Source organism: Phodopus roborovskii, unplaced genomic scaffold (assembly GCF_943737965.1).
Source record: "Phodopus roborovskii unplaced genomic scaffold, PHOROB, whole genome shotgun sequence".
Taxonomy (NCBI): Eukaryota; Metazoa; Chordata; class Mammalia; order Rodentia; family Cricetidae; genus Phodopus; species Phodopus roborovskii.
This window is the reverse complement of record NW_026126549.1, coordinates 20,054,807-20,178,106: the sequence shown is the minus strand read 5'-3', so window position 1 is coordinate 20,178,106 and position 123,300 is coordinate 20,054,807. Positions and strand designations below refer to the sequence as shown.

Below are 123,300 nucleotides of genomic sequence, written 5' to 3'. Positions count from 1 at the left end.
TGTTGGGACCTTATCAGGAGGGTAGATGCTGTTTATATCTTCCCAGGGAGAAATTCTTGCAATAGTACACTAAACGCAACCCATAACCCCAGGAGTAGGAAGACATAAGCCACTGACCTCAGACTTTCTCCATGGAAGCTTCAGAAATGGGAAGGCGAGGGCAAGTGAGAGCAGCAGCCCAGGAAAGGGCCTTCAGCTCCCACCATGGTCATGGGGCCTTCCCTTCTCCTAAGCCTTACTCCTACTGATAAGAGTGTGCACACACGCGCACACACACACTCCTTTAACAGCGGCAGCTACATTCCTGGGAGACCCCTGTGTGTGAGAGCCAGGGAATATGAAGGGACTTTGCAGTGGAAGGCCAGACACAGCTCTTACCAGCAGACCAGCCGCCCATCCTTCATGCTTCTAAGTGAGATGTGGTGTTGCTCTGGGCAGCTACACTACTTAAACTCACCCAGTCTGTACGCTCAGCCCTACCAGCTCGCCCTGAATTTCTCTATAAACTTACCCCTTCTCCTGCCCTTCCTTAATGGGATTGCTTAGCACCAATTCTAAGCTTCCTCTTCTAGAAAGTGGCACAGTCGTTGCCACTCCATGTGGTCACTGCAAGGATGAATTTATTTGTTGGTGTGTGTGCGCATGTGTGTGGAGGCCTGACATATCTTCCTAAACCACTCTTCACCTTATTTTTTGAGACAGGGTACCTCATTGAACCTACAGTTCATCAGCTCAGCCAAGTTAGTTGGCCAAATACTCCAGGGAGTCACCTGTCCATCCTCCCCCACCAGCACAGGGGTTACAGATGCACACAGCACATAGCTTCTAATTGGGTGCTGAAGATCTAAGCTCAGGTGTTTATGGTTACCCAGGAGAACTTTACCCACTGAACCGTCTCCCTACCCTGCAAAGGTGAAACTTTGACGCAGCCTGTTAATTCATTATGTGGCCGACACATGGTAAGCTTGATTAAGTCTTCATCGATCTTGATTTGGTAGGAAAGCAAGTGTTGTCCCCAAGGAGCCAGACAGCAGTGGTACCTCAGGGCTACTACCTCACTTCCCATCCCTGGTCCTCTTATGTGCATCGGCCGGTATCCCTGAATCACTGATACTCAGTGCCTGCCCTGCCCCCACTTCTGGCTTTGACCCTTGCATAGCAAGAGGCCTTTAGTCTGGACAATCTCTCAGAAGGGTTGCCTTTTCGGATGCTTCTGGTTCCTTACTAGACAGGGCTAGTGACAGGAGTCGAACAGGTGCCAGGACCCTGGTCTGTCTCCAGCTCTGCTTTTTAACAAGCTGGAACAGTCTTTTCCATTCCCAGACTCTGCCCTTCCAATCTACTGCAGAGCCCGACTGGAATGCACACCCTTCCATCTTACTTCTCCACAGCTGGTTCCTTTGGAACGTGTCGAGGTTACCCGTGAGCTACCCTAGTCAAGGTTCCCAGCTGACCCAAGTGCACTGCTCTCTGCAGGAGCACGGCTCTGAATCCAGAGGATACATTTCTCAGCCTTCTCAGGTCCTCAGTACTCAGCAAGGCCAATCCTTTCCATCCATCGAACACCATTTGTGGATATATAGCCCTGGTGCTTTCTTTTCCCCAAATTAGCTATGACAAACATGCATTTGTAGTTTACCTTCTTGCCAGGCTCCCTCAGTAGAATACAAAACCCCTTACAATCAGGTGCCTTCTCTGCCTTATTCAAGATGCCGCTCCCTTCCCCATGCCTGAGATAGGATAGGCACTTATCAAGTACTTGCTGTATTCTGTTTGGCTTGGTTTTTTATTCATGCATGTTAAACTTTGCTTATTTACATTTAGTTTTGATTTTGAGATAGTCTCATATAGCCCAGACTGACCTCAAACTTTCTATACATCCAGGATAATTTTGAACTCCTGATTTTTCCTGCCTCTGCCTCCTAAATTCACAGATTACACACATGTACCACTATGCCTGGCTTCCATGATTGGTATACTTTAGAAAGGAGAAGAGAAACTGTGTCAACATGCATGAATTGAGCCAGCAGTCACTAAAACACTTTTTTTCCCCTCACTTTCACTATTGTTAGTTTTTTATTGTTGTTGATGATGATGGTGGTGATAATGATGGTGGTAATGGGTTTCTGTTGTTGTGGTTTTGGTTTGGGGGTTTTGTTTTGTTTTGTTTTGGTGCTTGTATCCATCTGTACAATCATTGTTGCAGCAAATTCTGCTGAGGCTTGGTGCTGTACCCTAGGGCTATGCATATGACCCTAATGCCCCAAGCTTTTTTCCCAAATGTTATATCTTCTGAGGAAGACCAGAGTTAACAGGCAGCTCACATAGTAAACCAGCTCTGCAAGAGGCATCAGCCAGCAAATGGAAATCAGGAGATCAGGGCAGGGAGAAGCTGGGGAGTGCCATTCCTAGGGAGTGATACGGTCCTGAGTTGTTTGGATGAGGACCATACCAGTCCAGCAATAAGGCTGAGCCCCTCAACCTGGCCTTCTCTGCCTGTTTCCACAAAAATAACCCTTGGCCATTTGCCGATGGACCACAGCAACTAAAGTAGCACCCACCTGTGTCTGCACCTTGTCCATGTCTACACAGATTCGTTCTGGGAGTTGTCCCTTCCCTGCCTTGCTGCTGATTCCTGGCTGCCTGGCCCCTTCCTGACCTTCTCCCTTCAACAGTGGGCTCTGGAGTCTCTCCTGAGCTCTGCTCTGCCCCACCCCCAGTAGTCCAGGATCACCCTCACCTGACCCTGGCCATGGCTCTCTCTCTCTCCTTACCAACCTTTTCCTTCAGCTCCAGCCTCTGGTATAACCTACCAGGAGGTGTTGAAAGATATCTAAGGTGCCATTTTCAGGAAGACTGAAGACTCCTTCTCTTTTCCCATTTTAACATGAAGGCCTGGGATACTTAGCTAATTAGAGGCTAACCAGGGGTTCCACCCTGGAGGAGGGAGATGTGGAGCTTCCTGGGTGTGCTGGCTAGTTTTATGTCAACTTGACACCAGCTGGAGTCAAGTGAAAGGAGGGAATCTCAGCCAAGAAAATTTCCCTACCAGATCGGCCCTTAGCAAGCCTGTGGCACACTTTCTTGATCGATGATTGTGTGGGAGGACCCATCTCACTGCGGATGGTGCCACTCCTGGGCTGGTGGCCCAGGGTGCAGTAAGAAGCAGGCTGAGCAAATCAGTAAGCAGCACTCCTCCAAGGCCTCTATCTCAGTCCCTTCCTACCTGCTTGAGTTCCTCAGTGAGTCTATCAAATAAACCCTTTTCTCCCCAAGCTGTATTTGTTCATGGTGTTTTATCACAGTATCAGAACCCTAAGACTCTGTGTACTTTACCCACATCTTCTATCTTGAGGAGAAGACCACACAGAGCCCATCTCCTCCTCACTCCTGAGAGCCTTGCCTAGACCAAGGTGCTTCCTTTCTTTCCAGAGAATCTGTTTTCCCAAATGGAAGGACCAGAGTATAGAACTTGTTTGGTGAGACCTTGGGGAGGGAATTCGATGGGAGTGAGCTGCTGTCCTCTGTGTGTCTTCACAGATGACTACTACAGATGCCACCCTTATGGGTTATGCATGTGTCAGCTGCTGTCCTGAACAACCGAGCCTATATTGATTGGTTTAATCCTCTCTGACTATTCTCCCTTCTTTACAGGTAAGAAGACTGGGGCATGGGAGAGAGCCTTATCTACACAGCTACTTTGTGAGGAAGCTTCAGTTGGACACAGCCTTTCCTACTCACTAACACAGACCTGTACATACACCATCCAGATGCCAGCCCTGGAACACATAGGGTGCAGGGACCAGTCAATGCCTCCAGTATACAACCCAAGTCATTACCCTCAACCCAAGTCGTTACCCTCAACCTTCGAACCATTCTTGTTTGAGATCAGAAGCCATTTAAACAGTAACTGGCCCGGATCCTTTTGAAAGAAAAATGTGATTTTTCTTTTCCACTTCACAGGCCCCCACCTCTCTCTCCTCCATCCAGTCTATGTTTATTTCAGCAAAGAAACAGCCTTTGAAGTTCTCTGAGAGGGACAGGGCAGCATTATAAACATTGAGAAGCATGCCACATGTTGGTTGGAACATAGAAGTTTTGTAAGGATTAATAAGTTTTTGGAACCCATGGATACTGCTGTTCTTTCAAAGTGAAATAAAAAAAATACCCTGAAAATCATAGCTGTTGGAGGGGCAGGGAGCTGAGCAGGGTTTCCTTAGGCTGTGCATGTGCTGGCCACTCAAACCCAGGCATCAGGAGCAGTGATGTTTCTTATGGCTCCTGTCATCTGGTTAAATGCAATTCACTCAGGATCCTGCCCTTCTGGCCTTGTTTGACATCCCTTGTGGAAATTCTGATTCTACTGAACAACAGCTGTTTGTGTGTTTGTTTATTCAGAGGTGGGATCTTGCCATGTTGTCCAATCTGATCTTGAACTCCTGAGCCCCAATGGTCCTCCTGCCCCAGCTTCCTGAATAGTTGAGATTATCAGCCTGTGCCACTCTTCTGAGCTAACAGGAGTATTCCGAGTTTGGTGGTGGTGATTGTTTATTTGTGATAGAGTATCATATAGCCCAAGCTGGCCTCAAACTCACTATATAGTCAAAGCGAGCTTTGAACTCCTCATCTGCCTTGCAAATGCTAGGGTGATAGGCATGCATCACTTTGCCCAGCTGTAATAGTTCTGTGTGTATGTATGGGTGCGCATGAGTATAGAGAAAGGGCAGAGGTTGACACTGAGTCCCTTCCTCAATCATTCTTCACCTTATTTATGAAGCACGGTTTCTCACTGGACCTGGAACACATTGATTTGGCTAGACTGGCAGGCTGGTAAGCCCCACAGGTCCTTGTGGTGATATACTTTATGATTTAATAAAGCTTGCTTGAAGGTTCAGGGTGCAAAGCCAGGCACAAGCTACAGAGGTCAGGCAATGGTGATACACACCTTTAATCCCAGCAGCCTTACTAACTACTCATAGAAGATAGGCCACGGTGGTACACACCTTTAATCCCAGGACTCATGAGACAGAGGAAGATGGATCTCTCTGCTTTCAAGGCCACCCTGGCCTATACAAGAGTGAATCAGCCTAAAAGAGAATTAGAGCTCACGCCTTTAATCCCAGCCCTAGAGAGGTATAGGAAAGACAGGAGCCGTGTCTCAGACTGCATTCTGAGGTTTAGTCTCCAGCCACACTGAGAGACAGCAATCTGAGGCTTGATGGAGAACTCTGGAGACAGGATCACACCTTTCTGCCTGAGGTAGAGGTTAAGAGCTAGTGGCTGGCAGCTTTGTTTCTCTGATCTTCAGCTTAAAGCTTGGACCCCGATATCAGACACTGGGTTTTTATTTTTCTTGTTACCGATCCTCTCGTCTCTCCCCAGTGTTTCGAGTACAGCAATGCACGGCTGTATTCATCTTCTTGAGTGCTAAAGACCTGAGCTCAGGTACTCATGATTGTGAAACAAGTGCTTTTCCAAATGAACCATCTCCCAGCCCTCTACAAGAACACTTAAAAGAGTGTCTTCACCCAAAGGCAGCAGTGATCATTCCCATCCCAGCCTCTGGGTTCTTGATATTTTTTTAAATTGTTTTCGGAATGTGTCTGGTCTGTGAAATCTCATCGAGGTCACAGTACAGAAGGAAGAAGCGGGCCTCCATATCACAAGCTGAAGTGGAAGTGGAGCCTTGCAAACATGCCAGAGTGCAGGGAAGTTGGTACCGGGGGCTCTTCTAGCCAGAATGAAGGAGAGCTTGTCCGAGAGGAGGAAGCCAAGCAGAGGAGGAAGATGCAGTAATGACCCAAGAGGACACATGTTATCTGAGGACTCCAGAGAAGCCCATCTCGTGTTCTTGTCCTGCAAGGGGTACGCTCTAGTTATCCCATCTGACACCCCAAGAAACTGAGGCACAGAGAGATTAAAGTCACATACAAGATCTCACAGTATAGGAATCTTTACACATGATACTGGGAAGGCCAGTTACCTAATTTGCAGGCCTGGTGCAAAGGGAAAGCACATGCCTGTTCACACATTATAAAGAAATGTTAACCTTTCTAAGCATAGGGTCCCAAGCAACTGCTTGGTCAGTTACTTGAGACTTAGACTCAATGTTGGTCTGGAAGGCCAACTCCTCTCTATCTGTCTCTGTCCTTAGAGAGGAAGCCAAACCTAAAACAACGGCTTTAGTGAAAGCTATACTATACTCGTTTTGGGTCTGTTAGAACTATGCTATACAAACACTGATCAAAGTCTAAGTTTGCGGGGAGGGGTAAGACAGATGGAAAACAATTTTCTGCTTCTCTATAGAACAATTTTGAGTAGAGATAATAGTGTCTTTCACCTACCCTCTCTCTCTGAGACAGAGTCTAACCTTGTAGCCATTCATAACAATCTCCCTGCCTCAGCCTCCCAAGGGCTGGGATTATAGACATAGGCCGATATGCCCAGCCAAACTCAGATTTCTCTAAAATAGAAAAGTGGGTACTCGTCGATATCAGTCTGACAGTGAGAAACTTCAGGGACTCCTGGCCATTCTCCTGATTGCCATAACAAGGCCACTTGGTTCTTTGCTTGTTGTCTCCTCTACGCTGTACTCCTGCTTACCCTGTTTGTGTTCCAGGCAGGCTTTGGTTAAGGTCACAGAGTGTGATGAGCAGTCAGGTCATGTGAATCAGCCAGAAGACGACAGCTTGGAGAGAGCTGAGCCTGGTCATGTGTTCATGCTCTACACCCTCGGGTAGGCCCTTCCCTCTCCGGGCCTCTTAAAGCCCTGTTATACACTGCACTCCACAGCCAAGGAGATGGGCAGCTCTACTCACCCCACTCCTTTCCTGTGTTTGGACAAATGAGAGGTGGGGTGAGAGCACACGGGCAGGAAAGACGCAGTTCGGAACAGTGGGAAGAGATGCTCTAGTGCGTCCTCTCTGGTCCTATGGGGCCTCCTACTCGTACAGCACACCCTCCCTCACTCCCAGCTGACACAGCATAGACCCCCGCTCCTTCCCCATGGCCAGATATGATTTGCCCTGTTGGTCTGGCCCGTTCCTGTCTCTGCATCTTGTTCATACTCACCCCACCTGCCATCTGGTCTCCCTGCCTGGCCCCCAGCTCGCTCCCTCTGGGGTCTTTGCACCGGCTGAGCATTTGTGGAGAACTTGCTTCCCCAGACAGAGTCCCTACTTGAATTTTGAAATATCACACTTGGCTCAGCCACAGCCTCTGCCCGCCAGCCCGTGCCAGCACCTGCACAGAACACCTCTCAGTCAGCTCCTCACTGCCGTGCTTACCTCCCCAGCCCCATGGCCATCCACACTGTGCAAAGGAAACTCATGTCTGACTCCCCAGAAGGTCCTTGTTTCATATGCAGTCGATGTCTGTTTGATGAACGAGAACATGAGTGAATGAATGAACGGGCCTCAGTTTGCCTATCAATACAGAGAGAGTGATAGTGTCAGTACTGCTGGGCAGGAATGCCTGCAAACTCCACTGCTGTGACTTAGGGGCCCTCTGCACAGTGAAGCACAGATGTCACCTTTTGCATTGTTTAGACAAGCCTGTTCTAGAGCCCTTGATCTTGCTCTGAGTTTGTCAGCTTGGGAAACAGGAAACAACGAAGATCAATCAAATAGCTGTTCCTCAGACTTTAAAGGGTTCTCCGAATTTGCTGTTGCTGTTTGTGATGTTTATGTTTTCTCACCTGAGCCTCAGATGCCCCCTTGGCATCCCTTCCCTTGCACAGCTCAGTCCCTAACACAGCAGACCAGGCAGCTGCGCCGATCTTGATTAGTCTTGCTTCTTGGTTGGCCTCCAGCTTCTTTTTCTGGGCCTTTCCCTTCCACTCCTTGATGCCAGGATCTTAAGGCCGAACTCAAGCCCCTGGGGAAATGGGCTCCCTAACACCAACATGGTCCCCTGCCACAAAAATCTTTCAACTTCACAACTCGTAACAGCAGAAATCTGTCCAAACATTCCTGGGCGGTGGGAACTATTGATGTTGGCTTGCAGGCCCGGGTCCAGCTGCCAGAACTTCAATGAGGAAATACTTAACAGTTCTAGTCTAGTCCAGGGTGATGCCAGGTAGGGTGGGTGGGAGGTTGGATACTGTGCCAAGGAGCCATTAGCTGGCTTCCATGAAGCACAGGGAGCAAGACGGGCCGTGGACCATTTTCTCAGGAAAGTGGCATCAACTTAGTCCTTAGTCCTTCAGGGGCAAAAAGACCCGAGTCTGTAAGGGTCTGAGGTGGTGAGATGCCTGTAAGAGCGGAGCTTGGTGGGGGCTGAGTTTGTATTTTGGGACTGTGTAGCAGGGCAGATGAAAAGGGGTGCTTTTTCCCCTCCCTGGCTAGGGAATGATGTCTTTTCCATGATTAATGTGGAGAGAATGGCTGAGATGCTTTGGAGGAAAAGTGGCCCTTTCTTTCCTCCTCCCCAGGCGCCTGTCTGGGGGATGGTGGGCAGGGAAAGGTCAGCATGTCGGCAGGCCACCTGGAACCTGTGCAGGAATCCACATCGTGGAAGGCCGAGGGCCCTTGGCAACCGTGGATGCAGGCTGTGGGCAACCTCAGGACGAGAGGGCTGCTGAACCCTCAGCTCAGCAACTACAGAGCAGCAACTGCCCATGATATTTCCCTTCCCAGAGCCACATGAGATGGTTAGTGGAGGAGAGGGAGGGTACACACAGCAGAAGTGACTGTGAAAACTTGGGCCTGCCAGACAAGATGCTGACCATGAAAAGGGGGTAGCACTAGGGCCTTGGGCCTCCTTCAGATCTTGATGAGGTCCAAATATGATGATCAGGAGAAAGAGCCTATGGGGAGTGAGGGAACGGCAACTGTTGGCCCAGCCTGCCTTTGACCAGAGGACCCTCTGTCACTACGGTGTCATGGGGGCTGAGCCCCATATAGGGCCCTGTTTGTGCCTGAGAATAAAAGTGCACTTCTAAAAGCTGAATATGTAGAAACACCAAAACAGAACAGCCACATGGCCCAGCCGGATGCCTGCCCTGGAGACCCAGTTTTCCAGGCTGTTTGTTGCTGACCAAGAGTAGCCACATGTTTCAGGTCTAGGCAGAGGTGAATTTCAGCCCTGAAGCAGCTAGGTGATGCTTTGCCAACGAGATGCTCTGTGTTTTCCTTCTTCTCATCAGCAGCTCTCAAACCTTCATCTTGCCTCATGGTCCTGACAGAGACTAAGACTCCAGTGAGATGAAGCTCTTCTCTCTTTCTAGAAGAGATCCTAGAAACCAGTTTGTATCTCCACAGGGCAGGGGAAAAAAAAAAAAAAAGACTTGCTTATGTGTCTAACTTTTGCACAGAAAGAGAACCTGAGGTCCCAGAAAAAGCTGAGTTCAAGTCATAGACTGGATTCCCTTGGAAACTTCCTGATTTTGCAAAAAGGACTCTAAGCTCAGTGAATGGCAGGCTAAATGAGCCCCCGGTCCCTACCACACAGCTCTCTGAGTCCCTCTTTCCAGGACCCCCAACCTTGCAAGTCCTCTCCTCCCTCTGCAGCCACCTCTGGAGGGAACTCAGCAGGTTAACACTCCACAGATTAGCACTGGTCCCCAGACCAACGACACAAGAGCTGCAAAAACTTTGTCATAGCTAAGGGAGCCTGAGGGGCTCACAAGGACAGAGGTCAAGGAGCTTCATTTCAATTCTCTGACAGGAACACTGTGACTTCGGGGGCAGGGAAGCTTTACAACTTATCTAATATTGGAGGAACATGGCTTGTCTCACAGGCTCTTTCCTATGTGTTAATGCATTCTATTCTTAGTCTCTTAGGGCCTCAGTTTCCCCACATCAAGATGTAGGCAATGAGCTGACAGATGGAGTCAAGTCTCCCCCACATGCCAGCATTTTGTGTGAGACTGTTTTTACAGTATCTCACATATTATGTGGTTCATTATAGGCTTTATGGTGCTAAGATTTTGTGTCCTGGGGTTCTAGACTCCTGGGCTTCTAAAATTCAATGGCCTTTGATTCAGAGAATATATGACGTTTTTGTTCCATTATTGCCTGTGTCTGTGTTTCTCATATTCTGCTCATTTCTGTACCTTGTAGGTATGTCTGCATGGCACCTGTATTATTATTCATTTAGGGTTTTCCTTTAAATAGACTCTTTTTTAACTTAAGTAAATGTCTTTAAAATGGAAACTTTATGTCGGTGTTGCAAATGGAAAACCAGTCTCACCTGCCATAAATAGGAGTAAAGGTAAAAATAAATACAATAAAACAATGCCATTAAATTCTAACTAAATACTCTAGCTTGCCAAAGACTCCAAGCCCAAGGCTTTCTCTTTTTAAAAAGTATGTATATGTGTGCATGTATGTGTGTATGTTTATACACATTCAATTCACATGAAAACATTTTTAAAAGACCTGAAAACAAATCTCTCTCATGAAGTGATTTCATGTTTCTCAGTGCCATCCCTGGCACCATTCAAGATCATACGGTATATTCCTCCACCAGGCAGAAAGGGCCTCTCAGCTCTATAGGCAAAGGAACCTGGAATCTCAAACATCCTTCTGAGAGCACAGCTGGTTTCTCCTCTTCTTTGCATGACTGAAACCCCAGTTTGTTGACTTGGGGTTAACTCAGGGTTCTCCCTGCTTATCTCCTTCTTTGTTAGGAAGCTATAAACCTTCAAGGTCAAGTCCATGAAGACTGCAGAGACAGCCATGGCCCTAATGATACCATGGGACTCCGCAAGAAGGAAGCACCTGTGTTAGCACATGGTCAGGAGACATTTGGGCCTGTGGTTGATGCCTTTGCCTGTAAGGAAAAAGAGCCCTGGGGTGCTGACCACACAAGTGGCAACAATGTGTGCTTACGAAGTCCAAGGTTAGAGGTCCCAGGCTGTGTGTGTGGCCTCATAGAGCTGGCTGCAGAGCCAGAGTGAGGATGGTATCAGGATGACCCTGCTTTCTGGGCAGGAAGACCCAGGTTCTAATCCCATCTAGCCTTGGCCCTTTGCATGACCTTAGCTCCTCTGTGGCCCAATTTCCTCAATGGGTCTTCAAGGACATACACTGTGTTATGTCCCCAGCAAGAGCAGAGTCTGGTGCCTGGCTCTTTTCAGCACATATCCCAGATGGCACCTGCTTGATCATTACAAACAGCAGCAGTTACTGTTTGATCTGGCGATTCTTCAGGAAGGGCGGGATGTGCAATCACTTTCCCACAAAAGGGGTGGGGCTGCCTGGTGAGACATACAAGCACTCCATAAATTTGTCAACCATGTTTCTTTTTCCTTTTTGCAAGAAATCAGACCAGGCATCAGACACAACCTAAGCTCAGTTTCAGGGCCTGGTTGCATGACCTCTCCATGACAGTAACCTCAGCCTTCCATCCAAGGCAGCTTCTCTTTGACTCCATAGCAAACCAGGGCTGCCTTACACCCTGCCCCCATGCTCCAATTTTTCATTCTGCCCACCCCTCATCTTCCTGATGTGGCTGTCAAGATCTGCATGGAGACCCAGGTGACGGTGTTCCTTGGGCTTCTGATACATATGCTGAATATTTTTGATCATTCCCTTGGCTTCTTTGGGCCTTGACACATTCACGTACTTCATATATACACATATGGAATAAATAGATGAAAGAGCATGACTTCTGAATTCCTCCCAGTACTGACCCTGGGAGCAGTGAGTGTACTCATACCCACTACCTCTAAGGTGATTACATAGAGGGGAGCCACGCTGGCTGCTGTGACCCTGCCAGACTTGCCACTGGGAAAACAGAGGAAGCTGGCTCACCACCTGTGAGGCAGGTATAGCCTTCATTCACCTCATAGACTGTGGGTAACCAGAGGACAGAGTCTTCCTGTATATACTGATCTTCACTCCTCAGCCAAGCTCAATGCTGACACATAAACATTGCTCACTAAATAATCGCCAGTGGGCTGGAGGGCTGGCTTAGGAATCATAACCACTGAATCTTCTTCCAGAGGACCTAGGTTCAATTCCAAGCACCTTTATGTGGGCCAACAACTGTCTAAAATTCCAGTTTCAAAGGGATCCAGTACCTTCTCCTGGCTTCCATGGGCACTGCATGCATGTGTTATCAAACACACACACACACACACACACACATCTTAATAAGTATATGAATGGCAAATTAATTCATGCATGCTTAAATGGGGGGTGGGGTGAGAAATTTCCTTATTACTATTTGAGGTCATGGTTCAATGCAATGAAATCACTGCTCATCAGCCTTATTTTACAAAAAGAAAAGTCCTCTGTCTTTTCAGGCTCAAACTGCAACATCAACATGGTTGAAAACTAGGGTGTAGGGAAGACAGAGACAGAGAAACACACCCATAAGGAAGAGGACAGGGTTGTTTATTATTATTATTATTATTATTATTATTATTATTATTATTATTATTGGAAAATAAAGCAATTTCAGATCCAAAGCATCCTTGGACCTTCTCAGCTGTTTGCCCTGGCTTCACAAACATTCTCGAAATGTCTGTAAAGCTGAGGCTACAGAGAGACTGTAGCAGGTAGGTGGAATCAGAACACTTGCTGTACTACAGCCCCAGTGCTAATAGTGTCATCTTGGACCAGTCACTTCTTTTCTGTAAGCCTACTGTCTTCACCAATGTAACAGAGAGTAGAGACATAATCATCTCCAAGGACACATCTTCTCCTGTTGCTAGGGTCTTATCTACTACCTTATGGTCTTGTCTGACCCGTAAGCTACAGAGTCCTAGAACAGGTGTGGCCTGAGCATTTTAAGAGGTCTAGAAAACAGTGCAGGCATCAAGCACTGTCTATGAACAGTACACAAAATGACAGTGATGTCCGAGTTTGTTGGTGCAAGGAAGCTCTTGCTATGATCTTTACAAAAAAACTCATGTTCCAACAGTAGAATGTCTGTTGTGAGCTCCATCGGTTGCCTCCCTGACAAGAACACAGATTGCTGTCTAGTGGAGAAAGAACATAAATCCAGGCAAACTCAGATCTGGGGAAAGAGATAGGCAACTGTGAAAGCTCCAAGGGAGGAGAGTCTAAGCTTTTTTCCAGAAGCCAGAGACCTCACAAGAGTTTACGAAAATTATTGACCACCCTCTACACAAAATGGATTATATCTGATACACAACCTTTGTGTGCTGAAGGCAGCTGACAACTGCCTTAGTAAACTCATACACTCACACAAGTCCAGCACATCTGGAACAGATCAGGACTTGAGTTCTCCAACAAGAGACTAGACATGTGATGGCCATGATGACACAATGAGGTCAACAGCCTGGGAACCTGATCAGGGACGGAGGAAGCTGAAGGGAACTTAGGTAAAATAAACTACTTTCTCTGCTTCTTTGCTAAACAAGCAGTTCTTTACAGTGTTTTGAAAGACTCAAACCTATAAGCTGTAAAACACAAGCAAGCAAAGCCTCTTAAGTCAACAGGGGAATTGTTTCTGAATATAATTACTAGATTAAATAATCTGTTCATAATAAACAGTGTAGGGCTGAGACCCCACGCTTTCTGTGATTGGATGCAGAAGATTGGAGAATCAAAACATCTTCCCCCACAGGATCTCACACCGAGGTGGTCCTGTTCCGAGAAAAGACAACCAACTAAAAATTCCTGCTTCCATTCCTGGGAATATTGCCTGGGGGTGGTAGAAACCTGATAGACATGCATGATTGGAAAGATGAAAATAAGCCAGGCAGTGGTAGCACATACCTTTAGTTCCAACACTTGGGAAGCAGAGGCAGGTAGATCTCAGAGTTTGAGGATCAGCCTGATCTACAAAGTGAGTTCTAGAACATCCAGGACTACACAGAGAAAAGAAAGGAAGGAAGGAAGGAAGGAAGGAAGGAAGGGGTAAAAATACATTTTTGATCCTTGGGTGTAATCATTTTAAAGGTCGAAGTCAAAGCTGCCAGCACTACAATTACACTCAGCAGTCTGTGACAAAGGACAAAAAGGCCCCAACAATCAAGTACAGTTTGATTGAGGCATTGAGGCTGCTTGGCTGCCAAGGACAGACTCCCTGGGAGTCTGAGGGGGTGGAATGGCTGGAAGTCAGCGCTTCTCACACTTTAATGTATATCTAAGTCACCTTGTTGATGTGTGGATGCAGCTTCAATAGATCTGAGATCCTGCATGCCCCAGGTGATGTCAATAACGTCACTTACCAGACCACACAGCAAGAGTCACAGCACAAAATAGCAACAGCGCAGAGCATAGCTAATTCTGTGGACTTTGGAATCAGGCCTGGGTCTAAACACTGCCTTCCCCTGCCAATGGCTGAGTAACCTAAGTTACTTAGTTTGTCTTAGACTCAGCTCCTTGTCTATAAAACATGGACAATAGGCAGGATTGTTTGTTTAGGCAATAAATATGCATTAGGTATCTACTGTGCCAGCCTGGTGTTAGGCCCTAGGGATGTAACAGTGAGACAAAACAGGCCCCATTCCTGCTCTTGCAGATCTGACAGTCTTTAAAATGATGGATGTTAAGTGTTTAGCACAGTGCCTGGTACACGGAATTGCTCCACAAACGGTATCTATTTTTATTAGCAGTTGCAAGTGCCCAGGGGATAGAACCCTTCTGCTGAGGGCTGACTGCTAAAAGAGTTTGGGGTTCATCCTTCAATCCAGAGGATACAGATGTGAAGAGTACACGTCTCCCCCTGTAAGGAGCTGGCTTAGTGGGGAGGTATGTGTTTATCCCAAGTGGCTCCTCTGAGCCACCAAGCGTCCCCTGAGTAGCACAGGGTTGGCAGATTGTTCACTCTGCTTACACCCTTGATCCTGAACTGCTGCTGGCTTCCACTCCCTTCTGAGAGCCAGTGCGGTCCTCTACCGATGGCCCTGCTTCCAGATTGACTTACCCACTCTGCCTCTCATTCCTCCTACCCTTTGCTCTATAGTTTCTACTGGGAAATGTTCTGGCTCAACTCCTGCTGGCCAGGAAGCCTGTAGATCACCTCCATAGAGCTCTGAGCTACCTCTAGACCTCCCTACATGTCTGCCTACCAGGTTCATTTAACACCATTGGTCCAACATCTAGGGACATGAAACATGTAGGTACTGGAAATCTGGGGAATACACCATAGATTTTGACACCAGCTGCAAATACATGTTATCCAGGAGAGAGGACATATCAGTGAGCTCAGAGCATCTGGACCTGGGTCTCCTCTGCCCCACTCTCGGGACAGTGTTTGAGAGAGCAGAGTTCTGTGTCAAGGTCAGCGGGAAGGCGGGAAGTGGTAAAGGGTGGCTTTAAAGCAGCGCACACAGAAGGAGACAGAGGCAGCCTCAACCTTAAACTTCGCTGAAAGCCAGCCACAGAATTCACTAAGAAACTTTGCCAAGCAGCATTAGGGATGCAGTGAGAAGCTGGCATAATCCCTGGCCTCATGCGATTTACAGTCTAGCCTAGAACGTCGACAAGTTGGCACAGCATTGCCATGTGTGTGCTAGACACTATCGTGTTGTTCTGACAGACCAGAGCTGGAATGAAACATAGCTAGGGCTCACCAGGAAGGATACTGGAGCTGAGGCCTGAAGGAGAACAGAGGTTAGGAGGGTAAGAATCTAGGGTAAAGCCTTCCAGGATGGATAAACAGCATGTGTGAAAGCCAAGTAGACACAGCTAAGCATGGTGGCCCAAGCCTTTAAGCCCAGCACTCTGGAGGCAGAAGCAAGCAGATCTCTGAGTTTGAGGCCAGCCTGATCTACAGAGCTAGTTCCAGGACAGCCAGGGGCTACACAAGGAAACCCTGTCTCGAAAAAAAACAAAAACAAAAAGATAGTGAAGAGGATGAGTTCATGTGCCCAGAGGCGAGTGTGAGCAATGGGATGGCGAGGCTTCCTGAGCAAGACACAAAAGTCCATGTTCTAAGAAACTTGAACATTTTTCTGACCACACTGGAAAGATGTGGAAGGGCTCTCCAGTACAATTCAGCAGTAATTACCTTGCTTTTACAGGATTGGAAACTGAGGCACAGAGGCATAGTTGGGGACAGTTTAAAGGCGTACTACCTAGGGCTGGGGACCTTGGGCAGTGTGAACCAGAGCCTGCACTCTCCAGCCTGGTGAATGCATGAGAAGTACAAACACACACACCACACATTAAAAACACAGCACCAAGGCCCAACCACGAGCCTTACAGGCAAACTCTATTTAAACCCACTTAACGAGGGGGCTCCAAATGATCTCATTAGCCAGGACAAGGCCCTTAGGAAACTTGAGGGAGGCCTTGCTGTAAATGGGGCTTCTTTGAAGTGGCCACCATCTAAAGCCACCACCTGAGAAAGCAGGTAACAATGCCAGCCTGTAAGCTTGACAACTGCCTGGGCAGAAGCCCTGGGCTCTCAGCAGAGCAAGACTTGGCCTGGGTGTGGCCCAGAGCCCCCAGTGGGTTTCCATTAACTTTCTTCCACTTTCCACAGGCTCCTTCAGATGGGCTCTGATTGGCCATGTGTTATGATGGCAGCTGAACAGGAGACTGTAGACCTCTCCAGACCTCACTCTCAGGTCTGGTCTACCAGGCTCCCACAGCCCTATGCTGGGACAAGGATGCCCCATGGTTCTTATCTAACCCTGATGACAGACTGTCCTGTTTCTACAACAATTTCCCACCCCCTTTTTATCAGACAGGTCTCTCTATGCAGTTCTGGCTGTCCCAGAAATCACTATATAGACCAGACTCACCTCAAACTCAGAGATCCATCTGCGTCTTCCTCCCGAGTGCTAGGGTTAAAGGCATGTACACCAAGCCCAGTCATCCCAATTCTAATTGTGCCCCAGTTCTGATCTCCCATGAGGGCAATGCCTGACCTGTCACTTAGCACAGCTGTGGTGACGTCAACCAGACATTCCTATACTGGTCAGGAGTGCCTGTGTCTCTGGCCAGGATGGGGGAAACACTCTCTTCATTTATGACACTTAGTGTCGTGGAGAAATCATCACTCCAGCAGGGCAAGGTCATGTAGCTGCCCTGTGAGAAACCTGAGGTGACTACTGACCTTCTGAGAAATAAGCAACAGGCCAATTGTCCCACCCCTGGGAGTAAGACTCAGACAGGCAGAAGGAGAGATTTACCTTTGTGGAACAGCAGGAAGCCCTCCCAGCAGGCGTCAGCTCAGGCCCCTGCCTATTAATAGTCAAGCAGCTGCTTGCTTCTCTGGATGAGTTTTTATTGTAAGCTGCATTGACAAAACAGATCCTTCTCCTTTCTGCCTAGGATATTTTGGGGCGGAGGGGCTGCAGCAAGATGTGCCTTCTTCCTTCCAGGGAAGTTGAGAAGGTCAGTACTCAGCAGTACCCCCAACTCCAGAGAGAGCAAAGACAAGCTCATCATGACCAATCCCGGCTTTCACACGCCTACCTCGTTCCTTCTCCCCACGAGTTTCAGCCGTGTCCCCAATGTTCTCTTGGTTTTCTAGTTTTGTTTTTTTCCCTCATCTCCCACGTTCTGACCTCTCCATCCACTGTGACTGTGGCTTGGTGTGCCACCACACTACTTCCTCTGCTTCGTGCTCCCTGCCTTGTCTCCATGTGCCCTACGGCTGCTCTTGAAAAACATTGTAGAAAGCCTGGTCTCGCTAGGCCATCTTGGTGTGCATCACCATCTACTGAACCATAGTGAATTGTCATCTAAAGTTCCTTCTGGAAGGGTAGAGGTTCTTTGACTTCATTCTAATCCTCCACCAGCTGTCAGAACACAAGTTTGCAGTGAGCTGAATCACAGAGTAGGACAGGCTGGCACATGCCTTCAATTCTAACTTGTAGGAAGCAGAGGCTGGTAGAGGCACACTGATCTCTGAGAGTTCAAGGCCAGCCTGGTCTAAATAGTAAGTTTTAAGCATTCATGACTGCAAAGTAAGATTCTGTCTCAAAAAGGGGGGAGGAAGGAAGAAAGGAAAGGAGAAAAGAGAGGAGAGGAGAGGAGAGGAGAGGAGAGGAGAGGAGAGGAGAGAAAAGTTGGACTGCTTCCTTTTTTTCCCAGACCCCAGTGACATAACCAGTTACCAGGACTGTTCATGCAGCTGGTTACAAGCATGGCTCTATAGACATGCTGCCTGGATTTGAAGATAGATCTACCACTTGTCTTAGTTTTCTTACCTGTGAGAAACAGTCAGCTCCTGTCTCATAGCTACTATAAGAAGTCAATGGATCCTGTTTGTAAAACACTTAGTCCAATGTATGACACTAAGATCTGACAAGAACCTTCCCCCAAGATTCCCACTATCCTGTAACAAATGTCTCTAGCATGTGCTTAGGGAAATACTGTGCAGGCAAACCTTCTACCTGGGAGCAGGAGCAGAATGGGAGGCTAGAAGTAACAGGGAGAAGAGCTATGTCTGGACCAGAACAGCCCAGCCCACAGCCACCTGCTGGTCTAGCAGCCTCAGTGGCAGGCCTCCTAAGGAAAGCCCCAAACTAGAGCACTCACCATCTTCACCTTAGAGCTGAAGGGGCATGAATTTGGGTTTCTAGTAATGGTTGAGGTGGCCTAAGGCATAGAGATGTCATTAGGAAGCTGATTGTATCCAGCTCTGCCTGATGAATGGAGAGATGCCTGATGGGAGATGGATGAAGGAAGAAAGTACTCACTCCAGCTGATGTTCTCTGCCTCCAGGATGTCAACCAGTGGTCCTTACTCACCAAAGCCTTCTTTAATTGTCTTTGTTTGAAAGATTTATCATATATGTTTGAGTGTGTTTTGCTTGCATGTAAGGGAATGATGGCCTCACAGGTGAAAAGAAATTCCCTAGAACTGGAGTCACAGATGGTTGTGACCCACCGTTTGGATGCTAGGAACCAAACCCTGGTCCTCTGTAAGCATGACAGGTGCTCTTAACTGGTGAACCATATCTCAATTCCCTATTTATTTATTTTTTACACTTATTTATTTAGTCATTTATTTGTGTGTATGTGAGGGGGAAGGCATGTACATGTCATAGTTTGCCTGCCAGAGAACAGCTGGCAGGAATCGATTCTATTTATACACCCTGTGAGTTCTCAATTCAAGTCATGAGACTTGGTGGCAAGTGCCTTAACCCAATAAGTCGTCGATTTCATTGGTTCTATCTTTTTTATTCTTTTATGTATGTGTGTGGTATATGCTGTGTGCATATATGTGTATGGGTCTACTCACTTGAGTGTACATGTAGAAGCCAGAAATAGACATCTGTTTTCCTTATCTATTACTCTCCACCTTATTTTTTTGAGGCAGGGTCCTGCACTGAATGAGTTCACTGTTTTGGTTAGACTGGTTGGCCAGTGAGCTCCCAGGGTTTGCCCATCTCTGCCCCTGTCCTCAGTGCTAGGACTATAAGTCTCCACCACCATGCCCAGCTTTTACATGAGCATATGGGATACTAACTTAGGTCCTCATGCTTGCCTAGCAGGCCCTTTACCCACTGAGCCATCTCTCCAGCCCCATCCATTTATTTAATTTAATCTTTTATTCACTTGAGACAGGGTCTCACTCTGTAGCCCTGGATATCCTAGACCACAGCCAAGGCTGATCTTGAACTCATGACAATCCTTTGGCCACAGCCTCCTGAGAGTTTACAGGTGTGATTCATCATACCCAGCTTAAATTGTCTTTAAATGGGCAACATTCTTTTTGACTTCCATGATCTCACACCCTCCCTATGAACAGATTAATACTGTACTCAACTTGGATCCTTAATGGCAGACTGAAGCTCAAAAAAAGATACCTGCCTGAATAAGGCCACAGAGTGAGGGTCTGACTATGCTGTGGCTAAAGCCTGATTTCTTTGCCCTCTCCACCTCATGTTCGATGGTGCTACCAGTCCACAACATGCAGCAGGGTGTTCTGCAGAGTGGGAGACTTGAGTTTTTTTAGGTTTGGGTTGTTTTGCTTTGTTTTGTTTGTTTGTTTTTGAGACAAGGATTCTCTGAGTAGCCCTGGCTGTCCTGAAACTCACCCTGTAGACCAGGATGGCCTCAGACTAGAAGATCTGCCTGCCTCTGCCTCCTGAGTGCTGGAATTAAATGCATGTATCACTACTACCCAGCTAACTTGAGCTTTTTTAATATTTTATTTTATGTGTATGAGTGCTGTAGTGGTTTGAAAGAAAATGGCCCCAAAGGGAATGGCACTATTAGGAGGTGTGGCCTTGTTGGAGGAAGTGTGTCGCTGTGAGGGTAGATTTTGAGATCTCGTGCTCAACCTTCCCTCAGTGTGACAGTCAGTTGACTTCCTGTTGCTTCGAGTCAAGATGAAGGACTTTCAGCTCCAGCACCATGTCTGCCTGCAAGCCTCCAGACTCCCCAACACAATGATAACTGACTGAACCCCTGAAATTGTAAGCCCCCCCTTAAATATTTATAATCTTTATCATTGTTGCCATGGCCATGGTGTCTCTTCACAGGAATTTTTAAAAGTTAAAAAAATAAACCCTAACTAAAACAAGTGCTTTGCTAGTATGTATGTGCACAACCTGTGTGCAGTACCCACCATGTATGTATGTGCACCATGTGCATGTATGCAGTGCCCTTGGAATCCAGAAGAGGCTGTCAGATCCTCTAGAACTGGAATTATGGTATAGATGGCTGTAAGCTGCCATGTGGGTGCTGGGAAACAAACCTGGTTCCTCTGTAAGTGCAGAAAGCGCTCTTTAACCACTGAGCCATCCCTCCAGACTCCTTGTTTCCCCTTTATGTAGCACAGGCTGGCCTTGAACTGTTGGTCTTCCTGCCTCCACTCTCCAAATGTTAGGGTTACAGGGGCCTGGGCTAGCAAGCCTGGCTCAAGATGTTCAATCCTATTGAGATTCAGGGAGATGAAGATTAAGATAATTATGAAATATCATTTTACACCCACTACATTGGCAAGAAAGTGAGGAACCTGATAATACCAAGTGCTGGCAGGGCTGTAGCTCAGCAGATGCTTATTCAATGCTGAGAGGAATATGGAAAGGAATAAGTAGCTTGGAAGACAATTCAGTATTATCTTGTAGACTTGTGACCCTTTCCTAACATGTAGCAACTCTTTTCCCAGATAATATACACACATCTCAGGCATACATGCAGCAGTGCTCGTGATTTTAACAATATTAAAGATTTCTACTTCAAAATGCTTCCATGCCATGTGCCAAAGAACTGCTATGGAAAGTCTCCTTCACTCCTGGTTACTATCACATTTTACCTCAACCCCTTCTCTGGGGATCCTTCCAAGGTTCCCTTGAGCCTCTGTAAAATTAACATGGCCTCAGAAAGCAAGTATGCGAAGGTGTGCATGGGAGAAAACACACACACACACACACACACACACACACACACACACACACACACACCACCTGCCCACCCCCCAAGGCTATAGCTATTACCTAGTTGTCTGGATCCCTTACTTCCTGCCATTTATTGCTATGTTCACCCTGGGGGAACCCTGACTCACATGCACAAGAGAAGTGCATGAGGTTAGTCATCGCATCAGTGTTTTTCACAGAGGCAACTCCAACAACCACAATAGCCAAACCATTATAAATAACCTGGCTTCTTCAGATGGAAGACATGGACCCAGCTGTTTACTGTTGTCAGCTCACACATGCTCTTTGGGGATTGGGACAGATAGAAAACAGCAGTCCATCTTTCAGGAGGCCCAGTCCCAGGCTGGACAGAAGGTCTTAAGGCTGGTACTTTGTGCCTTAGGGTTACATCTTATTTGACACTTGGGTTAGCAGTTAACTATTCCTGGTGTCACTTCTAGGAGAAGACGGGACATACCTAAGGTCACGTGTTGTTACTGAGCTGGGACTTGATCTGTTGACTCTAGAGTCTAAGCCTGTCTTCACCGTGTGAACATACACTGTGAGTTCTTGGGGCTCAGGATGTTTTTTGCTTAGGACCCTCAGCATGTAGAACAGGGTCTCACCCAAAGAAGACCCAACAAATCAGGCCACAAGTCTCCTGAGGCCAACCTTGGTTCCCTGATTGCTGAAGTCTGGACCAGAAGTCACTTTAGCCACCAAGTTCCCTTGTTCCCTGACATGAACCTGGATGTAAGAAATGCATCTTCTTTGAGATTCCTCCAAACCTGTTTGTTGCTTTGTAACAGGTTCTTGCTATAGCCCAAGATGACCTAGGATTTACTATGTAGACTTGGCTAGCCTCAAATTCTCAATCTTCCTGCCTTGGTCTCTTGAATGCTTCACTGTCCTAAATATTTAAATGCAAAGAATGTGACTTCATTAATTTGCCCTTTTATTCTTGATTCAGATGTATTTGCAAAGCACAGAGGCGAACTTGTGAGAAATGGCAGTGACCAGACATGGCCCCTGGTTTCTGGAGCCCTCGTGGTACCCTAGGTGACCCCACCATGAAGCCACATGCCCAAGTAACTGTACACTGCAATAAAGTGGCCCTTCCATGTAGCAAAACAGAGCCAGGTACTCAGCGCTGAAGGATGTGGGTGCCCTGTCACTGTGTGCCTCTTACTTGACCTTCCACCTGAGAGCAAAGTTATTTTTGCTCTGAGAAGAGAGGTATTGCTGTGGGGAATGCAGTGTGCTCATGTATTTGTTTGGCTTTGCTAATTTAATCTCCTTAACAAATATAAATGTTAATATGTTTGCAAATGCTGACAAGCTCTTCCTGAGTTGTTATTCTTATATTTTCCAGAATTAGAATCCAGCATTACTGCTAGTGACCCACTGACCCTGGTAGCAGAAGACAAGAAGCCTGAGTGATGATGGTGGAAATGTCAGTTCCCCTCCTCAAGGCTCCTTCTCCATATTTAAAGAATGAGAGAGCTGAATATGCTGATAAAGACAACTTTCACATCCACCGTCTCATTTTACATTCATGACATCCGGGACTGAAGGCAACTGGAGCCGTTTCCTTTTCTGTCTGGTTTTGTTGTTGCTGTTGTTGTTGCTGAAATAGGGTGTCTTAGTCACTGTTCTATTATGGTGAAGAGACACCATGACCAAGGCAACCCTTATGAAAGAAGACGTTTAACTGGAGGGCTTGCTTGCAGTTTCAGAGTGTTATTCAGGCATTATCGTGACGTGGAACACGGCAGCACTCAGGGAGCTGGAGAAGTAGCTGAAAGGGACATGGTGAGCTACAGAGAAAACCTGGGTCTAGTGTGGGTTTTTAGAACCTCAAAGTCCACTTCCTCTAACAAGGCTACACCTCCTAATCCTTCTAATCCTTCAGACAGTTCCATTTCCTAGTATGCATTCAACTCTATGAGCCTACAGGGGCCATTCTTACTCAAACCACCACACAGGGTCTCACTATACAGACCAGGCTGCCCCAAAACTCACAGAAATCTGCCTGCCTTCCAGGTGCTGAGGTTAGAGGTATAAGCCACTTAGCAAGCCCTGTTTTCTTGGTGTGGAAGGAAATTAAATTTAGCAGAAACGACAGTGGAGTCCAGTGATCCAAGGAAAAGAAATAAGAGAAAGGAATGTAATCCAGGCTCCTGGAGTGGTTCCTCTTCTCCTCCCTGGATTTCTCAGTTTGAATAATGTAACAGGGTCCTTAGAAAAACTCGCTCTGAAGAGTTCTCTCAGAGTATGTTCAAGGATCTTAAAGATCTTAGACCCAAATCTGAGTACCTGCTCAGTGTAACATAGTACCCATTAGTATGCATTATTTTACTCTGTTACATATCCATTAAAAAAAAAAAAAAAGGAACAAGGCTACAGGAGTAACATTGTGGTCTGTTGTGCAGCCATGCTGAGTTTGGACTCCAGCACCCACATAACAAGTCTGGCATGATCTAGCATCGCTGGGAGGAGCAGAGACAGAACAATCAGCCGAGCTTGCTGGCTGCAAACCTATCTGGGGAAGAAACAAAAGAAAGAGGTAATCCCAGGTTCAGAGAGAGAACCCTCAAAGTAAGGTGAAGAGTGATAACCTCTGGCCTCTGCACACATGAGCAGAGATGTATACACATATGCACATACACTCCACAGGAACACAGAAACACAGATTCACACACTCGCATATACTCACATACACACTCACATACACACACTCTCACACAGTCTCACACACAAGAATTTGCTCAATTTGATTAGCATCAAAATCTCAGTTTACTGTTGAGGGGTGGTCTATCAATTTGCAGACTCTGGTGCTAATATGATTGCAGTGAAAACACAACATGATTTCCACATCACATCACCAAGGGATGTTTTATATATAAGGTAGATTGTCAAAATGGTCCAAAAATAGAATGCCTAATTGTTTCAGATGATCATGGAAGGAAATTTAAAAATTAAAGTCTTGAAGAACTTGTGGGAAGCTGCCCCTCCCCATTCTGAGATCCTGTCTTGCAGCTTCACATTGCCCAAAGGCCCCTCCTCAACCTAACAGTTTTCAAGTTTCCCTGGTAACCATCGCTGGTGGAAATGACAATTAAGCTGTTCAGCTGCCTGGTTCTCTTAGTTCTCCCATTATGGCTCCACGCCAGGGTCAAGAAGGCCTGGATTTATCCATCTTTAGTGACATGCCAAAAGAGAAAGAAACTCTGGAGGTCAGGGGTGAGTCTAGAAATACAGAGTATAAAAGCATAAACCTGGATGGGCCTCAGGCGTCCCATCCACCACACATCCAGTCTTTATTTTCTGATGCCTATTGTATTCCAGTTACTAAATTCAGAGGAGAAAAGACAAGAGGGGGGAACGCAAGGTTTACCATGGATCTGTAGCACTCCCCATCAGTGTTATACACACACATATATGAAATCTCTGGAAGCACTGCTTTTGCCGGAAGGCTGGGGACAGCATGAGAGGCAGGAGAGGTCACTCTTCTCCACACCCATTTGTGCGTAGGTATTATCTACTCCAGACACAGGCTTCCATTTTAAACAACTTTCCTTGACACCGTGGAGCATTCTCAGCACTGTGAGTAGGCTGACCCCAGAGGTGGTGGCAGCAGGCTGATTTGGGGACAGTAAACATTGTCCAAGAGGCTGCTGACCTTAGAGTCTTCTGTCTACCATATCCACCCCCCACCCCCTCCTGCATTTGTTCCTGTCCCAGTATGGTGTGTGCTGTGCCCAGAATGAACTACTTCAGAGGTGACAAGGGTTTGTAAGGGCCAGCATGGATAGGAATGCATGTGTCCTTTTCTTTCCCCAGACAAGTGGGCCACCATGGATTATCAAGCAGCTTGATCACACCATTGTTCCTACCTTGCTTTCCAGAGAGGTCACCAATATCTGTCTGAACAGGTCTGTGTCTCCTGAGCTGAGTTCAGAAGGGACCTGTGGACCCATCAGGGCCACTCAGGATGGGGATGTTGCAGTGGTTGGCTCTCAGATGGCAGTTTCTCTCTGGCTTTGTGTGAAGCCTGCTTTCTGTGGAGGTGTTGGTGATTCCTTGACTTTCCCTTTACAGCCTCTTTACATCCTTGGGAGCTGGAAGCTGTTCCTATCTCTGGTTCATGGGTCAGGAAGCTGAAGCCCAGGAAAAACAACTCACCCAAGCTCAATTGTCTATAACTTCACTCCTAATAATGCCATGCTGTCAAAAGGAGGATCACATTTGCTTTGTGAGGACCACAATGTGTCACACCACAATACAGAACACTGAAGAGCTGGCTCAGTAGTTAAGAACACTGGCTGCTCTTCCAGAGGACCTAGGTAGGTTCAATTCCCAGAAGCCATATAGCAATTCACAACAATTGACAACTCCAGTTCCAGGGGATCTGACACCCTCTTCTAGCCTCTGAGGTACCAGGCATCCATGTGGTATACAGATCTGCATGGAGACAACAAACACACACACACACACACTTTATGCATAAAAACAAAACAAGCAATGGCTGGGCAGTGGTGGCGCATGCCTTTAATCCCAACACTCAGGAGGCAGAGGCAGGCAGCTCTTTCTTTCTCTTTCTTCCTTTTGTTCTTCCTCTTTCTTTCCTTCTTTCTGTATTTATTTGTTGTGAGACAGGGTCTCTCTACATGGCCCTGACTGTCCTGGAACTTCCTATGTAGATTAGACTGGCCTTGAACTCACAGAGATCTGCCTACCTTTGCTTCCTGAGTGCTGGGATAAAAGGTGTATGCCACCACACCCAGGTCATAAGACTTTATTTTTAAAAGGAAAGAAAAAGAGAAAGTTCAAGCCACACTCTGGCAGAATACCCTGGCAACAGACCCCAAGATTAGATCTCCTACTTGTCAAAAAGACCAATAAGAAAGACAGACAAGGCATAGTAGTGCATTCCTTTATTCCACTGCTTGGAAGGCAGAGGGAGGTGGTTCTCTGTGAGTTTGAGGCCAGCCTGGTCTGCAGAGTGAGACAGAGAAACCCTGTCTCAAACAACAAACAAATGAACAAAAACTTGAATGAATGAATGAATGAATGAATGAATGAATGAGAATAACATCTGCTATCTCAACACTTGGAAAGTAAAGGTAGGGATTTCAAAACACAGCCTGAGCTACACAAAACCCTGTTTCAAAAACAAACAAACAAACCCCACAAGAATCAATCATTTGGCCTCATCAGGGTGCCAAACAGGGTGTCAAATGCCAGCAGAAGCAGCTGGGCCACAAGGATGACCCCAAGCCATTCACATATGTCCTCTCCAGGCCCATGCAAGACACATGTAGGGCGTAGTCACAGTGGGGTAGTTTTTATTGTGGGAAATTAAAAATGACTTCAAAACTCACCCACAGGAGGATAGATTAATAAACTATGGCTCACACACAATGCATTCAACTGGATACTGGGAATAAATGATTTCCTGGAGTTCTGAACAACACCACAGATAAATTTCAAACATAATGTAAGTTGGAAATGAGAAGGCTGTATGTATTAGATCATTTACAAAAGAGCTGAAACGAATCTGAAAGCAATGCTGTCTCTGTTTCATGAGCACACCCATAAGCTTCCTAAGTGCGACTCCACCTACAGAGATGATTCCTTCACCCTCAGAAAGGGGAGTCAATGAGCCTCTCTGGGCAGGAGAGAAGGGCATGAGCTAGAAGTTCAGTTACCCTTAGTGCCTTTTTTTCATAATCTGAACCATGGGGATCTGTCAGCTGCCTCCCTCTACTATATTGTTTTGTTCAAAATATGTCAAATATCTCATGATTTAATGTGCAGCAGGGAGCAGGATAGTTGTCCCAGGTTAACTGTCTTCTGGACCATTGGTCATTGTTAGGAAGTTCCCCCTATGCTGGCGGTGGTGGCTCTCACCTTTTATCCCAGCACCCAGGAGGCAGAGGTGGGTGAATCAGGTCAGCCTGGTCTACATAGTGAGTTCCAGGACAGCCAGAGCTACATAGTGAAACAAACAAACCAAAACAAACAAGAAGGAAGGAAGGAAGGAAGTCCCTCCTAAAACTTGCTACCTAGTCTGAATTCTTCACTGTAAAAACCTCATGTGAAACCCAGTTCTGAGTGGTATCCATACACTGATACTGACTCTTGCTGGCAGCCAATAAGAGGAAGCTATACCTCTTAATCACTGACTCTACTGGTACTCCCACAGACACCTTTTCCCATCACCATTTTTCACTACCCCTCTGACCTCTTCAGCAGAGGGCTGAGAAAGTCCTTGACCAGCCCAGAAGCCAGGAGAATGGAAATAAACTCCATTTGTCAGTGGAATGCTCTGTAATTGCTATTGACATGCTGAGTTCAGTAAATGACACAACCTCTCTGATCCTCTTCTTGTGCATGAGAGAGATATGCTGATGATCATAGTGGTTCCAAACCCAGAAGCCTCCAAATCGCCTAGGGAGCTGCAAAAATACAGGTGCAGGGAGCCCGGGATCTTTGAAATTGCTCAGTGATTCCACCCGAAAGCCAAGCTTGAGAATCATTAGACAGACATTCCAGGTTGGATTCACGTGCATCCAGGAAAACACTGTTTACCTGTTCCCTCTCCTCAGCTCCAGTGCTTTTCTGCAGCTCTACTAATCATCACCCTGAATAGCTTATGCCAAACAGGGTGCTGAGTGAGAATGAGGGAGCAGATGAGTTTCCAGAATGCAGCCCCTTTGAGCCTCCCACTCCCTGGTAACCGCAGGGAAGCTGAGAAAGAAGGCGGAGAGGAGCCAGCACTCAGCCCTCCACACGCCCAGGTGGAGGAGGGTCTGGGGTGGGGACACAGCAGGTACAGTTGCTAAACTCCTGCCCTTCTATACCAAGGCCAATATCCGGCTCCTCAGGCAATTCCTTCCCCCTCTTCCAGTCCCACCCTAGACAGGCATCCCTGCACAACAGTCCCTTGCAGATCACAGCATCCAGAAGCTGAAGGCAGACCCATGATGGCAGCCATTCACTGCTGGCTTTCCATCTGTACTATTATTTAATTGGTACTTTCTTTTACATTGAATCACTGTGGGTTTTTTTTTTCTTGAATACTTATTTAGCTCCATCCTAAGCAATAATATCTGCTAAATAACAGGTTTGATGTGCTGGCTCTTTTTTGTCTAATATGCATTAAAATAAATGCATAATGACTTCCATTTAAATATGTCCATCTATTTCTTTCCTGAAGCCACATTGTCTATTACTAAGCTTTCAGAAACACTGGAATAAGCCAACCCAGTCACTGCACAGAGATGCAAACAAACCGAGGACCTAGAAGAAGACCCAGCTTACCAGGGAGTTGAACCCCATACATCCACAGCCATCTATCTGTATAGGGAAAATGTCTTGACAAACCCTAGTGACCTTGACCTTCCAAAGACCTTTCTTTGGTTGTGTACTGCCCCCTCCTGGCTAGTCCTTTGGTAGCATGTGTATGGAAAGGAGAGCCAGGAGGAAGGCGCCTCCTCTCCTGACCAAGCAGAGATGACTGACCAAGGTGGGGAGCTTGGGGCCTCAGAGAAAACACTGGAAGAAGTGACATTTACATTTGGCTTCGAAGCAGAAAGAAGAAACAGTGCAGCTTCAAAAAGGAACATGGCAATTCTACCCAAATAGGAGGAAGGGAGTGAGATGTCCTGAGAACAACACGTTCTCAGGATTTGGTGCTGCTTCAGCTGGGAAGACACATACCAGAGAGTGACTATTAAGAAGCTGGGGCCTGCTGGGTGGTGGTGGCACACATCTTTAATCCCAGTGCTCCGGAGGCAGAGGCAGGCAGATCTATGTGAGTTCGAGACCAGCCTGGTCTACGAGAGCTAGTTCTAAAGTTCTAAGACAGCATCCAAGGCCACAGAGAAACCCTGTCTCAAAAAGAGAAAAAAAAAAAAAAAAAGAAAGAAAAGGACCTGAATTTAGCTCCCTGCACCCACATCATGAAGCTTCCAATTGCCAAACTCCAGCCCTAGGGGGATCTGATGCCCTCTTCTGGCGTCCTCGGGCACTGCACCCATGGGAACAAACAGACCCCACTCACATATGCACATAATCAAAAATCAGGAGAAGGAGGGGGGAGGTGGGAGTTGAAGAAAGGGCAGGAGGCAGCTGAGGAGGGAGGGAGAAGAAGAGAAACAGCAGCAGCAGCAGCTGGGACTTTGGGCTGACAATATGGCTCAGCATGTAAGGGCATTTACTACCAAGCTTGAAGACCTGAGTTTAATAGCCAGAACCTACATGGTGGAAGGAGAGAATCAACTCCTGAAAGTAGTTGTCCTCTAACATACACACGAGGCTATCTCTCTCTCTTTCTCTTTCTCTCTCTAACACACACACACACACACACACACACACACACACACACACTAAATTGGCACATGGCTCTAATCCTAGCACTCAGGAGGTAGATCAAGTTTGAGCCACATGAGACCCTGTCTCTAAAAAGAAACAGCAGCGGGCACCTGAGTTTGCAGTCATTGACTCCAGTGAGGAAGACTGATAAGCAGGGATATGCTGTGAGACCATTTGTGTGGAGGAGAGAAGGGAAGAGGAAGAAAAGCACCAAGAAGGAAGAGCAAAAGACAATAGCCCAGAGAAAAAGGCCAACTGGTCTACCTCTGCTCCTTACCTGACAAGGACCTTAGCCAGTCACTTGCTGTCACTAGGCCTGGTTCCTTAACCATAAAAGGACCGAGCTAGGTAGGTGCTCTCCATGGACCCTTTCTGATGATCTTCAAAGGAAACTCACACACACACACACACACACACACACACATACACACATACACACACACACACACACACACACGGGTAGGGGGCACAAATCACTCTGAAGAGACCTTGCTTTAGGCAATTAAAATGATACTACCTATTAAAATAGAATGTGTATCTACCTTTTGCCCACTGATTATGGCCTGAAGCATTGACTTCAGTCTAAGCTGGGTGATGGTAGCACACACCTTTAATCCTAGCACTCAGGTGGATCTCTCTGAGCTCAGGGCCAGCCTGGTCTACAGAATGAGTTCCAGGACAGCAAGGGCTATACAGAGAAACCCTGTGTCAGGAAGAAAAAAGCAAAAGACTTCAAACAATGAGCATGTATTTCTTGAGCTTCCTTTTTAGGTTAATCATATGGCCTATGCCCTGCTTCCATCATCTGTGTCTATGGTCCAGCCTGGGTCAGATTAATGTCTATGGTACAACCCGGTGGGTTAAGAGGCCATGGCAGCTGGCAGTACCCAAATCTTGCCATGTACCACCTGCAGTGGCCCAGGCCTCCACATCTCAAAGCCTCTATTTTCTCATCTACTGGCAGGGCTGGTAACCAGTTCAGATGCTTTCTATGGTACTGGACCCATGAGTGCTTAGCAGCCTGGAGGTAAATATCAGGCTCACTGAACGCACTTCACAAAAACCAGCCCACTTTGAATCTACTCCTGAGCCTCTGCAGACCTCGATGTCAAGAGAAACAGATCTACCTTGTTACTGTTTAGTGAAAGAGAGGGTCACAGGATTCTGTGTATGCTGTGAACACCCTAAGGAATAAAAGAAGGAAGGGAAGGAGAGAAAGAACAGGACTCAAGTCAAAGGTGCTTGTAGGAATAGGGCAGGGGTGTGCTGGACTGGAAGGGCTAAGGATGAGGCGGCCTAGGAGAGCGGGGAGTCTGGCTATATCTTGGAGTTGCTTAATCTGCTACTTTAGTAACAACTTAATGACCCTCAAAAGCTTTCTCTGAAGAACAATGAACAAAAATTGCTGTCCTGTGAGAGGAGCTGGGGAAACCACAGCTGTAGTGACTTAGAAAAGAGAGTACTGGAAGATGGAGAAAGGGGGCTGTCTTTGGAGTTGGCATAATGACAGAAGCAACCTCCCTCTGGGGAGTCCAGTGCTAGAACAGCCTTTGTTCACAGATCCATTTAACACAAGGTCTTTTCAGAAGACCAGAGAGGACAAGAGACTGGCCCAAGGCCACACAGCATAACTTAGCCATAAAAGCTCTTTAGTGGTCCCTCGTCCTGCTACCCCCAACCCACACCCATGCAGCAGAACCATTCCTGCTGGGAAGAGTATAGAGAACGAGTCTCACCTGCTGAATGGACTTTCTTCCTTTCTGGTTTTTTTTTTTTCCTTCTTAGAAAAATATTACTATTATGCTGGACATAGGAGTGCATGCTTTTAATCCCTGCACTTGGACAAAGAGAAAGGCAGATCTCTGTGAGTTTGAGGCCAGCAGATCACATAGTGAGTTCCAGGGTAGCCAGTGCGGCATAGTGAGAGCTTGTCTCAAATTAATTAACTAATTAAAATCAAATGATTACTATGATTTTAAATTGTGTATATATGTATGTGGGTATGTGCCCAGGGGTAGAGGTGCCCAAGGATGCCAGAAGAGGCTATTGGATTCCCTGCAGCTGAAATGACAGGCAGTTATGAGCCACCCGGTGTAGGTGCTGTGACTCAAACACTGGTCCTCTGCAAGAGCAATGAGTTCTCCTAACCACTGAGCCATCCTCCAGCCCATTTTCCCCGTCTCTTCCTGGCCTTCCTGGGAACATGAGGTGACTGCTCTGATCATGGACATTTAAGTTGAGTGCTCTGGGAGCTTCCAGCTTTCTTCCATGAACAAAGCCAACATTTCCTAGCTAGCAGAGAAGCACTCCAAAGCTAATGTTTATAATGCACACCTTTGTTTGCTTCAGCCTTGACTGTCGCCATGTCATATGTTATGGGTTTTAATTTTGTGCTTGGGTCCTCAGGCAATTCACTGAAGGATATGATTTAGAAAATCCAGGAAATAAAGAAATTGTCTGCCAAAGAGGCATCTGACGATGAATTTTATTAGGGACAAAACAAAACAACCTGCTGCCAGATTGAAGTAGTAGAGAGTCCTTGTTTAGTGTAGGTTTAGTTTTTTTAATTTAATACTAGCTCTCCATTCCTTCCAGAGTCAGCTGGGGATACACACTCCTGCTGGCACAAGGCATCCTGATGTCTTCTCACGGCACCTGCCACCACTGACCAGAGCCGACTGTGCACAGCCACCCAGCTAGGGGAGGGTCCTTGTGGTAAGACAACACCACAAGGCCCTTTTAAGGGTGTTTTCTTTATCATTTGGGCTGGGAATGACCCAGAAGAGGAGAAACTTGTGAGGAGAGGGTAGTGAGAAATGGCACAAGTCTTTGAATCTTGTCCTGCTCATCAAGCAACCAACTATGCAAGCAAGCAGAAACCCGGATCCTCATTCGCCCCACCTAAAAGCATTCTTAGATTCCCCAAACCTAAGGTGTCCCTGGTCTCTGAAGGCTGAATCCCTGAAAACTGACCCTTTACACACTTTCCCTATCAGTTTAGTTTGTAAGGACCTAAGGGTGGGGCATTATGGTCTTGTGGGAACACCTTAGACCCCACCACACCCTTTTGTTTCCTGGATGTTTGACAAAACCCTAGTCCTGGACAAACCCTCCGAGCGCTTGTCTTTCCTACATCTGGGCAGGTGAGCCCTGGCCACAGAAATTGTTCTGAAAGATGGACTGGGACCCAGCACAGTGGCCACTATAAGCCCCAGTTGGGTCATCAAATCCAGCAGGCCACCAGGGATCTTGTGGGTAAGTTGCTTGATGTTCTGAATGATTGCTCTCCCTCCTTCCAACTCCTTACCCCCTCTTCTTCACTCTTAGCAGACCTCGCCTCCCACTTCAAAGAGAAAATAGAAGTTCAAGATGAAATCTCCCACTGCAAACCTACATCCACATGTGCACCCTTTTCTCTCCAGGCTCCCGCTTTGGGGTTCTATTGAAGTCCTCCTTCCCCCTCTCTCAGACCAGCCCTCCACCCACACCCTGATCCCTCCCTCCCACATGCCCTCAAACATCACTTCCCAGTCCTTTCCCTAGCTTCCACCTAAAATGCCTCCCCCATCTCTCCCTGAGTCTGCATCAGTTTTTAAAGCAACATAGGTCTCTTCCAACTCAAAACACACCTCCTCAAACACACACACACTTTTCTCCCCTCCACACAAAGCTTCCCAACAGCAAGCCTCCCAGCCCTCCCTGATCTTCATGCACCACTTCTTGAGTCTTCCATGATGGTAACCTGACCAGGTGTGATCCATGCCCATCTTTCTAACTACTCTGGCTCCTCTGAGTAGTTTCTAACTACTCCCCACCCTTCCACATTCCTGAAACCCTCACTCAGCTTCCTCCCAGGAGCCCACCCTCTGGCTTGTTTCTTCAGCAGGCTTGTCTTTTGAACAGCTCTAACATGTGGGCATGCCTCAAAATCGCCTCTGGTACCATCTTCTTTCTCTCTGTGTGTTCTTGGTGAGCATTGTTGTCTATATTCAGAGTTCCAAGGAACCTGTTTTGATTGACAAATTTCTATTTTTTTTTTTCTGGTCCAGACTAAGTTGTCTCCAAACTAGATTTCCAAGTACCTATTAAGGGCCTGAGGTATATGGCTGGGGTAGAATGCTTGTTTAGCATTCACAAGGTTCTGGACTCCATCCCCAACCCCATCCCAAGCAGCACACATACACACAGAGGAAACCACAGGATGTCTGAGGTAGGACTGACACTCTACTTTCCTTTTGCCACCCTCTGTTCTCTCTCCACCCTTTCCCCAAATCCTCTTCCTGTTGCTTCATCTAAAAGGTTCTGCCCACCTGTTTGCACAGACACCCCATAATCCTTTCTGCTCTGAACTGCTCCTGGGTCATGCTCTCATGCCAACAGGAGTTAGTGGTGACTCTGACCAGCTCTAGGGACCTCCCTAGGCCATTGTCCTACATCGAAGATGTACTCCACCCTCTGTTGCTCCCATGCTGCCCCTACCTCTCATCATCATCACTCTTTATTTCTTGTTTGTTTGTGTGTTTGTTTGTTTGTTTTTCAAAGCAGGGTTTCTCTGTGTAGCCTTGGCTGTCCTGGAACTAGCTCTGCAGACCAGGTTGGACTCGAACTCAGAGTTCTGCCTGCCTCTGTGTCCCTGAGTGCTGAGATTAAAGGAGTGCACCAGCACCACTTGGCTCAGGCCACATTTGGTTCATATGGTATCCTGTCTCTCTAGGGTTCACATTGCCACTGTTCTCCAACCACCCTCAAGTGGGAGAAAAAGACTTCTGATATGGAGTCTGCCTTCTGCTATCCTTTTATGCTCTTCAATACCCCTGCCACAATCCACCCCTAGTCCCTTCCACAAGGGCCTTCACTTGCCTCTTTCCTCAAGTGTACCTTTTTCCAGAACGAGGCAAAGTTGAGACAGAGTGTCACTGTGTATGTAGCCCAGGCTGTCTTGAACTTGTTATGTAAACCAGACTGGCCTCCAACTCAGAGTGATCCCCTGGTCTCTGCCTCTAGAGTTCTAGGATTACAAGCATAGGCCACCACTCCCAGCTTCAGCATCACTCCCAGCTTCAGCATCACTCCCAGCTTCAGCATCACTCCCAGCTTCAGCATCACTCCCAGCTTCAGCACCACTCCCAGCTTCAGCATCTCTCCCAGCTTCAGCATCTCTCCCAGCTTCAGCATCACTCCCAGCTTCAGCATCACTCCCAGCTTCAGCATCACTCCCAGCTTTAGCTGTACCTTCTGCCTCAAGTTCTTTTAACAGGTGCCCCTCTGACCAGGATTCTTCTAACCCAGACTTCCTCACACATAATTCATAAACACTACTTCCTCTGGGAATTTTTCTACTTTCCCTAAGAAGATAGGGATCCCTTCTTCCTGTTACTTTACAGTAATTTCCAAGGTACTCCATTCTATTGTTAAAGACCTTTCTAAACATTTCTGCTTGGAACTCTATTCCCTCCATGACAACCACTGCAGGAAGAAATAGCAATTATCTCCACCTCACAGATAAACTAAGGCACAGAGAAATTATAAAACTTGCCAAGCCCACTTATTATGAAACAAAGCCAAAATTTAAACCCAGAGAGTGTGACTCAGTGTGTCTTTCAAACACTATACTAGTGCATGCCATGGCTATTTGCTTAGCATGTGCCTGCCTCGTTAGCCTTGTAAGCTTTTCAGGAGTACAGGCCAGTTGGTCTCCAAGAGTAGCTATTCAATAAATATTTGCTCAATGTCCAAATAGATTAATCTGTTTCCTTACACACTGTATTCACTCTTGTCATCTGGCCCTCTGTGCTTCTCCCTAGAATGTGCATTTGTCACTTTTCTTGTTTCTATGACCAAATATCTGGCAAGAAACAACTTAAATTGGAAAAGTTTATTCTGGATCACAGTTCAGAGCCCATCATGGCAGGAAAGGTATGTTGGCAGGAATTTTGGTTACGTGTCACCAGGCCAGAAAGCAAAGAAAGGAAAAAAAAAATATAAGCAGGCCTTTGTTAGGCTTTTAGTCTGGATGCTCTACCCAGACACACCTTACTAAACATGCCCATAGAAGTAACTTTTAAATAATTCTAAAGTCCAGTCACCACTGACAATTAATCATCATACCTACTTATGTGAGTCCTGAATTTGGGTGGAAATGTATGTTGACAGATATAACATTCCTAGTGTTAAAACTACCAGTAAATTTCCAACCCATCCATTAAACTAAAACAGCTGCTTCAAATATGCCCAGGCCACTCCCATTCTTTCCCTGTCAGTGTCCCCTCAACAAACGCAGCAGCCCCCTCAACAAACGCAGCAGCCCACATTGGAGTTCTTTGCTTGTTTGAGGCAGGGATTCTCTGTGTAACCCTGGCTGTCCTGGAACTTGCTCTGTAGACCAGGATGACCTTGAACTCAGAGATCAGCCTCCTGAGTGCTAGGATTAAAGGCATGGTCCCCTGCCAGCACCTGGTTTTACATTAGTCTTGGAGCATGTCAGAGCCCTGCTGGGAGAAAGGTACTATAAGCCTGCTTCTCCCTCCTCCAGAGTTCTGTTTGGAGCACCAAGGTGGTTCATACACCCTGACTCATGCAGTACCTCCAGTCTGTCCTCTCCTTGGTGCTGAAAAGTTTCAATTTCTGCTGTTGCTGGGCAGTGGTGGCAATGCTTTTAATCTCAGAGTTCAGGAAGCAGAGACAGGCAGATCTCTGTGGTTTCCAGGACAGCCTGGTCTACAAATCGAGTGATCAAGTCCCTGAACAACCAGGGCTACACAAAGAAACCCTGGCGGGTGGGGAGAGGCAGTCTGCTGTCTTTGAGTCTAAACATTTAAGTCTCTTTGGGGTTAGGTGCCTCTCCTCCATGCTTCTCTTGAACTGTAATTGTCAAATGTAATTCCCGCCTGGGTAACCTTTAAGGCCAACTGCTTGTTTTATTTCTCTTTACATGTCCCCAGCCTAGCTGGGTGCTAGCCTGGCATATGGGGCTCAGGTAAGGATTTATTTAGCGATTCAACACACTAATGGAAACTAATGCCTGGTTTATGGATCCTAAACATTGTGTGAAATTAATGAGTAATTGGAAGCTGGGGCCAACGATCAGGAAGTTAGAAGATGAATAAAGACACCCTATCGTTAAGACCATGACAGTAAAACGCTTCAAGGGCAGTGGTGGCACATGCCTTTAACCCCAGCACTTGGGAGGCAGAGGCAGGCGGATCTCAGTGAATTCGAGGCCAGCCTGGTCTACAAAGTGAGTTTCAGGACAGCTAGGAAACAGCTAGGACTGTTACACAGAGAGACCCTGTCTCAAACCCCCTCCCCCCAAAAAAAGTTAACCAGAATTAAAACTGAAGGAGCCCATTTCATCATGGCCGCCCCGAGGGCGGGTTCGAATCAGGCCACGCCTCCAAACCAATGGCAGAGCTGATTAGCCTTCGTGGCTCCGCCCTCTCGTACGGGATGGCCACTCCAGCTGCAAGACTACACTTCCCAGCGCGCCGCACGGCTGGATGACGCAGAGCCGGAAGTGAGGAACATGAGGTCCTAGGGCACGAGGGAAGAGGCTGGTGGGGGGCTAGGGGGCGTGCACGTGAATAGGCTGGCCGGATCTCTGGCATGGCCGAGGCCAGGAAGCGCCGCGAGCTGCTTCCCCTCATCTACCATCATCTGCTGCAGGCTGGCTACGTCCGCGCGGCGCGGGAAGTGAAGGAGCAGAGCGGCCAGGTAAGCGACGGAGGGCCGAGTGCAAGACCTAGAGAGCAGTAGCCCGCCCCCGTCCCTGGAGACCTAGCGCGGGTCCGAAATGCGGGCCAGGAATGCAGGAGGAGCATTAAGCTCTGCTCTACCCCCTGCGACTTCCAGCTGCATCCCGGGGTTCAGTTTCCTCGTCGGTGCAGTGGGCGGGCCGGAACCTCTGATCCGAGGCACGCAGCTTTGTAATTCCCGCCCCGGTTCCCGGTAGCGCTTGTTTAAGTTTCCCTACTCTCAGGCCACGTGGCTCTATGCAGTTTTCCTAGGGCACCCTACTAGCCGCTGGTCTCCGGGTGGATTGTCACCACTCTTGTTCGGAACACCAAGAGGAAGGCCTCCTTATTTTATGATCTGGAATGCAAGGCGTGCAGGCCCTTGACTTCGGTTTTAACCAGACTCGAACTCCTGGTGCAGTGATTTCAAAGCTCTTCGTCTTGTCAACTTTTAGCTTGGTGACAAAATGGGGAGTGCCAATCTCAGGCCTTTGCTCATCTTACAGCCTAGTAGAGGGTGCAAAACACACACACACACACAAGTATAGGTATGATTAACATTGTATTAAGCTGTGGAATGGGAGATTTGAGATGGCTGGCAGAATCTGGGTGGGGAATATGCAGGACTGCTTCTCTGAGGGTGTAATAGTTGGTTTGGAGAGCTCGAGGGGGATGGGTAGTTAGGCGCTGGTGCCTTGAAGTTGGGATGGAGCTTCTGAGTGCCCTAGCTAGCCTCCAGAAAGTTTGCTGTACCTAAAGTTTGAAATACACACTATTGGGTCTCCCAGAGAGATGAAGGCAAAGCAGACAGGCTGGAATGACCCAGGGGTAATCCTCACAGAAGAACAGTGGTAACCAATGGTGAGATGGATATTAACCTGGTTAGCCAATACCATTTTGGCTACAGTGAAAACTGCAGAGCCACTGGGTATGGTGGTGCTTGCGTGTAATCCCAGCCCTCTAGGAGTCCAAGCAAGTGCATCTGTTGTGAATTCAAGGCCAGCCCAGGGCTACCCTGTCCCAGAAACAAAAGGAACTCAAAACTGAGAGCTACTGGGATTTAGAATATTGTCTGTGTCCTTCCTAGCCTTCCTGGACATCGATGCCGTTTCCATTCATACTCCACCTGTAACTTAACAAATAGGGGAAGCAGGATATAGTGCCCATCATCATGGTTTTTGTTCCCAAGCAAGAGTGTCCTCACAGAACAGACACATAAAAATAAACATGTGGATTAGCCTGTCTAGATTGTAGCAGGTGCTGGCCACAGTGAAGGGAGCAAGGAGGATATGGAATGTCAGACTCCAGTGACAACTAAGGTGGTCAGAGAAGTCTTATGGAAAAGATGACATTGGATTAGAGACTAGAAGGAAGTGAAGAGTTGAGCTGTGCAGTTGGCAAGAGAACGGTAACAGGAATGGCAAAGCCCTGTTAGGAGCTGGTAGCCCGACTGTGTGGGGTAGGGCAGAATGAAATTGACTGACTAAATGGTGCCCTTCAGAAGGTAACAGGAATGGCAAAGCCCTGTTAGGAGCTGGTAGCCCGACTGTGTGGGGTAGGGCAGAATGAAATTGTCTGACTAGATGGTGCCCTTCAGAAGGTAACAGGAATGGCAAAACCCTGTTAGGAGCTGGTAGCCCGACTGTGTGGGGTAGGGCAGAATGAAATTGACTGACTAGATGGTGCCCTTCAGAGTGACAGCAACCCTTTCCATCTTACGATTACTGAGCTGTGAAGAAGGATCCTGGAGTTTGCAGGGAAAAGAGATGTGTTCAGCCAGTGAGTAGGAGCTCTCCCAGACTTTAGGCCAATCTGGATGCTGGCTTGGTCTTTTCCTCTGTATGTGACTCTTTTGACTCTCATTGGAGCACTTGGCTATTCAGTCTTGATGTCCACATGGTATGTCCTCAGCCTAAGCCTGGTACCTGTTCTCTCTTTTAACTAAAACCCTTGAACCAGCCAGGCAGTGGTGGTGCATGTCTTTGATTTGTAATCAGCACTCAGGAGGCAGAGGCAGGCAGATCTCTGAGTTCAAGGACACCCTGGTCTACAGAGGGAGTTCTAGAACAGCTAGGACAATTATACAGAGAAACCTTGTCTCCTGTCTTTTCAGACATCCAGTAGGCTGGAAGCCTTCAGGGTTTGGGCTGTCTTGTGTTTGACCTTTGAAAACCATCTAAGAGGTTAAGTATAGCTTGCTAGCTAGGGATGCTGGGTGATGCTAGTTTGGATGTTCATGTGCTCACCTCTCAAAGGTACTTCTTATCATTGTATCACATGGAAAGAAAGGATTGTAACTGGAACTGTTTGCCCAAGTAGACTGTTTTCTGAAGCACCTGTTGCAGGCTTAAGGAGGATACATACCAATTGGGCTGGGTACCTATTGAAGCTTTCTATTATTGTTTCTCTACAGAAGAGTTTCCTGACTCAGCCCATCACCCTTTTGGACATCTATACACACTGGCAACAGTAAGTCTGGTAGAAGGGAAGGGATAGAGCAGGGTTACCCTAACTGATCATCTTTGCAACAAGGTAATGTACAAATTGGCCTAACATATGTTCTAATAGCCTACTGTGAACACTTGTCACCATCAGAAGGCAGGTTATATCACTTGTATATGAGTATTTCTCCATGTGTAGCTTATCATGAGGGAGACATGCTGAGCTGGAATGCACTTTTTTTGTTGTTGTTGTTGTTTTTTGTTTTGTTTTGTTTTTTTGTTTTGAGAGACAGGATCTCACTCTATAGACCAAGCTAGCCACCAGTTCTGGGATGAAAGGAGTGTCTGACCACATCCAGTGAACACTGGATCTCTTAAGAATAAAAGCTAATTGTGTCACTGGCCTTTAATCTTCAGAGGCGGAGGCAAGAGGATCTCTAGGTTCAGGGCCAGCCTGGTTTACATAGTGAGATTCTGTCACAGAAAAGAATTAGAGCAGTTGATTTCTTCTTTCTTTCTTTTGGTTTGGTTTGGTTTTTGTTTTTCTGTTTTTGTTTTGGGGGTTTTTTGTTTTGTTTTGTTTGTTGTGGTTGGTTTTTTTATTGTTGTTTTTGTTTTGTTTTGTTTTTGAAATAGGGTTTCTCAGTATAGTGCTGGCTCCTCTGGAACTCACTCTGTAGACAAAGCTGACCTCAAACCCAGAGATCTGCCTGCCTCTGCTCCCGAGTGCTGGGATTAAAGGTGTGGTTCACCACAGCCCAGCTGGTTTCTTCTTGTCCCTGACATTGTAATCAAGGAGGCAAGCATGACTCAAAGAAGGACTAGTGAAGGCAGGAGCCTGGCACTGGGTGTGAGCATTTATCTGAGCTTCTGAAAAGTGGGGTTGCTGGTGCATGTTTCATTATGACAGCTCTGAAGGCAGGGGATGTCTGGCTGTGGGAGGGCTAAGGTCACCCTCCTGTCCATACTTAATACTCCTCTCTGCTGCTTACCAAGCACAAGGCACAGGTCCTTTCTCTTTCCATCTTATCCAGGTGTGCAGATGTTACTATACTTACTTCCCAGCAAACCATGCCTGAGCTGTCCCATTTCCTGCCTCTGGCTCTCTCTGTGGGTGAGGGGTACAGAGTAGGTTAGATATCTCACCCACCAAGCCAGCCTAGACCAGTGGTTACCTATGAAGTCAAACCTAGAAATGAGCTGAATGACCTTGAGCAACTTTTGTGATCTCCTAGATAGATTATCTTTATCTATGAAGTGAATGTTATTATCTCATTGCATTGTGAAGCCCAAACACAGCGGTCTGTTTAATAAAGTTCTAAAACTGGCCAGTGAAAACCCTACCCCAGTACTCTCTCTCAGATACTACTCTTGATAAAGCAGAGAACAACCAAGAAGGGAAAGTCTCTGTTCTTGTGGAATTCACATTCTGTTGGAGGACAGGGGTGAAATAAACTGATACATGTAATAAGTGGCTTTCCTAGGAAGAAGGGACCTTGGCAGCATATCCCAAACTAGCAGCAGTGTCAAACCCAGCTGGAAAGAATGGGGCTTAGGCAGTGGCTTCCTGCGGGTGGGAGGGTAAGGTCAAAGTTTGGGGGACTAAGCTGTCTGACTTAGACCTTACACACAACTATCTTGCTTCCTCCTTGACCCAGGCCAGTCCCTAATGGATCCTTTCTCCAGATATATGCCAGGCACTGGGGGACTGTAGTGAGTTGCTGTTCTCTTCTCTGGGGTCTGTCTGTGCAGTGAGGGGAACTCACCCAGAAAGCAGTCAGCAGGAGACAGAGAAGGAAACTGGATGGCAGGGCAGAGGGCCATTAGCAGAGATGCTTTGCACCAAACTCAAGTTTAGGAGGGGAAGAACAAGGACCCCGGCACAAGAGGAGGACACGATTCTAGGGTGAGAGGAGCCTAGATGGCTCTGTACAGCCCTCATGGGCTGTCACAAGTTGCCTGATGGATTGTTAGCTGCTGCTATTCTGTAACATCGTTGGCTGCTTGTGACACTGAGAATAGTACTTTAGGAAGTGGGTGAGGATGCAGAGCGCAGATAATTCCACACTGTGTTGGTGTCACTATTTAAACTATCATGTGTGCACATTTCCTTTGAAGACTGAGTAGATGATGGATGTTTCCTGTCTCCCCTGTCCTGCAGGACCTCAGAGCTTGGCCAGAAACAGAAGGCAAAGGATGATGCCTCACTGCAAGCCAAGCAGTCCCGGGTGTCAGACCCCATTAGCAGCTCAGAGAGCTCAGAGGAGGAGGAAGAGGAGGCAGAAATCAAAACTGCCAAAGCCGGTAAGAACCCTCCTTGCTGGGTGCTGGGTGGGGTTGGGACCTGCCCCAGGGACAGCTGTGGAGTGCCAGTCTGCTTTACAGCCGTGTCCCCTCTGAATCATCCTTTAGTGTAAGCCCAGAACAGGTGGGGCTTTTTCAGACGGAGGTCAGGAAGTACTGGGGAGCCCTTCCTTTGTAGCAGATGTTGTGACCCCGAACTCTAAGGATCCAAGAGAGAATCATGAGACCCTGGAATGCTGGGTGTGGTGGTGCACACCTTTTTCCCCCAGGACAGAGACAAATGAATTTCAGAGTTTAAGGCCAGCCTGGTACATAGTAAGTTCCAGTCCCGCAAGGACTACGAGGGGGTGGGGGGAAAGGCAGCCCACACAGCTGTTCAGTTCACTCCCCAAGGGCTGTTTTCGATGCTACTGCTAAAGAAAGGAAGGAGGTTACATTTGTGCCAGTGTCGGGACCACTTCAGAAGGTGTTGACAGTTCCCACTTATGAGTGGCCTTGGGGCTGCTTCAAGGGTTGTTGGTAGTTTTAATTACTGTTCTTTTGCCGTGAAGAGACAATTTATGTAAAAGGAAGCATTTAATTGGGGGGACTTGCTTACAGGTTCAGAGGGCTAGTCCATGGTCATCATGATGGCAGGCCAGCAGACAGGGCCCTGGAGCATTACTTGAGAGCTTTACATTCTGATTGCAGACAAAGAGCCAGAGGCTGGGTTATTGTGGGCTTTCGAAACCTCAGAGCAAGTCCCCCATCCCCATCCCCCACCCCCATGACACAACTCAATAAGGCTGTGCCTCCTTATCCTTTCTAAACAGTCCACCAGCTGGGAACCAAGCATTCACAGACACTCTCATTCAGACCCCTTATTTGGCAGTGTGTGGCAGTGGTCTAGAGACCCTTTGGCCTCTTTTCTCCCAGCAGCAGCTGTAACACCTTCCAGCAATCGCTGTGTCTCTTTGTCTTGAAGGCATCGTATCACTTACGTAGAAGACAGTTTCTCATTTTTTAAGTAGGATTTCTGATTATAAAAGAAACACAGGATTCATTATGGAATGTTCATTACAGAACATCTGAAAATGGCTTCAAGAGAAGGCAGGGGAGAAATCGCCCACATTCTTGCCACCAACAACTCTACAGTCTTGTCTTTTATTTTTTTCTTGTGTGTGCTGTGCCAGATGTTTGAGAGGATATTGCGTATATATTTTATATCTTAGTCTTAAGTCACAAATTCAGGGCATGTCCGGTTTGTATATAAAAGGCATACAGGAGAAAAGTGCAGGGATCCCTGTTCTTGTCCCCATCACATCCTACCAGTGTCCCTTAGTGAGCAGCCTACAATAATCCGGCCCTGTTCCTTCCAGTCAAACAAGTGTCCACCTATGTGCATGTGGACAGATCCACGTCCTGCTTCAAACACAAATAGCAAATGTTTGTACTGATTAGGTATTTGATAGTAATCGATTTTTAAAATATCTTTTATTTATCCTTTGACAGTTTCATACAATACTTGCAGCTCATCCTGGCTTCCCCAGGACAGCTCTAGTATGTTCTCTCACTTTAATATCCTCTTCTTTTTCATGTTTGTGTTTCGTTATAATCAATCCACTGAGTCAAGTTAGCGCTGCCTGCCAGAATGTCTACCGTAGTTAACTATAGCTCCAGTGAGTTCATGGGAATGACCTTGTCATATCCGTAAGACAGCACTGCACCAGCTCTTGCTTTCTGTCTACCTGCTATCCTGTAATGTCCCCAGTGCCTTGTAGGCTTGATTTGTGTCCCATTTAGGACTGAGAGCTCAGTAGGCACTACTCTCAACTCTGACAAGTTATGGGTCTCTGCATTGCTACCCGATGCAGAAAGGTGAAAACATACACACAAGGAAGCAGTTTCACATCAAAATAACATAGTGGGTCCTGTCCCGTATGTATGTGCCCCCCCCCACCCCTAACCTATATCTCTTGAGCCAGTAATCAATTTTTAGAATTGTGGTGATTGACTTGTGATTGACTTTTTACATTTTGGGTTGTTGTGTTGTTTTTCTTAGTTCTTCCTGAAACAAGGTCTTGCTATGTAGTCTAGACTGGCCTCAAACTCAGGAACACTCTGCCTCAGCTTTCTGGGTACTAGCATTCTAGGCAATGTGCCACCACATCTAGCTTAACGTAAGAGTCCTCTTTGAAGTATTTGTGGGTAACATGACAGGATGTCAAGCATTTTCTTCAAACTAGTGTGTGATGTGGAAGGGGAAAACGAGACAGTGTGTGAACTAAGATTGGCCAAGAAGTTACAACAAAGGCTGGAGCCGGGTGTTTTTAGTGTTCTTCTTCCATACTTCCAGATATGTTGAAAACTTGACACGGGGTTAGAAAAAGGAGCGTTGAAGTGCCAGGAAAGAATTCAGTACTGTAGGGTGGCGGTGGCACACGCCTTTAGTCCCAGCACTCAAGAGGCAGAGGCAGGTGGATCTCTGTGAGTTCAAAGCCAACCTGGTCTACAAAGCTAGTTCCAGGACAGACAGCCAGGGCTGTTGCACAGAGAAACCCTGTCTCGGGAGAAAAAAAAGAATTCAGCTCTGCTGTTGGTGTCAACAACTGTCCCTTTAATGATAACTTCCCCTAAATGTCAAGATCTAAGGTGACCATTCGCTAAAACCATCCGTAGTCTGGATCTCAACATTTCCAGCTAGACCCAGCTCATGGGTCAGCACCATTTCACCAAGGAACCACCTGACTTCCACATCGTTCTCTCTGTTGCCTAAGGCTGGCCTCCTGCTCACTGCCCTGCCTGCCGGTGACTATCTGGACTAAGGGTTGGCACCCTGTGCAAAGAGCACTGGCCAGAGTCAGGCATGTTTTGTGGTAGTTGGTAGGAATGTAAGCCAGTGTTTTTTCCCTCTGGGGACCTCCCGAGTCTTGTGCCATGAAGCAGCTGGGAGTCCCTCGGGGATAGACATGGTAACCAAGCTGATACAACACAGAGCTCTTGCTTGTGGTTCTGGGCTAGGCCTCAGGTCCTCACCCGAGCACCAAGCAGCCAGTACCAGTGGGACTGTGAGATGGCTAAACTCTGCCTGTCCTCAGATGAGAAAGCACATCTTGCTCACAGTGTTTGTGTCTTCCAGTCCCGAGACCAACATCTGTCAATTCCACAACTACAGCTGCAGATTTGCCATCAAGCGTGAAAGAAAAGGCCCAGGTGAGTTATTTCCAAATTATCTGTTACCTATGGGAGTTATACCCAGTAAGTAGAGCATAGTCTCCTGTGTCAGGATAGAGTGGTAAAGCTCGGTCTGTGTCTGCACCTGGTCTACAAAGCTAGTTCCAGGACAGACAGCCAGGGCTGTTTTTGTGAAATAGAAGTGATACCTGTTACCTTGAGCTGCATGGCACATGGGCAGTTTCCTCCCTATCCCTATACTCACCTGTTCACTGAGTAGCACTTCTCCAGTACCTGGAGTGTTATGGGCTCTGCTAGGCTATAGAATGCCATCATAAATAAGATTTCTGTGCTTGTGTACTCTACAGATTTTCTGAATCAGAAAGTACTTAGTGTCATTTGTCTGTAATCTATAAACACCATTGCAGGTACATAAATGATTATGTTGCCTAAACCAGAACGTAGCAGTAATATGTAAAGTAATGATATCACATTGAACTATTGCTTAATGCAAAGCAGGAACTACTGTGACCTAGGAATGGCAATACTCTCAACACCTAACAGTTGTCTTCATTCACTGTAAAGGTGAGGTGACAGACCAGTTGGCTGTTTTACAGGCTGGAACTCTTAGGCTGGGGAAGGAGATAGGAAGTGGCCATGTTGGGTCCACATGTGGAGGCTCTGTTTCTCATGTGCTCTGTCCTGACATCTGCTTATCCCTCTCATACTCTGTAGGCAAAGACCAAGACAGCCAACAAGATGGTGAACTCTGTGCATCACCCTGCATCAGGAAAGGGGGTGGTCCACCTGCTCTCTGGGAAGTCCCCTAGGAAGTCAGCAGAGCCCTTGGCAAACACTGTCTTGGCCTCTGAAACTGAGGAGGAAGGCAGTGTCCAAGCCCTCAGAGCCACTGCCAAGCCTGGTGAGAGGCCCCCAGAGCCTGGGACGGGGAGGCGAGCTATGCTATTTAAGACATTCTAAATACAGGTTTGTCTCTGTGACAGCCATTTCTCCCTTTCCTGACCTCCTGGGTCAGCTGCCCAGACAAGACTCGGGCTTTTCAGAGAGTGGCATGTCCTTACTTCTCTTGGGTGGGTTATAGGGACCACTGTGGCCACTTGGAAACCAAATGGAAAGGTACAGGTCTGTCCCCATTTCTTGGGCAGAATAGGTGTTTGCCCAGCTTGTCCCCCGTGCCTCAGCATGATAGCAAAGAGTGACTCGATTAACTGTCAAGTGCTGCTAGCTTTGCCAGGGCCTCAGAGGGGTGTGCAAAAAGGAAGGTCCCCACCCCAGCTGGGGGACTAATCCTGTAAAGCTGAGAAAGAGTGCTTGGCACCCAGATTTTTCTAGCAACTGTCTTGGGAGTTCTGGGAAAGGGTACTCAATCCTGTGTCCACCCTCAGGAGTGTTGTCAATGGGCCAGGCCAGCAGTTCCAGTGAAGACACCTCCAGCTCCAGTGATGAGACCGATGTAGAGGTAATTGCCACCCATCCCCAGGCATGGCTGTCTTCCAGCCTCTGACCCTCCCAGAAGCCTTGCTGGTGTTCGGATCCCAGTGGCCGGTTAGTAGGTCATAGTCTGTGTCAGCAGCTGGAAAGGTTACAGCCGAGGCAAAGCAGCCATAGACTGAAGAGCACAGTACAGCTGAGGGTGTGCTGGCCACCAGGGTCAAGTGTTTAGTTACGAGAAGAGGACACAGGAGCAGAGACCCTGAGTAGGAGTGAGACTGACATGCTCGGGGTAAGGCTTCCTAGAGGACTCTCAGCCTAATGGGAATGTAGGTACTGGGCTAGGATGGGACAGGACCTTTGGTCTGTAGCCTTATCTGAATTTTGAGTGCTTAACACCAGACCTTGAGAATGCAAAGGGAGCCAGGTAGGCAGAGCTCCTGCCTTCGTGGGGACCATTGGATATTTAATTGCAGTGGGAAAGGAAAGCAGAAAGCCATAGCAGTCAGCCTGACACATGGTGAGCACAAGCCCCAGCACTGGCAGAGACAGGCAGAGGGAGCTTGTGTTTCTGAAGCACACGGTTCCACGGTTTCTTATTTGAAGGGAATGTGGTGCAAGATGAAAGGCGGGGCCTCGATCCTCTGTCTGAGCTAGGCCTTAGGTAAGGTTATTTGTGGGGTTATTGAGGGGCCATCACAGGGTTTCAAAGACTGCTGCTGTGGTCTGGACTAGAAGAAAGTGTCAAGTATAAGTGATAAGGCCCACTGGAGGGCTGTCATAACAGTGACGGTGCCAGCGGCAGTAACCAAGGTGTCCCATTAGAAATATGGCTAGCAGGTATAACCAGCCTACAGCCCAATACAAAGCCATAAGCTTATGTAAAGCACAGGATTTTTTTTTTTTTATTTCAGTTGTTCGATTTTGGGCATGAATTTTGTAAATTCCAATGTTGTACCCTAAGGTTGAACAATTTAGAGGGAGGGCCAGCAGGAGCCAGGGATAGACCGATAGAGTGACTAGGATGCTACTGCCCCACCAAACCCATTGACCCTGTGAAGGCTGAGACATCCCCATCTATCTAAGATGTGGCCATAAGATGCTCCTTACCTTCTCTCTCGCTGTTGGGCCTTGAGTTTAGTAAGGCATAAGGACACCTCTGGATCCCCTAACTTCAGGCCTTGCTCCTGGACTGTCCAGCACTTGAGTATACCACTTTGGTGGACCAGAAACATGAGCATAAGGGGGCCGTTCTCGTTCACATTGCCACAGAGCTTGACACCCCTTTGACAGCAAAGGGGAAATGGTTCTTTGTTTGCTGTTTCTGTCTCCTGCTTCTAGGTGAAACTTTCGGTAAAACCAGCCCAAGCTAAAGCTTCCCCAGCTCCTGCCAAGGAGCCTCCAGCAAAGACAACCCCAGGCCCTACCAAGTTAGGGAGTGTGATGCCCCGGCTCCAAGAAGGCACACCAGCTGCACCAGGGAGGGCTGCAAATGCCCGAGAGGCTGAGAGCAGTGAGGAGGACTCTGAGAGTGAAGACGAGCCCCCTGCTGGGATGCCTCACCAGGTGAGCCCGGGGAGGGCTGGCTGGCCCTTGGCCTACTGCCCAGGGCTCCTGATGCTGGCAAAGCCACGGTGTAACGAGTGTCCCTGCAATGTAAAAAAGACCCTTCCTAGAGTTCACGGAGAGGCAGGAAAGTGGGGGCAATTGAAAAACGATAACAGCTGGCCAGGGGGCTTCGGTACTGTGGAAACGGCCCTTTGGACCCACACTGAAACCAAAGTGGCTAATTCCTGCAGAGCGGGTCCTGTACTCTGGCGATTATATTATTGCCTTGGTTTTCATAGTGACCGTATACTACTGTCCTCAGCATAGCTGGCCATGCTGGGAAGAGACCTGTGGTTTTCTTCATTTTGAGTCTCTCCTTGTAGTCCAGACTAACCTGCCTCAGCCTCCCAAATTCCAGGGTTACAGGTGTGTACTATGGCATGCTGTCTTCAGTTACTTTTCCATTGCTGTGAAGAGACACCATCACAAAGGCAACTTATAAAAGAGAACGTTTAATTGGATGCTTACAGTTCCAGGGGGATAGAGTCCATGACCATGTGGGGGGGGGTGGGGCAGGCAGGCAGGCATGGAGCTGGGGCAGCAGCCGAAAGCTTATATCTGACCCACAAGCAGAGGGAAAGCTAGCTGGGAATGCCATGGACTTTGAAACCTTGAAGCCAGTGGTGACATAGCTCCTTGAACAAGGCCACGCCTTCTAACCATTACAAGCAGTTCCATCATTAGGGGACCACGTATTCAAACCTGTGAGCCTATGGAAGCCATTCTCATTCAAACCACCACTCCTGTGCCCTAGTGGCTTTTCTAGCCAACCAGACCGTGAGCAGTCAAATGCTAGAGAGAATCTGTTCTGTTCCTGTTTGGGGGCCTTTCCCATGGAGTGTAGTTCAGTTAGCAATCTCATAGCCCTGATCACATCCTGGGACAAGCACAAGGGGCTAAATGGGGGGGGGGAGGGGCTTAGAATTATAGCAAGGAGGAGCAAGTGAGGGCAGTCCATATCCAGGATTGGGGGCAAGGGGAGGCGTGCATGACCATTGTTAACGTGGTAAAGAAGAGGTGGTTAACGACGTGAAGTGGCCAAGGAAGGACCCAGAAGGACATAAGTGGTCAGCAACCTGAAGTGTAAGGGACAGGGAATGTAGTTGGCTGTTGAGGCTCTGAGGTGTACAGACCCTGCCTACTCGGGGCTGCAGTTTGGTGTTGGTTCGCATCCGTAGAAACAACCTAAGCTGCTCTTGAGAAGTCACTACCCCTCATAGAGGGTTCAGAGCCACTTATTTTAAAGGAAACGTAGGACAAAGTTTTCATGAGAAGACAAGGCCTGTGGCCACCCTCCCTTCCAAACCCTACAGGCAGTGGGGAGCCCTTGGCTGGGGGAGAGTGGTCGAAGGGAAGGCTAGTGTGGGAACGGGATGGAGCAGGAGCTGAGGACAGGCATTCTGGGGTCCCGTTGGCTACCACAGGAAGCCCAGGGAAGCTTTACTTCTTTTCCGTATTCAGGCTGTCGCTCACCAACCACCTTTATACCCCTTCTCTGCCTGAGCCTTGCCAGCTGTTTAATGAGCTGGCTAGACTCAGAGGCCTATGCCTGTACCTACAGAGCAGCTAAGGATTTAACCCACTTCTGTGCTAGGACTGTCCGTGGCCACCTATACTGATGCTGCTGGGGGCTAAGAATGTGGTGGCAAGATAATTGGGTAAGGTTTCTGATGCTAAAATGATATGGAGCTGGTCAAGGTCAAGGAACCAGAGGGCCGAGGTGTAGTAGCTAAGACATCAGTGAAGATGAGAAAAGGAATTGCTGTCGGGCACCTCTGGGTTTTTCCCTAACGGTATCACTGGAGGAACTGAGAAGCATGAATTGTTCTTTCTCTTTCACCAGGTAAAGGCCCCTGGAAAAGTTCTTCATGCCAGTGCTGCCTCAGTTTCTACCAAAGAGGTCTCTGGAAAAGGGTCTACCTCAGCACCACCAGAGAAGACTAGGCCTAAAGTCATACAAGCCAAGACAGGAAGGTCCCAGAAGGAGACAGAGAGCAGCAGCGAGGACAGTTCGGACAGTGAGGATGAAGAGCCAGTTGCTGTGACCACTCCTCAGGTGAACCTGGGGAAGGAGCATCACAGCCTAGACCTAGAAGGCTGCTGTTGTCTCGGCTGGTCCCAGCCTGCCCCTTCTTACAGATAATGCTGTCTGCTCTGTCGGAGCTTTGCACATGTCTCTCTCCCTTCTGATTCACTCCCCACTTTCTCACACCAGGCAAGGCCTTCCGGGAAGAACCCTCAGGTCAAGAGTACCTCAGCCCCTGCCAAGGGGCCCTCCCAGAAAGGGGCTCCTCCAGTCATCCCTGGGAAGGCAGGGCCTGCAGCAGCCCAGGCCCAGGCAAGGGAGCAGGAGGACTCGGACAGCAGCAGTGAGGAGTCAGAGAGCGACAGTGGGAAGACACCAGCAGCTGTGGCCCTAAGCACAAGTCCTGCCCAGGTGAAACCTTTGGGGAAAAGCCAGCAGGTCAGACCTGCTTCCACTGTAAGCCCAGGGACCTCAGGAAAAGGCACCCACCCACCCTTCCCTGGGAAGGCAGGGTCAGCAGCCCTCGGGGTCCAAATAGGAAAGGAAGAAGAGGACTCAGAGAGCAGCAGTGAGGACTCTGACGACGACAAGACTGTGACCCCAGCCAAGGTAAGCCATTGCAAGGTCTCAGTGTAGGAGCAACATGGCCGCCAGCCCCAGCCCCTTTACTCAGGTTCTGCTGGCTGGGTCTGTAATGCTATGTGTGTCCTTCCTGGGGCTGCCTGCTCCTCTCGTGTGTCTCATTCCAGGCAAAGGCCTTGGGGGAAAGGGCTGCCCCTACACTCCCTCAGAAGGCGGGGCCTGTGGCCGCCCAGGTCAAGATTGAAATGCTCAAAGAAGACTCGGAGAGCAGTGAGGAGTCCAGTGAGGAGTCATCTGACAGCGAAGAAGAGGCAGCTCCCGCTCCAGCTCAGGTGGGGACCAGAGAAGACGGGGCAGGGCACCTGGCTGGCCTGGTACAGCCCTAATTGATACCCCTTCTTTCAGAGTTCTCTGGGTTCTGGTTGGCAGGGAGGCCAAGAGGCACTGCATCCCAGAATAAATGTGGCCTGGGAATCGGGGGTCTCCTCCAGCCTTTGCCTGCACTTTCTCCACAGGCCAAACGAGCTCTGGAAAAGCAGACAAAGGCTTCCCCTAGGAAAGCCACCCCCTCCACCCCTGCATCTGCCATGGTCACCTCTGTGCGAGTGAGCACCTCATCCTCTAGTGAGGAGGCGTCAGGAGCTGCTCCTGACACCACGAGGATACAGGTGAGGCCTGCACTTGCCCAGACGGCTCACTGCTGTCCCTCATGGGGCCTCACAGGCCCCTGTTAACCCTTTTATCCTCTTGTCATTCTAGGGGAAAGCTGTGGGGAAGGGCCTCCAAGGGAGAGCTGCCCTGGGACAAGGGGTGGCCCCAGTACACCCTGGGAGGTCAGGGCCTACAGTTGCCCACGTCAGGGTTACAACTCAGGAAGACTCAGAGGACAGCGAGGAGGAATCCAGCAGTGAGGAAGATGAGACCTCAGCACAGGTGAGGTAGGGAGGAGCCACCCTGGACCGAGACTGAGGATGGCTCACCTGAGGCTGCTCTTAGCCCTGGGAGCACAGAATCCTGGGCCCAGACTGGGCCTCAAGTTCCCCCTGCCCACTGCTGTTCTGGGCAGGAGTTTGGTGGCTTTGGCCTTGAGCAAGATCCCACCTGGACAGGGTATGGTCATGTGCACACTGTTCCAGCGGGATAAAGTGGGGCTGTTTTGTTGAGTTTTACAGTAGGGCTAGCCAAGCATGGTACCTCAGATATTTTAAGAGAAATACCATATCTGTGAGGAACTGAAAGTCACCTGGTGGAATAGAGGGAAAACTCTTCAGGCGAGAAGCAGCATGCACAAAAGCAAAGAAAGTTGGCTTTTGTAGCACCAGAACAGGCAGAGGCCAGGAGCAAGCTACCTGAGTTCAGGCCCAGCTGTACATCTGATGAATGGTGTTCTTCCTGGGGCCTTAGCTACCCTCCAGGCAGAAATTCTGTGGGTGTGGGTAGACTTCACCTGCCCAGCTACTGCCCAGGCACCTGCCTTACTAGCAGTGGGCTAGGCTGCTGGTGGCAGAATTGAGAGCCACTCCATCTGGCCCATGAAAAGAGGAAATGAAAATGACCTTGTCACAGTCTGCACTGTGAGGACCTTCCCTAAGTCCTGACTCTTATACACGTGAGGGGCACTAGGGGGCTGGAGCTACTTGGACATTGACCAGATTACATCTGAATAAGTCAGGGCCTCAAGTGCTTCTACTCTTTCCCACCAATGGAATTGCCCTCAAAGTCTTTGTCAAGTGTCTCACACTGGCTGAGGCCATCTATAGCTTAATGATAGTGCTTGCCTCCCATGCACAAAGCTGGTCCATCCCCAGCATTGTGTTTACTCTGGAGTGGTTTCTCCTTTGTTACTCTGATCCCTGTAGATTTGTGCAAGCTGGACACCCTAGCAGACATTTTGGGATTTCTGTAGATAATAGTTAGATGAGCATAATTAGCATCTGGAGAGATGTTGCTTTTGCAGAAGACTTGGGTTTAGTTCCCACATGGTGATTCACAACCAGTCTGATACTCCTGTTCCAGGGAAGCTGACCCCTCTTCTGACCTCCACCAGCATCAGGTGTGAAGGTGACACATAGACATGCTCAGGCAAAATCTCATCCACATTAAAAAAAAAAAAAAAAAAAAAAAAAAAACACTTTTAAAAGGAAAAAGGATGAGGTTACACGGAAGCCTGAAACAATGTTTCTACCTTGTTCTGTTGCCTGCTACTCAGTTTCTACTTCATGGGTTAAGGTGGATGATTGAGCCCCAGCTCCCTTTGCATTCCAGGGAAAAGAAAGACACAGGCTCACAGTTTATACACTTCCATTCTATTACGTAGAGTTTAATGACACCTAGCTGAAAGGGAACCTAAAAAACAGTTTTGTCTGGGTAGGATTATACCTATTGGCTGTACAGTGTGGAGTGTGAGTATTTTGTAGTGACAGGTACTGTGTTAAACATACAATCTTTATTTTTTGTAGATATAGTTTATTATACTTTTATAGAGGTGAAAGTAGAGGCCCAGTAAAATTAAGCGACTCTTTTGTTTGTTTTTTGCGGACAGTGTTAGGAATAAAGAATAAATGGGCTGGGACTGCAGGTGGCAGGTCCCTGGAACCTAGAAGAGCGTGGTCCCCTGGGCAAATGGGGAAACAGAGACCCATAGATGTGATTCATATTGAAAGTTTTATTGAAGGGGAGGTAAGAAAATAAGGTAGCCGGGCATTGGTGGCACACACCTTTGATCCCAGTACACAGGAGGCAGAGGCAGGCAGATCTCTGTGAGTTTAAAGCCAGCCTGGTCTACAGAGCGAGTTCCAGGACAGCTTGCAAAGCAATTCAGAAAAACCCCATCTCGAAAAACCAAAAGAAAAGGTAAAGAGACATAGGGATACAGAGCACAGAAGAGAAGAGGAAGTCAAGAAAAGTCCAGTCTGCCCCAGGGGAACAGTAGGAAAAGAGCATAAATGGGCTGGGTCTTTCTTTTAAAGGGGTCCTTTGCACTTGTGTGTAGTCTACCGTAACCAGTGGAACCTTGGGCTGACCAGAGTACTGCCTGAGTGCATTCTGCCAGGTGACGGACAGGCCGGTGTAATGCCTGAGTCCTTACAAACAGGTCTCACTATATAGCCCTGACTGTCCTAGAACTCACTCTTAAACTCTCACTGAGATCTGCCTGTTTCTGCCTCCTGAGTGCTGGGATTAAAGGCGTGTGCCACCACATCTGGTTCAAGTGATTTCTTGAGTTCATATTGCTGTTAGTTGGAAAGAGTGTAAGCGCAGTGTCTGCAGTCTTTGATTATTACTCTGTGGCAGGTCACCTTCCACCTTACTGATTCCCTTCCTACCTTCTAGGCTAAGCCCTTGGGGAAACCTCTTCAGGCCAAAGCCAACCCACCTCCCACTAAGGCATCTCCAGCCAAACGGCCGTCCTCTGCATCTGGAAAAGTGGCCACTGTAATTGTTCCAGCAAAGCAAGAGAGCCCATCCAAGGCAAGTGGAACCAGAAACACCAAAACAAGTTGGGATGAGTCTAAAAGGTAGTCCAGCAGTGATCCCGCATTGATGACCCTGTGTTATAGCCACAGACTAGTGGAAGCTTGACCAAGAAGGGCCTATCCTGTCCCCTCCTCCTCTAATACCATTGCCACCTCTCAATTCAGGGAAAGCCACCCGTCCAGAACAGTGCCATCTCTGCAAGGGTTCCCGCCACAGGAAAAGCAGGAGCCCCAGCACTCCAAGCGCAGAAGGGCCCAGTGGCTGGAGCGGGGCAGGACTCGGAGAGCAGCAGTGAAGAGGAGTCCGACAGTGAGGAAGAGGCACCAGCCCAGGTACCAGGAGGAGCTGGGGTTAGGGCGGTGTTTAGGGCCAGGCCTGTAAGCACAGCTTTGTGTGCCTCAGGATCTACCTGGGTCCTCCAGCTGTCTCCCCTTGCTGTTTCGCCAGACAAAACCTGTGGGAAAGACCTCTCAGGTCAGAGCTGCCCTAGCCCCTGCCAAGGAGTCCTCTGGAAAAGGAGCCCATCCAGGAGCCGCCAAGAAAACAAGACCTACAGCTACCCAGGCCCAGACAGGGAAGAAGGAAGACTCAGAGAGCAGTAGTGAGGAGTCGGACAGTGACGGGGAGGTGCCGTCGGCCATCGTCCCAGCCCAGGTGAGTGGCCTGAGAGCCACTGTCACCAACTTATCAGTCATAAACTGGTCTTGGCCTGGTGGGAAGAGCAGGTAGAAGTTCTAACTCTAGGATCCCTTGCCCTTGTGGGCCCCTCATGTCCCCTGGGTGAAATATGCTGTAAGTCTGAAACCAAGGCCACCCTAGGATAGGACATCCTAGGGACTCCTGTAGCTCACAGGGCCTCTGCAGCACTGGGCACAGAAGTCCCATGCAAGCCAAGGCCAGCTTGCAAAGATACCCCTACCAAAGAGCCACAAAGAAGCTTGAACTATGTTGCCATTCTCTGAGGAGGGCCTGCCTGGCTCATTGAAGCCTGGGCTGAGGAACAGGGAAGAAAGAGAAGCTGCCTCTTACCCAGACCATTGTTCAGGCTCATCCTGGTTGCAGAGGGCAGTGAGGCTGGCTCTGTTAATAGTCTGAGCTCAGGCATTGGTAGACTTGATAGGTGATGACATCTGATGTGGCACCTTGGGAAGGTGGCAGTAGAGATCATCAGAAAATTGTCCCTGTCAGTTTCAGCCTGTCAGTCGTGACCTTACAGGAAGTAAGAAGTGTCACATACAAGTTGAGATACTCCGGCTTCTTTTGAGAACCTGACAGGCTAGTTCCTACTTGTTGCATGAGTACAGTTCTACCCATGCTGGGAGGCATAGAGCCCTCCCTGGGCATCTCCTGAATTGGCCTCACCGCCAGCTCTTCCTCACTGATTGACAATTTCTATGGCTTTGGACCACATGGTCCATGAAGCTGCTCCTAAAAGGCTCATGCAGAAAGGTCACACTTTCCCCGGCAGTGGTGGCACCTGCCGTTAATCACAACACTCTGGAGGCAGAAGCAGGCAGATATCTGAGTTCAAAGCCAGCCTGGTTTATGGAACAAGTTCTAGCACAGCCAGGGCTACACCGAGAAACCCTGTCTTGAGGAAAGGAGGGAGGGTGGGTGGACCACACTGTCCTTGAGAATCAGCACAAGAGGAGCCATGCTTCCTCCCTGGCTGGGCACCCTTCCCAATCACAGGCTTATTCGAGTCTTGTCCCCTCCAAAGGATGGTACCTCCCAACCTGCCAGGAGCAGAGCCTCAGCATCCGCAGCCCCAGAGAAGAACATAGAGGAGTCCTCAGACAGCAGTGACGAGGAGCTGCCATCTGCCCAGGTGGGTTATCACTGGCTGAGCCAGACTGTTGCCCTCTGTGGATGAGGGTGCATCTTCCTGGCAGGGACAGTCTCACCACATGAGGGGCAGTCTCAGAGCCAGCCTCTGAGCTCTCTCGTCTGTCTTCCAATACACTCTGATGTGGACAGTCCACAGAGCATGGTAGGACACAGGCTGCTAGAACCTGGGGTGAATACCAAATTAGAAACAAAGTGATCATGTGAGGTAATGCAGACATTAAGTAGAGTGGATGATCCTTTCTGTGTCACAGCCTTGTATCACAACACGTCATACACCATAGCTTTTACCTCCCACTTAAATTTTTATTTCTAAATGGTAGGAGTGTCTGCCTGCATGTATGTATGTATGTATGTATGTATGTATGTATGTATGTATGTATGTGCAGCACATATGTGCCTGGTGCCTGGACCTGGGGTTACAGATAGTTGTGAACTGCCGTTTGAGGGCTAAGAATCAAACCCACGTCCTACTTCTGAGCCATCTCTCCAGCCCTCTTACATTACTTTAAAGATTTAACAAAGGACTTAGGCCCTGTCCTAAGTCAGTGAACTTGTAAAAATTTAAATTGTGGTACTTAATTAGGGCTTGTATGATTAGGTCTAGAAGGAACCCTGCCTGGTTCTTGGAGAGCTGCCTTCCAATCCTGGGTCCCGAAACTAGTGTGCTGGTCTTCCTGGGCGAGGTGCTTGCCCTGTCAAGTCTCCTAGCTGCACCTCCAAAAGTGTCATTTCCAAGTCCCTGGGTAGCATTGGCCCAGGGTCTGTTCACTGGCCCCCAGGTGATGATGACAATCTTTCTCCTTTTTTTTCTTTTTGGTGATTCTGGGGTGGAACCCGGGAACTCACAAGTGCTAAGGACCCACCCTGCTGCTGAACTGCACCTCTAGCCACAAAGCAGTTTTGAGGAAAGCTCTTAGTGACTGTGTCCCTTGAGCGCAGCCCCACCTCCTGCTTTGGCTGAGGTTTACTGGAAGAAGGGCACAGTGGGTATGAGCCCAGATGAGACAGCAGGCAGTAAACATTATTTCTGTACATGGGAAGGGCATCTCCATACCCTGCTGTGTGTTCTCAGTACCCAGCAACCACAGGGAGCAGTGAGACACTCCAGTGAAGGTGTTTTGCTTCTGTCGAGTTCTTTGATTAAAGCACAGTCCACATGTGCTGGGCTTTGTGTGTTCCTCAGGGTGGGCACACCTGGGGCGGGAAGGGCGGGCTGTTAGCAAGCCTCTCTGCAGATGGGCAGCTGAGCTTGAGCACACAGGGCATTGGTGACCGAGTGGGGAACATAGTGCTTAACCTGCCCCCAGCAACAGGCCACTACCACCTCCATCTGCTGCCCTCCCTGCATTAGGACGGGGTGGTGTGGGCAGGTGGGACTGGAGGGGGCTGTGCTGCGGAGCTGCTTTTAACATCCCAAGACGCTATTGTTTGCCTCAGTGGGTTTGCTGCCTCTCTTGGTCCCCAACAATCTGTTCTTCTGTCTTCTCACATATATATAGATCCCCCTCCCTCCGCCACAGGCCTTCTCCCACTTTCCACCCTTCTCCTTTGCATCACGTGGGAAGGAAGGCTCTGGAAGTGGCGGATCAGAGCAGCCGCGGGGGAGGTTGTTTGGCAGGGGAGGGAGGGCCTGAGTGCAGCAGCAGCAGTGTGCCACGATTGCTGGGCACCATAGTGCTAAGCTTGCTGCTTTCTTTCCGTCTCACAGCCCCTGGAGTGGTGGCATGAAGTGCAGCAGGCGGGCCGGGTGTTGTAGTGGACCTGACTATCCCCTCTGAGCCTCCACTGGCCAAAGCACAAACAGCCTTGAACCGGCCCCAACATGCAGAGTAGAAAGGAGAATTCCAGTTCCCTGGCTCCTGACTCTGCCTTCTTCAGCTGGGGGCTTTGGGAGGAAATAGACCCAGAGTCCCCTGGTGTGCGGTGACACATTATGGAATCTGTGGTTTGCTGCTAACCTGGCCTTCCCAGCCCAAGGATCTGCTGCTGCCGCCGCCGCCGCCGCCTTACCATCTCAGTGAAATAAAAGCAGACCCAAAGCAAAATGATGAATCAGGGCACTCAAGCATGTCTATAATCCCAGCGTTTAGACCAGGCAGGAGGGTCAAGAGTGGGGGGGCCAGCCTGGTGGGATACACAGTGAGACATGTCTCAGGGTTATAAAAAACATAAAGTAAAAGGATGCTCTCTCAACCCTCAGCAGCCCCAGTCCTGAGCAGGTGGCTTTGTGCACACTCTGCTGGTCTCGGGCCCATCATCTCATCCATCAGGATTTCAGTGTGCAGCTCAAATAGTAAGGGTTTTCCTTTTTCTTTTAAGCACAACCACAAAATGGTGCGACAGCTAGAAAGTTGACCAGAAGGCAGTGTTCCTGTTTCTCTGAAGTATCTGACGAGTGACAGTTTTTATGCTTGTCCCATTTAAGAATCCAAATAAGGTTAGCATGTGGTGATACAGAGGCAGGTAGATCTCTTCATTCAAGGCCAGACTGATCTACAAAGCAAAACCTGTCTCAAAACAAATAAGGGACACACACATTACATTCTTGAACCCTTTCTCGGTCTGTTGGTTTTCCCACTGCCCCCTCATCCTGTTACCCCTGGGCAGTTTATGTACTAAAGAAACTGGATCAGTATAACAGGGAGCTGTAAGTTGGGCCATACCTCGGGGAGGCTATATCAGGATCTCTGGAGGAGGGGACGATGAGACTTCAGGAAAATCGTATCTTATAGCCAGGCTGCTGTAAGAAATGCTTTTTAGAACCCTCCCCCACTTAGCAGGTGGCCTTCTGATGTCATCAGAAGAGGCTAAATGACACATTCCAGCTCTCACCTTGCTTCTTATGTAGCTGTGTGGCCTGGGCCCTCCTCTCTTCCTCTCTGGACATCAGGCCTTGCCATTTGCCCAGTGGTGTGGATACTGTTTACCTTGGGGTGGGGGTCACTGTGAAGGTCAGTTGGGCTCCTGTGAGCTATGAAGTGCTGTGCTGGGTGTCAGCTGGTATCGGTGGGAGTGGTCTGCAAAGGCCCAAGCTCCTTATAAAACCCTCTCCCACCCATTACCCCTCCCCTTTCCCTGGCCAAGCCTTTAATCACTGGGTGTGTTTTGTTTTTGTTTTTCAAGGTGATTAAATCCCCTCTGATTTCTGTCAACCCTAATCGTAGTCCAGCTGGCCCAGCTGCTACCCTTAAACAAGTTCAGGCTGTGAACACCCCAAGGAAGGCCCAGGCCTCGGGCACCGTGGCCCAGAGCTCATCCTCTGAGAGTGAGGATGAAGATATGATTCCTGCCACACAGCCCTCCACTCATGGTAAGTGCTGCTGCTGCTCTTGCCCTTCCCTGTGGAAACCAAAAAGAACCCAACACTAACCAAGAGGCCAGCAGAGGCATTGGCCAGGAGGACTAGGGGTTCAACCTTAGATCCTGCATTGTTACTTTGATGAGAGGAGCTCATTGATTTGCCAAGTTTTGAAGGAATTACATTCAAGGTTTCTGTGTGCCGCCTCCAAGCCTGAAAGCCCAAGCATTTTGGTGACGAGAAGCTACAGGGACCAGGCTAGTCTAAGACAGCTCTGCTGTAGCCAGCTGGCTGTGGAGTGGGCTGTCAGCCCAGCAGTGAGCTTCCAGCCCTTATAGCGTAGAAAAAGAAGGTAAGTAACATTTTGTACTTGGTCTTGTCCCCAAGCCTAAGGTAGATTTGTATGTGGCAAGGCCCTCTGGAAAGCTCTGGAAGTATATTAGGACACTGTGACATTTCTGTCATTAAGTACAGACAGCAATATTCCTACTGGCCCCAAAATAGTGCTGTGTATTTGGCTGGTACGTAATGGGGACATAAGATCTTGTTGGGCTGTGATAAGCATATCTTTGTCAGCACCCAGCAGTTCTCCCACTGATTCTGAGCTGTGAGGAGTCTCTGGCACCGTGTTCTAGCTTGTTGTTTAGGAGTAGCAACCTGCTCAAGAGGAAAAAGATTAGGATAAGGCTTGGAGTCACTGCAACAGTAGCCATTTGAAGGCCCTGAGCCTTGTCAAATAACATGATGACTGCTGCCTGGAAGGCTCCAGGAAACATAAGCTAACATCTGCTTTATGATCCCTAAGCCCAGTACCAGGTCCGTGGGAAGACCTGATAATTGGGTAATGTCTTGCTTTGCAGTCATAGGATTTCTGTACCCTGATGTGACTGCCCTTTCTTCTCCATTTCAGCCACTAAAACCAATGTGGTGACTGTGCCCATGTCCCTCCCACGGACAGCCCCCCAACCCAGCAAGAGTGAGCAGTCCAGTAGGATGCCGAAAGGCAAGAAACCAAAGGCAACATCCACTCAGGTACTGACGGGTAAGAGAGGGCTGTGGTAGGCTCACTCTGCTGCCTTGGCGTGTGCTACTAGGTTGCATGGCAGTCGGTAGCTTTCTCCCTACAATCTCGCAGTCTTTCAGGCCTGGAGCCAAGCTCCCAAATCCCCATAGTGTTATCAGGAAGAACAGGCTGGGAGTCCAAAGGCAAGTGGAACCCTTCCTGCTCTTCCCAGCTTGGACTCAGAATTTGTTTTCTATCCCTTGGTTTTGCTTGCCTTTCTTAGTATTCAGAATGGAAGTGACCTTAGCATTTTCTCCTAGCCATCACCAATTTCAGTGTATTGTTAATTATTGGGGCAAGGTTAGTGGACACTGTTTAAATAAAACTGAGGGCGTGTCCCACTGGGGTCAGTTCAGGCCAGGACCTGGGTCTTCCCACCCCAGGTTCATTGTTTTGTGGGTCTAATGAGGTTTGTTAACCATCATGTGGAGAGGAGTCCACTGCACATCCAACCCCCTGAGGGCAAGAGAGAGCTTTGGTGTTCCCAGCTTTGAAGGGCTGCTCTGCTGCCCTGTTCCTGGGTGCCTTACAAGCTGTCAGCACAAAGAGCTTCTAGAGCGTGTGGCTATGTGAACTAATGGGCTGTGGTCATCTCAACAGATGCTGCTGAACATCTGCCCTCTGGGCACTGAGGCTGCAACTCATGGGGCTTCTCAGCCAGCAAAGAGACAGCCATTAAACAGGAAAAGCAATATAAATTAGTTGAGCAGTGGTGGTGCATTCCTTTAATCCCAGCACTAGGAAGGCACAGGCAAGCAGATCTCTGTGAGTTCGAGGCCAGCCTGGTCTATAGAGCGAGTTCCACGACAGCCAGAATGGTTACACAAAGAGACAAAACAAACAAAAAATCAGTAGGCAGACTGGAAGATAGCTCAGTGAGTAAAACACTTTCAGGCAAGCATGAGGACCTGAGTTCATTCTCCAGTACCCACAGGAAAGAGCCAGGCATGGTGGCAGGGGTTTGTAATCCCAATACAAGGGTGGCTGAGACATGTCAATCCCTGGGACACACTAGCCAGCCAGCCTAGTCTAATTGGTGAACCCCAGGTCTCATGAAGAGAAAAAGAAGGTGGATGGCTTCCTGATAACAGTACCTGAATTTGCAGCTTCAACATGAGCATGAGTGTACTTAAAGTGTGTGTGTGTGTTCGTTCATTCTTGAGCGTGCATCACTTGAACACACACAGCCAGTGAGCCCCAGTGTTTGGGGAGCTCTGTAGACCATATTGACCCTACTCTCCTCCCACACGTGGCTGGGTTCTCTCTGCCGTGCCTCAGTGAGAGCCCAGCATGATTGTGTCTGCTACCACTAGCTCTTACTTTACCTCCCAGGACCTCAGTGTGCAGTGCCCTCCAGCAAGCTGTGGGAAAGAATCATGGGAAGCCACTTGTGGAGCCTCCCACAGAGGGCCTGGCCTTATTATTTCCCTCTCAATGTAACTTCTCTTGCACACTTTCTGTACCAAACTAGATCAGCAGTGCTGTGGAAACACTTCCTGTGACACCTCCCCAGAGCACACCTGTCCAGTCCAAAGTAACCGACAAGGTCAGGAAACCCAAACTTCCCGCCAAGCAGCAGCCTCCCACAATCAACCCCAGCAGCTCCAGTGATAGCAGTGACACCTCTTCAGGGAGCGAGGAGGATGCCAAGAGACCCCAGATGGCCAAGTCCGCCCCAAGACTGGGTGAGGGTTCGGGATAAGGCACAACCTGGTAGAGCTGTGGGCTCTGACCTTCTCACCCCACCCTTACGTAATATCTGCATGACTTAAAAGACCTGGCTGCTGTTTGACCGTGGGCAGCTAACTTCTTGGTATCAGGCTCCCTTTATTGAATGCCCCACATCTCCAGACTCTGCTTCCCTTACAGCAGAAAACAGAGAAGTGGGGGGAGGGGGAGCTCAGGAACCAGAAAGTTAAACCGTGGCATTCAGATGTGTCAGGCAGAGTGCTTTGGGCATCCATGGGTGGAAAATGGGAGGCCCTGTGCAGGAGGATGACAAGCATAGGGAGACCCAGGTTTTGCAGCCTTCCTGAGGCGCTCTGCTTAGCCTTAACAGGGCCACCAGGGACCCACACCCAATAGGAGACCTTTGCTTCTGCACTAGATGCAGGCCTTTCCCAGAAGGAGACTGTGGTGGAGGAGACCCCAGCTGAGTCCAGTGAAGATGAGATGGTGGCACCCTCACAGGTAACTTGCCAGGGTAAGGGCTAGAACTTGGAGCTGCAGCTGTAGACTTCAGTTGCTCTTTGGATCATCTGTCTACATTCCCATTCCCTAGTACGTGGGTAAGGTCCCGCCAGTGGGATGCCCTTAATCAACAGAACAGAGCCTCATGTCCTGCCCTGGGGTCTAGGAAGGGATTCAGGTGGATTCTGAAACACGCTCAGAAAAACCACTCTTTAAGGCTCTTCTCAGTACAGGATAGACACTGATGATTTGTGGGGAGGAAGCGGTGTGGCGTTGTCTCCTACCTTTATGATTATTGAACCCAGGCTGTTGGGCTTGTACAGCAAGCACCCTTACCTTCTGAGCTGTTGTCTTACCAGCCCAAAATGCTAATGCTTTTCTGTGATGGTAACAGTCCATTGGCAGTAAGAAATCCACCTCCCCCCCCCCACACACACACACACACTTCCTCTGGGTAACAGCTCTGACTGTCCTGGAACTTACTGTGTAGACCAGGCCACCCTCGAACTCACAGAGATCCGCCTGCTTCTGCCTCCCAAGTGCTGGGATTAAAGGCGTGCACCCCCACAGCCCTGCAGAAATTGCCCTTTTAATGAGCCTTAAATATAGATTAATTCACATAGCTTAGAAGACACACACCAAGGGCCTTTTCTACCTGATTGGGTTGGCCTGATTTGAGTCACTGAACTGGTTTCCTCAGAGCAGGCCCTGCATCCGGGGGTAGGGGCTCAGTCCTTCACACTGGGCTTCTACAGTCTCTTCTCTCAGGTTATGTGACTCCTGGGGTGACTGTGGCCAACTCCCAGGCTTCAAAAGCCGCTCCTAGGCCAGACTCCAACCCCTTGGTTTCCTCTGCTCCGGCCACCAAAGATAACCCAGATGGCAAGCAAAAAGCAAAATCCCAGAATGCAGCAGACACCATGTTCCCTAAAACCGGTGAGTCGGGGGACAGCAGGACTTGGAGGGGCAAGGCGGCTGGTCCCTGCTTGCCATCACAACAACAGTTTCACCAGGGTTTGCCTGGGTTCCTTCTGAGTCTCTGAAATGCAAGCATGTTGGGTCCTTTGTGGGAACTGGAAGTACCCTCAAATGTAGCTGGGGGTCAGGCCTAGGTTCCCAGCCCTGGGCACCCTGAGAGCAAGTACAGCCACCTCTCTGGAGCTAATGAAGCTATAGCAACTTATTTGGGCTCGTGGAGGAAGCTTTGGCTCTCCAGCTGCCTCTACTGACTTTTCTTAGTTGGCCAGGGCATTGGGTGTAGGGACTCAGAATGACTCAGACCTGGGTGACAGACTGGTCTCTAGAGCTCACTCTGTAGCAAAGCCACTGGATCCCTGTGTCTTAACCATGCAAGGCAAGAGTAATGCTACCACGTGCTGTCAAAAGTGTAACACACAGAAAACTGTCACATGACATTTGGTGGGATCCAGGGGAGGGGACTGTCAGGCGTGCCCATACCCCATCCCACCCCCCAAACCACTCTGTGTCAGCTTTTCCTTGAGGCAAGCACTGCTAGGGTCGAACCCCTGGGCCCACAGTGTAGGGATTCTGTGCAGCACAGAATGATAGAGGCCTGCCCGAGTGACCTGGGAGGCTAGAAGTAGTGATGGGACCAAAAGCTCTGAGCTGTAACTTCAGCTCTCCTCACTGGGTCAGAGGCAGAGTTGTTGCTCACTTTCTTCCCAGTGTTCTTGTCTATGTGAGAGGCGGTGCGACAGGGAGACATTTTCGAGGGGGCTGTGGAAGGTTTTTTTTTTTTACACGTGTAGTCAGCACACAATTATCAAAGGCAAGCAGAGGCGTGGAAAATTCTAAACAAAGGCTGCACCAGAAGTCACTCTGGCAGGCAGTAAACCTGCTTAGTCAGCCACCACATGCATACACAGCATACCCCAGAGTTCCCCGGATCTGCCTCTTGCCCCAGCCTTGATGGGCTAAGAACCCACTGTATGTTCACGGACAGGAGCTGGACAGTAGTCTGCAGGACCTCTCCTGTGATATAAATCTACAATTCATGGCTTTTCTAGCTTCTTGTTTTACAATGAAAAACAGGCTTTAAGGGACTGACCTGGCCAAAGCCTTACAGTAAACTGATAAAGGCAGACCCAGAATCTGAGTCCCACCTGTAGTCCCCTCCATCTTGTTGGCAAACTTCAGGCCTGCCCTCTGATTATCGTCACTGTCCATCCCCAGCTATAACTGGGTGTGGTTTTGGTGTGAGTATGTAGAGTGGAGCTGGAAGTTAGGGTGAGATTCCTGTGTAAGGCGTGAGCACAGGGAGACGATGAGAGAGACTGAACCCTGGGGCCTCAGCTTCCCATCTGTACAGTTGTAAGGAGGTGCACCCCGTCGGGTCTCGTATACTGTGTAAGATCTGTCCCTCAGATTTCCAGACCTGTGACCTCCGAGACCTGTGATCCACAGGTAGGAAAGACACCTCCTCGGACACCACAACTCCGAAGCCCAAGAAGGCCAAGAAAAGCACCTGGACCCCAGCAACACCCACACAGGCTCTGCAGAACAGCATCACCCAGTGCCTCCGGGAGCAGTCCTGGCCCCTGAGCGAGGCACAGGTGCAGGCCTCTGTGGTGAAGGTTCTGACGGAGCTGCTGGAGCAGGAAAGGCAGAAGGCCACAGAGGCCATCGAGAGTGGGAAGAAGGGCCAGAAGCGGAAGCTCTCGGGGGACCAGCTAGCAGCTGGGGCCCCAGAGAGCAAGAAGAAGGCCTCCGGGACTTCCAAGGCAAAACCAAAACTAGACCAAGTGGATGCTGATGGCAAGGGGAAGGGGTCACCTGGCTCCCAGGGGGCCAAGGACAAGCCCAAAAGTGAACTGGGGTCAAAGGTTGAGAGTGGAGAACAGAGTGACGCAAAGAGCAAGAAGGAAAAGAAGAAATCCAGTAAAAGTAAGTGGCTATTTCCCCGGCAGTGTACCGACGCTGCGCTGGGGTGGGGTGCCAGGGCCTCTTTGTCTCATTCTTTCCACAAAGAACAAGAGCCCGGGAAGTGGTTTGTCTAGAACCACAGGCTTCTGATGGCAAAACTGAAAGTCGATCGCAGAGCACTTGGGCCACTGCTGCATCCCCTTCTCCCCATAGCCCAGGGGACCCCTCACAGTGCCCAGCATTTACACCCACACCAGCCTTTTAGAAAGCATAAGCTCAACTCCAGCTTCACGAGGATGGGGAACAGCGAGCCTGCCATCCACCCTACCTCACACCAGAGGTCCACTGTGGATTGCTGAGCTGTGGAATGTGCCTGCATCCTCATCCAGAACACATCTTTCCTCTAGAATCTAGTTCCTCACTCAGTGAAAGCAGCATTTATTGCCCTCATGCTAGCTCCTTTTGAGTCATCCTGCTGCCCTGGGCAGTGGAGACTTTTGTTTCGTTTTGAGACCAGGTCTCGCTATTTAGCCTAGCCAGCCTGAAACTTAGTATATAGAGCAGGCTGGCCTTGAACTCACAGAAATCCACCTTCCCCTGCCTTCTGGGTGCTGAGATTAAACGGGTACACCACCACACCGAGCATGGAAGTTCTCTTGCGCACTGTCTGCCCATCTGTGACAAGAGTCTGGGGGGAAGAGGTATTTGGCTGTCTGCATAAGGGCCTACTGCCCCTCGGTGTCAGGAGCCCATGGGGCTCCTGTCTTCCTTTTTAAAATGGAGAGGGGTTCTCAAGTGAGTTGGTTCAAGACTGGATACGTAGCTCAGTGGCAAAGCACTTGCATGGCTAGTATTGGGGCCCTGGGTTGTGTGGTCCATGGACAGGCCCTGGCATGTGAAGGGCACCCTGGCCCCACCAGGGCTTGCTTTCCTGGTGCTGTAGGAGCTGGGAGCCGCCACTGGGACCCACTCAGTGTCGGGGTTCCCTTTCTTCCCTCAGAAAAGAAAGGCAAGGACAAAAAGGGAAAGAAGAAAGGAAAAAAGACCTCAGCCAAAGACCCTGACTCACAGATCAAGAAGAAAAAGAAGAAAAAGGTAGATTGAGTTCCTGGAGCTCTTGGGCCAGAAATTCAAACCCTTCCCTTCCAACACCAGCACTTAAGTTCTAGTGGACCCTGTGGGAAAGAATGGGGGAGGGGTGATAGGAGAGACCCCCCACGGGCAGGAAACTGGGTTAGCTACAACCAGCTTCCTCGTGAGAAGAAGGGATGTGAGGAAATGCCTGTCCCACATGTCCTGACCAGTGGGGATACCCACTGAAGAAATAGCCATCCACTTCATGAGGTCAGAGGCTGTTTGGCCCAGGCCTGGATGCACAGGAAAGCCTAGCAGTGGGAGCTACAGAGGTGTGGCTCCAGAGACGCCCATGAGTTATCACCCCTGCCTCCAGGGAGCCCTGCCCTGTGAGGGGGGGCAGCAGTGGTGAGGACCCGCCACACTAAGATCACATTGCCCCTCTCTCTTCACAGAAGACTGCAGAGCCTGCCGTGTGAGGGCCAGCTCATAGAACAGGTAAGGGAGGCAGCTAGAGAGACAGCAACTCCCCCAGGGTCAGTGGGACTGAGGGGCACTGTTAACAGGTACATCAGCCACATGCAGAGGGTCGGGTCGGTCCTTCCTGCCTGAGGCTGGTGGTGAAGCTAGCTGGTTTTCCTTGTGGAGAGAAGGTTCAGGAAATGTGACCAAAGCCTGCTTTGTTTCCTTCTAGAGTCTTATCAGAGTGCAACTGTCCCGAGACCTCTGACCTCTGGCCAGTGTGACTTGGGACTGGACTTTTTAAATTACCCTCCCTCAACAGAAGATGATGGCCGACTCCAGCGTGTGCTGCTGGCCTAGCCAGTGAGCCTGCAAGGAGGCGGCAGCCCCAGGAGGAAGAGGGATGAAGCACCCACCCCCTCCGAGTGCTGCATAAGATGTGTACAGTATATATATATTTTTTTAAGTGACCTGCCTCTCCCCCTTCAAATCCACCATGCCCAAAGGCCTCAGGACCTCCCTCCCTCTGCTCTGCAGACCCAGCAAGGTCCCACTTACAGTTCGTCCCACTCCCTGGGTCCCTAGCTTATCCCAAGACCTTGTCCTATCAGTTTTCCAGCTGTTCTGGGTTTTTTGTTTTTTAAGAACTTAAAATAAAAAAGACTGTAAATGTAAAGGTTTGAGTCCCCCATGCATCTGGACCTGCGCCGCCACTGACTAGGAAAAACAGTGTAGCAACCTTGACGGAGCACAGGACTCCTGCCTGCCTGTATGCCAAGACCCTGCGCTACTGTGAGAAGGGCAGTTTGGTAAAGAAAAGGCCTCGGCGAAGCACCCCAGGAAGAGCTCCCTGAAGGAGGTGGCCTCTGAGCTTGACGAGACCTGAAGGAGGGTCAGATGCCATAGTAGATGACACAGGTGGCCACGGGGTCTTTGGAAGTTTTGGAGTTAGGATGGTGCGGAGGGAGGTGGTGGAGAGCATCAGTGGCTGCCATGGGAAGGGTGGAAGGACAGGAAGCAAGGCTGAGGGTTGCCCTCTCTCCAGGAAATAGTTCTGTTGTAATGAAGGCATAAAGTGAACATGTGTGTTTTGGCTCAGTTCCTGGGGTAGACTGAGGGAGGAGGATGGCACTGTTCCTCTGGCTGCCTCTGCATAAGCATTCAAAGGCCACCTTAGCCTAGAGTCCTGTGGGACACCAGAAGGCTAAACATTCTCGGGCTCCTGCAGGGGGCCCTGGAGACCCTGTGCACAGAGCCTTGGGACACCAACCAATGTGAACAATCATTGCCTTCATTACAGCTGTGTTGGTGTCGTTGGCTGTGCTGACTCAGACGTATTTAAACGTAAAGAAACGGAACGACAGCACTAATGTTCATTTCAGACTCCTGGGCTTCCCAGGGACCTACTCCTTTTTCCAGCAGCAATGGACTGGAGCTGAGTAGCTCTGGGTCCTGCACAGACGGCCAGCTGGTGGCAGCCCCCATTTGCATCCGTTCTTGACACTAGGCCCCTGTGTCCGTTGCCATCTGTTATCACACTTACGCTGTTCTTAGTACAGAAATGGAATTGGGGACGTGAGGAATGGAAGCTGGGACACGATGAGCTGTGCTTTTAAAACTGGGCAAGAGTCTGTTTCTGAATGTTAAATGGGTACTAAGTATCTGGCGGACTGCCGCAGTCTCCACAGGCCCTGGCTACCTAGATGACTAGGTTTAAGGTTTTCATTGACTTTCTTTGGGTAAACTAATTGGATGTCAATGGAAGAGCCAGAAGCAAGAATGTTCTACTTACTACCTTTTATTGTCACACGAGCCATGGTCCTACAGGCTGCTGACAAGCTTGGCTGAGCAAGGTACCTGGGGGGTTGGCAGGAGGTTAGGAAGGGTTGTTGGAAGGAGGGCCTGGGTTCTTCCTTGAGGAGAAGACAGATGTGTCCAGTATAGCTTATGAGTAGAGCACCCCTCCTTATCCCTGTGTGTGGGCCTACATCTCAAAGCCCCACATTGGAGGCTGCTAAATCAGAAATGGGGTCCACCTAGCGTCGCCCACTCTGAGCTTTGTATCCCTTTAGATGGAGGCGGGCAGCAGGGCCCTCCAGCGTCCTCATTCTGTTCTGGTTTTATTTGTCGTGTCCAGGGATGATGAAGCAGACATCAGCCTCAAGCCCCAAGGTGCAGGGAGACAGGAAGTGGGATGTGACATCAAGGGGAGGTAGAAAGGCTGGGGCACAGGAGAGCAGGAAAGCTACCGCTGTGCAGAGCTGGCCTCCGTCTTCACATCATGACTGGGAAGGGAAGCAGAAGTTGATATGGTTGGCTGGCCTGTTGTTGACCCTGCCTCTTCCCAGCACCTTGGAACTACAGAGCAGATCAGGCAGTTCCCCATTGCCCCCATGCTGGGCTCGGGCACTCAGCTTCCAGCCACCAGTCTATTCTGTAAAAGCCAGCCAGCCCAGGGATATGCGAGAATGGCCCAGTGTCACGCTGCACCACCAGAGTATGGGCGACCCCCTCCATGGGCCCCCTTACCTTGGCCCAGGTCCTGCTTGGTCACGCCCAGGCCAGAAGATGGGTCCTCTGTGTCCAGTGGTTCTGCAAAGGAATCACCATGCCGTTTGTACCCCACCACACACACACACTTTGCTGCCATTGCGCACAAAGGCATATTTCCTGTTGGGTATGGCCTTGAGCCTGGGAAAGGAGGCACCACGGTATATAATGCGGTTGGGGATACGGTGAGGTGGGAGACTCCAGTGTAGGACAGTGCGTGAAGAATGAGAGGAGAGAAGAGGGTTGGAGGCACACACGGGAGCGCCCAGGTGGATGAAGAGCCAATGCATGACTGAGAGTGGCCAACCCATGACCTGACCCCATGTTTCCTAGGATGGTCTCAGGACCCTCAGCTTTCCTACTGCTTCCAGTCCTTTAGGTCACTGGTATAGTGGCCCCTGCTTACCACTGCAGTTATGGCGCCCGCGGCTCTTGGTGTGAGGGACCTCGGTGCCGTTGGGGAACACACACCAGCAGTAGCCAGTGCTCCCGTGGCACTGGAGTGGCAAATAGTTACCGTTCTCATCACACTTGGGACGGAACGCACCCGGATGGACATCAGGGATGTGGCTGACCTCTTCCTGGCACTTGGTCAGTACTGAAGCTACAGGCATGATGAAGACAGTGAGTAAATGGGCTCTGGGCCAGGGTCTCAACGGAGCAGAGGCCCACATACCACTGTCATGGGTCTAATGCCTATCCAAGTTGCTTTATTCCTCCCATGGCACAGATGGGAAAACTGAGGCCCGAGGCTGAAACCAGTAAGGTCCAAAAAGAAGAAAAGCATGGCTGGAGTCATTTGCCTCAGAATATATTCATATTCTGTTAATAATTACTCCTCCTGATTCTGCTTTCTGAGGACACCTTTAGGAGCCAGACCTTCCTGTTACTGAGATAACCCAAGTAGAAATGGGAGCTGCATTTGTTAGGGATGCTGAAAGGGGGACTGGAAAATTAGCTAGATGTTGGTTGAGAGTGAATGCAAGCTCTCTTCTATGTATCAGAATGGGCCACTAGCCTAGCATTTGTGGGGCACAGAAGCCCAGTGGGGCACAGCAAGTAAGAGACAGCATCAAAGTAAAACCGACGCATCTCCCAATGCCTTAGGTGTCCAGCCTCCAGTATGCTGGTGAATGAGACGTGCCTCGGGCCCTGGGCATTCATTGGCTCTGTGGCCCTTGCCCCCTGAGATAGTGCTGGGTGGTGTCCTTCCGAGGACTCCTGCCTGGTGTGTTTTGAGTTGGTTATGCCTCAAGACAGAGAAGCAAAAGGCCTCTATACTTTGGGTATGTGTGTGAAAGAAGACCCACAAACAGGATGCCAGGAGTCCCAAAGCCTTAAGGAGCAGGCGAGAAGAGACAGTGAGCCGAAAGGATGGGGAGTTGTGCACGCTTTGCTGGAGCCCTAACCAGCAGTTCCGGGGAGCCCCGGCACTCTGAAGCTCCCATCCTAGTACCTTTAGGCAGAGCCTCAGCGGGCTTGTCCTCCAGAGAGTTCTTGCTCATTTCAAACAAGAGCCACTGTTTCATCCAGCTCTCGAAGACCTAATGAGAATAGAGGCAAGTCATCAGGGTCAGGGGCCAACACCCTACCCTACCGGACTTTACCCAGCAACAAACTTGGAGGATCACACAGCCCCAACATCTGGAGTCCAGCTGCAGCCTGGGTGCCTCTTAAAGACCCATGGGGTTTTTGTGGTGTTGGGTCCCCTGTATCCCAGAGAACAGTTCCCCTAGCCCACCCCTCACCAGTTTCTAGTCCTGAGGCTACTGTGGAAAGAGGAGAGTCAACTGAAGCTGCTCACCTTCCAGTCCAGACCACCCATAGAGTTCTTCAGGTGCTTTAGGTTCTCTGGGAAACTCCCCTTCAGCTTTGGGTAATCCAGGGGTCCAGACCTCTGCAGAGTGGCAGGACAAGAGGAAGGTTACTTGGAACTCCATGATACCCAAGAGTGAATGTGCACCCTGTGTTCCCAGGTCTTCATTCTGAGGAGGAGATGTTAGCCACAGCAAACCTGAAACCTGGCTTTGATGATGGAGAGCAGGGACGAGGGCCACCCAGCTATGTAGCTCCAGTCAGGGTCCAGACCAGCTTAGCCAGCACCATTAGTTTCCTCCCTACAGATGTCTGCCTATTTTGAAGATTTCCTCTCCAAAGACTTTCTGAGCACCCCTAAATAGACTGGGTCCTCCGCTTAGCCTCACAGCCAGCTGCATGCCCCTCATTACTAGGTCACTGTTGTGTTAAAGTTGATTCCCTGCTGTAAACCAAGAACCCTGCATAGTGCCTGGTACAGAGCAAGCATGTGAAATACTAATTTTGGAAGGAGAATGGTGTATCATGACCAAGTCACATCCAAGACTTAAACCTTAGTTTTTCCAATTCAAAACTGAGTGGTGGTGCTGGAGAGATGGCTCAGAGGTTAAGAGCAGTTATTGCTCTTCCAGAGGTCCTGAGTTCAATTCCCAGCAACCACATGGTGGCTCACAACCATCTGTAATGAGATCTGGTGCCTCTTCCATGCAAACAGAATACCATACATAATAAACCTCTCTCTCTCTCTCTCTCTCTCTCTCTCTCTCTCTCTCTCTCTCTCTAAGGAGGCTAGTGCTTGGCATAGTGACATACATCTTTAATCTCAGCAGAGGCAGAAGCAAATCTCCTAAGTGCAAGGTCAACCTGGTCTACATAGCATAGCCAGTTTCAGAACTATATAGACACTTAACGGGAGGGGGGTAGGCTATATGCAATATTTAAGGGCCACCTTATATTGTGGTGTGCAGATATTGAGTTTATAGTGAGCCTAGCATGTGAGTGAGGGGCAGGGTCCCATGTGGGCCATGGGACTGCTTATTGGGTCTCCCACTCACCAGCAGCAGGTGCATCACATGGTCCTGGGTCATGTTGCCATACTTGGTAGCATTTTGCACAGGCTGTGGAAAGGGGAACAGAGTTAGCAGTGCTAGCTGAGAAGTGGGATTGGGGTGGGGGCAGCTGAAGTCTAGTAGGAGGCAGGCCCATGCACTGACCAGCTTGGCTCTGCCACCTAACGTGGGAGCCCCACCTACTCTCCCACTCCATGTCCTCACTGGTCAAGCTGGCATAAGCTTGTCATGGCCTTGCCAACAGCAGTTTTTGCTTTTTTTAAGATTATAATTATTACATTTTCCCCTTCGCTTTTCTCCCTCCAAACTCTCCCATATGTCCCTCCCTGCTCTCCTTCTAATTCATGGCCTCTTTTTTTTCATTTGTTATTATTGCTTGCATATATGTTTATATACCGTATATTCCTAAATAAAACCTGTTTAGTCCATATAATGCTGCCTGAATGTGTGTGTTTTTAGGGCTGACTGTTCAGCACGGGACAAGCAATCGTGTGCTCACTCTTCCCTGGGGAAGGTACCAATAGTAGTTATATGAGTAACCTTGCTATCAGAGGCTTGGGGGAGGTGAGGGACTAGGGGCTGCTGTGGAAGGTAAGAGGCACTTTGCAGGCTTGTCCTCTCTCCATCAGGGTAACTCCACGAGTTCTGGTCTCCGTCACCCTGGCAAGCCTCTCTGAGGTGGACCCTGCTCCTTCCCAGCAGTTAGGACCTGGCTTCCTTGTCAGATGTTACCCTTTGCCCCTCCCCTTTGGTACCTGCTCTCTGCCTAGACCAGGTAGTATTTCTTTCCTGTCACTTTCCTTACCCCATGGAGCATGCTTTTCATGGACAGTGGCTGCATCATCAAGGGAGTAGCCATCCGCATCTGACTGACAGGTTTGGCAGCTGTGGGGCAGAGAGGACAGACTACTTGAGTTCAGGTCCAAGGATTAGGGCACCCTGGGGGGGTGGGAAGGGACTAGATGGAGAAATGGGCGGGGCCTGTAAGGTGAGGGACAGTGAGATGGTCAGGACAGGTGGAACACCCACATTTAGGAAGCTTCATGCGAAGGCTCTCCAGTTGCAGGTTCTGGGAGGTGATGGTCAGCTTGTCTAGACGCCCCTGCTGCTGGTACAGGAAGTAGGCAGTGGTGGCCTGCCCAGCCAAAAGCAGCGCCACCAGGACAGAAAAGCCGGTGTACAGGGCTCCACTGCTGCACCTAGCAGGAGGAAGTGAGAGAATGATCCAGAGTTGGAGTGGGAACATTGGGCCCCACACATGCCCTCTCAGAAGGGTAAGGACCTTGACACTTCCCAGAAAGAAATCAGATCCACCTGGCACCCAAGCAAGTTCTGTGGGAAAAATGTGCCAAGGTCCTTGCTTACTGTGGGCTTCGGTGTCGCATCTGCAGTGCCGAGGTAACATGGAATGCCCTCCCTCTTTACTCGGGTTCCCTCTGCCCTGGAGAGCTGAGGAGCAGAGCCCCTCAGGGGAAAAGGATTTGGTTTTGTTTTATTTATTAGTTGTTTATTTTAGTTGGCAGAAAAAGATAGGTGCTTTTACTGTGTAAGAGGAAGAAAGGTTTCATCCCCTGTGTTATCCCCAATCCCTGCAATGACATCAGGTTTAAAGTGAAAAGGGAAAGAAATTCGACGGGGACAGCAAAGAACATGCGTCCCTGCAAAAGGGAAGTGGAGCCTAGACATTTTACAAGTGGGAGGAACATCACTGGGCACCATCCCCTCCACAGACACAGCCTCTGGGAATCTTTGAACCAATCTTCACCAGTCTCCCAGCTTCTGTCATGTGTCACATCAGTAACTCTCACCCCAGCAATTCCAATTGTGTGTGTGTGGTGTGTGTGTGTGGGGGGGGGGTGTATAGGTGTGTGTGTGTGTGGTATGTGTGTGATGTGTGTGTGTGTGTGTGGTATATGTACGCTGCATGTGCTTGTATGTATGCGTGCTCATGTGTACATGTATGTGGAGACCAGAGGTTCACGTCAGAGCCTCAACTACTCTCCACTTTATTTTTGAGGCAGGGTCTCTCACTGAACAGGAAGCTCAAAGGTTCAGCTAGACTATCTCGCCAACAAACCCAGGGATGTTCTTGTCCCTGCCTCCTCAGTACCAAGATTAGTGAGTGTTTGAGATTCAAACTCAGGTCCTTGTACTTCTCAAGCAAGAACTTTACCAACCAGGCCATCTTCCCAGCACAGATTCCCATGAAACAAGATCATACTGTGGTCATAGAAGCACTGTGCAGTGATATCCAAGTGGGGGGGGGGGTCAACGGCAACATAGACAGCTAGTCCTGTATTAATCTGATGCTCCTGGGTGGCCAGACCCTCAGACATCAGGGACTGCTGATGTTTGGGGCTTTGAATACTGCTCTGGGGGGTGCATGCACATGTTACAGTGTGGATCATAAGGGTCTGACTCCAGACCCTAAGAGTTCCTGGCTCTTCTTCCCCCACTTAGGTCTTGGTGGGAAGAACTACCAGCACTCTGCTGTTGTTTGAGCACATCCCCTTTAAAATTCCAGTGTTTTAGTGAACGGAATTAGGCACTCTTGTAAGAAGGCTTGTCAGAGGGAGCTCCTGCGTTTTCACGGCCATACATTTACAACACAGCAAGAGAGTTGTCATCTGGTACCAGCACCTTGATCTTAGACTTCCCAACCTCCTGAACTGTGGGAAATAAATCCCTGTCTATATATAATATACGTTATAGTAGCACAGACCCAGACTAGCACAGACTATTACAAATTCTCATGATGAGTCTTCATCTTGCCTACTCCTACAACCAGGAAGGGAGATTTAGAAAACTCCAGAAGACCTGTCTGCCTAGTAATTTATGATGTTACAGACATAGCTAATTTTCATTGGCTGAATGCTTGCCAACTCTCTGACTAAGGAAGATTTATTTTGCAAGGAGAAAGCAAAAAATGCTTTGTTGGGGAAGGGAGATCAGACCAGGAAGAGGAATAAGTTCAGCTTCTTGGCCTTCTAAAGAAAAATGTAGCCTGGGTTCAAGGTTCTCTCTGCTGTGTTATCTACTTGGGTGACTCATGGAACCCCTGAACCCCTCTACCACCCCATACTCAGACATAATCCCAGCTCTACCTCCTACCACACAGGCTAGGGGGAGCCACATCCCTCCCCTTTCTGAACTTCATCCTTTCAAAGGCTGAAGGGCACATGTTTCATTGACAAAGAGAGCAGGCAGCCATAACTGGCATCCTATCCTAGATCTTCTGCTTGCCTGTCTCCGCGAGTGTGAGCAAGTCGACACTTCCATATGTGAAATGGTAAGAGCCTAGAATGAGATTGTTAATTAAAGCAGACATGGAGGGATGGTAGAGATGCACACCTTTAATGCCAGCACTTGGGAGGCAGAGGAAGGAGGATCCCAGAGTTCAGTTTGGTCTACAGAGTGAGTTCCAGGACAAGCAGAGCTACAAAGAGAAATCCTGTCTCAAGAAACAAAACAAAACAAAACAAAAAAACATAAATAAGTAAATAAAATGTGGAGATTTTGGCCACTTGGCTCCAACACCTAACACATCTTTCTCTGTCAATAATACTGCTCTCAGGAAGGTTGGATGTCAAATCTAGCATCTGCCCTTCTTCCTCTTTTATTAAATTTACTCTCTCTTTTTTTTTTTTTTTTTCTGAGATGGTCTCATGTAGATGAGGCTGGCCTTGAACCCCTGATCCCCCTGCCTCCACTTCCCAAATGCTGAGATTATAGGCATGCACAATCATACCCAGCCTCTTATGCCTCCAGATTGTCTGGCCCTCGGTTCTGATTGAGTGCCAAGTCTGTTATCTCTTGGTTTTACTTCTTCCTTTGTACTTCCTCCTTGTATAACTTAAAAAAAAAAAAAAAGGTAAGTAACTAAAGTCAGAGGCCAATCAAAATTATCAGGAATCATGACACAGATGTTGCCAGGCAGAAGTGTTCATGAAAAATGCCCCAAATCAAACCCTGTTTAGAATGGCCTGAGAGCTTAAGACACCACCATCTCTAAACACAGCCCTCCTTGAGAGGCCTGAGATCAAGGAGCTCCCACCTCTCCTCTCCAAAAAAGAGGTCTCTAAAGGCCTCACATGGGAGAACAAACTCAGACCAACACTCACCAACTGAGACCACCTGGAAGCTCCTTACCAAGATAAGCTCAGATTCCTTTTGTGTGAAAATGGAGAAAATGCCAGCAACCATGGTGGCACACACCTTTAATCCCAACACTCCACTCGGGAGACAGAAGTAAGCATATATCTATTAGTTCAAGGCCAGCCTGGGCTACACTGTGAGGTCCAGCCAAAGCTACATAGTGGGACCAGTCTTAAAAAAAAAAAAAAAAAAAAAAAAAAAAAAAGACAAGCGCAGGGGCAGATAATAAAAACGCGCAACTCCTAGCTACAGTAACTGTAAGGGTTAAGATGGTGTCTGTAACTTGATCATTATTATAATGACGGTCAACAGCATCTGAGGAATGGTGAAAAGTACCCAAAGGCAGACTGTGCCACCTATTGCCATTAAGCTGGGACCCAGAAAGAGGCTGATATTTCTGTGGTCACCTACGACAGTATAAGTTGCCTTGGAATTCCCCACTGCTCTACTAATCTATGTCTTGTTTACCTCCTTTCCAGAACACAACCCCTCTGCGCTCTCTCAGAGTCTCTCTCAAATCCCTTTCTGCCTGGAAACAGCTGACGTCACATCTGGTTTTAGTTACCACAGACAGCAAATGGGGGTTGGGAGCTTGGGTTTGGGGAAGGAGGACAAGAGGGCAGGTGAATTCTAGTCCTGTTTAGGTTTTATTTTTGGGGTGGAGGGCACAAGGCTGAAAGTCACTGGGGGGCTGGGAGAGGAGCCCGGGGCTATCTGAATGGCTGGGGCAGCCTCTTGCTGCAAAGAACGAAGAAGTTCATGCATGGGTCTGACCCACAGCAGCACTGAGCCCCTTCCGCTCATGTAGCAGGAGCCCCTTCTCTCTGAGCGGCTGCTAGCATGGCAGCCAGCCTCTACACACACCAGAAGGCTAATCCTGTTGCAGGTATGGACTTGGGTATGGCGGGGCTGTGCTTATCCAGGCTCATACATGCACTTTGGCAGTTCTACTGTCCTCGGAAATGGTTTCCCCACTGGCAACGGAACCTTTTCTAGATCTGAGGCTAGGAAAGCAAACAGATTTATTGAGGAAAAGTGAGAACTCATCCGAGGGAGGAACACTATGATCTCAAGTCATAGCCTAGAGTCGTGCCCCAGCTTCAGAGGGTCTGTGAAGCCCTTACGGTATGAAACGTTGAGGAGTGAATCAAGGGTTTTCTTAACTCTTACAAGTCCTCAAGGAGCCCCTCGGTTAACAGAAGGGGAAGTCAATACCCTTAGCAGTTGAGGGAGGGTCAATTTAAGATTACTCAGAGCCACTCTTGAGGATGTACTGCTTTAATCCTAGCACTTGGGAGGTAGAGGAAGGCAAATCTCTATAAATTCAAGGCCAGCCTGGTCTGCATAGTGAGTTTCATTATGTAGAAAGCCAGGGCTGTATAAAGAGAGACCCTGCCTTTAAAAAAAAAAAAAAATCACTCAGAAAGTCAGACTCGAAGCAGCCTTCCTGCAACTCAGCACAGTGCTCCTTCCCAGGCCTGCATTTTGTGCCCCTCCAGATTTGAAGGCTCTCTGCTGGTGGTACTCACACATACCTTTCTGGGGCTCGAGGGCGCTGGCCCAGCATGGGCAGCTGCTCATGGTTAGAGATGAGGTCGCGCTGGTCGTCCATAGCTCTGGTCTCTAGCCTTCCTCACAGGTGCTGCTGCTGCTGCTGCTGCTGCTGCTCCTGTGCCTGGGACCCTTGAGCCCTGGGATCACCTCTTGAAGCTGGTGTGGGGAGGAATCTGATTCGTCCACAGCAGGTCACTCTGCCCACGTGGTAGATGTGGAAGTGAAAGCCACAAATCTGGAAATACCCCACTCACTCAAAGCTGCACTCCCTGGGCAGGATGAAGGGGGAGTTCCCTAAGCAGGTAGAAGGCCTGCATGATCTCATTGGCTGCCCAGAGCTCTCATCACCTGTTTCCAGGCAGACCTCTAGATTCATAAGGCTCTTTGGATGTTTCCAGAAACAGGCAATTTCCCTAGACAAGAAATCATTTTGAAGCAGAAAGTACCTTTGTCTACCATGCCCACTCCCAGTCCATAGATGAATGACAGGAGGGGCTTAGACAAGTCCCCTTCTCTGTGATCTGCATGTCATCCTCAAATTGGAGACAAAGATTGGACTGGTGACCCCTCTGCTCCTGTCTATGGGGTGAATGCTCTCAGCTGACACTTGTCTCACTGGCTAAGCCATCCTTGTGAGGTACTGTGATCAGATCATAACTGGCCATGTTCTATAGTATTTTATAGCACCTTAGAGGAGTGTTCTGTCACCCTCTTTTGGGTGGGCACTGCAGGGTAGAGAGACTGTGTATGCCTGGGTTCATATGTGCAAGCAGGGATGGATGGAGCTCAGATTCTTAGCCACTCTCTTCTGCTTCCCAGTGCTCAGATTGGGTGTGTCAGTGTGACAGGCAGTAAGCAAAGAGAGCTAGAAAGGGGTGTCATGGAGACTTAACTGTACAGGCAAGGTCTCTTGAACCACATCTGTGTCTGTATTATAAGTACACAGTAAGTAAGACCATTAGCCTCTGCTCTGGGTCTCTGTCAAAGGAACCACTAAGGCCTTGGGGTCTAGAGTGCTAAGGACATTATGTTGTTTTAGAGAGGCTGTCATGTAGCCCAGGCCAGCTTCAAACTCACTGTGTAGCTAAAAATGACTTTGAATTTCTGATCCTCCTGCCTCCACCTCCTGAGTGCTGGGATTACGCGTGCACACCACCACACCAAATTTATGCAAGGCTGAGGATTGTGAAGTGGAATAAGGTAGAAAAGACCAGTTATTATTATCAGATACGAACTTATTGGTTTATTTAGTGATTTATACAAGGCACTGCTTGTACTGCCTATTTGCCAAAAGTGACTTCCCTTGCTACCTGAAACAGAAAGGCCTGGAGAAACAGCTGTAACAATGGTTGCCCCTAACAACCTGCTGACTGTCAGGTACACTTCTATAAAACCATGTCTGCTTGCTTGCCCACCACACCTTGTGGTTCTAGAGTATAAAAGGAGACCACAAACTGGATCAATACCAAAGGCTTCCAGCAGCTATCTATCCTGGCTTCGGTCCACTGTGACATCTCCTCTCTGCCAGTCTCATCAACGTGGAATGCTTAATCCAGAAAGATTCCCACAACAATTAAACCCAGGGCTTCTTGCATCTAGGAAAACCTACATCCCCAGCCCAAGAGTGTATTTTTTATGTTAGTTAGGATGGAGGCTTGGCTGCCAGAGGATCCAACCATTTGATGAGAGGATGAGAACTTCAAATCTTTTCAGAGGGAAGAGAAATGAAAATTGAACATGATCATATCGGCAAATAACTTAATCATATCTTCAGAAACAGAACTTCCATAAAAACCCAGTGGACAGGGTCTGAATAGCTTCCATACTTCAAAAGAGTGACACACCCCAACACTACAACAGATGCCCCAGTGTCGGGGACCCATCTCACATACCTCACACCATGTACCTCTTACCTCCTCATCTGGCTTTCTTAGGATAAACTGGTAAATAAGAGTGTTTCCCTGGGAGCCCCTTTTATGGCCTGTGGTGGCTTGGATGAGTGATGGGAGAGAATGGCCTCCACTGGCTTACATAATTGAATGGTTAGTCTGTGGAGAGTGGAACTATTTGAGAAGGATTAGGAGATGTGGTCTTGTCGGAGTAGATGTTCACTGGGGGTGGGCGTTGAGGTTTCAAAAGCCCACTCCAGGTCCAGTCTCTCTGCCTGCTGTCTTCAGATTAGGATACAAAGCTCTCAGCTACTGCACCAGCACCATGCCTTTCTGCTTTCTGCCTTGATGATCACAGACTCACCCTCTAAAACTGTAAGCAAGCCTCTAATTAAATGCTTTCTTTTTTAAGAGTTGTCTCTTTTAAGGTGTTTCTTCCCAGCAATAGAACAGTAATTAAGACAGTTTGAATCTAAACTCTTCCCCCATAGGCTTCTGTTTGAGTGCTTGGTCCCTGGCTTGTGACATTGTTCTGAAGGCTGTGGAACTTTTAGGAATTGGGGCCTTCTGCCAGGCTATGGTGGCACGTGCCTTTAATCTCCACACACTTGGGAGGCAGAGGCAGGCAGATCGCTGTAAGTTCAAGGCCAGCCTATTCTACAGAGCCATTTCCAGGACAGGCTCCAAAGCTACACAGGGAAATCCTGTCTTGAAAAGAAGGAGGAGGAGAAGAAGTAATAAATAAATAGATAAATTGGGGCCTGGCTGGCAGAAATAGGACACTAGGAGGTGGCCCCCACTGCCACTGCCATGCCTGAGCCACTGTTCTCCACTCTGACTGCCATGCCTGAGCCGCTGGCTCTCACCTTCCCTGTTATGGTGAACTACAACTCTCTGACCATCAACCGGAATAAATCTTCCCTTCCACAGACAGTTCCTGTTGGGTATTTAGTCGCAGTGACCCAAAGGTGACTAATTCTGCCCTTCCATAAAGCAGACTGAAAGTCTGATCCCCAACACAGAAGGTCACAAGCCTCCCCCTCCCCCAACGCCGAGCAACAGTCTTCTGTGGCCAGAATGCTAGAAGTTAGGCTTTCTTCCTCCAGGCCTGAAGGAAGCTTCCTTTGGGGGCCATGACCATCACAAGGGAGAACATTTGAAGAGTCTAGATCTGTTCCCCAATAACTATGCAGGCCTTTTCTGAACAAGCCAAGCCCCACTCCTGGGCCACAGCCTCAACTTCAGGAAGCCAAGGGTCATGAGACATCCAATGAAAAGCATCAGAGCGAGCACAGCAGTCAGGTTGGGAAAGGGCAAGGGAGAAATAAAGTCATTAACCTTCCAATGTGATAAAGGGTGGAGCGGCACCTAGAATCGAAAAGAGGGTGCTGATAAGTGTGAGCGCTACTGAAGAATTAAAAAGAACTCTTGAAAACTAAAACTAGAAGCCAGGTGGTGGTGGCACACAACTTTAACTCCAGCACTCAGGAGGCAGAGGCAGGCAGATTGATGTGAGTTCAAGGCCAGCCTGATCTACAGAGTGAGTTCCAGGACAACAAGGGCTGCACAGAGAAACCCTGTCTTGAAAAAACTTAAAAAAAGAAAAAAGAAAAAGAAATGACTAATCTAGGAAGGTCAATAGCTAAATGCCAGAGTTCTAGAAACAGGGAACAGAGAAGAAAAAAAAAAATAGAGGGGGAATAAATCACCAGTGACTTAATTCAATACAATTCTCAGAAATCAAGGACATAACTCTCCAAACTGAAAGGATCCAGCGAGTATCAAGGACAAGAGAAAAAGTAATTTCACACCAAGGCATATCAGCATGAAGTTTCAGAAAAGTAAGAACTAAACATATTCTGCAAATTTTCAGAAAGAGAAGATAAGACATACACAAAGATTCTGATCAAAATGCCTTTTTATTATTTATTTTCTTATTTATTTTTGGTTTTTTGGATACAGGCTTTTTCTGTGTGACAGCTCTGGATGTCCTGAAACTAACTTTGTAGACCAGGCTGGCCTCCTGCTCAGCCTCAAAGGGCCATTATGCTTCTTAATTATGACTCTGGAAAGCACAGATAATGGAATAATGTCTTCAAAATCCTGTGGAAAAATCACCTCCACCCTAAAATCTCCACTGAGACAAATCACAGAGACGGCATTACCTTCTCATTACAGTGACAAAAATACCTGATGATAGTAACTTAAAATGTTAATAGGACTAGAGAGATGGCTCAGTGGTTAATGGCACTGACTGCTCTTCAGAGGACCTGGGTTCAATCCCCAGCACCCACATGGTGGCTCACAACTGTCTGTAAGTAACTCCAGTTTCAGGGAGTCACTGACACCCCACACAGACATGTATACACAGGCAAAACACCAATGCACATAAAATAAAAATAAATGAATTGTATAAAAAAAGGAAGAAAGTATTAATGATTAATTTTGTCAACTTCACAGAGTTAGAATCACCATGGAAACAAATCTCCAGGCAGATCTATCCTGGATTTCTCAGATTAGATTAGCTGAGCGTAAATGATTCACTCTAAATGGAGGTGACATCTTTCCATGGGCTGGGGTCCCACACAGAATAAGGAGCAAGGGAGCTAAGTGGTGGCATTCATTGTTCTGTACTTCCCTACTGTGGAAATAGTGTGACCAAGTACTTAAGCTCCTGACATCATGACTCCACCATGAAGGACTACTGTACCAGCAAGCAGGGAGCCAAAATAAATGCTTCCTTCCTCAATGGATTTTGTCAGGGATTTTATCACATCAGTGAGAAAAGTAACTAACAGAGGAAAGAAGAGCTTCCTTAGGCTCACAGTTTCATGTTTATCATGGCAGGGAAGGCATTATTGCAGGAGCATGAAGCAACTGGGTAGAGAAAGGGAGACAGAGAGAGACAGAGAGAGACAGAGAGAGAGAGAGAGAGAGAGGCAAAGACAGAGACAGAGAGAGCGTGCACCAGGTGGTGGTGGTGGTGCATGCCTTTAATCCCACACATGTGAGATAGAGGCAGGTGGATCTCTTTGAGTTCAAGACCAGCCTGGTCTACAGAGGGAGTTCCAGGACAGCTAGAACTGTTACAGAGAGAAACCCTGTCTGGAAAAACAAACAACAACAACAAAAAAGAAGCAGAGAGCCAGGTGATGGTGTTGCACACCTTTAATCCCAGCATTTGGGAGACAGAGGCAGGAGAACCTCTATAAGTTCGAGACCAGCCTGGTCTACAAGAGCTAGCTAGTTCCTGGACAGGCTCCAAAGCTACACAGAGAAACCCTGTCTGGGGTGGGGAGGAGGGGAGAGGGGAAGGGGAACTGACTCCTCTCACACGGTCAGATTCATAGAGCAGGAACTGGCCCCACCGTGTTGGACGGGAAGAGGCACCTATTTTCCTCACAAACCCCCAAATGCTCAAGCTCCTGGGACTTATCAAAAGGACCCAGAACCAGCTTGAAAGGGCATGTGCCAGCCACATACAGAACAAAGCCACACCCCAGTAGAATAATTTCCCATCTTTTGTACACAGTTATGGCTCCATTCCAGTTGACCAGGGAGAGCCCTCTCTGGAGACAAGGGAACAGAGGAAAAGGTGGGCTGTGAGGGCCTGGAGATGCATGCAGCTCAGCTAGCAAAGTACTTATCTGGCATGCATGAAGCTCTGTAACATTTGACTCCAGCATCCCATAAAACCAACATGCTGGCACATGCCTAGAATACCAGCACTCAGGGGTTGAGGAAGAAGGATCAGAAGTCCAAAACTACCCTCAGCTAAATAGAAATTGTATTATTTTGTTTTATTAGTAAGGTCTTCCTACACAGCCCTGGCTGCCCTGGAGCTCTTTGTGGACCAAACTGGCCTTAGACTCTTGGAAATTTGTCTGCCTCTCTCTCCTCGGTGCTGGAATTTAAGGTGTGTCACACATAGGCCCACATGGTTGTTGAGCTGATATGTGAGATGGGCATTCTTCCACAGCATAATATGTGTGTTTTAATCCTTCAAAAATTCTCAGAGACTATCAGTTTTTCTTTTGGCAAGAAGCAGCCTCAGCCCCACCACTTAGAGATGTGGGATGTGGAACAGGTCAGTCAACCCCTCTGTGCCTTGGTTTCCCCACCTGTAAGGTGAGCATAGTAAGACCTGTCTCACTGAGCTGCTGCACAGGTTGAACACATATGTGCCTGGCATGGAGAAAGCATGCCCTAAATCTTAGTCTGCTCAGTGATAACAATTTCTCCAGCAGATTTGTTCAGTGTGACTGTGGGACCCGCCATACTATATATGGCGCTGCTCAACAGAGAAAGAGAGGACCGTCCTCTTCTTCTCTGGACCTTCCTGGTGTCTGGTCCTGTGCTGTCTGTCACCCATGAGATAGTACGAGTGACTTCCTGAGATGCCTGCCTTCCCCTAGTCTGGGCACTTAGGCTCCTGGAAGGGTAGCTTCCTTCCGGTTTACCTGGGTAGGTTAAGCAGGTGGTGTGTCCCAGGACCTCTCTCTGTTCCCTTTGCCCTCAGTCTCTGATAGCCCCCCCTGCTGACTCTCAGGGAGATCTTACGTACCAACTCCCCAGGTGGTGACTGTGTATAGACCCCACCAGAGCCCAGTTTGGCCCTGTCAAGGGAGCTGAAAAGGTGCAATTAAAAAAAAAAAAAACTACTTTTATTTCTATTCGTGTGTACCACATGTTTGTAGGCCAAGGAGGCCAAAAGAGGGTGGTGATTCCCTGAATCTGGAGTTATAGGTGGTTGTGAGCCATTCATGTGTGCTGACAACCAAACCCAGGTCCTCTGAAAGAGCAGCAAGCTCTCTTAATGGAGTCTTGTTTTCAGGCACAGAAGGTGTCCTTCTGAGGGAGGGAACAGGCCTGGGCTCTAGCCCTGTATTGCCCCAGGCAAGTGAACATCTCTTCCTTTGGCCATTCAATAAAGTACTTGTGCCTGGCGTTGACCCAAGTGCTTGGGATGCATAGGGCCATGGTGTCCCCATCCGTATGAAGGTATAGCTTAGAGGCAGGAAAGCAAGCAAATTATATGTTACAGACTGGTAAGTACCACAGCAAAAAGAAAAGGGTGCTGGAGAAGTAGGGTTGGGGCAGGTTGCTGTGTTCACGGGAAGTGAACAGGCCTGGTTGACAAGGTCAAATTCAATTTCTGCCTTGAAGGAGGTAAGACAGTTGACACACTTGTCTATTCCAGAAAGCAAGCTCTAGATGGATGTTGCAGCCAGAGCAAAGGCTACATGGTGATATTGGGTTCTGATAAGGAACCAGGGAACCAGTATGGCTACCCCAGCCATGCACATGCCTTTGGTTTCACTCTGCAGGCAGCTGGGAGAGGCCTTTATCAAACTTGTACTTCAGAAGGCTGGCCCCACTGAGAATCTGAGATAGCCGCAGGGCCTCATGGGACAGCTGTGATGGTCAGAGGGGAGACTAGCTAGGGAGGAAAAGGCCTCTAGGTAGCCATACTGTTTCTAGGAGAGAGGAGCTGTTCATTCCCATCCAATTGAAGGGGCTGCTGAGTCCAGGCCACAGCTAGGATTTTCCCAGAGCTATATATACCCCACAAGCAGTTTACAACCTGGGGCTGCACAACTTTTTCCCAGCAGGAGGTGCCATCTGGCAGGTAGGAAGAGGGCATGACCCTCTGGAAAATTCCTGAGTCTCTTCTCTGGGATGCATTCATCCAACAATACTGGTGAAGCTACAATTCAATACCAGCCCAAAATGGACCAGAGCGGGGTCGGGAGGCCCCAGAGGCCCTCAGAGTCACAGGAGTCCTCATCCTCATGGGGTGACAGTTGAGTCTGTGCAGGAGTCAGGTACTAGCTGTTGCCCAGGTTCCAGGGGCTGGGAAGGGACATGGAGATCAGAAGTCATCCAAGCTAGGAAGCTACTAGGAGGGCCTTGATGGTGCTCGGCTCAGTGGAATAAGGAAGGGAGGGAGAGTACCAGATCAAGCGGGTACCACCTTGTCTAACAACAGACAGAAAGTGGGATCTACACCCCACTGAGTTTTCTCGCTTGAAAGGAGACGGTGATATTGTTTATAAAAGCTGGGTGTCCTTGCCACATTTGCAGAACAGAAAGAAGTGCTAAGTGTCTTAGTGCAACAAGACACCCCGGGGGAGTAGGGAGAGGCTTTGGATATTACCAATCCCAATCTTGAGTCTTGAGTCCCCACTGGATTATTTCAAAAGCAGTACTAGCTAGAGGGGGTACTGGGTGGGAAGGTCCAGGATCTGCTCCATGCTGGAAGTAGATGTGTGGTGACATATAGGTCCAAGGAGGGCTAGAGAGGGCGCTGGGGTTTAGAGATGGAGATGGAAAGATCTGGGGGAGGGGTGTCATGAAAGAGAGGGAGGGTGAGGGAGGTGAGGATGGGGGTCCATGGTGATGGCATTCCCTGAGGCGGGAGGACTAGGACAATGGGAATAGGTGGGACCCAGAGTTTTGTTCCAGCTAGGTTCTGCTGTGGCAGCCATGGGCACCCTTGGAATATGGAGTAGACAGACAATGGAGGATGGATACCACAATGTAACTTGAGAAGAGCGAGCAGGACATCCGTGAACTGTCACCCTGCAGATGGCCTTCGAAACCACGAGAAAGGAGGCTCTGTCTTGAGACTGGATGGAAGAGCACCCAGGAGGGATGGGACCGGGCAGACTCAGGAATCCACATGAAGACCCAGAGAACAAGCCAGCCAGCACAGAGAATACCTGTTGGACTTGGCCACACAATCATTGGCGACATTGACAGGGCAGGCGTGAGAGCAGGGGTGAGGGATGAGAGGAGCAGCGGTGTAATAAGGAACTCAGGTGTGCCATGTGCTTGCCTGGTAGGAGAACAGTGATGGAGCGAATGGGGGCTGAAAGAGGGACCTCGCAGACAAAGCATAGACCCAGCTGGGAGGGCACAGGAACAGCTATAGTTGGGCCCTCGAGTGACTTTCCCAGCAGCCACCCGAGGTGTCTGCCACACTCCTCATTCCTGCTCTTAGGACTCAGAATGTCTCCATGCCTCATTCTCCCGTGGTGCCCAGAGAGTTGGAGAGACAAGTAGAACTCTGGATACGTGCCCAGTGCCCAGGGAGGCTAGAAGAAGGCTACAGATGCCCTGGAATTTGGAGTTACAGATGGCTGTGATCCACCATGTGGGTTCTGGGAATTGAACCTGGGTCTTCTGGAAGATCAGCCAGCAGCTAGTCATTGTACCATCTAGCCAGCCTATTTAGAGGAAGGGAGAGACTTGGGAAGGAGAACAAAGCAAGTAGGCCCCCAAGTCTTTGAAATGGCTCTTATCATTTGTTCGTCTCTGCCCCTCTCAGACTCTATGTTCCAAGCTGTTCTGCCACTGCATACTCCACGGAGACAGAGAGACAGAGATCCCCCACAGCATAGGACACCCAGCTTCTGAGGAGTACAGTGGAGACAGAGGCTGCCCAGGTGAAATCCACAGCTTATCTTTGTGTGTTCTGATGAAAATCGCCTTCATGCTTGCAAGGCAAGCAGTTTACACACTGAGCTACCCCCACCCCCACCCCCCAGCCCTTAAGCTGTAATGTATTGCACAAACATGATTTCCCTGAGACCATGATTCCTTCCTTACAGACTCTCTGGTTCTCTGCCAGGCAAGCTCAGCTTTGCCAGATCCATGAGGGGGAGAAGGGCAGCTTCAAGGTCTCCTTCCTGCCCCCACAAGCCTGTCTGTCTGTTCCCAGCTTCCGCAGTCCCTGCGTGGAATCCCTGCCAGCAGGACCCACTGACTATATGTTGTAAGCACCTACTGTCAGGGCAAGACTATGCTAGAATGACAAAAAAGAAAATGACAATATAAGGAAAAATTTAAAACTCAGCCTTGCATGGAAACGAGCACATTTAATTCCAGCACTTGGGAGGCGAAGGCAGGAAGATAGCTGTGAGTTTGAGGATAGTCTATTCCAAATGGAGAGCTCCAGGACAGTCAGGACTATAATAGAGACACGTCCCCCATCTCAAAAACACACGATTTAAATTCACAATAATAAATTATATTATTATATATTGACATAAAATATATATTTAAGGGGCTGAAGTAATGATTCAATGCTTAAGAGCACTGGCTGCTCTTCCAGAGGACCTGAATTCAATTCCCAGCAACCATCCGTAATGAGATCTGGTGCCCTCTTCTGGTCTGCAGTCACACATGCAAGCAGAACGCTGTATACATATCAAATAAATAAATCTTTAAAATATTTATATATTTAAAATTAATGTCGCTTTGCATTTTGGGATTTAAAACCATTTATAAAATTGACTGATTGGTTGTGTGTGTGTCTGCGTCTGTGTGTGGGGGTGTGGATGCCACAGTGCACTTGTGCAAGTCAGAGAACAACTTGCGGGAGTTGGTTCTTTCTTTCCCCAGGGTTGAACTTATGTGGACCCTCTGAATTATCCCTGCAGCCCTTACTCAGGCTTTTGCAGGACAGGGTCTATTCTTGGGTATACTGTGTAGCTGGGATTACAGGCACACACTTTTTTTGCATTTGAATTTGTAGTTTTGAGTGTTTTTATTTTTAATCTTATTTTATTGCATGTTTATAGGTGTGAGGTGCACATGTGCTGTGCCCATGTGTGGGAGGGGTCAGACAGTAACTTTGGGGAGTCAGTTCTTTCCTTTTGCGTTCTGGAGATCAAACCCAGATTGTCAAATGTGAGGCAAGAGCTTTTATCCACTGAGCCATCTTGCTACCCCTGCATTATGTTTCTTTTGGTGCCAATTCAAGTGGGGTTTGTTGTTTTTCAGTCCAAGAGAAGAAAGACTTGAATTTCACTGGCTTCATCTGCTTGTTATAGCTCTCTCTTAAAATTTTTTTAAATATGTGTTTGTTTTATTTTGTGTGTATGAATGCCTTGCCGGCATGTGCATCTGTGCACCATATGTGTGCCTGGTGCCCTAGAGGTCAGGAGATGGGGTCGGATTCCAAATGACTGTGAGCTACCATGTGGGTGCTGGGAACCAAACCCAGGTCCTCTGAAAGAACAAGTAAGTACTCTTGACCACTGAGCTGTCATCTCTCCAGCACCCCCCTTAAAAATAAATAAATATATTACATACATTTATAATATATATTGTTTTGTTTTTCTAAACAGGGTTTCCTCTGTGTAGCTCTGGCTGTCCCAGAACTCATTCTGTAAACCAAATTATAGAGATCTACCCTCACTTCCTCCCAAATGCAGGGATTAAAGGCATGTGCCAACCACCGCCAGGCAATATTTTATTTTTATGTGTTTGAGTGTTTTGCTTGCTTGTCTGTGTGTGCACCACATGCGTCACTAGTTACTGTGGAAGTCAGAAGAGGATGTTGGATTTCCTGGAACTGAAGTTATGACCATTGTGAATTGCCACGTAAGCACTAGGCATGGGACTTAGGTCCTGTGCAAGAGCAGCAGCAAGTGCTCCTAACCCCTGAAGCATCTCTCCAAACCCTTCTTGATTCCTTTACAGCTGAGCTGAAAGGGGTCTTTGGATATTACACAGCTCCAACCTCTTCTTGAAAAGAGGAGAAACTGATGTCCTGAGAAATGACCGTGAACCTTGTAATCAGTACTCCGGAGACCGTGCTGCCCACTGCTTCCTCCCATGACAATGATGCCACCTGGTGGTCATCCATGGAAGACATTTACATGCTCAGCAACTGGGGTGCCTTTAGACCCCTTCACTACCATCTACTTCTCAACTCCCCCTGCAGATGCTGGGTCACCAAAATCCTCTTCTTCCATGAATTCAATGGCAGGCTGTCTTCACTGAACCCCAGTCTGCTAGAGATGTACTGGTGTGGTGTGATAAAAGCTATGGACATAGAGGTTTGAGCCCTGGTTCAGCCCATTTCTATCGATCATTTCTTTGAATAGCTGTGTATGCCGAGGCAAGCTGCTTAACCTCTCTGACACTGCTACCCTCGTGTAAAGCATGGGAAGTAGCAGTATTTTTCCCAGGATGGTTGAATGAGACTCTGAGTCGACAAGCATTTATAGCACACCAGATATTCGATGTTCTAAGTACTAGGATATAGCAGTGACCTAAATACAAAAGTCCCAGAGTCACCAAGGCTAGTGGATTTCAGAGTGAGGTCTCTGGATCATTGACCCAGCATTGCTGGGGAACTTTTTAGAAAGGCAAGCTGGGTGGTGGTGGTGGCAGCAAACACCTTTAATCCCAGCACTCGGAGGCAGAGGCAGGCGGATCTCTGTGAGCTTGAGCCTCGTCTACAGAGCTAGTTCCAGGACAGCCTCCAAAACCACAGAGAAACCCTGTCTCTAAAAACAAAACAAAGCAAAAGACAAACAAACAAACAAACAAACAAAGGCAAATCTTCAAGTCTTTTTCCCAGAGCTCTGGGAGAAGCTACGGCTGAATTGAGGCCCTGAGATCTGTGTTGCAGACATGCTCATGTCTGAGAAACTCTGGGCTTGGTGAGTGAGATACATGTATCAGGTGGAGTTAAACACTATACACAAGCAAGATCATGGGTAAATGATTTAGGAATGATGTCATAGGGAAGGAGGTATTAATGATGGTCTGGTGTGATGGTCAAGGAGATTTCTGATACAATTACTAGTTCCAGAAGAGGTCTGAAAAGCAAATTGTGTGTGCACACATGAGTGGGTGGGCACATGTGTTTGGAAGACATCAGGGGTCCTTCACTACCACTCTCTGCCTTATTCTCTTGAAACAGGATCTCTCACTGAACCTAGAGCTAGGCTGGTGGCCAGCAAATCTCAGTGCCTCTCTCTCTGCCCTATCATGCTGGGATTATAGCTGTTCATGGCCATGACCATCTTTTTATATGGATGCTGGGGATTTGAACTTAAGTCTTCATGCTTTTGCATTAAGTACTTTATTTGTTTCCCTATTCAACAATGGCTTATAGTGTACAAACAATAACTAGCTGCTTGGAGAGGTTGAGAACTGGTCTTTAGATTTTGGCTTTTGGAGAAGGGAGGCTAGTGATTAAACCCAGTGCTGTATCACTACCCCAACCTGCAGGCTTTTTGGATTAGTCATAGATCAGTTTGAAATCGAGATTCCTGTCAGGTATGGTGGCCTGTTCCTTTAATCCCAAAGGCAGAGACAGAGGTAGGTGTATCTCTATGAGTCAAAGCCAGACGATATAGTGAGTTCCGGGCCAGACAGGGCTACGTAACAATATCCTGTCTCAAAAAAACTAAAGGGGGAAAGAAGGGAGGGAGGAAGGAAAGGCAGAAGGAAGGAGGGAGGGAGGGAGACCTATTTACAATACATTAAAGAAATTGTCTCTGCCACACTGCTTCAGCATCACTAGCCTTTGGTGTCTTGGTCTATCCTTGTATCACTCCAATGATGGAAACATCCCTATCTCATGAAGTGATTTTATTCCAAGAGCATTTGATGTTCAAGTCTGTTTCTCCGTTAGCTCCTATCTGCTGGCAGACTTCCACTACTTTAGGAGCACATGCTGCATGGCTGCCACCTACTTCTTCAAAGCATTACCTACTTAAGTGCCACATGCATCCCTGTGTGGACAGACAGCTTTGACAGTTCTTCCCTGGGTTACAGGGAACCCCCACTTTGTGCAACTCAGGAATAACGGCTGCCTGAAGGCCAGGTGCAGCCAACAAGCCATGAAGAAAGGCAGGCTATTCCAATTCTGCTGCAAACTTCTGCTATTTTATCTTCAGTTAAGTCTTCTTTCGGATAGTTCTAATCTACCATTCAACCCATCTACTGTGTATTTAATTTCTATCATGTATTTTCCTGAGAACTCTCTGTAGTGTTTTAAATATACCCCAATGTTATTCATGCCTTTTGCATGTTTTTCATTACTATTCAATTGTGATTTCTTTTATTTTCTTTTCTTCATTTTTTTTTCTTTTTCTTTGAAACAGAGTCTCACTGTGTAGCTCTGACTGTCCTGAAACTCACAGAGATCCACCTGCCTCTGCCTCCCAAGCATTAGGATTAAAGGCAAGTGCCACCAAGCCCAGCTTCATTGTGTGTTTCCTTAAGTACTTCATGTATAGTGACTTCAGATTCTAGTATCTGAAGTCTTTAGGGTATCCACATCTGTTTCATCTTTGTGCTAGCTCCTCTGGTGTACTGGTTTCTTATAAACCTATAATTGGTTTTATGGGAACTGGAGGCCCCAGTTGAGGAATGCCTTCAACGGCAAATGTTCACTTTTTCTTCGGTTGGGAGCTGGAGCTGGACCACATTAGAAAGAAATCAATTTCTGACTTGATGTGATTGTCAGGTTTAGCTCCCTCAGATTTAGTTGGGGAAAGACATGGAGACATGGCCTGTATTATTGTCAGACAGCTGTAGGCTGTCACCTTTCTCTTTCCTAATCCACTTGGTCTGGCACTCTCTCTGTCTGTCTCTGTCTCTCTTTCTCTCTCTCTCTCTCTGGTTTTTCAAAACAGGGTCTCACTATGTAGTCCTGGTTGTCTTGGTACTCACCTTGTATACCAGGTTGGCTTTGAACTTAGTGATCCGTCTGCCTCTGCCTCCTGAGTGGTGGGTTTAAAGGTGTACAGCACCACACAACCAGCTTGTTTGGATTCCTTTTTCTTAGATTTTTTATAAGCACTTGAAGATTTTCTTTACTTCTCTGGGGTTGTGAAATGCAAGTTTTTTTTTTGTTTGTTTATTGTTTTGTTTTTCAGTTTACTCAGGATGTAGGTAAACACTTCAAAATACTGACTTGGATGAGCAGAGAGGCAGGAGTCCTTTCATCTGTTCTTTCTTTCCATGCTTTATCAATCTCTAAGACTTTACTTTTGCAGACTGGGCCAGAAGCAGTGGTGGCAGCTGCAGAGCAGGGCCTATCCCCTGTCAGAGACAACACAGTTGTGGAGAAATGGGCTACTGCAATAATAGGTGGCCAGCGGTACCACTCAGGAGCAAAAAGGTGCTAAGGGAATTCAGGGGAGAAATACCATGAGAAGGTTTAGAACACTGGTTCTCAACCTTCCTAATGCTGCAGTCATGTTGTGGTGACTCCCAACAATAAAATTATTTTTGTTGCTACCCCATAACTATTATTTTTCTAGATGGATCATAATGTAAACATCTGAAATGTAGGATATTTGATATGCGACCCCTATGAAAGAGTCATTTCACCCCCACCCACAAAGGGGCTGTGACCCACAGGCTGAGAACCAATTCTCTAGACACTAGCTTTGTGAGGAAAATCACACTCTAACAGGTGAGTAGAAGGTACTTGAAGCCCAGAGAGGAAGAGTGGGGAGGGTGGGTGAAAGACTGTAGTGGAAAATTAGAAACTAAAAAAGCTAGGCTTGGCTTGGGCAGAGGGAGAGGGCACAGGGTGTGACTATGCTTGCCCAAAGCCTGAGGACATTCTCTAAGAGACTAGATTCTGTCCTAGAGAAAAAGAGAGAGGGTGTACTAAATAGGACAAAACAGTTTATTGTGCAAGTTGGGCCTGCGATATTAAAACTTCCACTGAGCACCAGCACCCACAGTCCCTCAATCTATTTTCTACAGGATACAGGAAAAATGTGTTGACTAATTAGGAGAAAAAGCATTCCATGAAGTCCAGTGAGCTGGTAGCCAGGAACAGGGCAGTGTTGGGTGGAGGCCATCTCTAGAGGGATGCTAGGGTAGCCAGCTTCAGGCTCACCTGCTGAGGCTGGATCCCCATGCTCTGTCACCTGCTGAGGCTGGGTTCCCAAGCTCTGTAGAGGTTAGGTAGGTAATAGCATACTGTCTGCCTCAGAGGCCCATAGACTGGAGTCCAAGCTGACCACAACTTAGCTGTCCTTTAACAAACAAAAACACCAATCCAAAAACCAATCAACCCTGAAAGGACTTTGAGTGGCCCAGATGACTGCATCCCTGTTACCAGGGAACAGGACAAGTTGCAATGTTCCATCCCAGGAAATGAGGAGACTGCTCCAGCAACCGCCAGCTTGTTTCCACCAGGATCCCAGCCAGCTGTCCTTTATATGCTTGGCACAAAAACTGAACAAGAATAGCAGCAGCTTGTCTGGCTAAACACTTCATCCTGTGATCCCCTCCGAGGCTCAGCATCACAGCAGTTCCTACTAAAACATTGCAGATGGAAGCTGTGGAATGGCCACCTCTTGACTGTGTGCCACATACACCTAGAAACCAGACCCACAGGATGAAATCACATCCCTCCAGTAATTTCACTTGATAGTAAGTTAAAGATAACTTATGTGTTCTCATATACTACATGCCCAGTGTCCCTTACCATCTGTCACTGCTATGATATATTTGTCAAAAGAAATGACACTGGTACATATCCTCAATCTCCTCCGGTCTGGTGTTTGATTTCATAAATATGACAATATGAGGAGCATTTTTGCAGATCTAATTCAGTTACAGGCTTCTCTTGTCTATATTGAGGCTGTGAGTCTTCTGGGAAATTTCTTGTGGTGAGGTGCTCTTGCCATGTCAAGCCAGAGAGTGCCTGCACGACATGATTTCACAGATGCTATGGACTTTCTTAATTACGTTTATTTTCCCTCTGTCATATTCTATTCACTAGGAATCGAGTCACCCAGTGCAGCCTACTATCAGAGGGAGGGAGGTCACCTCACTTAGCTGAGCTTAAATCACTCAAATTCTTTTCTTAAGGACAATTTGTGGCCACCTCCCTCTACTTTTGGACTTATGGCCTAGATAAAGCCACACATTATCTTTAAGTGTGCTATTACATTTATTTATGTATGTGTGAGGGTGCATGTGTCCCACAGTACTTTCCTGGAGGTCAGAGGACAACTTGTGGGAGTTGGGCTCTTTCCACCAAGTGAGTCCCAGGGACTAAATTCAACAGGCATGAAAGCAAGTGCCTTCTTTGCTGAGCCATCTTACCAACACGCACTTAATATTTTCAAACTTTTAATTATTCATTTATGTCTATTTTCACATATGTGCCTGCTTATAGATATGTGTACCACATGAGTACACCATCCATGGAGACCAGAAGAAGGTTTCAGGAGTTACAAACATTGTGAGCTGCCATGTGGATGCTGGAAATTGAACCTGGGTTCTTTGGAAGAGCAAGTGCCCAACACCCCAAACACCTCTTCTACCACCAGCCCCCCAACATCCCCTAATAAAAATTTTTTGTGTGTGTCTGCATACACATGTGTATGAAGGCATCGGACTCTAGAGCTGGAGTTAAAGGTGAGTCTCCAACACCCTTCGGGTACTGTGAACATTGGTCCTCTGTAGGAACAACAAATGTTATCAACCTAAATAATTTCTCTATCCCATTTGATTATGATTATTTTTCTTTTCTTTTTCAAGACAGGATTTCTCTATAGTTTTAGAGGCTGTCCTGGAACTCCTTCAGTAGATCAGACTGGCCTTAAACTCAAGAGATCCACCTGCCTCTGCCTCCTAAGTGCTGGGATTAAAGGTGTGCACCACCACTGCCTGGCTTCTTTCTTTTTAAAATAAAAACAATTCTTTATTGATTCTTTGGGAATTTCACATCATACACCTCAATCAACCTTTATTTTTAAAAAATGTTATGTGTAGGAGCCAGGTGTTGGTAGCGCACATCTTTAGTCCCAGCACTCTGGGAAGCAGAGGCAGAGGTGGGCGGATCTCTGTGAGTTCAAGGCCAGCCTGGTCTACAAAGCTAGTTCCAGCACAGGCTCCAAAACAATACACAATACAGAGAAACCCTGTCTGGGGAAATAATAAATAAATAAATAAATAAATAAATAAATGTGTGCCTGAGTTTACTTCTGTGCGTATGTATGCAGTACCTTCTGAGGCCAGAAGCAGCATCAGATTTCCCTGGAAATGAAGTTACAGACATCTGAGTCACCATGATGATGAAAATGAACCTAGGTCCTCTGGAAGAACAACCAGAGCTCTTTACTACTAAGCCATCTCTTCAGCCTCCATTTAGGTAAAATGTTTAGTAGTTTATGCATCCAGACAATGCATTATCATCCAACAATAATATACTACCAGCCAGGTGGTGGTGCATGCCTTTAATGCCAGCACTTTGGAGGCTGAAGTAGGTGGATCTCTTGAGTTTGAGGCCAGCCTGGTCTACACAGTTCCAGGTCAGCCAGGACTGTTTCACAGAAAAAAACCCTGTCTGAGAAAAACAAACAAAAAAGAGGTGGGATGGAGACAGACAAGAGATAAACAGAATGCATTGTGGTCTAGGGGACTAGAGTTCAGTCCCCAGGATCCAGGTCAGGTGGGTCACAACCAACTATAGCTCCAGCTCCACCCCAACACATGGAAATGCTCATAGATTAATACATATGAATTTAAAACAAACCAACTGAAACAAGCAAACACCAAATGGAACACCTTTGCCAATGTTGTAGGGGTTTTTATTTGAATAAACCTAAATGTAGAGCTCTACCTGCCTCTGCCTCAGTGCTGGGGTTAAAGGCATGCTCCCGTACCTCCATTTATTGAGGCAGGTTTCAAATTGTAACCCAGGATAGCCCCAATTGCACCGTAACCCTAATTTTGCTGGGATCACAGGTGTGCCACCAAAGGCAGCTCAAATTACTCTCCATACAGGCTTTCTCAGCTGTTACAGGAATAGCACCTAAAAGGTTTAAGACTGATTATCTTGCCGGGAGGTGGTATGGCACATCTTTAATCCTGTCTCTTGGGAGACAGGTCAGTCTGATCTACAGCTAGAGAAAACGTCTCTAAAACCCAGAGACTCAAGTGGACATGCATGGTGTTTTGTGCTTTTAATCCCAGAACTCAGAGAAGGCAGAGACAGTTGAAAATCTATGTTAAGTACCAGTCCAGTCAGGCCTACATAAAGACCCTGTTTCAAAGGAATAAAAAAAAAAACCCCAAATCCTTTCAGAACACTCAGTACCATCTGAATGCCAGTGTCCTTGGAACAAGCTGCAAGCTTCCGGAAAGCAAAAAACCGTTATCTTTTTCATTGCTGATGAAAATAGGACTTGTATATTTGTGGGGTGATTGGTTCTTAGGAACTTTATGTACCAATGTGGAACAACCTCTAAGAGCTGCTAAGGAAAGCAAGGCAAGGAACAGAAGCGCAAGCTACCCATCTTGCACAGCCGGTGTGGGGCGGGTGGGAGAATCACACCCACACAGGTTTATATATGGCTCAGCCTGGAAGGCTCTTCTCAGGCTACAGTTGGATCAAGCTGCCCCCTACTCTGGCCCTTTAACCAAACTGGAAACTGGATGGTGGTAGATTAAAGGTGGGCCTTTAATCTCAGCACTAGGAAGCAGAAGCAGGCATATACTTTTTGAGTTTGAGGCCAACCTGGTCTACAGAGCTAATTCTATGAAAAGTGAGATCTTGCCTTGAATATCAAAAAGAACTGGCTATGTTAATTCACACTTGTAATCCCAGCACTGAAGGTTAAATCAAGATCCACGTTTAGACAATCCCAACAGCCCACTTCTTTGGTGTCTTCAAACATTCTTGCTCTGTAACCCAGTCTGGCCTGGGAACTTCCCAAGCAGACCACACTGGCTTCCACCTTGTGATCCCCTTACCTGCCTGCTGGGGTTAGAGGCTGTCCTGTGACAGTTTCACTTTGAAAACAATACTGGCTGGCAAATTCATGCCACAGAGCCATACATAGCCTCTTCAGGTTCCCCTTCTCAGAAAGCCTGTGTGCAAACTCAGGTTCACCCAACTCCCAACCCACACTGGAAACTCCTCTTGTGCTCCTTATGCAGTCTTCAAACCCCCCAAACACTGCCTTGGTGCGGCCCTGGGTGGGCCCTAAGTGACAACACCAGGTCATGGTGGCACATGCCTTTACCCCAGCACTTGGGAGGCAGAGGCAGGTAGGTGGATCTGAGTTTGAGACCAGACTTAATCTATATAGACATGGAGACAGATCCTGTCTCAAAACAAACAAAAAGCATCAGAACCAAAATAGCTTATACAAAGCAATTTATTAACAGAAAGTAATTTGAGAAGCACTGTTCACAGACGGCGACCACGACGACCTCCCTTCCTTCGGGTGCTGTCAGAGGGGATGGGGGTGACATCCTCTGTGAGAAGCAAGAAAAATGTCATTGCCTCCAGCCACATAAGGACAACCTCCCCAAACATGAGACTAACAGCAGACTTATTCTCCCCCTCAGATCAGAATCCCTCTCATGGTCAACAGACAAGGGCTCACCTCATCTCAACTCACACTGGAAGGGGACACAGGCTCTGAGAAGGCATACAAACATCAGAGGGAAGAACTCATTCAAGCTCCTAACTCAGAACCCCTACACCGAACACCTGTGGCTGGTTGTTCTTTAGGCCAGGTGTGTGATTCTTCTTTACTTGGACTATCCCAAGGGCACACCCTTAACATTTAGTAAGCATGGACAAAGGCAGCTAGGACAGACTCACAAGTGTTTTTTAAGCCTTCCCAATTGCAGAAGGGAAAACATAATGTAACAGTTACAGGGGTGTTCAATGCTCTCAAATGTCTTTTATAACTGCACCAGTCACTAGACAAGCTTGGAAGGAGTTAATGCTTCAAGACAAACCCAATGTTTGCTACATGGTGCCTTACCAATCCGTCCAATCTTCATCCCTGAACGAGCAAGAGCTCTGAGGGCTGACTGGGCTCCAGGTCCAGGGGTCTTGGTCCTAAAAAATGAAGGATTGTTAACCAAGTCAGTGGGAATGTTCTTAGAATGGTTTTGATTCACTTCTGAATTATGGGGCTATAGTTAAAGACTTTGTAGGCCACTATGGTTTTCATATATTATACAATCTCACAACAAAACCAAACCCTTTCAAAATTGCCAAATAAGAACTGGAGAGGTGGCTCAGCAATTAAGAGTTCTATTGTCCCAGCAGAGGACCTGGGTCTGTACCCTACTACCTACACTTATAATCACCTCAACACCAGTTCTAAGAGATTCATGGTCCTCTTTTAGTCTCCACAGGGAACTGGTAGTACACATACACACAGGAAACACACACGTTATTTTTCCCACCGTTGGGGGGACAGGGCAACAAGAGATACGCTGGAATTAAAGGTTTATGCCACCATGCCCATGCCTACAAATCTTTAAAAGTGTGTATGTGTGTGTGGAGGGGGGCATAAAGCCACTTGGCCTGGGGCTGTCCTGCTCTGCACTCCACCTGGCTAAGACCTCTGCTGTCCTCTGGTCACTGTGATTTATACTTTCCAGCTCCTGTATACAAGATGCAACTTCACCATTGGACTATCTGAAGAATTTCCTTTGTAGCATCTTTCCACTCAGTAGCCGCCTATTCTAATTTCCATGCCCAAGCCCTTGCTCTGTTCTGTAAAACCTAAGACCCATGAGGCTCCATCCCTGCTTCTTAGATCATTCCTTTAATGCCCAACTTCTTTCTCACCCCAAGGAGATTCTCTTGCAGTTGTCGCTATCTGGACTATGCACCCCAGTTCATCATTTAAGCATCAATAGGTTTAGCTCAAGCTGGCCACCAACTCGAAACTCTTGATCCCCTCTCCTCTTTCTGAAACAGGTGTGTACTACCACACTCAGTCTACTTGGTGCTGGGGAAATGAAGGATCAGTCTCATGCATGATTTAAAAAAAAAAAAAAAAAAACACTCTACAGGTACATAAAAGGAATAAATTAACTTCTGTTTTTTTTTTTGGGGGGGGAGGCAGAGGCTCACTGTGTAGCCCAGGTTGGCCCCAAACTCTAGATCCTATCCTGGTTCCTGAATAGGGGGATTACAGGTAGCCATTAACATGCCTAACAAGGAACATATATACATTTCTAAAATAGCTTGCTCTCAGACAAAGCAGATAATCAAATCTCAAATCAAGCCCAGTGAATTTACAACTGCCAAGCCCCAGGCTTCCGTACCTGTTTCCTCCTGTGGCTCGGAGTTTGATATGCAAGGCAGTGATGCCCAGCTCCTTGCATCTCTGGGCGACATCCTGGGCAGCCAACATGGCTGCATATGGAGAAGACTCATCTCTGTCAGCCTTTACCTTCATCCCACCAGTCACCCGACAGATGGTTTCCCTAGACACAAAAGCAGAGCCATGTCTCCATTTTCCAAAAAGGACACAGGGTATGCTCACTGAACCCCAACAGCAGCTTAGGTATGACAGACTGGTTAACTTGTGCACATATCCTGGATCTGAACAAGACAGGAGTTGTGTATATTTACAGGGGTCCAAAGACCCTATATAGACAAAACCCATTAGTCTTGCATTTTATTCCCATATCACCTCCACAATGCATACATAATTAATTATATGTTGGTGTATGACCTTCAACATTTATAGAAACCAAAAACTTGGGGCTGGAAATGTAGTTTATTTGCCCACTAAACACAAAGCCCTGGATTCAGCCTCTATAACCACACAAAATCTCAGCAAACCGGAAGTGAAAGCAAGAGGATCAGTAACTCACTCAAGTTTATCCTCAGCTACATGAAACTATGTTTTCGCTTATAATTCATGGGAAATTAAGCAAATCAGCAATTCTTCAAAGGGAACCCTATTTCTCCCACCTCATTCCCTTTGAGGCTTGGTTTCATGTCTTCCCACCTATGTACTCACTTGCCAGAAAGATCGGTAACATGGACAAAGGTGTCATTGAAGGATGCAAAAATATGGCAGACACCAAATACATTCTCTCCTTCAGCCACTTGAGGCCCAAGGCTGATGACCTGTTCCTCCTTCTTTTCCTTCCCCTTTCGAGGTGCCATTTCTGAATGGGAGGAGAACTTCAATGTTAACACACAAAGCATTCCCCAGAACATTTGCTTTTTACCTACTAAAGGAAAAACCCAAGCTCCTTTGGCTCCCTAATATCCTACCCCTTTGTACTTGGGGGGGGGGGTACCGAGTTGTAACTAAATGGAAGTGACAAGAGAGACAATTTCTCAACAAAAGCTAAAAGCCTTTTCAGGACTGCCTAAGGTTCCAGCAATCGACCACAGGGATCTCTAACTTTCACAGGTAGTTATCCAAAACAGACAGCGCTGAACTCAGGTGTTGGGACCAAGCTCCACTCACAACTCTCTTAAGCTAGGAAGTTTATTTAACCAGCATGACACAATTGAAACCAACTGCAGGTTAGGGACTCTCTGTCCACACAATAGTTAATCTGACAGCTTCTCACTGTTTAGAACCAAATCTTTCAACCTTTACTAGTAACAAACATTAAAAAGCACTGCCATGGCAGTGTGTGCTTGTGTTTAACTTAACCCCTGGGAGTCCAGGCAGGAGGATCCCAGTTGCTATGTAAGCCAGCCTGGTCTACACAGGAAGTTCCAGGATGGTCAGGGTATACCTTCCAGGAAGTTTAATGGTAAAGATATCCATGCCTAAAACCCAATGTTCCACATCAAGTGACAGTAGTCCTGTAGCTCTCAACCTAATGATGTGGTCCATTAATACAGTTCTGTCATGTTGTAGTGACCCCTCAACCAAAAAAAAACAAAACAAAACAAAACAAAACAAAAAAAAAAAAAAAAAAAAAAAACAAAAAAAAAAAACACAAAAGAAAACAAAACCAAAACGCAACCCCTTCCTTCCTGTCTAGTCTATAATGTAAGTGAAGTCACAGGACCCAGGAAGACACAAGGAGGCTGTTTTTGCCAAAAGCAGCAGGCAGCCCTTTTGACCAACCTGAGGCTAAGTTCCAGATTAAGTCACCGACATCTTCAGAAGAAACTAGTACCGGAAGTGGCACTCTGACGGAAATCAGGCTACATTCTAGCAAACAGGAGGGTCTGTCCGGGAAAACACTTCGCCAAAGCCTGGTTTTTTTTTTTTTTATTCTCCTCCTAAAACCAAGATGTTGCCACTCCACACACCAGCCCCCTAGGCCTTAAAAGTGGGTCTCAACCATACCTGGGATCTGTGTAGTGCCCCCCTCATACACTATTAGAGGCCTATTTGCCAAAAGCACAAGGACAACTCTAGGATGTAGTCACCTGCTGGCACCCTCAAATTAGGCTAACAAACACGATTCGAAAAGGCACGACGTTTGCTCTGCGTGGCTTTGCCGTCCTCGGTGGAGACAAGAAAAATTATTTCGAGAAATGTAAACACATGGCATCGGTCCTACTCTACTAGGGGCACCCTGACAGGCAATGTGTCGGGCTCGGAGGGGTAACCATGGCTCAGGAGCACTCTAGTCCTGTGGGACCTGCCTTTCTAACATCCCTTTCTACTCTCCGGTTTACAGACGGGGCCTGTACGAATGCTACTATTTCCCACGTGAGAAACGAGGTTAGTTAGGTGCAGGCCTGCGGCGGCCCATAAACTCTAACGGGGTGCCTGACGGCACACCCGCGACTAGGGACGCGCTCCCCGCACGCTGGGGGCGACGGCTCTGGCGAGACGCCGAGGCCCCGGCAGGACCCGCACCCACTTCAGTCCTCCCGATCTCAGGCTGGAGGCCGCCTCCCGGACACGGCGCAGCCCCGGGCCCGGGTGGGTCGCGGCGAGCGGACGGGCGCCCGTCTCCGCCACGCACAGGCCGCGGCCCCAAGCCCGCAGACGCCCCTGGCCAGAGGATGCCGCACGATTCTCGGCGGCCCGGCCTCCCTACCTGAATGTCGTCTCCAGACTTCTCCACCGGAAAGAGAGAGAAGGAAGGGGCGGGCAGAAGGGTCACTTCCGTGTTCCGGAAGTACCTCTGAGGTCACGGAGGGAGTCCCGGCTCCCGGAAGAAGCCTCTATCGCTGTTTCCAAGGACGCTAAACCTGCCGGCGACAAGATGGCTTATTAGAGACGCCGGGTGCTGCGTGTCGCTGTGACCAGACCTGCCTACGAGACCGCACGGGGCGGACACGCGCGGGAGAAGGGGCGAGCTAGCATCCAGGTCGCAGTGGCCGCAGCTAGACGAACTTCCGCCATGCCATGGGGACCTCAGGCCAGCGCCTGGAAGCGACAGCGCACCCCTTGGTACGGAGGAGACAACAAAACCCTGTAATGCGACTTTGGCCCATTTTGCACAGTACAGAGCAGTGCAGTAATAAATTACTAAACATTTGCATGCTGCTCTTCACTAAAAATCTTATAGTCGCTGCCTCAGTTAACTCTCTCGACATAAACTAGATACTTCTGATTTCCATTGACTGATATCACGAGTGTGGCTGATTTGGAGTTATGACACAATAGCCCTATATTTAGTAGTCATTTTTCAGCCAGGCAGTGGTGGCAAACGCCTTTAATCCCAGCACCCTGGAGGCAGAGTCAGGCGGACCTCTGTGAGTTCGAGGTCAGCCTGGTCAACAGAATGAGTTCCAGGACAGTCAAGGCAGTTAAACAGTGTAGAAACCCTGGCTTGAAAAACCAAAAGAAAGAAGTCATTTTCATATATCCTTCTAGTAACAATATTGTACGGCCTTGATGAAGTAGGAGAATTGTGGATGGAAATGAGGAGAAAGGTGGAGAAGTATACCTTGAAGGACTTGGAAAACGTGGGTACATTATACACACACATATACTGGCATGTACATACAGCCATAGATTCACATAAAGAGCACAGCAAACAGAGCTACATATACACAGACACATACATATACATATGGTCATATAATAAGCTGTATATATTGCATATAGTTCCTTATGCACTGGAATTGATACCACTCTGAAAGACGTCAGCTACCTTTAGGGAAATTTTCATTCTTTTGAGACATGGTCTCACTGTGTCACCATGACTGGCCTGGAACTTGCTTTACAGATCAGGCTGATCTGGAACTCACAGAGATCCCACATGCCTCTGCTCCAGACCACTAAGATCAAAGGTGTGTTTCACCATGCCTGGAGGAAATTTTTCTTTAAAAAAAAAAAAAAAAAGTATTGTTTTTTCCTGATTTATAAAAGCAGCTACAGGAAAACCATAAAACAGACACACTGAGACAAAGGAACAAAAAAGAAGAAGACAGGTATGATGGCAATACCTTTAGTTCCAGCACTTGGGAGGCAGAGGCAGGCAGATCTCTGAGTTTGAGGCCAGTCTGGTCTATAGAGCTAGTTCCAGGACAGCGTCCAAAGCAATACAGAGAAACTGTGTCTCGAAAAACCAAATAAATGAATGAATAAGTAAATGAGGGGTGCTGGAGAGATGGCTCAGTGGTAAGGGTACTGACTTCTCTTCCAGAGGATATAGGTTTGATTCCCAGCGCCCACATTACAGCTCACAACCATCTGTATAACACCATTCCTAGGAGATCTGGTGCCCTCTTTAGGCCGCCATGGGCACTGCGTGCATGTGGTGCACAGGTACACTTGTAGACAAGTACTTACACACATAAAATAAAAATAAAGCCTAAAGAATAATTTAATGTGTGTGTGTCTATGCATGTATAAGAAGGACTGAAGGTTTAGTGGTGTTCCTGGTACCGTGAAAGCCAGAAGAGGGTGGAACCGGAGTTACAGACAGCTGTGAGCTGCTATGTAGTCGCTGGGAGTTGAACCTGTTTTGTTTTTCTAGACAGGGTTTCTCTGTGTAACAGTCCTGACTGTCCTGGAACTCGATTGGTGGACCAAGTTGGCCTTGAACTCACTGAGATCCACCTGTCTCTGCCTCCCAAGTGCTGAGTCTAAAGGTGTGCACCACCACTACCCCTCCCTTATCCTCTTCCTTCCTTCCTTCCTTTTTTTAAATTTTAGTTTTTCCAGACAGGGTTTCTCTTTGTAACTTCGGAACTCATCCTGGAACTCACTCTATAGTCCAAGCTGACCTCAAACTCACAGAAATCCATCTATCTCCGCCTCCCGAGTGCTGGGATTAAAGGTGTGTGCCCAGCCCTTAACCTCTTCTTATCTGATTATCTTGCCATCTTCCCTACTAAGACCACTTGCTTACATGTTGTTACCACTACTTATAAGTCTTCCCAACTACTATCTCAGTCTCAGCCGCTAGACCCTGATCAAAACAGACAGGCAGTATGTGGACTTTAACCATCCCTTGGTGAATATTCCATTTGAACACTTAATCCATTGCTCCTACTATCTCCATGTTGTCCTTAATGCCCTGGACATTCCTCCAGCTTTCCAGCTTCAAGGACATGCTCAGTCACTGCCACCATTCCTTGTCACCTCTTGAGGAAAAGCATAACAAACACCTATGCAATTGAGGAGAGGTCTGATGGGGGATAGACCTTGGAGGAGCGTCTAGCTTCCCCTCAACCTGAATAGCATCTAGGAAGGTAAAGTTACCACAAAACTAATGAGTGTGTTCAGTTGGTAACCATGGGAGCTGTCAAACCCGCATCACAACTAGTGACTTGGGCTCTCATCTAACTGAACTTTCCCAGTTTTGCAAACTAAGGGATAAATAAAATGCTGCAAGGGTGTTGTGACACATGCCTGGGGTCCAAGTACTTGAGAGACTGAGAGAAGAGGATTGATGCAAATCTGAGGCCAGCCTACGCTCCATAGCGAATTCCAGGCTAGTCAGAACAAGGGACACAGCAAGACCCTGTCAGAACAGTAAAGACTTTGCTTCCCTGTGTGCTTTGGTAATTAAATGCCCTGACGGAAGCCACTTGAGGAGGAAGGGTTTATGTGAGTTCACAGTCCAAGGTCTAGTCCACAGAGGTATGGAAGTCATGGCCACAGGAACTTGAAGCCACTGGCCCCATTGCATTTAAATCTGGAAGCAGAGAGCCATAAATGAATGTGTATTACTGCTCAGCGGCCCTCTGCATTTATCTAGCCCGAGGTCCTCAAGCCCAGAGAATAGTGTCACCCAGTGAGAAGGTCTTCCCAATTAATGTGATTAAAAATCTCTGATAGCCAGGTCTGGTCATGCAGAATTCCAGAAGACAGATCTCTGACAGTTCAAGGCCAGGTTGGTCTACATGATAAGTTTCAGGTCAACTAGAGCTACATAGTAAGACCTTGTTTTTAAAAAGAAAGAAATCAAGGCTAGCCTGGTCTACAGAGTGAGTTCCAGGTCAGCCAGAACTACACAGAGAAATCCTGTCTCAAAAACCAAAAAGAAAAAGAAAGAAAAAGAAGAAGAAGAAATTATCAGCCAGTCGGTGGTGGTGCACACCTTTAATGGGGAGGCAGAGGCAGGAGGATTTCTGTGAGTTCGAAGCCAGCCTGGTCTACAGAGTAAGCTCCAGGACAGCCAGGACTGTTACAGAGAGAAACCCTAGGTGGTGTCAAACTGATGATGAAAACTAACCACCTTAACTCCACCCCTTATCAACATGGTACACAAACTTATCAGTTTAAACTACAGTCCCTTGTCCCTGTAAGCTCATGGTCATCTTGTAATACAAAGTACACTAGGCAAACTTTTAAAGTTCAGTACCACAGTCATTAAAAGTATCAGCACTTTAAAAGGCCCAAAGTCTCTTGAGTTCCTATAAAGTAAAACACAAGTTACATCCTTCCAACATGTAATGGCACAGAGTACAAATTCCTGCTCCGCCATGGAAGAACCAGGATGCAGGAGGGAACAGTCACAGCAAAGCAAACCCAGAATCTGTAAGGCAGATGCCTTACAAGTCCTGAAGCTCTGTATCCTGGCTCTGGGGCTTATAATCACCTGGGCTCCCAAAAAAGCTTCCAGTGCCTCACCCCTCCATCTCATTTACACATAGATTCACTCCTATGTTTGGACCATCACATGCAGCTCTCAGTGCATCACATGCAGCTCTCTTGATGCATGGTCCAATGGTCCTGGCATCTCTGATATTCTGGGATTGCCACTGCAGCTTTAGGCTCTACTTTGACATCATCACACTCAATAGCTTCTTAGGGTCCCTCATGAGAGCCTTGAGACCCACCCCAAATCTTGCAGCTTTCATGCCTTCAAACCCAGTAACATCTGGATAACAGATCTAGCAGGCCCTCTTGGACCACAGCTGCATGCTGGGATGAAAGGGGTGTGCCACCACTGCCAGGCAGTTCATTGTCTTTATATTCAACTTTACTCAATTTCTCAGGACATAGGCAAAATGAAGTCAAATTCTTTCCTAAAACATCACACAACATTGTCTCTCATTTGGTTCTTGATACCATCCCTGGTCCCTGAAACGGAACCATTCTTCCTATATTATTTAGTGTAATTAAGGTAGTCCTCCACACTCTCAGAGGCCCTTCTCCCAGGTGACTTTAGGTTGTGTCAAGTTGATAATTAAAATTAACCAGCATGAAAACAAAGCAAAACACCAAGCGGTAGTGGTGCACACCTTTAATCCCAGCAGTCCGGAGGCAGAGGCAAGCTGATCTCTGTGAGTTCAAGGCCAGCCTGGTCTACAGAGTGAATTCCAGGACAGTTAAGGCTACACAGAGAAACTATCTAGAAAAAAACTAAAATAAATAAATAAATAAATAACAAAATAACACTGGGATCAGATCTTTCAGTGTCTGAGGATGTGAAACCAAAGACTGGAGGAGGGCTGGGAGGCACAGGAGCAGGGTTTCTTGCAGGTCCCTTAGCTGTATCTTAGTACTGAGAGTGGAAACTCAGGGCAGTGACTCTTGCTGTTGTGTTTGGACATTGGGGTAGGAAATGCCTATTCTAGCCCAAGCACCCACTAGATGGCGCCTGGCTCCGTGGTGCTACCAGAAGGACCCTGTACTGGTCTTAGCTCTGGAGTTTGTCTATCAGGGAGCTGTACTCATTTCAGCTAGACACAGATGTGACGGGACTGCTACAGTGAAACTAAAGCAGGAGGGTGTCAGGGAGTACCCAGTGATATTTGCCTGCTTCAGAGCTGAGTGGGCAGGGAAATTTTGCATCCATGCCTTTGTGTACTCTGCCAAGTCACAGGCTAACTTGCAGAGGACCCACCCTTCTGCGCTCTCTCAAGGGGAAGAGCCACACCCATTGGGTTGTCTGTACTAGAGTATATAGCCTAGGCCATGTATTCGACCTGTGCATTCAGTGAACCCTCATTATGTGAGGAGTGATAAGGAAGTTGTAAGTCTCTCCCCCCAGGGAAAGAGCTACCTAATGTGAGTGATAACAGGGCATTGTGTAAGTAGACTAGCCATGATCGTGGTGTCCTTACAGATTGTGGTAAGTGCTGGGAAGGAAGGGGACCCTACAGGAGTGGGCCACTATGCTAGAAGTGGGCAAGGACTGTCAAGGTCAGGAAAGCCTTATAAAAAACTACAAGGAGGAAGAGTGAGTTAGGGAAGAGGAAAGCTATGATGGATGGTAGTGAGAATTCTGGGAGCCAAACCCAGGTCCTCTGCAAGAGAAACAAGTGCTCTTAACCATCGAGTCTTCTCCTCAGCCCTAATCTCTGTCTTTGTAAGTCTGCATTGGAGGTTGGATATGTTGTTCAGTTGATAGAGTGCCTGTCTAGAATATACAAAACCTTGAGGTCAATCTCAAGTGGCACATAATCCAGCCATGTTGGGTGGTAGAGGCAGGTAAAGTTGAAGGTTGTGCTTTGCTAGATAGTAAATTTGAGGGTATGATGGGCTACTTGAAACCCTGTCTCAAAAACAGATAGGTAGATAGATAGATAGACAGACAGACAGATAGATGGGTAAATAGGTAGGTTGATTGATAGGTAGGTAGGTAGATTGATAGGTAGGTAGGTAGATTGATAGGTAGGTAGATAGATAGATAGACAGACAGACAGATGGGTAAATAGGTAGGTTGATTGATAGGTAGGTAGGTAGATTGATAGGTAGGTAGATAGATAGATAGACAGACAGACAGATGGGTAAATAGGTAGGTTGATTGATAGGTAGGTAGGTAGATTGATAGGTAGGTAGGTAGATTGATAGGTAGATAGATAGATAGACAGACAGATAGACAGATAGATGGGTAAATAGGTAGGTTGATTGATAGGTAGGTAGGTAGATTGATAGGTAGGTAGGTAGATTGATAGGTAGGTAGGTAGATTGATAGGTAGGTAGGTAGATTGATAGGTAGGTAGGTAGATTGATAGGTAGATAGGAAGATGGAAAATAAAGTGAGTCCTGATTTTGTTTGGAAAATCAGTGTCAGTTGAAGGGGACAGGAGTGGGGATGAGAAGAGGACAGGTGTATAATGAGAGATCACAGTGGCTCAGACCATGACAGCTACGAAGAAAGAGAAGCAACACACACATTTTGGGGGAGTTAGAGGCAATGCAGTGCTTGGAGCAAACCCAGAGACTCACAGGCAAGTGTTCTACCATCAAACTACACCCCCGGGGCAATATCCATATTTAAGATTCATCTTGGAAGCAGACTCTAACCTTTTAAGATTAGTTGGCCCTGAGGCTGAGAATGACTCGGTCTTGAGTGATGGGTGAAGCTGAGACTATGTGCCAGGGAGAAGAGGCTTGGGGGAGGTGCTCCTTGGGTGAAAGTGTGCATTAAGCTAGGCCCTGCCATGCTTGGAGTCACCTATATGACACCCTCCCTAGTAGAAAGACAATGGCCAAGCAGTTGGAGGTTATCAGAAAGTTGAGGTTGCCAGTACAACTTCAGCAGCCTCTAGATTATACTCAATACGGTGAGTGTGTGTGTGTGTGTGTGTGTGTGTGTGTAGGAGATCTCTTCAAATACCCTATAATCTAGATTATAGATTATAGCCAAGGGCTAGGAGGCAGTAAGGGCCATTACTGTAGGAGGGACTGACTAATGTTGGTCAAGGCTGCTGGAGAGAGGAGGCTTCAGAGACTGGAAGTGGAAGGAAGCCACCCAAAGGAGTCAGAAACCCCCGTGACTCGTGGGCAATGTGGAGGGGTTGGTCATACTTAACTCTATCTCTTTGTCTGGTTAGAACCTCCTTTCTCAGGGGTGCCCTTCCCCCATTGCCATATGGCAGGGCCCAGCTGCTCACAGATTCTGGGGGGAGATGGAGACGGGGCAGCCTCCCGGATGGGGCTGTAATTTCAGCTGGAGGCAAGGCTCCTGCATTTCAGCCTTCTGCTTCATGTTTTTTCCAGCATCTCCCATGTGACTATCTGAGCTGTGAGACTCCCCCTTCCCCCAGAAGCTTCCCTTCCTCTTTCCAAAGAGGGCTGGGCCCAATGGGTGCCACCTGCTGACTCCCACCTGGAAAGGCATTGCATCAGGTGGCAGAGCATCTCTAGGGACAAGGGGGTAATTGAAGGGGGCTGCCAAGTTTAATTAGTGGTTGTAAGGTGTTGGAACCTGCGCCTGAAAGTCCCCACACAGTGTCTTTCATCTTCAAAACCTCCCCACCAGGCAGGATGAAAGGACCAAGCAGAGGCCAGGCATTAATAATAATTATTAGTTTCACTAATGAAGTGAAGAACGGGGAGTATCACCAAGCTCAATTCCTTCTCTCTCCTTCCTGTTGCCCTTCCTCCCTTCCCTCCTCTTCTGTTTTTCTCCACAGTCATGTCACTCCCTCACTCCGTTCTGTTTCTGTTGCAAGGCTTGGGGATCTGGCTCTTGGTCTCATCAGTACTGGGGTGTGCTAGGACGTACCCAGAGCATCCCTAGGCTAGTCTGGATGGTAGAGAGAACTAAGAAGTGGAAGGAGACGTGGGGCAGAAGGCAGCATGTTTCTGAGTATCCATGTTCTTTCACTCACTGTTACACAGAGCATATGTGAGACAGAGTCTTGCTATGTGATCCTGACTGAAACTCACTATGCTACCTAGGCTAGCCTTGAATTTTCATTCCTCCTGCCTCTGCCTCCTCAGAGCCAAGATTACAGTGTGCCAATGGGCTCAGCAACAAAAGTCACTAATGTCCTAGGTAGGTCAGCGGGGGACTCAGTCTAAGCAGGACAGACATAAGCTCTGCTGTCACAAGTCATCACTCTAGTAGGGAGGAGGGACAATAAACAGTAACTGGCAGACACAAATGATGTCATAGACATACTCTGTGAAAGGAATGGAGAGTGGGCCTTTGTGGTTTGGTTTGTTTGTTTATTTCCAGTGTTGGGACTTAAACTCAGGTCTTAAGTGAATGTTAGATAAGTGCTCTAATACTGGGCCAACTCCAGACTCTAAATAGAAATTCTGAGGAGAGCTATGTGGGTGACTGCTTTAGATTAGGGAGACAGAGCCTTGAATGATAAGGAAGATCAGTTATGGGGGGGGGGGAATTGGGAAAAGCATTCCAGGCAGGAAGAACGGCCCTTGCAAGCAAGCAGCATAAGAGCAATGGTTCTCAACCTTCTCATCACCGGGCCATTTAATGCAGTGCCTCATGTTGTGCTGACCCCCAACTATAAAATTACTTCCATTGTTACTTCATAATTGTAATTTTGCTACTGTTACGAGTCATAAATATCTGTGACTTCTGATGGTCCTAGATGACCCCTGTGAAAGGGTCATTTGACCACAAAGGGTTGAGGCCCACAGGTTGAGAATCACTGGTGTAAAAGAAGGATGAAGGCAGAAGAGATAGCCTGGTAGTTAAGGGCAAGCAGTGTTCTTGTAGAGGACCAGAGTTTGGTTCCCAAGAACCCACATTGGGTGTTTTACAACACCTGTAGCTTTGGCTCCAAGGATGTGATGCCCTTTCTCCTTATTAGGTACCTGAACATATGTATGTACACACACACACACACACACACACACACACACACACACACACACACACACACACTTTTTTTGATGTTTTTAAGATTTTTAAAAAATTACATGGTTGTGGAAGCTACACACAATTGGCTCTCCCTGGAAAGCTGGAGTTATAGGCAATTGTGTTGGTTCTAAACTTCTTCATTTTTTTTTCTTTATCTTTTCAGTACTGGTGATTTTGAGTCAGGGTCTCTCCAGGTAGCTCAGGTTAGCCTTGAGCTTGAGATGATCCTCTTATCTTGTCCTATTTGGGATTACAGACCCGATTATAGTTCCTGGCTTGGACGGGGTTCTGTAAATTATGTAATTGGCCATAGTAAGAAAAGCTGGCAAAAGAAGTGAGTGTCCGTGCATAGAAGTGTGTGGGCCAGTTGGCTGGTGCTAGATGAATGAATGAGTGAATAAGTGGGTGTATGAATCTAGGAATATATATGGAAAGCTTATCCGAGGCTGTCAGAACTGAGGATGCTGCTCTGTTGCAACCTTCACCCAGAGACACTGCTCCTGTTCAGTGGCTCCCGAAGTCTGTAACATTTTTGTTACAGTTTTCAGGGCCGGCTGTAGGCTCCCAGGACTATGTGGGCCAGGCCTGAAGCAGTGCAGTAGGTAACTAGTTATGGGTTAGGTTTGCCCTAGTTCTTATCTGAGAAACAGGGTAACCCCTCACCATGGTGGTGGTGACCATAACTTGCCTAAGAGGCCTGAGACTTTGGAGCTAAACAATCTGGAGTTTAAACTTGACTTTGACACTCTGAGTGGATGATTAGATGCCTAGGTAGACACTGTATAGGTGAATTACTTCTCTAAGGGTTGGTTTCTCATCTGTGAAATGGGGAGGCAATGAAAGGAACATGGTTGCAGTGAGAATCAGGCAAAGATTTGATAGCAACAAAATTCAGTTGACAAAGAGCTTCCCTACCATGCAATAGCCCTGGAATAGAGGGACCCCCCCTAGGGAAAAAAAAAAAAAAAAACCAGAGTGTGGTGGCATAGGTAAAGACCCAGCACTTGGATGGAGGAAGCAGGAAGATCAGGAGTCCAGGGTCAAAACAACACAAAATAAAACCAAAATAAACAAACAACAACAGCCAGCTATTGTTAGCCTCCAGTTTCTGGAGACCTGGGCAAACATCCATGTTTACCCTTAAATGTCTGTGTAATTATAAACAAGTCCCTTAATCCTCAAGGTTTGCTTTCCTTTTCCGTTAAATCATGGTTATCACAGTCTAACCCATGCCTAATCTTGGTGGCTGGATGATCCAATATCCTCGCTATGAAAAGACTACAAGTTGTGAATGAACATATGTGCATTCCACATATGACCAACCCCTACCTCCCCCTCCCCCTTTGGGCCCGGGTTTTACCGGGTCTGCCCACTCAGAAAGAAGAGTACTTTGCATTTCCTGTCTGCATCTAGAACTCACTCCCTCACTCGGAAAAGTGTGCCTGAAAGTGAGCCTCAAGCTCCAAGTTCATAGCTGGGCAAGACAGAGGAAGGTCCTGGAGTTGGGGCAGTGGGAGGATGAAAGAGAGAGGACAAAGGAGCTGAAGCCAAAAATCCCCACGGCTTTCTTCCTGTCTCTCTTTGGGGCAGGAAGCAGAGGAAAACTGCAGAGAATCAGTCTGACAAAGGGCCTACTTTGTCTCCCGCATCTGCTCCCACAGGTGGATCTTCAGCAGCCTCAAACACTCTTGAACGATGAGTAGTACCCACCATGAGCCTTGCTAAGCAGGCGGGCTCTTCAGAGCCAGCCCAGAGTGGGAAACGTCAGCTTTGGAGCAGGCTGGTTCAAGTGTGGTTTAGGCTGCCATGGACCTCAGGGTTACTCTTTGTGCCTCAGTTTGTTCATCTAAAGCATGATAATTCATGCCTTCTCATAGTGCTGCAGGAAGAACTGAGTGTTCTCAGGGCTCCGAGTGCTGAGGGAAAATGACTTTGTATCATGTTCTTGCAAAATGGATGCCGTCTAGCAAGTAGGGATGGAGTCTGCCTCATTTTGTGCACCAGGCCAAAACCTTTCCTCCCCATCTTCCTTTTCCTACAGTTCTGTCCTACAACACTCATGCATATATGTATGCATTTATTTATTTAATGTACATGCAGGCAGTATATGGTAGCATAGTGTGGTAGATGGTCTCTGAAAAATTTCTGGAAGAGTATCAGGAGCTCAGGGTCATTCTTCACTGCAAACTGAGTTTAAAGCAAGCTTGGACTATATAAGACCTAGTCACAAAACAAAAAAAATAGCTGTTGTTAGCTTCCAGTTTCTGGAGCCATAGGCAAACATGAGCTTCTATTTCTAATTGTGTGTATAATAATGAACAAGACACTCACACTTATTATCTATGGGCCTAGCTCTGAGTGCTTGGAATCTTGCTATTCAGGATACAAACACTGCAGTTAGAGGGGGGAGCCAGGCAAGGGTGCACTCCAGACTGCACAGCTCTCCAGAGAAGCTCTGAGTCCTTGATGCTGGGCTCCCCTCCTGCAGGTTTATGCTCCAAGTCTAGATTTAGAGACCACCTTCCTGCTGGACTCTGCTCTCTCTGTTCTCTCTGACCTCCGCTTGGTCAGAAGCCCAAGCTGAGCTGATTTCTGTTGCCCTCCACAGGATCTTTGTCATTTCCTCCCTGATTCTCCTGACCACAAAGAGCCATCCTGGGGTTTCCTTGCATTGGGGAAGCCCAGCAGCCTGGAGGCAGCCCATAGAGAATGGAATGCAGCTATGGGTCACTCTGGGCATCTGGCTCCTTAGCAGCAGAGCACAGGGTGAATGGGTTGAGTGGTGAATCTCCTGGGTTGGGTGCCAAGCCAAGGTCTTCTAGATGCCTAGACTCAGTTTCTCTCTGGTTCTGTGGGCTGAGACAAGCCCTTTGTGTAATATAGTCTCTCTGCCTGTCAGAATAGGCAGTAACAAAAGCTCTAGAGTGGCCTTCAGGTTGGGAGGTTGTGTCAGATGACAAGTTGGCCTACCTACCTCTCCTCTTGGGCTCATATATGGATATAATGACTGTGGCTAGGAAAAGACTTGGGCCACAGAGCTGAATAAAGGGGCAATGAAGAAGCCGGTCACTCCTATTTGAGTAGTCAGCTCTAGCTTGGTGCCTCTTCTAGGCTGGTGCCCAAGCCCTGCTGAAACTGGGCTCTGGGCTCAATAAGAGTCTAGGCCAAGACTTTAAAAATAAACATGTATTCATTTAGTGTGTGTGTATTTATATGCATGTACATGTGCGTGAAGCTCAGAGGACTGACAACTCTTGAGAGCCTGTCCTCTCTTACTACATAGGTGTTGGGAATAGAATTCAGATCATTGGGCTAGGAGGAAATTAACTTTATATATTAAACTATCACACCTCGACTCTCTTCTTTTTTTTTTTTTTTTTTTTGGTATGGGGCCTCAGAACAATAGGTAAGGACTTTCTTTCCTCCTCCCATTTCTTTTTTAACAGTCCTGTGTATTCCAGGATGGCATTACTTGGTAGGTAGCCACAAATGGCCTTAAATTCATGATCTTCTTGTCTCTACTTCCTCAGAGCCAGGTTTACAGGTATGTGCCACCATACCCAATGTACGCCATGTTTGGAACTGAACCCAGGTCAACACATACTCTGCCAACCTTGCTACATTCCTGATCCGTTATAAACTTAGAGGGGTTGGACAGATGGCTCAGTGGTAAAAGCACTGGCTACTCTTCCAGAGAGAACAAGTTTAACTCACAGCACCCACATGGCAGCTCACAACCATCTATAACTACTAATCCCAGGGTGAGTCAAGGCCCTCTTCTGGTCTCCATGGGCACCAGACATACACAAGTCATTCACAGACATACACATAATGTTTGTTTTGCTTGGTTTTTGTGACAGGGTTTCTCTGTGTAGCCCTCCCTGTCCTAGAACTCACTCTATAGAGGCTGGCTTCAAACTCAGAAATCCACCTGCCTCTGCCTCCCAGCTTCTGAGATTAAAGGCATGTATCGTCACTGCTCCACTTAAAACAATCTTAAAAGAAAAAAAACATGTTTATTTTGAGGCGGAACTTCCCTAACTTGCTCAACTTGGGCCTCGATGTGGTTCTGCAGCTCACGTCAGCCTTGAACTTCCTCTCTTCCTGTGGAACTAGTTTTCATCAGGACATTTCTAGGCCTGACCTGAGCATCCTGCTATGATTGAATGTCTGGGTGGCTCCCAAATCCTTATGATGAAATCCTGGCCCCAAGCAGATGGTATTAGAAAGAGGGAGCACCTGTAGGAGATGGGTGGTCTCAAAGATTGAATCCTCACAACAGGAGTTAATGCCCTCCTGAAGTAGGCCCAAGGAACTCACTTGTTTTTTCTGCCACTCAAGGGCATGGCCGAGAGTCATCTATGAACGGGAAACGGCTTGCCTGACTCAAAATCTGCCAGAGCCTGGCTATTAGGTTTCCTGCCCTCTAAATTTGGGAGACAGACTTCTGTCATTTATAAGCCCCTCCATCCATGAGATTTGTTCTGGCAGCCCAGACAAAGAGACATCCCAAAGCCAAGAAGGCACTACCAGACAGCAATGTGTGTGGCCTCCCCCAGCATCCTTGATACTCAGCCTTGCCCAGCTGGCTCCTTGTCCTCCCCCACAGGAAGGTGGTGATTGGGACCAGGAGCTGGGGAGCAGAAGAGACTTGTTGCTAAGCAGATGTTCCTTTGGGCACAGTGAGACAATCACCCTGTGCCTAACTTAGGGACGAGCTTCAGCTCTTGTGTCTGTCCCCATCTGTACAGTGAAAGACGACCCAGGTCCTGTGACCCTCAGAGATGTCTGACTCTTCAAGTGCCAAGGCATGGGCCCCTGACTTCTGTCCTCCCGGGTCCTCAGAGACCAGCCTTGAGTAAATGGAACCCTATCTCACTGTTTTGGGAATTCTATCTGGGCTTAACAGACCCCACATGCTGTCTTGATGTGGGAGAAACCAAAGGAGAGAGGCAGAGGGAGCCTGTTTCCCACAAAGTCTCAGGACCAGGGACTCCATTGCAGACTTATGCACAAGGATAGGGATGAAGAACTCCAGGGTTGGCAGAGGAGCAGGGTCCCTCACGTGGAGAGGCACACTCACACCCTCTCCCACAGGCTGGACCAGATGGTGCAGGCAGCTGAGGGGAGGCTCTTTGCTCCCACCTTCCCCATTGGCTCTGTACGGAACTGGATTTATTTCCACTGAGAGACATGTGGAGGAAAGCCTTCTTCATAAGCAGTCCTAGGGCTCAGGAAACATTTTAATCCGAGAGAACCACAGTTATAGCATTATGGAGCCTAGAATCTGAGAGGCCCAGCATCTTGGAATGTTAGAAAGTGAGTCACAGGATTTTAGGTTTTGAAATCATGCTCTCCAACATAGTAGCCAATAGGCATGTGTGACTTCAGAACATTTGCAATGTGGCTAGCCCATGTGTTACAATGTATATAACACAAAGGATTTTGAAGCTTTATATAAAGGAAAGATTTTATAACAGCCCATTGGTATTCCCCCCACCCCCTCCTCTCTGTTTTTGAAAAAGTATCTTGTCTGGTGGTGGTGGTGCACACCTTTGATGTCAGCTCTAGGGAGGCAGAGGCAGGTAGATCTCTGAGTTTGAGGCCAGCCTGGTCTATACAGAGTTCCAGGACAGCCAGATACACAGAGATACTCTCTCTTGAGAAACAGACAAGCAAACATCAATAACAAAAAGTATCTCATGTAGGCCTTAAACTATTAGCCACTGATAACTTTGAACTTATGACTTTCCTGACATATGACTTTCCACCTATAGAGAACAGGATTACTGGTCTGTGCTATCACATGGGCTAGCCACACTCCAAACACTCTGAAGTCACAAGGGCCTAGTGGATATAGGGTTAGAGAACATGATTTCAAAACCTAAAACCCCATTTATAATTTCTTTCTTTTTTTTCCTTTTTGGTTTTTTGAGACAGGGTTTCTCTGTATTGTTTTGGAGCCTGTCCTGGAACTCTGTAGACCAATCTAGCCTTGAACTCATAGAGATCCACCTGCCTCTGCCTCCCAAGTGCTGGGATTAAAGGCCTGCGCCACCAACGCCGGTCTTATAATTTCTTTATATTAATTATATTTTAAGCTGATACTATTTTGAATATGTTCGGTAAAACACAATATGTTTACAACATTAATTTTACCCATTTCTCTTTATGCTTAAAAATGCCATTACCTGGCAGTGGTTGTTCATGCCTTTTATGTCAAGGCCCAGGAGATAGAGGCAGGCAGATCTTTGTGAGTTTAAGGTCAGCTTGGTCTACATAGCAAGTTTCAGGACAGCCTAAAAAGAAAGACCTTATTTCAAAAACAAAACAAACAAACACACAAAGTGGTTACCAGAGAACTTAGAGAACTTAAAAATTTATATGTGGGAGCTAGAAAAATGGCTCAGCAGTTAAAAGAGCATTGACTGTTCTTCCAGAGGACCTGGGTTCAATTCCAGCATCCACATGGCAGCTCACAATAGCCTGTAAATCCACCTCCAGGGATCCAGCACCCTCACACGGATATACATGCAGGAAAAACAAATCACATGGTCTGCCTGCATTTTATTTATTCTTTTGTAAGAATGTGTGTGCGCGCGTGTGTGTGTGTGTGTGTGTGTGTGTGTGTGTGTGTGTGTGTGTGAGACATACGTCAAACTTTCTTTTTTAGATAGGGTCTTTCATTAAATCCGTAGTTCCTTAAAAAGTAAATAAATAAAATAAAGACAGGTGGTGGTAGCACATGCCAAAACTTTCATCCCAGAACTCAGGAGGCAGAGGCAGGCAGACCTGAGTTTGAGGCCAGCCTGGTCTACAGAGTGAGTTCCAGGAAAGACAGGGCTACACAGAGAAACACTATCTTGAAGAACTAAAACACAAAATAACAAGCAAACAAAAAACCCTAGTAGTTTATCCCTTGGTTAAGAGTGACTGGTCCTGTGTCTGTCCCTCAACCCCACCCCAGTGTGCACTGGCCCCTGTGCCCAACTTTTGATGTGGGTGCTGGGATCTGAACTCAGGGTCTCATGCTTGCAAAGCAAGGACTTTAACCACTGAGCCATTGCCCCTTTCCTTCTCTTCCCTTCCCTTTTCTTTCCTTCCCTTCCTTTCCCTTCCCTTCTCTTGTCTTCCCTGCCTTCCCTGTTTCTTTTTCCTTAAAAAAATTATCAGGCAGTGGTGGCAAGTGCCTTTAATCCCAGCTTTCCCGAGTAGGGAGTTTGAGACCAGCCTGATGTACAGGGTGAGTTCCAGGACAGCCAGGGCTTCACAGTGACACCTCCATCTCCACCCCGCCCCTAAAAAAAAAAAAGTTTATTTGACATTATGAATGTTTTCCCTGCATGCATCTATGTACACCATGTGCATGCCTAGTGCCCATGGAAACCAGAAGAGGGAGGGTGTATGATCCATGGGTGCAGGAACTGAACTCTAGATTTCTGTAAGAGCAGCAAGTGCTCTTAACAGCAGAGCTGTCTCTCCAGCCCTCTCCATCGCTTTAAGGAGAATTGGAGTACTTCAGAAGTCAGAAACTCAGATGCCAACAGAGTCAAGGGGAGTAATGCAATAAAAATGTGCCTGATTGGGGGTGTGTGTGAGTATGTGTGAGGCATGGTGTTCCATGGCTAGCACCCACTGTATGACAGAACGAAAATGAGCTCTGAGGGCTGGGAGGCTAACTCAATAAAGCCCTGGGTTCCAGGGGACTTGGTTCCTCAGTGCTGCATAAAAACAGATGTGGTGGCATAGGCCTATATGTTAGCACTTAAGAGGTAGAAGATGGAGAATCAAAAGTCCAAAGTTACTCTAGACCACACAATCAGTTTGAGGCCAGCCTTGACTACATGAGGCCCTGCCTTAAAAAAAAAAAAAAAAAAAAAAAAAGTCATCAGCTCTGGTTGCTCCAGGGTCTACAGCCCATTGGCTGGGCTCCTCCACCTGGCCTGTCCTCAAGGAACCTTGAGCTACTTGCTGATAACGTTCACTTAGAAACCTCTGGTCCCTGAGAATGTTTTTCTTTGTCTTTGTCAGAGTGTAATTGGAGCATAACAATGGCACTGTTAAAGGGGGAATTAACGGATTTGCAGAAGCCACGTTTCCTTGCTCGCTTGATGCTGCTCTTGTTTTCTTTCCCTCCCTCCCACTCATCTTCCATCTCAAAACAAACTTCAGTTTCCAAAACATTTCACTTTATATCTATTTTCCACTGGATAAGCTGCCCATTTCACAGGTTATCTCCATTTGCTTAGCGGGTAACACGGTTTATAGTCCTTGTCACTGAACAACCTGCCTCCCTTCTCCCCCACCCCTCTCCCTCTCCCTGGTGGGGGTGGGGGAGACTGTTACACCATGTGGTCAATGCTGTAATTATGGTGACCATGTTCTCCAAACCACAGATCAGGTCACATGGTTCCACACAGGCTATTTTCTGCCTCCAGTGCAGTCCAAACATAAAATCACATGTAGTTATACATTCATAAAATCAACTTAACATTTCTCTTTAAAAAGCAAATGACACGAACTTTGGAATATCCTTGACAAATCCCACTATCTTCATAGGAAATCATTAAAACCGTGATCAAGACCTACAGACTTCAATGTTCCCTGGATGAGATGCTGAGAACATTAGGTTTGCAGACAGAAGGATGCTCAGTGTCTACTCTGGACAGGACCCATTCTTTCTGCTTTAAGTAAACCTAGCTTAGGAACGGGTGAAGCTGGCTGAAAAGGCTAGGGTCATTGTTTATGTGAATTTTGTTTCATTTACATCATACCACAACACATAGATAATGTATTGTGTCTTCCTATGTGCTTCCATGCCTCCCTCTGCAGTGGCTAATACTGTATTTTACACAGAGGCCTTCTTGCTTGTTCCTCCTCCCCTGCCAGTACTGTGTGAGGAAGACTCTAAAGGGAGCACCATTAGGTGTCTAAATGAAGGAGGGACTGCAGTGCCAGTTGGTGAGCATTTTGTTGGTAGATACAGTACCGGCCATGAGCCAAGTACTATGCAGGGCACTGGAACTCAGCAGGGTTCCAGACAAAGACTTACAATGACCTTGGACTAGAGTGGAAAGCTGGGCAGCTGGCAGGCACCAGGAAGGCAGTGAGAAGGGGGTGGGAACTGTATACCAGAGGGCCTGAGCTACGTCAGGAGTTTCCAAAAAGCCCAAGAGAAGATAAAGTTTAACCTTGAGGCCTAATGGATCACTATCATAGTTGGGCAGTGTGGTGCATGCCTTTAAGCCCAACACTCAGGAGGCAGAGACAGGTGAATCTCTGAGTTCAAGGTCAGTCTGATCTACAGCTAGAATGCCAGGACAGCCAGGGCTGCACAGATAAAAACAAACAAACAAACAAAAAACAAGGATTACCATCATTTAGCTAACATTTATATAGTGATAATCATCTGATGGATACCACAGGAAGGGCTTCACATATTTAATTCCCACAAAGCTCTTAGAGGCACACACAATTATTGCCCACATTTCAGAGATAATAGCACAGACGGGTTGAAAAGATAATGACCGTGGCCACACAGTTTAGATGTGGCAGAGCCCAGAGAGACTGGCCTAGGTATATTCCTGTAACAAAATCAGCAGCCTGGGGCTAGGCTTTACAGCTCATGCCTTTGATTCCAGCATTCCAGACGCATAGGCCAGCCTGGTCTACAGAGCACATTCCAGGCCAGCCAGGGCTACACAGTGGAGCAAGCTAAGGAGGTCATGCATCAGATGGCACCGATGAAGGAGAAAAAGAGTTGGGAGGAGGGCTCATGGATGACATATGGGGGGTGTGAGCTTGAGCTCACAGAAAGACGAGGAATGATGAGTTCAAGCAAGTTTCAAGCCGGAAATGGAAACACTGGACCTCAGAAAGGGGGCTGGGGAGTGGTCATGAGGGAAGGGAGGGAGGGAAGGGAGGGAATAGAAGAATGGAGGTCCTCCAGCCCTAGACCTACATGGCTGGGCCTCCCCACTACACAGATCCTCACAGGACATTCAGCAAACTGGAAGGCCCAGTTTGTGAAGCAGTTTTGAAGCCTCAGAGGTACAAAATGCTGTCAGGGACATGGGGTTACCTAACTCACAGGCTAGCCCTCCAAGCCTGCTTTGGACTTGCCCTTGACCTGACTGGCTCCATGCCATCTCTTCTCCCATGAGAAGCCATCTCTCTCCGGCAGGCCCTCAGGATTAGGTTCAGTCCAGGCTGCAGCCAGCTGCTCCTGGAGGCTGGACTCAGCGCCTGATGCTCTTCAGTCTCTTCTGACTCAGCCGTCCCTTCCTGCTTCCTCTGACAAGCTCCACTCAGCTTTTCCAGAACCACTTCTACATTGTCCTGGTGGATTGCTCCCCCAACTAGGAAAGTCCATCTTCTCAAACCCACCCTAGCTGTTCATCTGATTCAGCTCAGAGCCTGCTTCCTGGAGCCCCTCCCTCCCTAGCTCCTTCAATCCTGACAGCCATAGTACTGGTCCTTTACCTCCCTCCTGCCTCACTCTGGCCAGATCAGGTGGGGGAGGGGGCTCATGTCCATTTGAGTTCTTTGAACACCTTGCTACTACTGCTTCTGCCTCCTGAGTGCTGTGGAATTATTGGCATGTGCCATTGGGGATCGATGCCATCCTGCATGCTAGGCCAGCATTCTACCAACTAAGCTATGTCCTCAGCTTGTGGCTTGAGCATGAACTCCTGTCTAGAATACAGATCATGTTGGACTGTGGTGGTGGCACATGATGCCTTTAATCCCAGCACTCGGGAGACAGAGGCAGGTGGAACTCTGTGAGTTTGAGGCCAGCCTGGTCTACCAGAGTTACACAGAGAAACCCTGTCTCAGAAGAGAGAGAGAGAGAGAGAGAGAGAGAGAGAGAGAGAGAGAGAAAGAGAGAGAATAAAATAGAATACAGATCATGTTCACAGGGCTGCATGTTGATGGAATGAATCTTCTAAACTGCCTTCCAGGGGCTTGACATGCTCAAGCCTCAGCCCATCTTTCAAGGACTTTACACTGTTGAGGTGGAAATTCAGACTGCCAAGAATTTGCTGTCTATGCTGTTTTCCCTGGCTAAACTGGTGGTGGTTGAAGTATGTACTTGGAAGTCACATCCTGTCTGGCCCTATGTTCAGGCTCAGTTCTGTTTGACGATCCTCCTTCCAGAGGTGTAACATGGCACATATCGGAAGCAGAAACCTGGGAGTTTTCTCAGCTCCCAGATCAGCATCTCGCAGTGTTTAGGACTCAATAGCCCCACCCCCCTGGGAGTCACAAGTAGGCTGACCAACAAGGACACCTGATCCCACTGGGGAACTCCTATGGGCCTGTCCTGCCTCCCAATGCCAGCTGCCTTCTCTGAACTCTCCACTCTGCTAGACTGCCCTCACGTCCCTGTCCGCCCCCCCCCCGCCCCAGGTCTCAGTTCTGTTCCTACAGTTAACAATCCCGAGTCTCTAATGGTGCTTCAGAGTCCAGGCTGTTGTTTCCCGTGTTTGCAGTGGCCTCAAGTCTGTCTGCCTGGTAATCTGCAAGGACCTTTTAGGGGCTGTCAATACCTACGTTCCGCCTG

At 48.0% G+C, this 123,300-nt stretch overlaps 3 protein-coding genes across 4 annotated transcripts; 1 reads left to right on the top strand and 2 right to left on the bottom strand.

Annotated features, from left to right (window-relative positions):
* The first annotated feature begins 37,099 nt into the window (after positions 1-37,099).
* Positions 37,100-67,886, top strand: Tcof1 (treacle ribosome biogenesis factor 1). Its single transcript, XM_051200756.1, has 25 exons — positions 37,100-37,329; positions 39,763-39,818; positions 41,952-42,094; positions 45,213-45,286; positions 45,983-46,169; positions 46,654-46,727; positions 48,041-48,265; positions 50,151-50,363; positions 50,523-50,942; positions 51,083-51,247; positions 51,431-51,583; positions 51,675-51,848; positions 54,249-54,386; positions 54,563-54,724; positions 54,840-55,046; positions 56,113-56,220; positions 59,364-59,550; positions 60,449-60,570; positions 62,073-62,286; positions 62,709-62,791; positions 63,547-63,727; positions 65,216-65,695; positions 66,675-66,769; positions 67,204-67,246; positions 67,443-67,886. Exons 1-24 carry the CDS (start codon positions 37,222-37,224, stop codon positions 67,225-67,227), a joined length of 3,993 nt encoding a protein of 1,330 aa, XP_051056713.1. The 5' UTR covers positions 37,100-37,221; the 3' UTR covers positions 67,228-67,246; positions 67,443-67,886.
* A 1,106-nt stretch (positions 67,887-68,992) lies between these two features.
* Positions 68,993-78,491, bottom strand: Cd74 (CD74 molecule). 2 transcript variants are annotated; one of them, XM_051200850.1, is made up of 9 exons: positions 78,336-78,491; positions 73,675-73,844; positions 73,451-73,530; positions 72,631-72,693; positions 71,565-71,657; positions 71,217-71,304; positions 70,167-70,364; positions 69,740-69,802; positions 68,993-69,495 (listed from the first exon to the last, which is right to left on the bottom strand). In XM_051200850.1, exons 1-9 carry the CDS (start codon positions 78,410-78,412, stop codon positions 69,485-69,487), a joined length of 843 nt encoding a protein of 280 aa, XP_051056807.1. In that variant the 5' UTR covers positions 78,413-78,491; the 3' UTR covers positions 68,993-69,484. The 2 variants fall into 2 exon arrangements, with proteins under 2 accessions (XP_051056807.1, XP_051056808.1); XM_051200851.1 differs by lacking the exon at positions 70,167-70,364.
* A 19,680-nt stretch (positions 78,492-98,171) lies between these two features.
* Rps14 (ribosomal protein S14) lies at positions 98,172-102,922 on the bottom strand. Its single transcript, XM_051200955.1, has 5 exons — positions 102,810-102,922; positions 100,808-100,958; positions 100,104-100,265; positions 98,804-98,880; positions 98,172-98,285 (listed from the first exon to the last, which is right to left on the bottom strand). The coding sequence occupies exons 2-5, from the start codon at positions 100,954-100,956 to the stop codon at positions 98,218-98,220; spliced, it is 456 nt and encodes a 151-aa protein (XP_051056912.1). The 5' UTR covers positions 100,957-100,958; positions 102,810-102,922; the 3' UTR covers positions 98,172-98,217.
* Positions 102,923-123,300: the final 20,378 nt, after the last annotated feature.

What these genes read in the sequence shown, in the direction of transcription:
- Tcof1 (XM_051200756.1), top strand. Translation starts at nt 37,222, where the DNA reads ATGGCCGAGGCCAGGAAGCGCCGCGAGCTGCTTCCCCTCATCTACCAT. An exon ending in AGCAAGAGAGCCCATCCAAG is followed by an intron (nt 54,387 to 54,562) that starts GCAAGTGGAACC and finishes ATTCAGGGAAAG; the next exon opens with CCACCCGTCCAGAACAGTGC. An exon ending in AGGAAGAGGCACCAGCCCAG is followed by an intron (nt 54,725 to 54,839) that starts GTACCAGGAGGA and finishes CTGTTTCGCCAG; the next exon opens with ACAAAACCTGTGGGAAAGAC.
- Cd74 (XM_051200850.1), bottom strand. Translation starts at nt 78,412, where the DNA reads ATGGACGACCAGCGCGACCTCATCTCTAACCATGAGCAGCTGCCCATG. An exon ending in TCGCATGAAGCTTCCTAAAT is followed by an intron (nt 73,531 to 73,674) that starts GTGGGTGTTCCA and finishes TCTGCCCCACAG; the next exon opens with CTGCCAAACCTGTCAGTCAG. An exon ending in CGCTGAGGCTCTGCCTAAAG is followed by an intron (nt 70,365 to 71,216) that starts GTACTAGGATGG and finishes TCATGCCTGTAG; the next exon opens with CTTCAGTACTGACCAAGTGC.
- Rps14 (XM_051200955.1), bottom strand. Translation starts at nt 100,956, where the DNA reads ATGGCACCTCGAAAGGGGAAGGAAAAGAAGGAGGAACAGGTCATCAGC. An exon ending in GTTACCGATCTTTCTGGCAA is followed by an intron (nt 100,266 to 100,807) that starts GTGAGTACATAG and finishes TTTTGTGTCTAG; the next exon opens with GGAAACCATCTGTCGGGTGA. An exon ending in CGAGCCACAGGAGGAAACAG is followed by an intron (nt 98,881 to 100,103) that starts GTACGGAAGCCT and finishes TTCATTTTTTAG; the next exon opens with GACCAAGACCCCTGGACCTG.